This window comes from Epinephelus fuscoguttatus, linkage group LG11 (genome assembly GCF_011397635.1).
Source record: "Epinephelus fuscoguttatus linkage group LG11, E.fuscoguttatus.final_Chr_v1".
Classification (NCBI taxonomy): Eukaryota; Metazoa; Chordata; class Actinopteri; order Perciformes; family Serranidae; genus Epinephelus; species Epinephelus fuscoguttatus.
In genome coordinates, this window is record NC_064762.1 from 20,230,251 (window position 1) to 20,335,394 (window position 105,144).

Below are 105,144 nucleotides of genomic sequence, written 5' to 3' on the forward strand. Positions count from 1 at the left end.
TACTGTGGTAACATACAGGAAGTGCCTCAAAGCTGCTGATTATACCCACATCACATTTACTGCAGTTGTACTATTACATTCATTCACAGGTTGCCCATCAGTGAGGTGAAAAATCCATTCCTGCACATGGAAACGGCAGCAAAGATGACAATCTAATCACACAGTAGCTGTTCTGGAACTTTTGATCTTATCACATGATCTTCATCAGCGGACAAGAGCTGCCCAGCTGGAATTATGATGTTTAATCTTTCCATATTTTATTCTCATGTTCTCACTCACGTCAGTTTAAAAGATGACATTGGGTATGTTTACATGCACACAAAAACTTCACTATTATTCCGAATATGACAATACTGCATAATCCATTTGGCTACTCTGGATTAGACCTTTCTCTGAACGTAGCATTTTCTTATTAAGACATGGGATATGCCGTTATTATTCGGGTTTAAGGCTCATTCTTTGGACATGTAAATGGACATGGATGCTGTAAAGCCCTGTGAGGCAAATTGTGATTTGTGATATTGGGCTTTATAAATAAAATTGATTGATTGATTGATTGATGTATACAGTGCATTCGGAAACCGCTGTTTACAGTCAGCTCTCTGTGTTGTCATGGATACTTTGTACAAAAACCAACTCGGCAACAGTTTGTAAGGTTGTGGGATAGAATTGCATGCTAAGAAGAAAAGCCCACATCTCTGGGTGACTGGAGAAACACACTTACTTTTAAACATTATTAAGACTTGGATATGGGCAGGGTTTTAGATATACGAAAATATTGACAAACTTTTCAAGACGGTAGTTGAAGGACTGAAAAAGGGAGGCTGTGTTTGCAAGGTCCAACAAATCCACCAAAGGTAAGAAACACTGGAAAAACCCTGGCACAGGCAACAGCCGTTCCACTTTTCCATATTTTAAGATGATAAATGGCATGTAAGGACATGTCACTTTGAGTATACACCAGGGGTCGATAACCTTTACTATCAAAAGAGCCATTTTTGATCAAAAATAATAGTTGTGGAACGGCAAAACATGTTTGAGCCTTAAAATGAAGGTAACATAGCCTTTTAATTCTAAATTAGTCTATACTAGTGCTCTGAATGAGCTGAATATGTTTTCCCACAAGCTGGCTACTGTGCAGGGCATTATTTATGATTATTTGGCACTTCTCAGAGCTGGCAGTGAAAGCAAACATGAACTACAAAATTCTCTATTTTATTTCAAGACTTTTTTGGCATCCAGACTCAAGATTAGTTGACATGTTAAAACTTTATTATCTTTTTTATTCAGTATATAGGCTTCACATTTTTACAATTGGAGAATGTAAGAACTTCTTTAGGCCTTCAACAATCATTCATTTTTCTGTAACCACTTATCCTGTTGGGGGTTGTGGGGGGGCTGGAGCCTATCCCAGCTGACATTGGGCGAGAGGCGGGGTACACCCTGGACAGGTCACCAGACTATCACAGGGCTGACACATAAAGACAGACAACCATTCACACCTACGGGCAATTTAGAGTCATCAATTAACCTGCATGTCTTTGGAGTGTGGGAGGAAGCTGGAGTACCCAGAGAAATCAAAATATAGTATATTTTGTGGATGCAGATGTAGTCAGTGAAAATCAGATGTTAACATGGCAAATGAGCAAATTACATTGGCTGATGAAGATCATGTGGTAAGACTGAAAGCTCCAGAACAGTTACTAAATAGACCTTGTGATGAGAGTGTTTTCTTCATAGCCGATTATTAATTCTCGCTGCCTGTCCACAAGACAAAGGTCTACTTTTTTGTCAGTTATCGAGTCTTATTTTTCTATAACAGCATCTGTCAGTGCTGTGGGTTTACTTCAACCTTTTTCTTCTCAATAAAATCAACCAGTTTCAATCTTTTCCTAGTGACGTTTTTATTCTCTTAGTGCAGCACTTTGCCTTTGCCTTGAATTGTTTGTGTCTACTAGGGCAAATATGTAGCCTGGTATCTGAAGTTTTCCATGTTTTACTATGTCGTTCATGGTGACTCATCATAGCCACAGATATCTAACCACAATTGTTGTCAGCAGCTCTTTGCTGACAGGAGCCCCGTTCCGATTTTTGGAATGAGTCACCACCTTTTCCTACTTTGAGCACCACTTAGTTTCCGGTTACATTGTTCTTACCCCCCCCCCCCCCCCCCAAACAAAAAAACCCCACAAGCCACCACATTGTCCCCAGACGGTATGTACAGGTGGCCCCATGATACTGACAGACAAAAGACTGAATCTCCGAATGATGAGAGAAATGAACCCTACACAGCAGAGTTTGAAGCCCCATAGCCACCAGTTGACAGAATTTGAGGGCTGAGTTGGTATCTGCTACATATTTTGTCCACAGGAGGGGCTACCATGATACAAAGTACTACAAAACTTCTTGTTCTTGTACAAAAACAAACATTTTTGTAGAAATCCTGCATTTTTAAACAACAACTGATACAGAGTGAAAACTGCAGACCGCGTGTAAGGACGGACATGGAGAAGGACTTTGACAGTATACATTGCTTGTAGAGGCTTTGAACATAATCATAGGCATGGTAGAAAGTTCTTCACGATGGCAGAACTTTGGCACGAGAAAGGCATTACAGAAGAAAACAATGAATATTGGACAAGGTCAGCATAGATGATTCCAAACTAAATATCACTTTTATACATCGGTTCATAGGAAACCATTTGGCACTGACTACCCTTCCCTTTGTTGGTGTGAGATTAGTGTTTGTTTAAATCATTTGAAAGAAACTCAAGCCACTGAAGGGAGGGACCGATGGGGTCAAACACACATGGAGGTAAGACAAAAGGGCATTGACATCAACAGAAAAACTACATCTGGTGTTACTGTCACAATAGAGTTTTCCCTTCTGCACAGGTGTGTCAGATGAGAGTGTGTGTGCGTGTATGTGTGTGTGTATGTGTTACGTGTATGTGTTGAAGTCCACTTCTACTATGGACCGGACTTATGTTTTGACCCAAACCTGCTTGGATCCCTTTTTCAATTTACACACACTTTTGAGTCAATCCTTTCCAGCTCCCTTCCGAAAGTGAACGTCACAGTGAGGTGACACTGCTCAGGTATCTATATTTCCACAGGAAACATCTGTCTACATAAGCAAGTGGGTTCAAAAGGAGTCCTGTTTTGACTGCTAGCCTCAGTCTGTGGTTTAAGTCAGAGTTCATTCCACCCCCGTCTCCCCTCCGTGGTCTTTGTCGAGGGGGCATGCTCAGCGCTCATGCCATGGTTTCCTTTCCTGGGAGTCTCCTGTCGTTGAACGTGTGCATGTTAATGACCTCCTCTGTCTTAACGATGACGGGCGGCTGAGGCTTCTGTTTGAGACGGCGTTGGCACTTCAGAGACACGCGCAGCTCATCCATCATGGCGCTGCAGAATGATCGCTGCAGAAGGCAACAGGAAAGAGGGAGAAGTTATAGCTGGCACCATGCTGTTCATCACTCTACTCCAAGCAGTATAGCCATTGTTATTTATTATTACGCTGTTATTTTCCTACATACAGTCTGTCTTCATTGGTAATACTTTGGCAGGGTTATCTATGTCCATGCTGGGCTAATTCTTTTGTTTCAATATATCACTTCTAGTGTGTTCTAATGCCTTGTCATTCTTCCTTTACAACAGTGCTTCTGTGTTAATATTACATAGCAATGCATGGTCAAAAGTATGTGGACACCTAAACATTACCTCCAAAGCTATGAAAAACAAACCATAAAAAGCCGGGAGAAGGAAATATTGGCATTGTACGATTCTGCAAACCACAAATAAATTACATTTGCATCTTTCATATCAACATTTCTACAGTGACGTAACATATAAGCTGTCTTTTTTCAGGAGATTGAGGTTAGGGTGTATGGCACGACACCGAGGCACCACAACTGCCAAGCTGCAGATTACAGTTTGAGACCAACAAACAAGAAAACAGGTTGTGTTTTAGCAAGTTATCGCTTTGTTCCCAGCAGCTTTTTCAGCACCAAACATAGGTATTTTGTAGCGACCCGTCTGTGTTTTTCCAGCACCTTTTTAGGCCTCAAATGTAGGTGCCAGGATTGTGCTCCCAAAAGCAGGTATTTTAAGCCAAAACATGATTTTTTCCAAACCCTGGAAAAGGCCCTGGCCTGTATGTTCTGTATATTGCCTCTCAGTCCCTCTCTCTCTCTGTTTCCTTGAGGTGTAGCCTGATTGCCTGATCTGGAGCACCTGGGCTAGGTGCTCCTCCAGAAGATAAAAGGCCGAAGCTTCAGTGCTTCTCCCTCTCTCCATCCTGGCAGCACCCTTGTTGGTTTTGTTGATCCTTCTGCACACACGACACCATGCAGCACATTCTCACACACCCACATGCGCACTACTGATCCTACTGACTTAACACATCACATTCTTAAACTCGTTCGTTAATATTTGTTAACTTTAATAAATTACATAATTTACTCGTTTTAGGCCCGTTTCCACTGAAGAAGTTCCTGGTACTATTTGGGGGGCAGGAACTACTACAGGAACGTCCTCTCGCTCGGCCCTCTCAACCGCCGTGTCTCCACTGAGAGAGCGGAGTACAAGGAAGGTTCCTGTAAAGTTACGGGCTCTGGATGTGACGTAATCGTTGCGCGACCATTTTGACCGGGGCGACGTAGGGATGCTGTTAGCTGTTAGCCGATAACAGTGTCTGTAATAACTCACTAAATGGCCCATGAAGAAATTATTTTTTCCAGCGGATGTCTTAGTTACAACATGATTGAGCTAACTGGAGTAGTTTCATGTCGTATCCAACAACGGGAGGCTTTTAACAGATGACGTCCTGATGTTAGCTTTGCTGCTGCTGTTAGCTGTCCCTGTCAGCTGATGCTTTCTAGACATCGTGATTTCCCAAAACTGAATAAATACCACACACAGCAACACAAAACTGCTTTGCTAGCTCAATCATGTTGTAACTAAGATATCCGCTGGAAAGAATAATTTTTTCACGGGCCATTTAGTGAGTTTTTTTTACATGGCGGTGGAAGCTATATGAACGAGCTAACCCTCGTCTGCTGAGTTTTAAAAATGCCGGCTATTTTGTTGCTTTCTGTTGTTGTCACATCCCGCCTTGAGTATATCCAGTCAGCACCAAGTAATCCCCAAGCCCCAGCCAGGAGTCTTTCGGGGGCCGTTCTGAGTACCTACTCCGAGGCAGGGACTTGTTTAGCCCCCGTAAAAGTTCCGGAACTCTGTCCTTTGGGGGTGGAAGTTCCTGCGGTGGAAACAGTCCTTTTCCCTTCTTTGCCATAACCTCTCGAGCCAGGGTTATGACACAATATTCTCGACGATATGACAAATTAGTAAAAATATATATATTTCATTATTAATTAAAGAAAACAGAATTGCAGTAAAATAAGTGATATAGTTTTACATGTTAACAGTTTGCCTTCAAATATTCAGTAAAAACTAAACAAAATAATATCTCATTTCTTTAGTTTGTGAACAACAACAGTAACTCAGAGTGAGATCCAGATTCTGTATACAATATTAATACTTCAACAAAATAAAATCTACCACAAATTACACATTTAAACAGCTCCCAAAGGCAAACAATGTCCCCTGGGATCTATATATATATAAATCAATAGGTGATTTCTTTCTTTTAGCAAAACCTTTATGCTCTGCCATTTCTCCTCTAATCATCACACTGTAACCTGTGACAGGCTGTTATGATACCACAACTATTGAACATTCACATATATGTAGTTGAGCCGTGAGTGCCACAAAGGTTTACATTACCAAAGGTTTAAAACAAAATCGTGCCACGACAACAACCCCCGTGTGCGCACAGTGAGAGAGGAGAGGGAGAGACGCTGTGCTGCTGCCAGAGGAGCCGCTGAGTGAGTTCACTCTGAGCGGGAACTCTCTAAAAGAGTCTGAGAAGTCTGCGGCTGTTCATAAGACATTAGGATGACACAGTGTATTCCACACTACTGAAGCTGCTCCTCTTTTTGGAACCACCGCGGAGTCTGTAATAATTTCGCTTTCAGCCATGCTTATTATTGTCGTGGGTAACATTATGATGACAATATGTCAACAAGCTGAAATACTGCGAGTATCACGAAATGAATTTTTCATGTGATAACAAAATTATACTGGTATTATCGTGAACAAGATGATAAGGGTAGACATACTTTTGGCTGTATCGCGTTATAATGTCAAGTCAGTCTTATATATGTGGCCCCAAATAACAGATTAAAAAGGGCTTTACAATCTGTGCAACATATAACACCCATTATCTTGAGAGTCACGGTTTGGATAAGGATGAATTTGATGCATAGTCTGACATTGATGCTGTTGAGTAGTGTCATCAACAGGCTACAAATAAGGTTCAGAAAAAGTGAAAGAGATGTAGAGCAATTGATGACAGATTGAAATGTTTGACAGTAAGTTAAGTCTTTAAAAAATCCCTCCAACCTCTTGATTTGATTGCTAAACATTATTTGTGTAAACTCAGGCGTTCGTGTAAAGGTCTGATGTGTCCCTGATTTTTACCCTTTTTCAGCTTCACACAAAGGTCTGAATGCTGTTTCACAGCCTTTTTCCACCCTGCCAAGAACTCAGAGAAACATTCAACACTTATAATTTTTTGGTGTGCAAGCAGGAAATATAAAGACATTGAACAAAGGACCAAATATCCACTTCAGCAGATTAAACCCAAAAATATTGGTAGCTTCTTTTAAAACATCAATCACCCCCTCATGGAGTGATGCGCGTTACGTAACATCAGTAATACGAGCCTCTGTTGTCCCTGCATTATGCATGTGGTGTGAAATCCTATAAAATGTCAATACGCTTGTGCATCAATGTTGCCAAGACAAATTCCCATACATTCACTCTCTGATTATGCAAACTCTAATTCAAATTCTTAGAGGGTGTAGGAGGAGAGGAGATATGAAAGAGGAGGGAGAGCAGTAATGTATGAAGCTATTATTTTTCTGTTTGTGTATGTACGTAGGTGTGTGAGATGGATATCTGTAGGTGGCTTATGCACCAGACCAGGTATTTTTGTTTTTCCCCTCCGTTTTTACATATATTTGTCTGGCGCATGAATGAGATATTTTGTATACCCCGCAAGAGTGATTACAGACGTAGAGGGGGGCAGGAAGGGGTGAGAGAAAAAGAAACAATGAGGAGGGAGATGGATTAGAGTGATGGAGAAAAGAGAGAAAATGAAGGGGGTAAGAAAGCCGGTGATGTAAGGGTGGAGGAGGTTGGCAGGGGAAGAAAATAGAGAAGGAGAGGCTTGTTGTCTGCATGTAAATTACTAGCACCTTGGCAGCCGGGAGATTGTGGCATTTGCAAATTATCTGAATATTGTGACCCAGTCTTGCGGCTCTTGATTAATGATAGCTGAGATGTGCTCTGAAACATATGCAGACCGTAAAAAAGCCAGAAACTAATTACTGTTGCAATAAAGTAACACGCCGCTGCGCTGTGCTAATTCTGTAGATGTAAATAATTAAAATACGCTATCAAAAAGACCTTTACAATTATCTGGAAACATCACATGTATGACTTAAAGAGCACTAAAATACATACTCCACGCAGAGTGATGAATCATGTGCACTCAGTACCAAAATAGAGCACAGATAGAACAGTCTGAAATATTTTCAGTCTCTTGCTAGAAAGAAATATAACCAGAGGGGGGAAGAGGGAGAAAAAAGCTGCAAACGTGCTGCACTGTATGCATGGTGCAATCTTGAGATTAAAGGAGAAGTTCACAGTTTTTCAAGTCTGTCTCGTACTCGCATGCGGTTTTTGGTTGCTGTAATGATTCCTCTTGTTCGTACAAGCCGTGCAGAGACATAACATCCTAATGTGGTGTCAAATTAGGAGATGGGGGCAAAATCCACAGTCTGCCATCAGCCAGAGGAAAACGGTGACATTGCACGTTTCTGAAAACCATGAAAACGATCCATTTTAATGTTTCGTACATATATCAATGTTCTTAAAGTGATGTAATATATGAGCTGAATTTGTCATCGGGAGGTTGAGTGGATGGTGGATGGTGTCCAAGGCAATCAAGAAACCCCTGTTGTGATTTAGTGAGTCATTGCTGTGTTCCCAGCGGCTTTTTAGCCACTAAACGTGAAGGTTTTTTAGCGACCTGTCACTGTTTTCCTGCAGCGCTTTAGGCCCTAAACATGGGTGTTTTGTGAAGACCCATTGCTGTTTTTCCTGCAGCTTTTCTAGGCAATATAGAGACCCAAAAAGCAGTTATTTTTTACCAAGATGTCAGTGCTTTTTCAGCCGGGATAGTGGCCTGAAAAGCAGTTCATTTTTACCGAGACAGTGCTTTTCCACCTGGGATATTGGCCAAAAAAGCAGTTGTTTTTTTCGCCAAGATACGCTGCTTTTCTTGTTGGGATAGTGCCCCCCCAAACAGGATATTTTAAGCAAAAATGCAATCTTCTCCTGACCAACTAACCAACTGGGTTTTTGTGCCTAAACCTAACCACATGTTGACCACAGCTTTTCAAAAACCTTAAAGAAACCGACCACTTTAGAATGAAAATACAGACAGTACTTACTGACCCTCATGCCAACAAGAAGTCCAGTGTAGTTTTTTAATCCACAAAACTCGTTCGAGGTATCGGAGGATAACAGCTAGCTGAATTTTTCCATACACTTGAAGTGCTTGGAACCCACGTCCAAAATCATTTTGAAAATGTTACAAAACTCTGCTAACGCCTTTCAAAAACATCAGAACGAGAACACGAGAACTAGCACCACCACTAGCCATCAGCTAGTCTCGCGCGAGTTGCCATGTAAACACAGCACTTCTGTAGGGCAGGCTAACTGACCACGGTGAGAAATGATGCTATAAAGTGGAGTAAATTACGTCTTTTCAAGCCAGTTTTGCATGCCGCGGCTTCAGGGCACCAGGATTACGACGGACGAGCCGTTCTGATGTTTTTGAAATGCATTAGTGGAGTTTTATTACATTTTCAAAATGTGGGTTCCATGCACTTCAAGTGTAGCTGTTATTCCAGCTAGCTGTTATCCTCCGATACCCCGAACGAGTTTTGTGGATTAAAAAACTACACTGGACTTCCTGTCGGCGTGAGGGTCAGTAAGTACTGTCTGTATTTTCATTCTAAAGTGGCCATTTCCTTTAAGTTTCAATGTATCTGCTATATAAAAATGTGCAAATGTAACGTATCTGTAATTTGCAGAAACGTTCAATATTAATTTTTTTTTCTCATGATTGGGTTGCCTCCACCCATGCAAAAAAAAGCATTGTAAATGTCAACAGAGGTTATGAGTTAGACAAATCAAGTAGGTACACTAGCTACTAAAATTATGTCACTTCATTATAAGTCTGACTCACAGGGTGTTGACTGTAGGTATAAACCATGTGGTTGGCTACCAATCGCAGGCGGCAACATGCTTCCTACCATTACCAAAACCCTGTGAAGCTATTCTTGTACAGCCAGACCAATCTCCACACTTTATTTTCACATTGTGTGAAACAACAACTTCCCGGCTAACAACCTACATGCTAAAACATCTTTTAATGTTTGGGAATTCGTTGTATCCTGGCAAGAGGATTGTGATTGGTTTAAAGAAATACAAACAACCCAGAGCGAATTTTCCCCTTTAGTACAGAATTATGATGGTTTCAGCTCAAAGATGTAGATTTTCGGAGGAAATGTTTGGAACATGTCCATTTGCCTCCTGCCATAAAAACATGATAGTAGCAGAGAACTTTTATTATGACTAAATTAAAGACATTTACACCATAAACTGATGCAGAAAAGAGACAAATTGGTGCCTAAAAATTCACCAGAACGCAGGAAATAAATGTTTGATGCTCAGAATTTTCTAGCAGAGGACCCCCAACCCCCCGTTTCATATGTGTCCACTCAAATGTGAAACGAAACCTATGCCCTTGGTTCAGCCTGACCTTTCCCCAAAGCTGGCACAGTGCAAGATAGATCTGGCTATGGGAGATGACTTTGTTAAAACCCTTACACTGCAGCTACACAAGGACACACGCTCTGAAACACAAGAAGGAAGCTAACTTTGTTAAATACCCACTTCTCTGGCTAACCTCATATTGGCTTCAGCTTAAGGGATCTCTTCATGGCCAATATGGACAGATGGAAGAATAACTGAGACCAATGTGACTCAATGTACATATGGGCATGTGAATATTGTTTAAAAACAGACTTGAAAAAATGTGAACTCATCTCCAACTCTTTCCCGAACCTGCAAAAAGGAACAAACTGAGCAAACTGTGGTGGTGTATTTGGTAGTCTGGTTTCATTTCAGTTAAGTTTCCTTTAAAAACAGTGATATACCAAAGAGAAACAGCAAATCTTTATGAGACAAATAGTACATGACACGAGCTTTAATTCCTAACATACATCAGAAAAGCTTCCAGTACCTTCTCCAGCTGGGCATTCTGCTTAGACTTGTAAAGCACCTCCCCTACAGCCACAAACACTGACAGCACCAGTCCCGCAGCCAGCACGATGAAGATCCCGCCGATGTTCTGCACCCCCAGAGCGCTGGCCTCCTTGCTCTCCTCCTCGGGACAGCCGTTCCCTCGCCACCATTTCTCCTTCATCATGTGCAGCTTCCCTTCCTCTTGCAGCTGCAGAATGGCTATCGTGATCTTGTCTCTGTATGGGGAGCCTGCGAGGAGACAACGAGAGATTAGCGAGTATGGATAATAGTAGGATATGATTAAGCCTGATTATGCCTTGCAAAGTTATTGTTGAGTATATGAGTGTATGTAACCAGCGGTGGTGGGAGTATGAAACGCGCCGCGGCTTGCATGTGATCATATAACCTGCCATGTTATTGTTGGCTACTTAGAGGGAGTTTTTTTGTAAGTCCTCCTTCAAATCCCACTAATCCCTATATTCACAGACTGATTCCAAAATTCTCACTCCTCTCTGCAGTGTGTGAATTATAATGCACAGGGAGTTGGCAACAAAGACTTGGCTTTGTGTAGTGGAGCTGCTGTTGATTCTGACGAATTAGCTGCTGTTTGCACACTCTTTCATATGCCATAAATGGTGCGTATAAACAGAAAAAATAAAACACAGAGGAGCCCAGTGGAGGCTACATAACGGTGCATATGTGTTTGGGATTAAATGTGTGTATCTGAGATAGGGTTGCTTTATCAGAGTGTTTTTTATGCATGTTAATGTCATGGTGAGTAAAAGAACCCAAATCCACAGACAGTGGGAAGGCGCCAGAATTAGCAACAAGGCATTAAGACTCAGCGGGTGCTGGCTTGATCAAAGGAGGAGTAATCGCTGCAGAGTACCCGAGTGGGGTCGTGTTCCTCTCCCATCCACGGCGTGTGCGACATAGCATGCGGCCGATCAGGGCGCGGCGCACACACTGTGCCCGAACCATGGCGGGAAAGAGCAACACTCATGCGAGCGTTCATGTTTCATTTATAAACTGGTTTAAAAGCTTGTTAGTGTATTAATATGATTACAGAACTCATGCATAATGAAGCCTGATTGTACATTTCAATTTCATGCGCTCATTCAGACTTAAAAGGGGTGAAAAAATGTAAAAATTTTATAATGCAGACGTCATTTTAGGAACATTTTGTGCTAAAACTCCGGGGGAGCTAAACTGAACATGGCCCCGGGTAGCAGGTAGCATCACTGTCTGCTGCTCTGATACAGTTCTGCCTGTCAGCCCCTTTAGCTGATTCCCCCTCTGTCTCATCTATCATTTATCTATTGCTATCCATCATCCTTTCATCTCCACGTCTCTGTGTATTTACACCGACAAAGGGGACATTAATACAAAAACTTAAAATTACCCAAAGTGCAGCTGATTTTTGAGCAGCACATCAGCTTCTTTGATCATCGTCTATTTCTGTGAGCATACCTGTGGCGTGCACATGTGCTTTTATCTGTGACGTGCCCGCTTTAAGACAAAGTGCATATCCATTCTGTGCATGTGCAGGAGGTATGTGCAGCCATGAGCAGGCAGTCGTGTGTGTGCATGTGCTCGTGCATGTAAAAAGCATATGCTTGCTTCATTTGAAGATGAGAAATCTATCAAGTATCCTAGTCCCCTGATTCTGGCTCCCCTCATATTTCAAATGATTAATGATGGCCTAACAAAGCAGGCCTTGGATAAATGCTAATAGGATGGGTCCTTAGAGAGGAGGATATGGAGAGCGGGGCCTGGGCAAATGGAAAAGCGCTGTGCTTGACACACTGTGCATACACAACTACCTGACAGATGTTCAACACCAGAGGACATCCATCACTCCCACACTGTCTGGCCTCAAGTATTAATGTGATCACAGTTAAAGTCGATAGCCGTAGATGACGCATTTGCGTTTTGGGAGCAGGACGTGTGAAAACCGTCAAGCGTTAAAAGGTTAAGACTTATTATACGGCGTGCTCTGTTTTATTGCTGTAACAGCCCTACGGGGAACGAGATGCTAAACAGTGTTGAGCAGGGCGAAAGTTATAGGCTGGAGATTGACACGAAGGTTGAGATCTTCATGGCGTTTGGGACGAGGCAACAAGGAGAGAGCCGCCGTCTGAAATAAAACACTCCCATTCTTCCAGGACGACTTCTGGCATGAAATCACTTTGATTTAATGAAGCAATTAACTATCTCAAGACCTCTTCTATTACAGAAGAAACATTTTAGAGGCTGTGATCAACTTTATTCCTGAAATATTGAGCAATGAACATCAGAGTTAGAGATTGAAATGAGTTAGAGGGAAGTAATAACTTTGAGAGCGGGCATTTTTAATCATTAGTTTTATGCATTAAAATACTACACCACTTATTGCTGAATTAAAGCAATTCAGGGGAATATTTTGTCGTCGTATATTTGATGCACTGTATCGCCACATGAATGGAAAACAGAGCGGCTCCACGCTCTAGGTCTGTGTCCATCTCAAGGGCATCAGTGTAAGTACTCCTGCACTTATGAGGCCACAGTGGGACTATAACTCACAGCATCACCTCAGCTTTGTTACAGCCGCCGCAATCATGGCATCCCTGCAGATCCATAACTGCCCCATACTCATCAGCAGTAGCCAGGTCCAGATGTGGAAGCCTGGAATTAATCCTCCATATTTTGATGGCCTTCATATCTGCGATGATATATGTGGCCATTACAGCTGGTTGCAGTGCTCTCCGTGGCCTCGTCATGACCACTCTAACCTCTGTGACATGAGGAGCGGATACCATCACTTGCTTCATGCCGAGGTCTCTGGGAGTGTCAGGGTTGTAAGCTGCACCTTTATTAACCCCGACAAAGGCTGCTTTATATGCAACAAAACTGAAAGTGGAAAATGGTTCTGACTCATCATGGGATAATGGCGCTTTAAAATGTAAGAACGCGACTTTTCTGACAGGGGCTCGGTCAAATAAGCAGGTGTGAAAAGTTCTAAGTGCTCGTTTCATACTCTCTGAAGTGTTTTGTTGTGTTTTAATGCTCAGACACAATTCAGACGGTGTCAAGTAAGTCACAGGGAATTGCACTAAATTGACTTTCGGGTAGCTTTCTGTGATTGTTTCACTGTCTTGCACTCGCTGCCTCGTGCGACTGCAAAGTAGGCGAAAACACACCATTAAAAGTATTGTTTAACAGAGGCTTGCTTCCCTACTCTGTAAATAATCCTGTGAGAAAATCATTATGGCTTGAAAAAAAACAAAACAAAAACCCCACGCTCGCTACAGCAGAGCTCGGACGGCGCCAGTTTCTCAAGCCCCGGGCACATTTTAACCTTATCCATAAATTCAACCTCTTCAGCCATTCGCTTTTCATTAAGATAAACCTTTTACACCTTGCATGGTTCAAACATTATACCCGTGACCCCATCAATACAGGTCAACCTTTTCGTTCTTAGAGCTTATGAATCATCTACACTATATACCGTTATCTATTACATAGTATCTGCAGTATTTCTCTCTGAACTTAAGCTTTGCAATTGCTTCTTATCGACACATCAGGCAGCAGCCGAGGCATATAGAACTTTGAGGTCACTTACCCATAGGTGTTCCCACTCCGTAGGCTTTGGAGTCTATGAGGCCTCCGATCTGGGTGAGGTTGCAGTTGCGCTGGGTGACAAACTCAATGGTGGTGGACTCCATGAGGAAGGCATAGTCTGAGGTCAGCACGCGCTGGATGCCCTCCTCCACATTCTTGACCATCACAGATTGCCTCCTGCTGTTCATGAACTCCCACATCTTGTCATAGGTTGAGATTTTTGTTTTCTACAAAATAGCAGAGAAGAGAAGTGGAATGAGATCGGTATCTGTGTTAGGAATAAATGTGGTTGTCAACTTTAAATTCTGCTTTCTTTTTCATTGTGCAGGCCATTTGTTTCATGTCGTTACAAAATGCAGTTGCTTGAAAAACAAAGGAAAGAATTACTTTCTTATCTCAAGTTATAGTCCTTTAGATTTCCATGAAATTAAACCCTTTGAATACTATTTAGGGTCAGCAATATTTACATTGCGTTAATGCGTTTTTATATAATAGTTTTCAGTGTTAAAGGTACACCATGCAGGAATTGTCAGCTACCATTTCATACAGTATCACCACTGAAAGTAAAAGCCAACCCTAGCTTTGTTTGCTTGGTACTTTACCTCGCCATATTGGTGTTTTTTCAGCACCGTTGCCACAATTTTTGTAGCTTCTTCTTGGATGTTTGCTGCTTATTATCTGGCACCTGGTTGCTACCTTTTTATAAAGCACCAACCTCACAGACATGGTCCCGAAAACAGCAAAATAATATGAAAAAAAGAAAAGAAAATACAGGCAGTAGGCAGAGTCTCTGCAGATAAATACATGGCCACGCACTTCTAGTGGGTCATAAATGAAAATTGAGAGGGATTACTTTTGTGTGCGGCTATAAATTGTTTTTAAAAAAAAATCCTGCGTAGTATACCTTTAATGACAGACTCACTGAATTCAAATTGCCTACCTTCACATGACCGATTCAGAGGAAGCGAAGCATGTATATCATCCAACATCTATAGTTTCAATTGTATCTCAATGACAACAGCCTCACTGTTTGCTGTTCGCTCTCCTAACATCATATCAGAGCTGTTTTTAAAGGGAAAGTTCACCCCAAAATCTGAAATGCAGATTTTCTCACCTGTAGTACTATTTATCAATCCAGATTGTTTTGGAGTAGCCTAGTGTTGGTGTTATCGACCATAGAGATGTCTGCCATCTCTTAGATAACGGAACTAGATGGCACTTGGCTTGTGATGCTTAAATGCCCCCCCCCCCCAAAAATCTAAACAAAACAAAAAAACAAACAAACAAAAAAACCCCCATACAAAATACACTGAAAAATTCAACAGCAATGTCTCTTTACAGAAATTATACCTGGTTGCTCAATATAATCCATAGGCTTTGTTGTGTGCAGTTTTATGTAGGAACTATTTTCTTTTTACCGAGCTACATCCGCCAACTGGATCATGGTGTATCTATTCACTGGACCAGAGGCTTTGGAGAGAGCATTTGCTGTCAGGACCCTGAGGCTCTGGAGTCTTTCCTGATTTTACGTGAGTTTTAAGTTCATTTAAACTGTCTTTTATTTCCTCTGTTTTTATATGCTAAAGTATTTTTATCAGTTCTTTTTAAAGTTGCTGTTTTCATGTCTTGTCTGTTTTTATTTTTGACATTTAAAGCACTTTGTAACTTAATGGCGTCCACCTCGGCCGAGCTAGGGGAGCTAGCAGTAGAGAAAGAAAATAGCTCCTACATGAAACTGCTCACAAGAAGGTCTGTGGATTATCTTGAGTAAACAGGTCATGATTTCTGGAAAGAGACATCGTTGTTAAGTTTTTTAAATGTTTTTTTTTGGACACTTGAAGCACCACAAGCTGAGTGCCATCTAGTTCCATTATATTGGAGAGAAGGCAGACATCTCTACGGCTAATATCTCCAACATTCAGCAACTCACACCAAAACAATCTAGGCTGATAAACAGCACTACAGCTAAGATGAAAAATATGTATTTTTGATTTTGGAATGAAGTGTCCCTTTAAGCTACTGCTAATGCAAACCAAACATTTCCTGCTGGTTCTCCAGTAAAACAACATCTGTGTTTGGCTACAGAGTAAACAGATACAACAGTTGCTCTTGTGCTGTATTTATGACACAGTATCTGCTACAGAGAGTGTTACCTGAAGTATTAAACATTTGCTGTTTCAATTGGTGACAATGTGTGTCTGAAATCTCAAGGATTATAACTTTAATAAGTGAGGATGGAAGATTCCTCGTAAAACCACTCTATAAACACCCCGGCAGACGCAGCTACCTTGAAGAAGGTCATGGTGGCGCCGTCCTCCACCACCCCATACAGGATTTTAGTCTGCTTGGCCAGGTCATCGGCTGAGTCTATGGGCGACTCCATCCTCTCCACAGTGAGGAAGGCAGCCAAGTTGGCCGTGTACGAGGAAATGATGATGAGGGTGAAGAACCACCAGATGCCTCCCACTATCCGAGTCGACAGGGCCTTGGGCATGAGCTCTGAGCCTGGTGTGAGTGAGGTGGCAGGAGTGAAGTGTTACACTGCAAAATGTATTCATCTCAGCAATTACGATTCTAATCTTGCGTTTAAGTTTATTTTAATTTGTTAAATAAAAAACAAATAAGATTAGTTGCTTTAAAAACATGTTTCAAGAGCTCTCTTAAAGTTTTCAGCCCAGGCGGACGCACCACTCGCTTCAAGAAGAAATCACTCGAGAGAGAGAGAGAGAGCTCTTTAAACAAGATGATTGTTGGATCTCAAACAAGTGAAATTATCTCCTCTCTCAGTCATGACTGAGTGCTTTAAATAATGCAGGAAACACAGAAAAACACTATTTAAAATTTGCCTCCTGAGAACAAGGTTGTTTGCATAAATCAATCCTATCGAATCAAACACATTCAGTATCGAGTGTTCAGGACAACATGGAGAAGTGACAGGCTGTTTGGGCCAGAGAGTCATGTACCCAAGGTAACCTCACATCCTGACTCCACACCCCACTGATCTCTAGGTGCTGGTGGGCCAAGGGCAAGAGGAGAGGACACTGGGCATTATCATAACTATGATAAAGAGCATATTAATAGCCTGCATATTATTTGAATAAATCTCAGCAGTCACGCTATTTGAGCTGCTGTTGATGAAAACATTAATTTACATTTATTCAAACTGTAATCTCTAAATGAGGGGTTTAAAACTATGATTTTACTCAAGTGGCATTCAAATCATATACACCTCTTATATATTCTACAGTCCTGTGAGCTAAATTCACTTAATTAAAAAAACATTACATGCACATTGAGTCTAAGTCCTGTCTCCCTGGCAGCGGACCCCCAGCGGTCTCTCTCTGTTGCCGCTGACTTTGACAAAACAACCCAACCCTCAGAGACAGTGGGATATAGAGAGCTCCAGCTCCACAGAGCAACAGCAGCCACAGGCTGAGGCAACTACCTTGCTGCATGAGAGCCCCAACGCCAAACCAGAAACTATTGAGCAGCGTAAAATTGTTTTCCACCACATCCGAGTCTGGGTTGCATGGATGTGGGTTGTACCACTCGTAAGGGCTGAACCTATAAAAGGGAAGAGAGCACAGAGACAGATATGTCAGCACAAAGCAAAGAACAGCGCGTTCCCAGCTGCAGATTAAACGGCACATAAAACATAAATTTTAAACCATTGTGAGCAGAGGAACAAAGGGAATGTGAATGTGTGGGAATCCTGTGTTGTGGCCTCAGGGTCAGAGCGTGTGCAGAGACCAAAGCAAATCATTCTGGCTTTCGCCGAGATCAACTTATTGGCATATTCAAATGCCATCAGTTTATTGTGAGAACAGATCAATAGGCTGGAATAACACTGTCACTGGTGATAATGTCCCAGTGCGAGATGATCTTTGGAGCTCATTTGGATTCACTGACTCAGGAGCCGTTATGTGTATCCCCGAGCAACTGCAATCACCGTTACTCTGCGGATGCCATATCCCCCTCACACCCCCCCGACATGGGACTTTTTCTCATGGTTTCCAAACAGCCGTCTCTTTTCTTCCACCCCCTAGCTGCTTTTGTTTTTCTCTTTTCCCCACACTCCCCTTCAAAACTCCATCTCTTTTCCTCATCCTGCGCCATTCCCACCTCAACAACCTACACCTCATTTCCCCCCGATTGCCTCGCGTCCCCTATGAACCTCTTCCCTTTTACCCCCCAGCCTTGCGCTGCCTGCATTGGCTGATTGTCAGTGTCTTCAGGTCAGTTGTGGACATTTCTCATTTATTATCCTAAGCAAAAGTGGCATGGCATTAGCGCAGGGTGATTGGGTTAGTGTTAAGCATCAGGAACTGATTGAGTTTGTGCTGAAGTGGGTGATAGCGGGAACATTGCTTATGCATAGTTGAGGGGCCCATCAGGTAAGGCTGTTTAGCAGCCCCACCCCCCACAAACACGCCGCATGCTAATAAGCCAAGGACCAAGTCTTAAAGGTTCAGACTGCATAGAAATGTGATGCCATTTGTCAGCTGCAGCTTCAGAGATGCACAGGGACGTATATAAATATATAGTGTTTACAAGACACAGAGCAGCATTTCACATTACCAAACCAAATGTTAGATGACGGCAGTTTTATGGCGGCACTATTTGCCACAGAGACAGCGCGAGTGCTGCAGACGCACAAACAGATATGTCATTTGATCTCCCTTTGTTGCTGCAGCAGCCTAATTAAAAGCCGTAGTTTACAAGCGTCGCGAACGTGTGCAACATTTTTGTCAGACTGCTCTTCCTTTTCCTGCTACTTTCTACGCCGTCCCCTTGAAAATTATCTACGTGGACACGGCTTTGATGACACGCTATAATTCTTCCTGTCAACCCCATCAGGATGTCTGATTTGCTGGAATGTCAATGAGCTCAGTCTCCTTGGAACCAGAGGCAACTGAAACGGCACAATGGCCTTGTGGAGCCGTGCAGAATGCAGTGTATGTGTGTGTGTGCGCGCTCACATGTGTTTGTGTATGAGGGTTTTATGTGTATCAAGCCTCTGGCGCATGAATGTTTGCGCATGTGCCTTTATAGCTGTGTGGGTGTGCATTTGTCTGTCGTGGCAACTGTGAATTTGCATTTGCTCAATCAAATCCATCTCAAAGTCAAATATTTTCTCTGATGATTTATTTATGTTGCCGTTTACGGACGTTACACAGAGCGTTGAGCTGCAGCCTGAGGGCAATTGCGGGTATCATCCGATGCGGGCCATAGGTGAGGATGTGTAAATCTGTTTAAATCTATAAAACACGTTCTTGATTGGATTGCGTTTGTCCCTCTCAGCGTCTACATGTGTATTCTGTATGCACCATGCCCACGGCTCCTCTGTATGACCTTTGCCTGCAGCCGGCCCGTATTCCTGCGGGCCGTGTTCTGCACACCGATCACCAGGAAGAAGGGGATGTGGAACATGCGGACGTAAGGTCACCTCCTCACACCGAGCACAAGGGACATGTCGAATTGCACACAGAATTCTAAAAAGATCCCCCCCCCCACTTTTCTCCAGTTCCTCTTCTCCTTCGTCCGTCCCTGGCCACAATAACACAACACGCTCTCTTCCATTAACTGTCAGTTGGATTCAATTACTCTGGCTGGCATTATAGATCTGCTGCCTTTCTTCTCTCAGGCCAAGTGAAGAGGCTGTGCTGGGGGGTGTTCAAAACCACAGGCGTCCGGGACTCGGAGTGCAAAACTTTGACATCCTGTAATTACATGCAAACATTTTTATAATGCAATTTAAATCAGTCATTCTTCTTGGCAGGTGGACATTTTCTACAGTGGGAAAAGGTTTCGCGATCTTAGAGAATACCATTTCTTCTGCTAATAAAGAGAGGAATCAATTCAACCACAAACAGAGCTGGAAGGAACCACTGAGTGAAATGTATTTCTCTGGAGCTTGAAATGAGATAGCTCATTTAGTCGGAAAAAACAGTGTGTGTGTGTGTGTGTGTGTGTGTGTGTGGGAAGCAGTTCAAAGACCTGAATCCCTGGTGAGATTGAGGTGTTTAGTGTTTTATTGTGCAAAACCGGGACTTCATAAGCTCACTCCACTCACTCTATTTGCAGGGGATTAAAGAAAATAATATACTCTGCATTTGGGGGATTGACCAATCAATCGGTGGCCGTGCAATCAATACTACAATTATGAGGGAACTAGCTCAGCGGACTGAGGAAGAAAACACTGTACTTCAGATTTTAACTTTGCTGAATATTTTTCAGTCACATAGTGTGAGGACAAGCACTATTTACTGCCATGGTGTGCAAAAAAAAGGGCACAGTGCATGCACGCAGACAAGAGCATTTATAATTTAATAAAAGTACCGAGGCCATTTCATTACAAGCAGAAGAATATCAATATAATTGCATGCTAATCACTTACCCTGACCGACCGTGGAAACAAAGGGCTACGGGTATAATTTGCATATTCTGAACTAACTTAGGTGACAGTTGCTGCTTTCCTCTCATGTGATCATTGTGCCGGTAACATTTGATGAAACGTGCATTAAACCCAAACCTCTCAGGATGGAAGCGGAAGGAGAGGAGCCCTGGGGTTAACACACATCTTTGTACATCCGCCATGCATCAGGGGTTTTAGGGGGGGTGGGTTCATCAAGATATTTTGTAAGAACTGTACTTGTTCAATGTCAGCATTGTACTCGTACATTTCTTACAGCAGATTAAGAGATATATAACGGGTAGCTGATTTTACAGTTGCTGATGCTTGCGTAAATATGCCCGAAATAGTGTGAGGAGTCAGCTGATTTTAATGACCATACCAGTGTTTTTTCTTGTTGTAGCTCATTTACCGTAGGGTACGGTGGGTAATGAAATCTGAGTAAACATTTAAACCCTTTTATTACACTTTTATTCTTTTCATCAAAGCTGCTTTATCAATGCGTGAAAACGGAGATAAAACACTTTATTGTTCTAAAACAGTTTGTAGGTGGTGAGTTCAAGTGCTGGGGGAACGATCTGAAATCTGAGGTTTGTTGTTTTGGCAGCCAGCGCACTTTTTATAAACCAGTCTGCACCTTCAGATGTATTTTAAAAGTTCCAGTGTGTAGGATTTAGGGTGACATACTGGCAGAGATGGAATATAATACAATAACTATCATCCTTCAAAAGAGAGCAAAAAGACATTAAGAGCAATAATCATGTTTAAAGCGAGAAATAATTAACTTCCGGGCAACATTACTTGTGCAATGGGCTGCGTGATGAGTTGAAACAAAGCACAAATATAAATCAATTTAAAAACTATACAAAAAAAATTTTTTTTGGCCGATATATAGACAACTTACTTGGACTTTACTTGGACTGTAAATAAACTGGGTTTATTACGTATTTATTTAATTGGTTGGCAAATAGACTGGGGATAGTTGTGTATTAGTTGTAAATAAATTTGGAAATTTGTCGAAATAATATACGAGCAAAAAGAAGAAATGTAAGAAAGGAATAGGGACATATAAGTTTTACTTCTACCTACTCCTTTTCGGACACTGTTATCTTTGTCTTGTTTGTTTTTTTAGTATGTTTTTTTCAGTCATTTATTCATTCATTCATAAGTATGTTTTCTTTAGTGTATAGTCACCTGAAAATAAGAATCATCATGTTTATTTTCTTTGAATGAGCCAATTATATCTACATAGGAGTGTATCCTCATCCATTGATTCCCCATGTCGCACTGGCATGTTTCTACAGTAGCCCAGAATGGACAAATTAAACAGTGGCACTAGATAGGGCCATTTGTGTTAGCAGCCCCTCCACGACGAGCCAAACAACATTGAAAAACACTGATTTTTACATGAAACTGCTTTATTCAGAGATTTTACTGGTTAAAATCACCAAATCTGTTTGTTTTGGAGAGGAGGAGTTCTCTGCGGATAATTCGGCTCCCGCTAAAAACCTCCTGAACATCTGGATCTTAAGTTATTAGAGAAAAAAGATGAGCACACATTAGCAGGTGCTGGGCTAGCCAGCATCATAGAAACATCTTTACTGTGTGCTATTACCAGTTTTAGTCACCTGGTCTGTTTGTTCTGGAGAGGAGGAGACCTCTGCAGACAATTCAGCTCCTGGTAAAAACCTCCTGAACAATGAACACTGAGGGAATTCTAACCAGGAGCTCATGCTTGGCATATGGGAGTTTCAGCTGGTTGCAATCTGCAGTGCTCACTGTTAGATGCCATTAAATCCTACACACTGCTCCTTTAAGGCACCAATAATCCAACTCTGACACAAATAAAGAATTTAAAAGCTACAGTGTGTGTTGTAAAATGGTCATCAGCATATTAAGGAATAAAGACACTGGTATGGTCCTTTAAAGTAATGTATTTAGATTTAATACTCTTTTGTTGTAGACCGGATCTACATCACTGAAGCCATCTAAGAATAAAGAGGCACGGATTGCCTCTCGCAGGAGTGCGTTTGCTACCAGTCACAGCTTGATGATTTTCAGTGAATAAATTCCCCTCTTCAGGCCCAGAGGGAGCAACTGCTGTGTGTTAGTGAAAGCAGGCAAACAGGTAGGGCAGAAGGAAGAGGAGGAAGGAAGGAGGAAAGGAGGAAAGAAGGGAAAGGAGGAGGAGGGGGGGGTTGACATGTTACCTGGCTATGACAAACAGCACACAACTGACACCCAAGCAAGCCAGCAGAATATACATCCAGATATCGGGCGAGAGGGGGTTGAGGAAGGAGAAGACTCCGGGGTTGGTGCCGTTGGGCTTGCGGTACAGGATACTTATCCCCAGCGTCATGAAGGGCTTTGAGAAGTCGATGACCTTCTCCCTGACGTAGGTGATGGCCAGAGGAGCCACTGCCAGGTCTGCTTTCTGCAATAACATAATGGGGATTGAGTGGGGTGGGACGGGGGGGTAGGTGTTTGAGTCAACCAATAAAAAACAACCAATCGAATTAACATCTGATTTCTGTCAACAGCTGTTCTGGTCAATATGTACAGGAAGGAGGGAGAGCCATGACAGAGGAGAGAAAATAGCAGGGGTCATTAGTTCAGATGGATTAGTGGGTGGGAGGCTGACATTTTCTGGAAATTACAGGTTATATGTCTGAGCGGTCTCATGTGGGGACAAAGGTGAGTCACTCAGGTAACAATTTTGGGATTAGATTCATCTGTGACAAATTATCCCCGTGTTCTCTCAAAGTAAGATTAGCGGTCTTTGGCCCTTGGATTCATTTTTGCATAACGCCGTTTTTATAAGAAAGCGACAGTTTTACCTTTTTTCCCTTGGTCAGATTTTCTGCGCTTCATCCCAAATTAAAAAATACATGTTTTCCTTTCACCTGTAGTGCTATTTATTAATTTAGATTGTTTGGGTGTGAGTGTTGGAGATATTGACTGTAGAGATGTCTGCCTTCTCTCAAATATAATGAAACTAGTCCATACCCATTGGTAGCTTTGTCACCTTCTACCTATGCCAATCCTCAATGCCTATGTGCAGTTTCACATAGATTGACCACGTCAGTGAGTAGAAGAACGTGGGACAGACAGAATAACTGACTGACAGAATGACACACTGACAGTTTCCGTGATCATGTACAGCATACCATACCATGACTTAGTCATACCAAAAAATTAGAAAAAAACCCCAACATTGGGCCACAGTGGGAGCCACAGCGATCGGTCACATTTTAGTCATTTTTAAGCATTTTTCTGTTGTTATAGCGCCACCCAGTTGCCAATTAGAGTTAAATTTCTCCAGTCACCTTGAGGCGTCCTGTTCTACATATCTACCAAGTTTAGTAAAAATCGACATGGCGGTTACCCTAGATAAGAAATTAGCTCTCTAGCGCCCCCATTTTGTTTGATGGGGTCAATAATGGAGGGGTCCCCTCAGATTATGTGTGGTCATATGCCTACAAAGTTGTGTGGTGATCGGTGAAACCCTTGAGACGTTATACACCTTTATGTGATGAGCCATGCCCTCCGCAATATTCATTGCCTTATAGAAGCTCAGTTTTAGTAAATTTTCCAACTTTTGCCAAGAGGAAACTTTAGATATTGGTCCCCAGATTATGTTCACCGAGTTTCATGCAGATCGGTCAAACTTCCTAGGAAGAGATCGATTTGAAGTGTAAACTTCAAAATGGCGGAAAATCTATATCACTGGAAGTTATGGGTTCTTGATGCAAATTTGTTCCTCATGAGGAGAGGCATCTCTGTGCAAAGTTTCATGTCTCTACGACATACGGGGCATGAGATATGCCCATTCAAAGTTTGCAATTTCAATCAGTTGCTATAGCGCCCCCCTTTGGCCAATTGATGTAATATTGCTTCATTCTCATCCTCCCATGACCCTCTACCACTGTGCCAAATTTCACATGGATTGACCAAGTCAGTGAGGAGAAAAACGTGGAACAGATACACACACCCACAGACAGACAGAGTTTTCACCATTATATAGTGAGACTAGACAGAACTCCCTCTGCACAGCCAATCTCAGGGATCAGGTGCCAGTCGGTCCAGGAACATGTTAGATTAAAATCACCAACATAAACTACAGCACTCAACTACAACTCAATTACTGTGATTTTATTAAGAGCGAACGACAATAAAATAATAAAAAAATAATTTCCAATTCATCCAAAAAGCGTAATAACTTTACACAAAATTACCAGAGTCTACAATGGTAAAAATATGGGTCCCTCAAGAAAAAGGATGGGAACCACTGACATATATCAAAGAACAAAGCAAGATTCGTAAAAAGTTCAAGAGTTACAAGAATAATGTGTGATTTAACCTCATCCCTTTACGTAAATGACTGATACAAAGATTTTATAATGAAAGATAGACTGCAGGTCCTACTTCTGTCCCTCTACACTGTGAGACGGAGAGGGGGCGTGACAGGGATCTAGTAGCTCATCTCTCCCTATGGAGAGAATCAGATCTTTTATTTCTTTTAATGATCTTTAAAAAGTGATTCATGCTTTTATAACGTCTCTCTAGACTATTGTAATGCTGTGTTTACTTGCCTGGGACAAAACTTGATTCAATGGCTTTAGGGTGTCCAAAATGCTGGAGCCAGACTTTTAACTAGAGCATGAAACCATGATCACATCCCACCAATTTTAACTTCCCTTCATTGGTTACCTGTGCGTTTTCGAATTGATTTTAAAATTTTACTCTTGACTTTTAAGGCCCTGCATGGTTTGGCACCAAGCTACCTGGCTGAGCTTTTAATATGTTACTCACCAGTTCGTAGGTTGCGATCCTCTGACAAGGCCCTGTTAGTTATCCCTTGCTCTAGGCTAAGGACCAGGGGTGACAGGGCTTTTGCTATGAGAACTCCAGCCCTACTTTTAATGTGATTTTGCTTGATAATTGTTGTTTTGCTTGTTGACTGTTGCGTCTTTTAATTGTTTAATGTGTGAAGCACTTTGTAAGACTTGTTTTGAAAGGTGCTATATAAATAAAGTTATAATTATTATTATTATGGCTACAAGGGGGATATAAGTTCATATCTATATCACAGAAAAGGACTCAAATCCTGTGTTTCATTAAGTCCGTATGTCTCAAGTGTGTTCAATTCGTGGATCCAAAATGCTTCCCTTCTTGAAAGCTGGTTAATCAAATTACCCCCTTTGGATTGGGTTGTACTTCTTCAATGTCAAGAAATTCAAAGGAAGTGACTGACCCATGGTTTTTCTCATTGTTGTGTCTAGCAATCCATTTTGCGAGACAGCTGGGAGATCCTTCCCAAATAACAAAATACAGTCCAGAGAATCTAAATCAGCATGCTTTGTGTTCTCTATGTTCCCATTTCTAATGGCAGCCTTTGTGCTGGCTGCCTTTAGAAATGGGAACTGGCTACTCTCTGCACTGTGATACGGTAGGTGGGTGTAGTTTGGTGGAAAGAAAATAGATCCCACATGAAACTGCTCACAACAAGGTTTGTTGTGGATTATCTAGAGTAGCCGCATCATTATTTCTGGAAAGAGACATTGTTGTTGTGTTTTTTGTTTTTTTTTGGGTGCCATCTAGTTCCATTATATTAGAGAGAAGGCAGACATCTCTACAGCTGGTATCTCCAACACTCTGCACACCAAAACAATCTAGACTGATAACTGGCACTACAGGTGAGAGGAGAAATATATATATATAAATAAATAAATATATTTTTTTTATTATTATTATTTTGGGGTGAACTGTCCCTTAAAGATTTTTACATTTCTGTAGGTGGCGCTCTTAATGAAAATGAATTTCCAAGTACATAAACGGAACAGAAAATTTGGAAAATGCTTGTCAAAATTTCTGCACTTCTTATTTTCATTTCCCTGTATCTCACTGTATACAAGCCCTGTGTTGACTCACATGGTCCATTAGCTCCCGCACCATGCCGTTCCATTGGCCCATGCTCTCATCCAGCGCGCCGTACTTCCCATCTTCCACTAATCGCACCTCATAGCGGAACCCCAGGATGCCAGAGAGCTCCCTTAGCAGGTCGATGCAGTACCCCTCGAAACGGTCGTTCCCATACAGAGGCTTGTCTGACTTCTTAAACATCACATATGGCTCCTCCTGTACAGGGAGAATAAGTTGGAGTAGAAGTGTGTTCAGTATTAGATAGAATGCTGTTGTTTTTCTATTTGCTGACTGCGTGTTTATGCTGCTTGTTTTTTCTATTTGTCTGTGTCTACCAGTATAGTGGATACACGCAGGGATTTGTTAGCCAGAGAGTCGGTGATGTTGGATGTCTTGCTTTTGTGAGACTCTGTCATATTCAGACCGCTGGGAGGATCCCATGTTCCAATCTGTTGAAACAATTCAATGTCTGGTTTATATCACCTCGTCTGCTGATAGGAAAAATAATGCTTTGAAGCACCCAGACCCACGCTTTTCTTTTTCTCCTTTAAGACACAAGAAGTGACACATCATCAACTACACCAATGTGTGACACACCTTTTCCAGTCCTTCCTCCTTCAGACTGATGACATCCAGGTCGAAATCTGTCCTCAGTCCATTGGTCTTGTTGAAGAGAACGCGTCCTGTCAAACCATCCCAGTGAGCCTGCAGACAGGGGCACACAGCATAATAAACCGAAATCCTCTGTGCAGTCATTCCATTAACCTTAAAGTATCGTCTTTCTCGACAATATCAATCCGAGCGCTAGCCGCAAATTTTTTTTTTTCTGTCCCAATTATGAATTTTTCGTCTGGCTCTCCCCTCGCTGTCTATCTCAGCAACATAACAAGAAACAATAAAGCAGCCGGAATAGAAGCAGGTTTGACAGGTAAGAGTTCATTATGCATGTGGTTCATTGTGCTTGAAGTTTCACTTCAAAGCCAATGGAGGAACAGACGGGCATGGAGAGCGATAGCAGACACAGGAGGGGGAGGAAGCGCCAGCTACTACAATGGCTCGTTCTGAAAATTACCTGCAATGATACCATCCACAGAATGAAAGAGCTTTGTAGAACAAAGCAAATGGCTGACCCCGACTACAGTTAAGGAGACACACTGAGGCTTTGATATAAACACCGGCGCAGATATGCATGGAGAGAAAGTGGGAGACAGGGAGTGGAACATCACGGAAAAACACGTAGCCACTGCGGATAATGCAGTGGTTACTCAGATTACATTATCATAAGGATTACTGTGAGTGTTAAGATTAAGCAATAAACATGATAAGGATGTTTAATCATGAAGATCACAAGAGAAACACAACAATACAAAATGTGCCACTCAGTTCTGAGAAAGCGCTACCCTCCAAATATGACTGCACTGATCAATATCACGCCAAAGCTTCTGTGTTCAGTGGATTCCATAGGTCAGAGGTCAAAACAGGGAGCACACTGATAGCACTGCTGGCCTTGTACCTCTTTGATGAGGCTGATGAAACGGCCCCCGAAGCGCCACGGCTTGTGGCGATTACACTGCAGAGAGCTGACCGTGATCTGCTGCGACTGCTGCACCGCCACCGCCACCACGTGCACGGCGTCGTACATCAGCGCTGCATCCGTCTGCGGACAGGGAGGTAATATCGTTAGACATTTTTATAACACCTGCCAATACATCTGTCCACATGACCTTTAATCCGTCCATTTGTTCACCTGCGGAGGAGCATGAGAAAGTGTGTGAAGTCTCGGGTGACTTGCTTTACTCTTTTGTCGGGATAAGAGGACATAAATTAGGAGTAATGCCAGCAGTAAATGCCCTGCACAAATGGCACGGTGTCTCAGCCTGTTAGTAAAAATACCCGACCACTGTCTGAGGCAATGAGAAAGCTCCGCCAGGGAGAGTCTCTCAGCGGAAGGCCGGCCTGTCACTGTGAAGACTAATGATTCCTGATGGGTGTGCCTGTTCTCTGGAGAGAAGGGAACGCAAAGCAGGCACCAGTGCATACGGGACAACTCTGACTGGCACACTTGGCGTAACATGCTAAGTACACAGCACAAAGCAGAGCAGGGATACACAGTGAACCGCATTGAAAAGCACGTCTGATAGCCATCCGTATAACCCCAGTAATAAGTCATCAAAGGGAGGAAACACTGGAGCTCAAAATTCCCACACTGAACTGCAAGACGCTGAGGTTTATCTTTACTTTTCTGCCTGGCACACACAAATTCCTTTCACGCCGTCTGTCCTCACAGTTTGAGGCACTCTACATTTACCCAGGTCAACACATTACAGCTTAGCTCAGATCCTCTTTCCATGGTCCCACAAAGGCTGAAATACACTGTGGTGATCTTATTTGACAAGTCTTGGATGACCAACCTGTGAGGGAGTATGAAAAATGACTGTGAGACCACAAAGTATCTGCAGCTATAGGGTCTTTGTGGATGCGCCGGCTGTCAGAGTGAATGAGCAGGGCTTTGGCACAGCTAGGCACACAGCAGGAGACCAGCGAGCTGCTGTTCAGCTCATATCGGTTCCCTATGTTGTCTCTATAGGCGCAGTGGAGCATCCATGCCATCCACGTGGGAGAAAAGGAGTGGGACTGGGGAGGGGCAAAAAAATTATGCTGCAGTTATCCGACCTATATTTATAGTGGCAGGTCAATTAAAGAAATAAATCTTGCTTCCAACTGCAAGAAAAAGAGAAAGTTGAAGATAGCAAGGAGGGGAGGGAGCGGTGTGTGTAGCTGCGGTGGTGGGCAGATTGTCAGGTTTTAGCTCGCCCCCCAGTTCTCCTGTGCTTTTGGAGTTTGGCGACTGCTGATGTCAAAGGCAGCAGCAGATCAGAGGATGGGAGACCCATCTCTGCACTCTTTCATCCGCAATGCCTCCCTGGGAAAGGGGACAGCTACTGCCATATCTGCTCTCCCAGTGCAGGCAGTGTGTGGATGCCTGTGTATGTGTGTGTGTGTGTGTGTGTGTGTGTGCGCTAGTATTGTGTTCATGGCAAATGCTGATTAGGAAAAGAGTGTCTTTCTGCTAATCTGTTTTGTTGAATACTGGGGAGGAGTTCTACACACAGACAGTGTCCAAGCACTATTTTGTCCAATCATCCAATTATCGTGTTACCAACTACACACAAAGACATCGAGGCTTATTATATTTCTTTCACAGATGTAGTTTCTAAAACAGCTCAATCTGATTTGAGGAAAGTTATAATAATCACATTCAGTTTCAGTCCACTTCCAAACTCCACGATGTATTCTGAATTCATTTATTCAACATTTTCACTTTGGAAATGGTTTCGGTTTGACTGGGACGAGGTTGAATTCATGCAATTCAAATGAAATCTGCGCTGCCTTCTGCTAATCTTTGTTTCTAAATGCCTACATCTTCACTTTAGTTTTTTGCTTTTGACCTTGAACAACCTTGACTTCTTTCCTTCCCAAAAATCAAATCAATATTCCTATTCTTCACATCTACAAGCTCTTTATTCATTTGGGGCAAACTGCACTGCAGCATGCGCATGAAATTTTTCAATAAATTATTATACGTCTTTAAACATATTCTGTGAAAAAACACTCCTGGGAAATAATATCTGACAACTCATTCACTAAATACAGAAACATTTTGAAAGTCCTGCTTGGAAGTTTATTTTTATTCAGCTTTTTAAACTGTTTAATTCCAGAGTATTAAATAAAGCTGGGATATTTTAACACGACCTTGATGTGTGAGTAAAGGCTGGTATTTTGAGAATTTTGTAAAAGACAAAGATTTTTTTTTAAGATGATTCATATACTGCATATGTGCAGTATGCTATTTCAAAATAAAGTCTTGAGGGGAGACACTACAGATGAAAACATAGTGTTTCAAGCACTATTCAATTTCGAGACTTTGGTCTTTTTTCAAAGTGGTGGAAAGAAAAAGTCCAAAAATACACATTAAGGCATGCATTTAAGTATTTCAGTTTTTCTTTTCTGGAAATGTATAAAAACCGTGCATATTTATTTATATAGATTTGCGTATTTAGACAAACCAAAAACAACTGCCTTAATGTAAGTTCAGTCAGGAACTATTTATTGCAACAAATGGACATACAGATATGTTTGAGGGCTCTGCTCTTGAGGTGCTCCCTGGATTAGTCAAGCAGCATGCTAAGCCAAAACAGGGAGCACAATGCAGAAAACCCCACCAGGTATACAAGAGTGGACCCAAGTATGACATTAAATACTGTTTTGACCTTAGAACCATGTTAGGACTCTGTATTAGAAAGGTGGATGGTGGGGTGGCGGAGGTAAAGCTTCGCCAGAAGCGGCAACAGCGGTGTGTGGCAGCATTTGTGTAGCAGGGATCAGTGAGTCGGTTTATATTTAGTATATTTAAAATGGACTGCCTTGTGTGGGAATAGGCTGCAATTGGTGTGTGATGGATAAGAAACAATAGTCCTGTTTCCACCAAACACTTTTGGTATGGTACCTTTAGAACCAAAAGTAACCCTTCAGACATGGTACCTAGACCCTAGCGTTTCCACTGTAGACAGTACTCTTAAATGTGGGCGGGGTTGTTGTCACCCACTACTCCGTCTAGCTCTCACTGTATTTCCTCCTTTATCAGTCTGCACCTCGTTTATCGTCCACAGAACGAGGCTGCATGCCAACATGTTCAGAACAAAATAAAACAGGCTGCAGTGAGAGTCTCTCTCCATGGGATATTTAAAAATAGCGGGTTTGTGCATTCAGTCCCTTTTCAGGAAAGCTCGGGGTCTTAGTGTTGCCGGAGCCCACAGGAACAATGCTTTGCAATGCTTTTTTTTTTTTTTTCTCCAAGTGAAGATAAGAATGTATGCAGCTCACATAATCCGATCCACTCATTACTAAAAGTGTATGTCACAGAAGACTAATGGAATGGTTAGAGTTATCATGTTGAAATTTCAGGTGTGTTGATGGATTCACATCCTCAACTCATGTATTGAGTAACAAGTTAACGTTCCACCTTAAAAGTTGCCGGCAGTCGGTCCAGTGAATGAAGTTATTTTTTCTCAGACTCCAGCTGCTGTGAGAGGCAGCAAAACAGCCTTTCATTTTATAGTTACAGTTTACTAGTAAAATTCTACAAGGTATGAACAGTCGTAACATGAGCCTCAAAACCAGCCACAACTCAGCCCTGAGCAGAGTGACTGTCTTCTATTGACCAATCAACAGACTGCAGTGTTCACAGCTCCACCTTTTAGTACCAGATCTGTGTGCTAGGTACCCCAACAGAGGGGGGACCAAAAATGGGGACGGTACGGAACAGTTTATTTGTGTTATGTGTGTTGTGTTGTTATTAACATTTTACAGTGGAAATGGAAAAAAAAGCTTACTGAACTAAACTGTACCGTACCGGACAGAAACAGGGCTAATGATCCAATCAGCTGGCTGTAAGCCGATTACAGCTGAGGTGTATGACTTCCGTGTCCTGCACGAACTAATGCAAAGCTTCAGTAATCAACTAAGGAAGTTTCATGGTGATACCTATTAGTTAAACTTTCTGATCTATTCACCTGGAGTGTCTTACTGTTTGGTCTACAAATGTATAGAATGTTAAAATCCATATCTTTAAAGGCCTTTTTCTCCAAATTAGTTTTTTTTCTCAAACTCTGAACCAGAAATGTCCACTTCAGCAGCTCTTATATATACCAAAATTTTGTTTCTATCTATATTGTGAAGGTTTATACAGAAGGGTTGGTTCATGTATTATTCATAGCCTGGCTTATATAATATTTTATTCCTCAAAACATGGCAAAAATTGATTTTTTAAATGGCTGTTGACAGTAGCAATAATAACAATTCTGTAGAAACCTTTGACTCTTACTACGTTAAATACATTAAGCAAGAATTTTGAACCTGGCTTTCTTTAATGTGCAGAATTGGGTTCTGGACATTAAAGCAAAAGTTCATGTTTATGTGGATAATGCCTCATTGACATATTTAAACATAAACATTTCAGAATATTTGCACAAAAAAACTAGTCTTGATGTAAGTAAGACACTGGGGAAGTTTCATGGTGATAGCTACTAGTTAAAAGTTGTGCAGTGTCGCCTCTTATAACATGCTACTATGCCAGTTTTACAGAGTGATAACATATGCATGCTTCATCAGCAGCAGTGTAAAGATCTGGGCAACTTTAGGGATGGGAATTTGTTTACTGTTACATAAAGATCGATTTTGGCTACAAGACGTATCCGTCTATTTGAGCACGGGAGTTTATTAGATGTTTTACAGTGTAAACACAGTTGTGGATGCTGCTGTGTTTGCACTCTGGGGCCAAAATACTCCATCGAATCCCCCATCAGCCTCTTTGTTTGAATGATTTATGTCATTCTATTAGCCTCTCCTCCGACTTAACAACCATTCCTGGAAATGTTTCCTCCATCTTTTAACTTGTGATTGCTGTGATATATCAAATATTGTCTGGCTCAGATGATTTATGTGGCAAAGATCTTTTTCCTATTTGCCTTTGGAGCAGAACAATTCCTGAAAACCCCTTTGTGATGGAAACAATGAGAGGCTGGCATCAAGTGGAAGAAGGAGAGATCAAGGGGGGGTGGCGGCGGTGGTGGGGGACGGGGACGTGAAATGATGGCTCACAGCTCTGGCAGATTGCATTCAATTTAAAAACAATCCAAGAGCGATCTTGATATTTATTTCAGAGCCAAGCATGGGTCCTGCGGGGTGTTTTAAGTGCTTTAAGTGAAACCAATCTGGAACCCCTGGGACACTCAGACAGAGAGGGGAAAGGGTTTCAAACAAGATGCCCAAAACCTTTGTTGCCTTGTCTTTCTTGCCTCTCTGTGTCTCTCTCAAACACCCACATAACCATCTGAAATCACACAGTCTCCCTCTGCTTCAGTAAAACCGCCAGCCCAGATGCCCTTTCTCTACATTTAATGACTCCTTTTTTTCCTCTCCAACACCTTACATCTTCCTTTTACAGCCCTCAGTGTCTTACTTCATCTTTGCATGTTTTCCCTCTCATAATCATGACACGTGAGAAACATACAAATATTAACAGACACATATGGGAACCAATTAGCAAGATGTGTGTGTACACCACGCACGAAAAAACGGGAACGCAATCAGACATAGTGACAAACCTCAAGCTTCCCAGAGGCATGCCTCATTTGTCGTAGTTGCATGCAGTTTCCTCATTTAGAACAGGTGAACTGCAAACTCGACTGAACTTGCTGCTGTGTGTCTGTCTATGTGTGTGTGCGTGTGTGTGTGTGTGTTTACACAAATATATTCCTCTTTACTGCATCAGTATTCACACCAGCTCTCCACCTGTGCATAATTCCATAATTCCTCTGATAATGTTGCACCCTGAAAAACGACATCTCTCTTTCTCCGTCTCAATCAGTCGTTCTCTCCCCAGCACTCCTCTAAACACACGTGCACACACACACACACACTCACCTCCCTGGTGATGGACGTGTATTTCAGCTGCTTGTGTACAGTAGAACTCCACTGTTTATACATATCATATACATCTGATTAGCCCTAATGAGATTAGCACTGACCTGTTATTCACCATGCATCACTAGGCTGCAGCTGCCAGGCACAGAGCAACAACCCACACACACACACACATACACACATACTCTCACACGTACAGATATGCGCCGAGACACACATGCACACTCGCAAGTACAGACATGCACTCAGACACACACATGCGCACACACACACCGGCAGCATTGCCATCAGCATCAGAGTCACAGTGTCAGCGGGAGAGAGAGCAGCTCATTGTTTTCTTGGAGCCGAAGTCACTCTGCCCTCAGATCACAGACAGACCCATGGGGTTTGATGATTTGATGGAAGAAGGAGGTAATTATTCATTTCATTCCATAGTTTATATGTATTTGTGCTGCTTCGCCACGCAGTCGGTGCAAGTGTTTGAGTCACAAATTCTGCTGTCAGATACATGACCGCATTGCTAAACTTTACTATGTTTCGCAATTAAATCTTGACGAGTCAAGAAGAGTTTTCTGTAATAACAACACCATAACTTATACTTTCTTCTCTGATCGAGAAACTCTAATCTCTAAACTCTAATCGCCCCCACCCCCCCACCCCACTGAGAGAGATACTGCATTTGTTTTTATCAGCCAAGATGAAATTCTTATGAGGAGGATGGACACATGTGGGAAATGTCTGTGATTAATTAGAGATGAATTTCGAGCAAGGAATAGCTCGTGAGCTAACTGTAAAAGTGGATGAGGCTCCGCAACACTTCACGTCACATCAATTAGAGTGAGGACTCTCTGGTAAAGAGTTAGATGAGAAGGCTGATGTCACTCTCATATCTGTCCGTTTACCCTAAAGCTAGCCCTGTGATAGTCTGGCGACCTGTCCAGGGTGTACCCTGCCTCTCGCCCCAAGGTCAGCTGGGATACGATCCAGCCCCCCTGCGACCCCTAACAAGATAAGCTGTTATGGAAAATGAACAAATGAACGGATGGAGCTAGCAGTCAGTTAGCTTAGCTAGCATAACAACTAAAACAGCTAGCTTAGTGCAGACCTAAAACGACACATTGTGGTATTACTGGACCACACAAAGAGGAGCATGTTAGTGAGCTTTGGAGGTACAGATAGGCCGGTTTTGTACCTTTGGGCAAAGCCAGGTTAGCTATTTCCATGTGTTTCCAGTATTTATGCTAAGCTGCTAAGCTAACATCTACTGGCTCCAGATTCATATTGACCTGACATTGAGTGTTGTCTCAATCCTCTCATTTAACTCCCAGTAAGAAAGCAAAACACAAATTCACAAAATATGAACTATTTCTTTTAAGTCCAAGAAGCATGCAGTTTGCAGATGTTTCCGAAGACTCTGAATTGTCTCAATAGAATAAAGTGGTGCAAGAATGAGTCCTAAAATCTGTAAATGAGTTAGCATTTTGACATTCCTGGTTCCCTCATCTTGAAGTGGGTTTTTGATTAGGTGTCTGAATTAATTTCGGTGGTTTACACAAATTTAAGAGACTTTACGATTTCTTTTACGACATGAAATACATCAGTAAATACTCGTGAATTTTGAAGTTTTTACGTATCAATGAAGATGGCTGCTAACAAGTGGCTAAATGAGACCTTGTAGTTGTGACGTTATTCATGTGGCTGTAACAAACCGCAACCTCAGAGGCTGGAAAATGAGGCCAACACAGAAGTGCCACAAACTGCAGTTCCTCAAATGGCCACTTGAGGCTGGCTCCAGAAGTGAGTCAATCCCCATAGACTGCCTTGTTAAGATGCCCAACTTTACAGCAGAAATTAAAATGATTACAGCCTGATATAAAAACAGTTCTGGTCTCTGTAGCTAATTTCCAACTTTTACAACTGAACAGGAGGTGAATTTTTTAATTTTTTTTTTTTTTTATAAAACTCAACCGTTTACATTTTTTTACGGCTTAAAGTAACGCCGATAGTGTCCTCGACTTGTCATTAAGATCTACACCTTGCTCCTCCACAGTTCCGGCCACTCTCCCAGATATGGTCACTTCTGGCCCAAAAAAACACAAGATGGCGATGTCTGAAAATACCGAACTCCAGATTTCAAAATAGGAGTCTACAAACCAATGGGTGATGGTAGCTACCTCCATTAGTTTAACAGTCTATGTGTTGTATTGTTGTGTTGTATTGTTTATAGCCTAATTAGCTTTTACTTCTGGGGATCTCATTTATGCTTCAAAAATCATGAAAGTGATGATCAAAATATACTAGTATAAACTTTTGTTTACCACAGAGCTTAAATTCTGCAATAATCCAAAATCCAATGGGAAGATCCCATTGGCTTTTTGTCGAGGGAACCAGGGCAGATAATTGTCTACTGGCTGTTTACTGTAAGTGTCGAAAAGAACTGCTAAACTCACACAAAATTCTACTCAATGAATAACAACAATAATAAACACCAAATGTAGTATAGATAGTATATATTCAGACTCAAAGGTAGGTTACCACTATGTGTTTCATTTTGCTTGATATCATCAGATAAATTGTGCATGATTAGCTGACGTTTTGTTAGCATTCAGTTAGCATAATATTAGCTAGCTTATCTTTGTCCAGATGATTGCATCGTTGGCATTTGGCTTGTAGAACTGACAGTCCTGTAACCACCTATTTGTGAATTGGAGGTAGGCCACCGGAGATTTAAAGTTTTCTGACAGGCGTAGGCGTTAATGGCAAACACCAGATAGACATCAGGGGCTGTAACATTAATGGTCCTAACTTGTAAGGATTGATATTATTGACTAACTTTAGTTTTGTAATATGTTAGACCTTCTCTTTATATAGGCATTTGTCTTTTGTGTGTATCAATACATTTCTGATGATGACCAACAAATGACAGATGTTTAGAGCAGCAGCTACTACAGCTAAGGAGGCTTATCCTTCCAAGATGGCGGTGCCACCCCAGAATGCTTCACAATTCCCATCCCCCTATATTATGACGTTTTTGTTCTCTCTTGTGCTGTTGTACTAATTAAATTCGAATGTCAGATGTAACCATGTATTCCTGTCATTGGTTTGCTACATGAGACCCTGGGCGATGAAACTGAGTCAATGCACTCAGAATTGTGCAAACTTTCACTTCCAGGACAAAAAATGAAAAGACAGGGTTTGGAAAAACACTGAAATGTGACATATGTGATTTATGGGGCATATTATGGCTGTTTCAGGCCTCGTAGCAGAGAAGGGAAAGCAGGCAGTGTCAGATCATTTTGGTAGGGAAAAAGCCCTCGGGTGACTGCAGCTCAGCATAGTGCCATCTCTCTCTCCCTGACCGCAACTTTTCCACTCTGTCTCTCTTCGTCTCTTTCTTTCTGGACGCTGATGTTCTGCCCCAGTCCCTCCTCCCTTCACTTCCATCTCTTCCTCCCTTTTATCCCTTTTGTCTTTCTTTCTGTCCTCCCTCTGCCTTCCCCGGTTGTTGCTCTCTACAGTATTTCACTGAGCTGTGCGTGAGTGTGGGTATATGGGGGGCTTTGCCAGCGCCGTCACTGTCATTTTTCCTGTCTTTTTTTTTGTGTGCGTTGGAGGTTTAATCCCTTTCTCACATTGCATTTCCACATGCTGAGGAAACAGAGCTGCCTTGTTGTCTTTTTTTTTTTAAATGAGTTTTTTTTTTTTACGGGGAAGTAAGACTGGCTTCTTCCGACAAGGACCCCTGGGCAACGGATCCATTGATGGTGCTGGATTTATGTGAAAGCACATTCATGGTTTTATTGTAGATTTAAGCACACTTTAAAGGAGGATAAAGGACTACACCGCAGAGTTTTTTTTTGTTTAAAGAAAGGGTCCTGCGGGAGTGGTGAGAGAGTGAGCTGAACTCTGTTTGATGTATGTCTATATACATTTATTCAGTATCGACGGGTTGCTTTTAAAGTATCCTTATCTTGTCAAAAACTGACAGATGCTAGACAGAATCTCCACTGTGACCTTACACTGTACTTTTATCAATGTCTAACTGATCTTTCAGTTTCAAGAATACCTTGCCTCATCACCGCAGGTTTTTCTCCCCTGTAATGTCAATAAATAGTGGATTTGAACTTGAAAAAAAAGGTTGGAAGGGGAGAGAGAGTTAGTGACCTTATCAAACGCTGAAAACAAACAATGTGTGTACACAGCTAAATGGGGGAAACAGTTCAAACATGCACAGACTGCTCATGCTAACTACCTAGTCCCTGTTCTGTTTGCTCCAAACAAACCACCGATGCTGCTGCCAGATTGACTTTCTTGCACACCAGATTTTCCCCCATAAAAATGTGTCTAATGTTGGGTGAAAGCAAACACAATAAGCAGAATATATTCATTCAGGACATAACACCAATTAAAAAGCTACAGCAGGCGCTGACCAACCATTGGAAAGTTGGGGAATTTTCCCACACCCCTTGTTGAAAACTGGATGTAGTCACACGTGTATCCCTCCTCTAACTTTGCCAAGTCTGCCAATAGCTCTCCCCGTCAGCTCCATCAGGGCAGTCCGGATACATTCACTATGAGTGTCAGTGCATGGGTGCACTACAGTCGCTGGCTGATTTGACCACAGAGATGCGAGTGACAGCTTGCTTGATCGCAGTTATTTTTAGAACGTGCCCTGCAGACGACTCATTGGTTTCCTGCGGGCGACCAGGCACTTGCTGGCACCATGTTGGCTACCCTTAAAAAGGCATATCATATGTGATAGCCAGCCCAGCAATAAAAATGATTTAGTGTGCTTTGTGTGAACAGTGTGAACACAGTGTGCTCCTATGGATTGAGACTGTTGGTTCTAATTTAGTTCTGTGTTTAGACACTGTTGACTGTTTTGCAGTATTTTAAATCATTCTGAAAAGCAGGCTATTAAGTTGAATTAGGTATCAGGTGATCATTAATTCAACACTGATGTTTTGCTTTCTGTACTCACAAACACAGGGAGGAAAACTTTGGAAAATTAATTACATCATTTTATATATTAACCTACTGCAAATGACCAAACAACACAAATTCACAGATTTTTTTTTTTTTTTTTTTTAAGTATTCATTTATGGGTCGAAACACATAGTATGAATTTGGTGTATCAAATCACAGCCTCTTGACAGCAAATTCTGGGGCTGCTTTTTGTTGTCAGTGTGCTCCTGGTCTACAGCCAAGCTATGGACCCTTTTAGAGCTGATGTCACGATGATGCCACTTTGTTAGCTGGATGCAAAACACAAGACAACTGGGGTTAAATGGACTGGATGGAGGTGATCATCAGAAATGCTTGTGTGTGAAGCGCACACTTCATATCAGGTTAGGGAAAAAGAATTAACTATTGTAGGGATGAATAACATTATGTGTATTAAGGGTTTTCACGGTACCTTCATACAGCGCTCTGCATTTCTTTGTCTAGTTTGTGCCAGAGTGTACTCCGGCACTCAGAATGAATATTCCTGAATGCACCACTCGTATCATCTTCCCCCAATGTCTAAAACAAGCCAACAGAACTCGCTAGCTAGGGCTAGCTAACGTCTGCGGAGAACTGTTTTACCTTCAGCTAAGCCCCGCCTACCAAAAACCGTCATTCTCTTTACTGACAGTAAAAGGGTCTATAGCATGCTAGCTTGCTCAGAAAGACAATGCTAACATGCTGATGTTTAGCAGGTGTTATGTGTACCATATCTATCATCTTTTATCATTACTAAAGACAAACTAAGCTACAGCTGAGGGTAATGGGAATGTGATTTGTTTTGTAAGTTTGAGGTCATAAAAGATAATATTGAATAGATAAAAAAACTGACCTCCTGCTAAATAAACATTAAGGGATTACCAAAGTTATTAAAAGTCTTCTTGAGGGGGATTTGAATTCACGACAATCTGTTCAATTTCATTCACAAACACAAAAGTCAACCTCATGGTGGCGCCAGAGGAAGACTGAGGGGATGACCCCATGGATGTGGGCTGTAAAATAAATTGGATACAGCGTTGGAGGCCGGACCCTGATTATTTCCATAAAAGTTGCTCAGTGGTGCATGAAGCCAAAAAATTACCCAGATCTTCGGCATTGTGGGGCCCAGAGAGCTAGCACGCAAGAGAATTAGGGCAGCTGAGTGGCTAACTTGCAGTTTAGTGCTCCGCTACCTTGAATGGAGATAAAAATGATTTATTTGTGCAGCTCTTCTAGACTTGCGAAATGTTATCGGACTGAATGAATGAAGTTCTGATAGTTAAATGAGTCACTTTGCGAAGTTTGTGACGCTGTAGAAAATGTCTTTGCTCATTTACAGACATCTCTATCACAATAAAAGTCCATGGGAAAACGTCTTTTTGAGCTGCATGGCATCACATGACGGACCTGGATGTTGTGTTTCCACCTTTAGCCATGATTTAAAATTGGCTTAAAAGCCTGACGGTTTTCCTGGGGGCTTGAATCACCCAAGTCAGTGGTATACATCCTCTGGGGACCATGAATATATGTACAGATTTTAATGGCAAACCATTCAATAGTTGCTGAGATATTTGAGTCTAGACCAGTGGTTCCCAATTGGTGCAGCCACGGGGTCCAGATTTCTCCTTAGTCATTAGTTGAACTACACTTGTTTTGGCCATGTTGTTTTTCTAGTTTGCTGTCTCTGTTAAGTAGCTGTCTGTTAGTCACTCACTCTACAGCAGGAGATGGGACCTCAAAATAGGAGCTCTGTGCCTGTAAATCCAGTGTACTTAAAAATCAAGTGTGTTTTTACAAACATGACACATTTGAAGGTCACTTGCGGTCCATTCAGAATGGACCCACGACCCACTTTTGGACCGTGACCCACCAGTTGGGAACAACTGGTCTCGACCAATGTGGTGGACCAACCGACTGACAGACCAACATTGCCATCCCTAGAGCCATACTGCTAGCATGGCTAAAACAAAGTGAAGGAGATCATAGATTCTTATTGCAAGTCACTGCCCATAAGAAACATCAAACATGATACTGTGCATGCGTAACTGTTTTATCAAGCCTGACAAAAGAGACTGTGAATGCTCTGAGCAGTGGTGTCCCACCAGACCCTTCAGGCAACAGCATGCTGTTGGCAGCACTGTCCACTTCAGAGTCCACCCTAATTAGCACCACGCTGCCTAACCTACATCTGATTAAGTGGCTGTTTAACATGATGGCCTTTCCTCATATTTAATCAGCCTCCAGCCACGTTCAGCTAAAAAAGCTAGTAGGTGCCCACTCCACAGGTTTTACCTCCACTCTCTTCATAAGCTATACAGTTTCCAAAATTTCCACAGTAGCAAAGCTTTTACAAATCAAACAATATGATAAAGTAATCTGTTAGGCGGTGTTTGGTTGTTTTAACCTATTTGTATTATGCTAAATTCTCTTTCAGTGTACTTTATGAAGATGTAAAGGCTTTAAACAAATTAGACATTAAAGCGAGATGTGTTACAGGGTGCAAAATCAAAGGGAAAAAGATAATAAGTCTCTCTTTTTAAATTCCGCCTCTCCATCTCTCTCCCGCTGCCTGTTTTCGCTCACAAAAGGCTTCTATGGACCGAGGGAGCATTGGTGCTAATAATGTTGATGCTGTGCCAAGCCCAGCTGGTGGTGCCCGGCACAGGGCATCGAGTGTCTGCTCTCCACAGTTGCTGTCTTTAAAAGGCTCTTTCCTCTGCCAACTGGGATCAGAGGGAGGGAGATCACATTGCTGTAATGGACGCAACCAACCTGTGAACCTGTGTGGAGTGCAGTCTGTTAGCTCTGTGTACCAAATACAGCATCGGAGAGGACTGTGCTGTTCTGTGTAGCTGCAAAAAATATGTGCGTTATGAAAGCGCCGGCTGCAATAATACCTCATTACAGCATCTATCTATCTATCTATCTATCTATCTATCAGGAACAATTAAATGTAGTTATTAAACTGAAATTAGCTCTTTAATCCCTTGCTACTAATTAGCTGACACATATATTGATACTTATATATTTTTGCTCAGCCAAAATTTGCCACGAATATTAGTCATGGTGATGCATCAGTTGGACGCTGAACCACACAGAAGCTGCTGCACTGTTCTACTATGTGGATATTTACTGTGAGCACTTCCAGTGTGCTGTAAAACTTATTTGAGCTGCAGGGTGAAAACTCAGTTGGGAGCAAATAAAATGAATCCCCGAGTACTGGATCTAATTTCCAGTGGAGTTTATTTCCGCGGTGATTCATATCAGGCAAAATGACAGAATGTGTCCTCTATTCAATATCATATTGACGGGGGAACTCCAAATTTGGCTCAACATCCGCACCGAGGACCCTCATTTGGTTGAAATGCAATATGAATGAAGCTCGCATGGGGGAGGGATTCATGTGGCTGTATTCTCTTCCCATTGTCAGATTCCAGGCGGCTGTGCGCTATACCCAGCGACAGACCTGAGCCAAGTCCTTCCCTTTTAGAGGAGAACTGAATTAGACACCTTACAGTATGTGCTTCACACTTATGTTCATCACAATACAAACACATACTTGTATGTAAACATGCATGGTAAAGCGTCTTCTAATGAAAGCTGCCATCCAGCACATTCTTCTCTCCTGCTCTCACTGCGTGGGTGGCTTCTACTCTACTCCCAGCAGTGCTTGTTAATGCAGTGAGGTACCTGTTCTCTCTCCACTCTCTCCCTCTGTCTCCTCCTGTCTGTCCGTCCCCCTGTACATTTCTCTGCAGCCCCGCTCCCTCCCAGTGTCTCTTCCTGTGTGTGCAGTATCCCCGATTCGAGATACGAAAAACAAAAAACATACATACTGCAGTTCTTAATAAGTATACTTTTTAAAGATGGTGGGTCTCATTCATGAAATGTGAGTAGAAATGTATGTGTATTGGGGCATCCATCAATGTTAGTAGCTCTGATCTTTTTGTAGGTACTAACAATCTACAACTGCCTCTGCTTGTAGTGCCTGTGTAAATAAGAAATATACATAAATACTGCTTGTCATTATTAGAAATTACAATTTTAATTCATATTGTGCCCAAATGCAAAAAATATATCACATTCAGTTAAATTAGTTGTCAATCAGCAGGTTTAAGCTTCAGATTAGGATTCTTAATAATGTGAATACGTTATTTAAATCAACTTAACAGATGTGTTTTTTACATTTCTGGCACCCCGTTCCCACTTGATTCAATCAGTAGAGAGAACCCCACAAATTGAGCATGGCGTTAGTTCAGGTAGGACATGGTGTCAGCTCCCATTCCAGCTACATCAGCTGATCTCAAACAATGGAGCAACTCATTGATGGAAGGGAGTCAGCTGATAGATCACATGATTCCTTTCTATGCAACCAATTGGCAAATCTCATTCAGGGCGTCCTATTTAAACTGCTCTGGCCTGCCTATTGTTGCTGCTTCCTCTGCAAGCTGCTTTGCAACCCACCTCCACCTCAGCTCCTCCTTTTCATGCTGTCTGACTTATCAGTGTCATCTCTGTTTGTCATTGATGCTGCTCTGTTCTGTTCCCGGGGGGTCTTTGTGGCTGCTGCTCCCTGCCTTAGGCTTTCCATGTAGGTGCATGGAAGGGCATAGATGTGTGCTCTCTCTGCCTCAGGATTTCTTTATTTGCACGTGGAAGGGCAGACAGGTGTGCTCCCTCTGCCTCAGGCTTTCCATGTAGGTGCATGGAAGGGCAGGGAGGTTTGTGTCTCTGCCTCAGACCTTCCTTATTTGCACGTGGAAAGGCGGAGAGGTGTGCTCTCTCATTGTAAGTGTCAGCTCATGATTTATTGTTTGTCTCTGTTTTGTAGGATTTTTTCTATGGTGTATTCTACTTTATCATTATTATTTTTTAAATGCTTGAAATAAATCAAATCAAATCAAATATTAAAGGGTATGTGTCCGCTGCTTCCCCCCAGGAATCTACAAATATGGCCACGAGGATTCATTGTGTCATCGTTTTAAGTCTAATGAAGAAGTCAACTGAACTCTATTGTTGTCTTTTCATTGAAATACATGCATGCTCCAGATTTGTCTCAAGAATAACATGCAGGGGCCCGTTTCACACAACCGATTTGCAAGCACCGCTTGAACGCTGACTGCGAACAGTGGCAGTGTCACATTTCACAAATAATTGCCATATACAAATGCAGATAAATCTGCGAGGGATCCAAGATGCTCAGGGACGCGTCACAGGTACGGGATTTGTTATGATTAGTGAAATGTGTCACAATTAACAGGAGAGGAAATGATCTCATGTCGCAAATCACAGCTTGCCTGTTGCAAATTTGTTGAAATGGGACCCAGTGTGTGCACGCATCCTTTCCTGTCAATCCCTTGTGTTGCACTTTGTATCCCTTGGGGGTAAGCAGACTGCCATTAACTACTATATATAGGGAGGCAGTTACATAATGTAAATACACTGAGTCGCTCTTGGTGAAAAAATGCTGGCCATACACAGCATTATGTAACGGAGATCTTAAGAATGATAACCATATAAGAATGAAAAATGTACTAAATTTTCACTTGGGTGTCCCAATACATCTGTCTCTCTATTTCCCCCTTCATCATCTGTATGTCACCGAAACGAGCTTTCCTTGTGTACTACGTGCAGTCACACAGTGTTTTTATGACTGGACAGCATTATAGGAGGAAGAAAAAAAAGGCAATTTACTTTTCTGTGTTGGGGACAAATGCTGCGCTGTTTTTTATTTATTTTTTTCTAAATCATTGTCATTAGCAATTGTTTACTATACAGTATCCTGGAAAAAGTTTGCTGAGCGTGCATGTTCTGGTGCTGAATTGAAGTTAAGTGTCTTGCCCTAGGATATCTCAGCAATAGCTGCTGATGGGAAGGAAAAAAATTAGTCACATTTGCAGATTTTCTTTACTGGTTTGTCAGTATATTAAAGGAGTACTTCACCCCGAAATGACCATTTGTATATCAATTACTCATCTAGCGTTACACTGCATTTGAAGAAAACATTGTGCTTTTTGTATGTCTGCGGTAAGCAAAGAATCCAAAAACAAAGATAAGTCTTGATGAAGTCAGAGGGGTCTCATCTGTTTGTAAACTGTCATACATCTTGTGCAGCATAATCCAAGTCTCATTTATCCAGTTATATGCTCAGTACCTTCTGAACCTTTTTGATGAGGAAGTGAGCTGAAATTGAATCTTATCTGCCTTCTGTTTTAGGGTGCTTTCAGACCTAGAGTTGTCTTGCTTTGGTCTGAATCAGGGACTAATTTTGTCAACAAATTTGCATAATTGCCTAGAGTTGGTTCGTGTTCTCACGGCAGCATTTACAAGCGAAAATGCCTTGCGCGAGAAAGCTGCTCTTGATTGGTCAGAATTTCCATGTGGGAAGAATCCAGGAAGTAAACAAAACGTTGAAGAAGAGTACACTTGCAAGATAAAAGCAACACTTTCTAGCTTCTAATTCTAACTATATTGCTGTCATTGTTCATTTTAGTCAAACCATACAGTTTGAAAATGAGGCGCGGCTCCAACTGGAAAACAATGTTTTGATGCATTGGATGTGCTGAATTACGCAACCCAAACAATGCGTAATGTGACTGCAGTTGGCTCGGATCGAGGTCTGAACCCGTTCTCACGTTTGTTTGTAACCGGACCAAGACCACCTCTTCAAGAAGGTCTCAGTCTGGTTGTTTTGGTGAGCACCTGAGTGTGATTGCCATGTTCACACCTGCCCAAACAAATTGCAGTTAGGAGGCAAATGAACTTGAGTTTGACTGAACCGAACCAAACAGGGCAGGTGTGAAAGCACCCTTAGCCAGACTCCATTGAATACAGGACTTGTTGGTCTACCCCTGCCTCAATCAGTCAGCTAGTTGTGTGACTTTGGCTTTTAAAGGGTTAGTCACACAATAACACAAATTAACTACCAATTAAGTCAGTGGTAGATAAGCAGAGGTGAAATTAATGTTTCCAATGGAGTCTGGCTTTAAAAAGAGCACAGATAAGTTTCACTTTCTGTTCGGTCTTGGTGAAAATGCATGTGTTTGGGAAGTACTGAGCATACAACTGTATAAATGAGACTTGGATTATACTGCATGAGTTGTGTGAGATGTTTTGATATAAGTCTGTTCAATTAGTCAAGAATTTTCTCAGTTTTTTGGATTCTCCATTCACCAGAAGCATGCAGGAAAAACAGTTTCCTTCACAAATTCAGCGCAACATGGCGGGAGTAATGACTACACAACTAATCATTTGTGGGCTGAAGTAGGCCTTTAGGTAAGTATCTCCATGTGTTTGTTGTGTTTCCAGTTCATTTAGCCTGCTACGCTAACATGCTTTTTACAAAGTCCCATGTGAGCGGCGGCGGCAGCAGCCCCATCATGTTATACATATTACCCAAACAACTGCTCTCTATTAATAAGAGAGTCATTATTATGAGCTATTACACCAGAATTGCATTGATGACACTGGAGAACATCCCGCCCTCTGTTGTGGTAATTATAGCTCAATGAAATGTAGACATAAATGAAATGATGCAGATGTAGAAATATCTGGCCCTAAAGCCTCAGTGAGGCGTACAATGGGGAAACAGTTTTTTTTCCCGCTTCTTTTCCTCAATTAAATCCAAGTATATACTTAGCCCAGTGAATGGGGATTTAAAAGAATGCAAATTACAACCAAGCATTAAACCAAATATCTCATTAGCTGCAGGCGATAATTATACACAGATGGGACAAATGATACCTATCTATCTATCTATCTATCTATCTATCTATCTATCTATCTATCTATCTATCTATCTATAATTAAAGATGTTGTGGGGTTCTGACTGCTTTTAATTCACATGGAAATTAAGGGTTACAACAATTTGAGCTCTAAATTTCTCTAGGGATGCAGTTAAAGAGTCGACACAAACAGGCGAGATCACACACACTTGCATGTCTACACACAAATGAACTGGACTAATTAGCATACCCCGCTCTTATTATGCAGCCCTCCACGTCAGAGATACCTCTGACAAACAGAGTTAAGAGGCAGGGGCCGAGTGTGTTTGTGGCTGCGAGCCTGCCCAGGCCGAGGAAGGACTTCTCATTATGCATCCTTCCCTGAGACAACACTCGGCCTCACCCAAGGCTCGGAGTGTCACTGTGATTATACACTACCCCGCATTAATGCGAGCCTAGTGGCGTGATAAAACATCGCATGCACCTTTTGACGCTCGTAACACCCCCCGCCCCCATCTTTCCTGCCTGTTCTCCTCATCCTCATCAACTCCCCCTCCTGCTGCCGCCATCACACCTTCCCCACCCACCTCCTCCTCCTCCCCCCTCCACACATCTCAGTCAATCAATCCTTCATGAAATCACAAGGTGACACGGTCAGCGTTGTCCTGGTAACCATCGCTACACAACTGTTGCCTGGTCACCGAGCACAAACAAGCCCAGAGCCCAGCAAGGCTTCTGTGCAACAGAGAATGAGAACAAGGTATGAGGGAAAGGGGGGGAATAAAAGGCTGGAGGGAGGGTCGGGGGTGGAAGGTCACACACTGGCTGCTGCAGCACACTTTCATTTAATGATACCCTTCAAGGTGGCTTCTTGGTCCCGAGCACTGTAGCATAAATGTCAGGCAGATCTACAAATTAATTAAACACATTTGAGCCGTGGTGAAACCAAATATTATCCCAGCCCATACGTTTATAACGTAGGTGCGGGCTATTTTTCAAAATCACCAGCAGAACTGTTTCTCCATTATTCCTTTATTATACCATTAAAATGACAACGTTTTTATATTCATGCTGGCTGTTTCTTCATCGACGCATTACAAGGAATCCTCTTAGGGCGAAACACTCTAAAGAATAAAATACATCACAGCCGGGATTTATAAATAGAGCACTCTAATGAAGTACTTTATCAAGCTTGCATGAGTCTTTGGACGTATTATTCATTATTTAACGGTGGTTCCAGTCCAGTGAGATATGTCAATATGTGGTATAGGATCTGACAAAATGATTCATGCAATGCTAATGAATCAATTCAACATTCAACCACTAATATCCATTAATTTCCGGTGGAATGAAAAAAAAAACAACATTCAAGTGATTTAACCTCCTTGTGCGTTGCATTAATCTTTTTGCATATATAAAGTAACTGCTTTGCTTGTTTTCGTTCCACGGGAGAAAAATGATACACACAGTGTTGTCTGAGAGAGATAAAACACGACGTGTCTTTTTCTGGCAAGACATCATAGTAAACTGTGGTATATTTACACGGCTTTATCAGGAGAGTAAAGCAAAACATTGATTCCTGGAAGTGATGTGCATTTTCATTTTTCATCCCATGTAAGGGACTGTGTGTTATTTATGAAAGGGGAAGGGGGAGGTGCAAAATGGGGGAGCCACTTCAAATAACTTTTTAAGCTCTAGGGAGTGAGTTATGTTTTATGATTTGGCTTAGGGGAGGGATGCTCAACTTTAATGGTTGTATTTTATATTTATAGAATAGATAAAAAATAAATATACACAGAACCCCAAAACCTGCAAGTGTATTTTTATTCATAAACTGTGAAAACAGAAATTATCGTCACTAGGGCTGCAACTGATTATTTTTATTGTCGACTAATCTGTCGATTATTTCTTCGATTAGTCAACTAATCATTTTATCGAAAAATGTGTTAAAATGTTGAAAAATGTCGGTCTGTCTCTCCCAAACCCCAAAATTATATCATCTAATGTCTTGTTTTGTACTCACGCCAAAGGGTTTTAGTTCCCCGTCATGGGAGAGTGTGTAAAGCTGCCAATATTTGAACTTAAGAAGCTGCAATAAGAGTATTATGGGGTACTTTTATAGTACTTTTCTATGAAAAATGACTCAAACCGATTAGTCGACTACTAAAATAGTCACCGATTATTTTGATAGTGGATAAGTCATCGATTAGTCGACCAATCGTTGCAGCCCTAATCGTCAGATCTTCAAACTTCCGGTGGTCCTTGAATCTATCATGCGATTAAACGCCTTTATCAAGAAAATTTATATAATCTAAGCTTAAAGTAGCGATAGCTTAGCCTGGGCAAATTATTTGGGGTTGCTATTTCGGAAGAGTCATAGACAAAAGCCCAATTACTAGTACATTCTTTCGCAGTTTGTACCGGACATGGACTTTTGCAATTCAAAATACTGCATAGACTTCACTTATCAAAAAACAAGCTCTGTAAAATGTATCCAAATATCAGTCCAGCGTGTGACCCTTATGGACAACCATCAGCCTCACACTAGCCCACATGTTCTGGCACTGCCCAAGAGTCATAACAATCATGGGTTGACCTGTAGATTCTGATCCACTGACCTCACTCTTTGGTATTAAAGGTTCTGATCTTGTGTTAACCAGCTCCTAACATAATATGATGTTATTTGTAACCCTACTAGCACGTAGATTGATACTATTAAATTGGAAGCAAACATGGGCTCCTGGCCATTCTGCCCTCCTGAAGGATGTGATGGACCACCTGCATTTGGAAAAGATTAAGTTCTTGTTAACAACCAGATCTGGCAACCCTTTATAGACCACTTGAAGAAAGATGCATTACGTTCTTCCTCTAACTAGCCCAGTTTAAATGACATTAAACATGGTCAATCTGACATCCCTCTAAGTCCCCCCACTAACCCCCATCTTTTTTTAAATTTAATTTTATTTTTATTATTATTATTTATTTTTTTAGTTTTAAATTGAATAGATAGATTTAATCTGTAAATATATTATCTTGCAAACTTGTATCTTTTTCTATACGTGCATGACAAATCACCCTTTGGAGTATTTTTGATTTTTGACTTGATGAATATTTTCTATATTTTTGTACCAGAAATTGTTTTAAGATAAGATAAGATACACCTTTATTGATTCCATAATCGAGAAATTCCAATTTATACTACTGCCACTGTTTGTATAACTTAAAAAACCCCATTAAAAACATTTATATTCTCTCAAAATCACTTTATTTAGTGTCTCATTTAAAGTGTCAACCAAACTGAAGCCATTCGCACCAGATCCTGCAATAAAACACGAAATCTGCGCTTCTGCGTGCATGACAAAGGCATTTGTCAACTTCAGTGTTTTGTTTTTTAACTTCTAAATGTTCAACTTAAGACTCTGTGTGTGTGTGTGTGTGTGTGGTTGTGTGTGATATGTAGGCTCATTAAGTTTTGTTGTGTGTGGCTGTCACACACATATTCTGCTACAGTGGCAGACTGCTTTTGTGATGATATGATTTTTAAGGAGGATTTGCATTTTTTTGCCACAAATTAGCTGTTTGTTTTTGGTGATAACTCCCTCTGTGCTGTTGGCAACATACTTACATTTGGTGTGAATATACAAAAATATGATTACTTATGGTGAAGGAAGATTCATGCATTTTCCCCTAGTCACTCAGGGAGGCTCAAAGAAAAATATTTGTAGGCCCTGGGAGGGTAAAGATAAAAAAACAACAACAAAAAAACAAAAAACAAAGCCACACCCCAGCCACCAGTCCCCTCTGATAAATAAAGTACAGTCCCTAAGTGTGAGTTAGGGCTGTGAATGATATATGTTCAGGCACTTCTAGCCTTCGGTCTTTGATGAAAAGATTTTTCACATCAGATCTTGAGTCTGCCAAGAGGAAAGAAAAGACTGGCTGAGAGCAGGGAAAAAGAGGTGTTTGTCTGCAAGGGAGGTGTTGTGAAGGAGGTGGAGTAAACTCACTATTTACAACAACACCCAGGCCCAGAGAGGGACCTTGAACGTCCATGACGAGCTCCATTCCCTCTTTCACTTTCAAATCACCTTATCCCATGATTTTTTGGACGCCGTCCTAAAAAACCAAGGCCATAATTTCCATCCAATTTGTTCCCTCTCTCTGCATGAACACTGACAGATTGTCATATTTTGGCCACGCTCCCAGAGGAGAGTTGTGAGAGGCAGGAGGGCAGATAAACGGCTATTACCATTCACACCGCCTCATTACTGGGCATTTAGACCCAGGAGCACCGGCCCGAAAGCACCACGCAGAGGGCATTCACGCTGCTCCCGTGCCCACCCCAGGAGCCCTGCACCATGGAACTTGTGATTGACAACTGGTGCTCATTTATTTTTCTCGATAACTATTATGTATTTTAAAACACTCATTTTTTTTTTTTTTTTTTTTCTAAAGCTGTACCATGCAAGATTGTTGGTTACTTTTTGTAAACATACTTGCCACTGACAGTAAAAGCCAACCCTAGATTCACTCTGGATTGGCATTTTGCTTTGCTATATTTGCATTTTTTTCTGCGCTGTGTCTTTTAGATGCGTGCTGCTTATGGTCCGGCACCTGGTTGCTGCCATAGACTGTATAAAATAATGGATGCAGCTACCATGAAGTCACCACATTTCAGCCATCGCCATCTTGAATTTTCGGCTGAATCCAAATGTCCACCCTCTTGACTCGCGAACTGAGCCCACGCAGACTTCAGTTGTACGTACTGGGGCGAGTTCACCATCATCATGTAAAGTCAAAGTGTGGACAACCCTCGAGACTGGACTACTCGCTGCAGTAGAAATGTTCGAGTGACGATTACAATCATTGCAACTGCTCATCTGTCCCTGCAGATAATAAGATATAAATCCAGTGTATAGGGTTGTTTTGTGAGTCAACAAAATAAATATCTGGACAACATCTAGACTGCAGACATTCACATACAGAGATGGTTGTAAATACGGATCTAACTATGTCTAAATAAATTGGGTAGGCCCATTAGTTACATCAGAAGATCTTCTTTTGTTATATTTCGGCCACTTTTCAAGCTCAAATACATGGCAATACACTGTGCAACCTATAGTCTGCACGTCTACAAGTGTGGCGAAGTCTGCATGTTTGGATTTCGCCTATGTATTGCGGAGAGGGTGGAGCTATCATGGAGTGGGGGGTGGGTCTGTCTCAAGGACTATAAATTTCCTTCCTCGTACTGTCGTCATGAATGTTAAGATTAGCTATAGAGACCAGAACTGTTTTTTGTAACAGGCTGTAAACTGGGTTATTTCTGCTGTAAAGTTAGACATTCTAACATGACGGTTTATGTGGATTGACTCGATTCTGGAGCCATTCAACCCCGTTCATTCATTTTGTGTTGTCTTTGTTTTTCAGCCCCGGATGTTGTCACTTGGTCGCTACTTTCTCATAAGCTCCAGCCTCACCTGAGCACTGTGGGGGTACATGTCCGTTAAGGTCCCAAACATGTAGCCTGGAAATCCAGACTCAAATCTAGAAAGATTTTGAGTCTGGCCCTCACCAATACACCCTTCCTACCCAAGGGGCGGCACTAACTGAAGCATAGTAAATGCCGCCGCACACAATTGGATAGCACGATAGCCAATCAGAGCAAAAAACAAGGTGACGTATCCATTGCACTAAGCCCCATTTGTTTGCCGACCAGTGGGGCTAACTGATATATTATGCTTTTGCCATATCCCGTCGGCAAAATGGCAAAAACGTCCTTCCTGGAAGCAAAGGCTTCTAGGGCAGTCTTCTGTTCCTCTCTCAAGGAAAAAGATAAGTGTAGTTGGCTTAGCGTTTCTTTCAAAGTTAAATTGAATGGACGCGGTCCTTCGGCAGCTGCCATCTTGGCTGTTTCCGACTCCTACAGCGCAGCACTGTCTTCATCATGTTATGCCCGTCCAAAGCCCGCCTCTGTCAGATAGACTTATCTGATTGGTCCGATAGGCGATTCAGTGGGCTCTGCTCATCGGGGCCAGATCCCCGTGCAGAGCAAATTTGAATTTGCTGGGGGCGGGGCATCTGGATTTCCAGGTTACCAAACATGGACAATTAGAGCAAAAACCAGGTAGAGGGCAGAGTCTCTGCAGGAAAATATATGGCCACACACCTCTAGTGGGTCATAAGCAATGATTAAAGAGGACTCACTTCTGAATGAGTCTAAACATGTTTTTTCAGTAAAATCCTGCATAGTGCACCTTGCTTCATAAAGATCATTATATAAACACACAAGTGCCTGCAGCATAAACCCCCGCAAAGGTGCTGTTACATCACATCTGGCTTCAGATTGATTTGGTCATTTGGACAGACAGAATGAAGTGCAGCTATGAGCATGTTTCTGCACACACAGCATAATATTTACATTACGCAAGCAGCATGAAAAGGTTTGAGCCTACCGTCATGAATCCATCCAGCAGGCCTGAGTCCGGTTTGGGTGGGGCTTGTAGCCGCTCCATTGACCACTTCTCGATGATTGACGACACCTGAGAGTTTTCTGTGTTGAGGATGCGGAACCCGGTCATGTTGACTCCACTGTAACGGTACGGTTCCATGTCGAGGGCAAAAAGGTCCTGCACGCATACAGATGAAAGTCTAGATGTGTTTGAGTTGCAAAAATAATTCATTTCTCTAATTTATTTGCGTGTGCACCTCTGTACTGTACATGTCTCATCTGTCCTGGGTAATTAAGAGGAGTCATTTGAGTGGCAGCTTTAGCAAGTGACAGCAGAAGAGTGCAGTTGAAGGTATTTCAGGGAGTTATTTTATCTCATGCTGAGGCAGCAGCCTTGATGAAGGCAAGGCTCTCAAGGTTACAGGCAGGCTTTTGGTGGACTGCCATCTATCATGTGGAAGTGAAAGGACAACCCAATCGTCCTGCATACAGCATGTCTGGCATCTCACCAGGCAGATGTCTTTGGGATGCAACAACACAGTTGACAGAGCAACAGCAGGTGATGGACGCAGAATGGGGGTGCCACGGTCAATGTTTGCTGTCCTATTCCGAAAGCAGCACGGATGGCTCAGTACCAGTATACAGCAGCTTTGGCCGGCGCCGTGGCCTCCAACCGGCCAAACACTGGCTGATGTTAAAAGTAGGCATGTTTCCACCCCGACAAGCAGCAGCATGCCGCCGACACAGGCCTATAATCACTATTCTCTTTCCTTTCCCAATGACATACCTGCTGTCACTCACTCCCTTTTCATCCAGCCAGGTTCTTATGTGGATGCACGAGGGACAGTTACATGTCCTGTGCACTGCTAAATGTCTTTTTCAGGTCAGTTTGCTGCAACCTTTCCCTCAGACTTTTCCAACTGTGCTCCAAACAACACACCATGCCATTTGTTTGTTAGCTATAATGGACCAAATGGGTGACAGTCTCATCTGTTCAGGGCTATTATGTGAGCTCTCAGTCTTCTGTTCTCTGGGCTCAGCGAAGATGTGCCGCTGTTCATCTGCAGCGTAGCGAGCAATCTTTGTAGTGGCTAGATCAAAGAACTTTGGAGAACTTCAATCGCTGCCAGAGTCGGAATAAAATATATCCAGCTGCTTTTGTTTCCTCCGCTCAGGGTTGCGGACAGCAGCACGGGGTGAAGAGGTTGGCGCGGGATTCAGGAAATAAACTGAAGTTAAACTTTCACAACCGATACTTAAAAATGCAAAGAGTGTATTTATAATCAGCTACGTGACAATGACGAGGCTTTTCAAGGCCGTCTATTTCTATCAGCACAGATTCAGGTTGTAGTTCAGGTTCAAAATTCTTCGCACAAAAGGAAAATAATAGCATGTTTTTCTTTGACTGGCTCCTGGTTGAGTCATATTTAATTTTATTCTCAGAGAAGAAAAAATGCTTTCAGATACACAGACAGACGGATATGTTTTTTTCATCCTTTTTTTTTTTTTTTTTTTACCTTGCGACAAGCACTGCAAGAAGCCCAAGAAAACAAAACAACCACACACTTTTTCAAGTGGATAGTGCTGTGCAAAAAAGAAAAAGACAACGCAGTATATAATTGCATTTTGTGAAGATTAAAAAAGAAGTGCCAGCGTACTCACCAGGGTAGTAAAAATATAATGGTAGTACTCTGTCATCATACCCATGGCCAGGGCCTACAGGGAGAAAAGAACATCGGGTAGTGACAAGAAATCTAAGATTAATAGCTTAATGAGCTTACTACTTTATTCAATTAATTTGAATTCTTTATTTAGCTTGTATTTAACCTGTATAGTCACTCTGACGGCTTCTCGCTGGTTAGGAGAGCAGCTGAGAATGAAAAAGTTTGCAGTAAAAGAGGCCAGAAGCTTGTCTAGCCATTGAACTTGGAGTCCAGGTGAGAATGGCGATTGATTAAAATACATATGTGACCATAACAAACCCAAAAAAGCATCAACGTTATTGGACAATTTCAAGTCAGTAATCTTCGGGAGTGCGTTGGAAGAGGCACTGAATGAAGCTGTTGACATGCAGTATATGTTTTGTTGTGCCGACCAAGTATTACTCACCATCAATAAATAATACATCTTGTTTCTTCCCATAGACACACAGGTGTCTGTGGGTGAGAATTCAAGCAGAGCAATATGCTCCTGAGAAGATGTCAGTTCAATATGAACCCCCGCCATTCTCATAAATAATGTGCCTCTGTGAAATGAATTTAACATGCCTATGAGCAGAATTAGACATTCTAATTAAAAAACCTTTATTGTGCAATGGAGAGCTTCCATTATGACGGGTCAGTAGTAGAGATCTAATATTCCACAAAGAGATTAAAGATGCACAGAGCAGAAAGTAGAATCATTTGCATTAGCGCTTAAAGAGAAAGAGAGAGTAATAAAGGGAACGCATACTGTCTGAGTTTATTGTTTTAGTGCATGTACATAATGAATGAGCTATGTGTTTATGTAAGGGGGAAAGAACGTACATTTTGGGATTGCAATTTGCGGTTTTAATGTAATTCAGGGAGTGCTGTGACACAATAAATCAGCTAAGTCACAAATGTAGCAGACTGTCCCCTTAACTTAACTGATCTTAAATGACGGTGGCCTCGTAGGAACAAAAAGCCTTGCGCACGACTTTTTCAGGAGTAGGTCTATCTAGCGATGAGGTGAATGTTTATTTAGAAATCTAAACCATGTTACGATATTGTAATGAATCCCTCACGAGCAGGAGACCAGAGTAGCGTTCGGGAAAAAGGCCAGTTTATTTGAGCACTCCAAAAACTCCGATAACACTCCAGGGGGTAAAAGACTCCGTCCCAAACTCTGACTCTTCTAGCGTAACATACACACTTCATAACTTTACACACATACTCGTTTACCATACTGAGTGGGGACCCCTCTCCCCTCTCTGCTCCGCCAATCTCCAGCCCGCACACTGACTGACAGCGTAGCCTGTAAACAGAGCTCAGCTGTTTATTTAGCCTAGCGATATCTCTGGACTATAGTAGCTGCAATGGACGACTCTGAATGCGATTTTGAAGAGTTTCTTGTAGCGGACACAGACCCAGAGCCATACCTGTTTGAGCCGGAGCATACAGATGAGGATCTCCATATGTTTGATGCTGAGCGGGCAAGAAGAGAGGCTGAATGCACAGAATGGGATTCGGTGCTACTGCACCCATCGTCGGGGAGATATATCATCAGGAGGAAAAGCGCTGCAGAGAGTGCATCACAAGGAGTGAAGTTGCGTCTTCTTTTCCTCGCAGATGACGGTTCGGGTTCATTCTCTCCTGTTGCGTGGTAAGTGTGGTCCATTCGCAAATTTTATAACTAAAAAAACTTTTCACTACTCTCTTTCGACAAACAACTAACACTCTCTGCTGTTTCCTCCTCCTTCTTCCTTCCTTCCGCTGTCTTCGTTGGTTCATTTATAGACGCGAAACGCGTTGTCTGGCTGGCTGGATTGTCTGCTCGGGCTGCCTTACATACATGGCGGCGCAAGATGGCGACCTCTCTAAAGCAAGGCCCTTGCTATATATATATATATATATATATATATATATATATATATATATATATATATATATATATATATAAAAGCATAATTATAAGGCTACGAAAACCAAACAAATTTTATTTTATAGCAATTATACACTTGTATAAACATATTAATGGGTAGAATATTCAGATTCAGATTCAGATTGACAATAAACCATGCCAAATATTACACACTGGCCCTTTAATTGCTTAAATTACTGAAATCAACAGGCCTATATTTGGGAGAGGCCTTTAATTCATTTCACGTAAAACTGTTGCTCAGCAAAGGTCAGACAATTATGGTGGCCCTGAGAGGTCAACACACTGCAAATAAACTGCAAATTACTGCAAATTCAGAATTAAAACAAATGAAGTTCCATCTTCACCAATCTGACGACTAATTCAGCATTTAGAAAATGTGTTGCAAATCTCACAATACAATTGAAGTATTTCCAGAGGACACTTAATAGTGATGCACGCATGTGGATGTGCTTGTTTTTTTCCTTAAGATTATTTTTTGGGCTTTTTGCCTTTATTTGATAGGACAGAGTATTGAGTGTGAAGGGGGGACAGAGAGAGGGGATGACACGCAGTTAAGGGCTGCAGGCCGGAATCAAACCCGCGGCTGCTGCAGCAAGGACACAGCCTTAGTATGTGGGGTGCCTGCTCTACCCACTGAGCCACTGGGCGCCCTGAATGTGTTTGTTTTTGCCTTGGTTAACCATTTACCATGATGTCATTCTTTTAAATGACATATTTGATTACATACTGTCACTGTCAGGACTCCCTAAAAAATTAAGGCCGGTTGCACAAAACACCCTAAGTTAAGATTTTCCTTAAAGTCCTAGTTAACGTATTCTCAGGATAAAATCTGTTGCACAAAACACCCTTAAGTCCGCTCCTTAGTGTTTTCCTTAAAATGTTCACTTAAGTATTTATGGTTTTCTTCTGGTCTTGGTCTTATAGCTAGGGGATCTCTAGACTGTTGCACAAAATACCTTAGCAACCAGAGCAAGGTAAATAAAAACAAAAAATTAAGGTACTTCTGACTCTAACTTAACGGCAACGTGACAGAGTTTATGGTGATAAATGAAAAAAAAAACCCCACCCCCAGCGACCAGGAGAACCCAATGGATTTTACACTGTAGATTCGACTGAATTAATTTTCTGTTTTCTGGTATTCAGGGATGAAATTAACTGTCTTGTATGATTGTACTCCTCCAGAAGTATAATATTTTCCTTTTCTGACCTATATGTTTTTCTTGTCTTCTTTTCTTTTGCCATTTTTTCGCTATCTAACTATAAGCCAACTTCATGAGACGATAACAGGCATCACAAGTGTGAGTCCAAGCAAACAAACAATCTCAATGGAAATGTTTATCGCTGTTAAATCTCTTTCAATGCAGAGGGTGAGTTAAGGTTTTTCCTCAAGGAAACCTTTCAAGGGATTCTGTGCACCTGTGTAAGTCCCTCAGCTAAGGAGAAATTTCAAACTTCAGGTGTTTTGTGCAACCTGTCCTTGGCATTTTACCTGAATGGGCGTGGTTTTGGTAGACATAGCAGTGTACACTTCGGCGAGCACTGTGACTGTTTCAGGCTGTTCGGAGAAATTTGCTTTCAGGGTTTTCTGCCAGAAAGACCTGTAGGCCCTATGACTGTCTCAGCCCCTGCTCTGGGTAGTTTTATTTCTAAAGCTTTGAAAATTAGGCAAACTACACTGAAATATACACGCATACAATATGAGATCAGTTTATTTGATACATGTCAAGTCTGAAGGCATAAAACTTTATTATTCATGTTTTTTTATAATATGTATACTTGGTCTCACATCTATACATATGGAAACTTATAGTCTGTCTTGTAAGCCTGTTTGAGCTGGGCATGATGCCAGATACTACATTTATATCAGAATACAGACCCTATCTGAGTAGATTTTTGTTGTTGGACATTATTTAGTCTACATGTCAATAAATTTTAGCTCTCTTTATTTGTACATATTTTCTAGTATAACGCTATGATTGTCAATTTGAGAATTTATCATGTTATTTGAAAAACTGCAGGAAAGACTAACGTTCATCAATGTCCCAGCCATGTCAGCAACAAGAAAAGTGTATTTTTGTAAATCAGTCATCACAAAATAATAAGAATTCATCTCTATTTGAAGATACAGTTAGGTGTGAGGATCTTTGTAGGTTTAATCTTGGGGTTGAGGCAAATATTAGTTTAATAACTCATCAATGTCCCAGCCATGTCAGCAACAAGAAAAGTGTATTTTTGTAAATCAGTCATCACAAAATAATAAGAATTCATCTCTATTTGAAGATACAGTTAGGTGTGAGGATCTTTGTAGGTTTAATCTTGGGGTTGAGGCAAATATTAGTTTAATAAATACATTTTTAGGTCATGGTTTGGCTAGCTTATTCAGAAAGTGATGAGCCAGTGCTTATCAGGTCAATCAGGCACAAAGCACTCTGTGATGCCGGACATAAGGGGCTGATCACACCTACAGGTGGCGCTAGAAACGCGGACGCTTCAAAGACGCTTGAAATGCCTGAAACGCCCTTTCAATGAGCGCTCGTTACAAGGAGCGCCTGTAGAGCGGGGGTGTGTGTGCCACCGGGCGATCAAAACATTGAAAATGGAGCCAAGACGGAGCTATGGTGCTACTGGCGCCCACAAGTTGACACGAGTTATTTCAACTTTCAGCATCTACAAACGCACATCTAAAAAGACAACAGAAAAAGAATGCACGTCTAAAACGACACCAGAAATACGCTCGTTGTAAAAAACGCTTGAAAACCAGTCAGACGCGCTGTATCATAGGGAATCAATTGTTTTACTGGCGTCTCGTTTCTAGTGCTACTTGTAGGTGTGATCGCCCCTAAGTCCCATCATTTGCCATGTGATGTTGTCAGTAGTTGCCTCCCTCCCCACCTTTCAGCCAATCATCTACCACAGAATACCCTTGACACTGTTGTTGCTCTAGCTAACGGGTGCCAGTGGGCATGTGATTGGTTGAAGTGGGAGGGTGGTGACATTATCCCTGCATTCATGTGGTGACATTAACATAAAGACATCTTCTGGCAATGTCATCCTGGTTAATGTCAAGTTATCATTATAGGGACATCCTAAACAAATTCAATGTCAACTTGTCATGACAAAGACAACTTCTTGTAATGTCACTTTGATTAATGTCAAGTTATCATTATAGGGACATCCTAAACAAATTCAATGTCAACTTGTCATGACAAAGACAACTTCTGGTAATGTCACTTTGATTAATGTCAAGTTATCATTATAGGGACATCCTAAACAAATTCAATGTCAACTTGTCATGACAAAGACAACTTCTGGTAATGTCACTTTGATTAATGTCAAGTTGTCATTATAGGGACATCCCAAACAAATTCAATGTCAACTTGTCATGACAAAGACATCTTCTGGTAATGTCACTTTGATTAATGTCAAGTTATCATTATAGGGACATCCTAAACAAATTCAATGTCAACTTGTCATTACAAAAACCGAATGACACTTAACGACAGCAGTCATAAACATTTATGACATGTACATAATGTTCATGACAGGTTCATGACCGTGTCATGTCATAGTTATGACAGTGTAATGTCACTCTTATGTAGATACCTTCAAGTAAAGTGTTACCAAATATTTTAGTGGTTTTAGGGGATGTACTGGTGCAGCAACAAGTCTGGCGCTTTGTGATATGAAAATTTAAACAACAGTTTTTTTTAAATGCTCTGAGCTGTAAAATGCATCTTCTTTGTGGCATCCATGTTGTTTCTTCATTATGATTTAAAGCTCATGAACACACCAAAATCACTTCCCAACTCAAGTAATGCGACCATCAGAGGCATGTGAATGCAGCATATGAAATAAAAGGTGCCATTGGGAAAAATGTCACTGTGAAAAAACAACACCTCTTACAAATTCTGTTTTTATGATTTGTTGAAAACACCATTAATTCATCATTATCAATTTTTCTTATGTATCTAATATTAATCCCTTTGGTGAGCCATTAATAGTCTCCCAGGCCTGCTTCTTGCACTGACTTTAATGAGCTATCATGGCTCAGTAGGGTGGGTTCATACCTGTTTTAGGATCCACGCGGCCATCTCATGTCCACAATCAAAGATGACATGGAACTCCTTTGCCTTCTTCATCTCCTTCAGAAGTGGCTTGGCATCCTTGGTCTCTGTGGGCAGCTGTCGGATCTTCAAACGAATGTTGTATCGTGACGGTGCCTTGATCAGCTCCTGCAGTCGAATGAGACCTGCAGACAAAGAGCACACATATAGCGTGAAAAAGGAATTTTAAAGATGTGGCTACATGCTGTGTTTGATCTGCTGCCATTTTGAAGTATCTCCGATGCTGAGGAGGCCACATAAAAAAAACCAACATGAAAAAAAAACAACTGGATTCAGGTTTTCTCAGCAGAAAACGGCTCATATGCATGCCTTCCTAATCCACAGTCTATTGATCCTCCTACTCATGCTTGGCAAGCAAACAGACTGCTACAGACCTATCAAGAGAATTTAACACCAACCCAGCACATTGCACTCTTTTATACCAAAAGCACAAAATGGAAAGAGCCTGGATCTGCACCCTCCTACAGAAACTTCCAATCCCACAGAAGCCTCTGAAATGTTGATTCGCTCCCGTCTTCCATGATACCATACAGCAGCATGGAATAGGTTCAATTTTACCCTGATGGAAAGCTATGGTCAATCCTGCCTCTCACACACACTTCAGATGTGCTCTGATGAGAGAGAGTCTCTGTTTGCCCAGCTTGTACTTGCCCCTAGGGAGCCTGACGCCACCGTCACATATTGAGCTACAATCTTCACCTTTCATTTCTCGGCCACACACTCAGGTAGAAAGCTCTTCGGGAGATACTGCGATGAGATTACAATGAGTTTCTCCCCCAGTAAAGAACTTCAGAGTGCAGGGATGAAAGAGGCTGGATTGATGGGAGAGATGATTACTTGTCATGGGTATAAAAATGGATGGAGCGGCGAGGATAGTTTGAGAGGGGAACTGGAGAGAGATAGGATTTTTTTTTTTTCGTGGAACCACTTTAAGATAGCTCAGCCTATTTTTTATTTTGAAATGAAGTGCTGTGTGAGCAGTTTAATGGTCTTACTGTGAGTGGGGCTGGGTCTCCCTGAGGCCTATAGAAAGATTGGTGTGAAATAGGAACATGCAGGTCTTGTTGTGAAAAGTACCATTGTGGGGAGGAATACTGAACCACCTAGAGCTTTCCCCAGGTAATCCCAATAGATCCCTACTCTAGGGCACGTCTGCGTCTCCCTGTTTTTGTTCGTACCGACACTTTGGGAGGTGTTAAGCAAGAAAAAAAAAAATCTGTCAAGGGAGCTCAACGTTTGGGAAACACTGTCAGTGTAGATGTTTGCAGGCTCTGCTTAATGCCTTCAGACTTTCCCCCTGGATCTTCTAACGGCTGTGTGTGAATATTTTATCCCCTCCGATAGTTTTCCCTGCCAGCCGTCAGATAGGCTCCAATCAGCAGCGCGGGGCCCTGGAGCATGAAGCTGTGTGATTACAGCCTGGGACCAGGTGGGAGCGGTGGGGGGAAGCAACGCGGCTATGCAGCTGTCACACTTTTCAGGGCGTCAGGTGTGTTGCAGCAGAAAAGCTCCACTGAGGAGGTCCGAGCCGCTCCTATCTGACAGAGAGAGAGGCGAGAGGTCACCTTTTGGTGTCTCGCAGGGGCAGTTTGCTGGAGAACGAGGGTGTTAACGTACCGAGCTCCGAGGCAGGAAGTGAAGAGAGGTCAAGGAGATGAGTCAGAATAATGTGGCAAGTGGGACAAGTCATTGGGATATAGTCTGAGGTTAGCGCACGGGCACTGGCACGCTGCAGGATCGGCTTTTCCTGATATGTATGCAACAGATGTGAATGTCGAGATGCTGCAGGAGGCAAAACAGCAGTAAAACTATCACACTTAGTTGTTAAAATGAACAGAAAAGGGTTTAAATTTCTATTTAGCGGCGCAATTTAGGATGTCAACTACAAGACAATATTCATTTGCTCCGAGTAGGGAGTGAATTCATTATGCAACCTGTCTAAAATTTAAACCTCCTCTCAAGTCTGTCTAATTTACCTACATTAAGCTGTCAGCCACGTCACGCCAAATAGCTCATAAATTGCGAATGAGCATTTGAATATTGTTATCTTCTCCGGAGCGATTACACTTTTGCTCATAAAAATATCGCTGCACTCCGGCGAAAATATGACTGGTCTTTTAAAATGCATATTATGAGACACTCCACAAAGTCACGGGGATTGACGAAATGGCTCACAGACACATTTGATAGCCACCCTCAGAGATCAAGTGTCTCTGTGTGTTATTAACATCTGTTGTCAGCCCCCACATACTACAAATCTGCATTGCATTAATCTGAAGAGACAGTGGGTCATTCTGGGTAATGTGGTTCCCTCTTTTTTTTGTTCTCTATGCTGCTGCTCACTCTCCTGGAAGACTGACATGGGCAGCACCTGCAGGACCGAGGCAGAACAGTAAGCTATTGATTTCTGAATTAACTTGACAGGTTACAAAGCACTCACTGAACTCTGAGCAGCACTGCTGCTTTTTTGAAGTTCACCTGGTACCTCTTGTTTTTTTGGACATTTCGAGGCGCAAAGGCCAAAGGTCTTGAACTCGATCACGCTCGGCATGCAAAACAGAAGCACCACTGGAAGATGAAGACAGACACCGACTGTACCTGTACCTGTGCTGTCGTCGTACACGACAGTGACTGTTCTCCACTTGAAGAAGTGCACCAGGTCGAGGATGGCTCTGCTGAGGGAGGAGAAGTCGGGGTACAGGCTGACATAGTACGAGTCCCTGTTGTCGGACACTTGGTGCTTCCACTTGGTCTGGATGTGGGGCACTCCCAAAGCATTGCAGATGGATTGTACTGCGTTGGCCGACGAGCTGTGTGAGGGGCCAAAGATGGCCGCCACCCCGAGGGAAAGCTGATCACATGCTGGTAGGGTAACAAGCAAAAGAAGCAACTGGTGAGCATGGGCATTTGAAATTCAGTTTCTAAAGGTTCTTGTTGTCCATTTTGTGTGTCACCCCAAACAAGCAATAAGTGACAGGAACAGGTGCTTCATTTAGGGTCACAACCAAACTGATTGGGGCACAACTGATCTTACTCTGTTTCACTTATCTGTGGCTGTAATGAGCAGGAAAGCACCAGTAAAGGCAGGAGAGAAGACTTCTAGCAAGGATAACATTGATATACACATGCAGATTTTAAAACAATAAAAAAAATGGCTTTGTAATAGTAGTAACCATTTAAGTATAGTGCATAATTTTCCACACTAAAATAAAATAGCAGACAGTGCATTATACAGTAAATAGAGGGTGATATTAGACCCAGCCAATGATGGGCTAAAGTGATTTTTGTGTTTGTCTCCAGTCTTTGGGAGTTAATATTCGATTCACATAATCTGTGAGCTGCTACACAAACAGCCAAAACAAAGATTTAAAAGTGATTTGCAGGAACATGATGTAACAGAGCTTTGGATGAATTTTTTCTTCCTTGTATTGAATGTTGTTGTCTTGTGTGTCATTTTCATTACTTTTCTGTTAGAAATACATTACTGATGTCATTATGGGAGTCATATGACAAACCATATATTTCTTTGTTTCCAACATATGTAGCTGCAACTCAACAGACCTAGACACAGCCCAGTTGCCAGAAGAAAATGGTAGTATTGTACGTTTCTGCAAACCAAGGATACGTCACATTTGTATGTTTCATGAATAGCATATCAGTGTTTCTAAAGTGAGGTAGTATAAGAGCTGATTGTGTCATCAGTAGATGGAGGGGATGGTGGATGGTGTGACACCTTGGTGAGATGGCTGCCAAGCTGCTGACCTCTGCAGACAACCATCTGAGAACAGCATACAACAACACATGGTGTCCCCACATTGCAATGTGTCCCAATGGCATCTAAGCCACCTGTCCTTCACCAACCCGTACCTGCTTTTCCGAAGACTGTTGTACCTCCAACGTGGGTGTTTTAAGCCAAAACATAATATTTTCCCAATTATAACCAAGTGGTTTTTATACCTAAACCTAATAAAGAGTTTCCCACATATTAACCCTTTGAAACCCGAGCAAACCAGCTTGACTTCTTTTGAAAACTTGGGAAGAAGGCAATGAGCAACGAAAGAAGAAATGACCCCAAAATATTGTGAGAAATTAGTAAAAAAAAATTGAAAGCAAGAAAATTATATGAAGAAAAAGGAAAAGACAGAAAGAAAGAAAGCTAAAAATAGACAAACAAGGAAATAACCTGGAGAGTGCTTGAAAATTATAATAATTCTGTAACATAATTTTAAAATGTAATAATGAATATGATTATAAATATAATTTTTCCCTATTTTTTTCTTTTTTTCCTTATTTTTAAAAATAATTTTCTAAATGTATTTATTTATTTTTTATTTTTTTTGCAGTTTCTGTGATATTTTACCAAGTTGCTCATTGCCTTTTCCCCCCATGCATTTGGAAGAAATAATGTCGCTCCAGGTTTCACAGGGGCCAAACATCTGCCGCCATGTTTAATTTTCTATTTTTGGAGCTAGAGCGCTCACTAGGAGTACTCTGGGTACAGATGGAGCAGCAGAAGTCAGGCACAGTGAAAGTGGAACATGACGTTAATTTTTGCTGGGTCTAAAAGTTTACCGCAGCAGCTGCTCCTCTCATCAATTGATCTGTTCTGACCTAACCTTATCCACCCTGTGACTCAAAACTCCACAAACTGTTGAAATGTAAAGTTTCAACATATCTGCTACATAATAATGTACAAATGTAAAGTATCCATTGTTTGCAGAAATCTACAATGCTAACATTTTTTCTGGCAACTAGGTTGCTAGACAAAACAAACAATTTCACAGAGAAGCGAACTACAAAACCTGAAAGAACTACAAAACAAGCACTCACCTTTCCTGGAGGCCTCAAAGCTGTCGAAGATGTTTATTCTCTGGATGTCATAGGTCAGCGTGGTGTTGGGGAGCAATGTGCGATTCCTGTTGATTGTGTTCAAGGCAAATTTAAAGGCTAGTTCCTCTGCTCCGGAGGGGCCGCTCTCAATGGATTCAAATATTCCTCCTAGGAAGGTCAAGAAAAAAACAAAACTGCTTAGAACAAGACCTCTGAAAAACCACTTCCCTCTTCTGTAATTACAATAGATTCCTTAACACAGTTGACATTAAAGTAAATGATCGATACGATGCAGGCAATTACATCTCCAGCAGTGCTATCGTTTTCAACACTGATGCCATTGCGTTCAATGCTTCGCACAGCTCAGTCAGACGCTGACATGAGACCGATTTACAGTGCTTATTAGGCGTTCTGATCTCATCTGATTTGCATTCTGTGGCAGTGGATGGCGTAATTATAGGCAATTAGTTAGATCGGGAGGTGAGTTCAGGGGTGAGTGCCCTTCTTTGACTCCCTTGCTCAGCCTTGACAGAAAGGTTCACTCTTCCACTTTGTCCCATTGATTCCAGCGATTCTCAAATGAGAGAACAAAAAAAAAAAAAACACACAAGAGCGCAGGGAGCAGAGAAATGAGGGCAAAAAGACAAAAAAAGGTAGAGGAGGAAAGGAGACAGAGAGAGCCATGGGAGAGATCTGTAAGATATTTAAAGTGGTATAGAAAGAGAGTCATAAACAGAAAGACAGGCGAAGCGAAGGAGAAGGCCAATCAAATCAGAAATTAGGATAAAACATCAGGACGCTTTTAATTACAATCATTAAAAACAAATCGACTCCGAAGTTCAAATGATTGTCTCTGCATCCTATTTGACTGTTACTTTGCTTGATTTTTTAATGGGAGAGCATCCTGATGGGAGTTTCATGCTGAGCCAGTCTGAGAAATCTTGTTACCTTTTGGATATATGTGATTCACACCTCGCGACACTCATTAATTGTCAAAGTAAAAGCCTCGACACAAAAATAAACAATACATGCTGTTTCACCACGCCACACGAGTCAGACAATATAATTACCGCTGCAAAGTAAGGTGTTGTCAACTTAAAACAGCTCCCTTCAGACTTGTCAATTACTTTGAGCTGAACAAAAACCATTAGAGCTCCAGATGGTCCTTCAATGTGGTTCAGAATCCTTAACAAAGAAAGACAATGCCCGACCGACCCACTACAAATGTGTCTCATTTCAAGATTAAGTCAAGAAAAAGTTTACCTCAATGCATCTGACAATCACCAGAAATGCATGTCAGTAAATTTGACCCCAATGTAAATGGACGTTTTGTAGTTACGACCAAATTATATACTATGCTGTTTTGATTTTCTACAAGCCACAGCATTAGGGCTGCAACTAACAATTACTTTCATTGTCGATTAATCTGTTGATTATTTTCTTGTCTATATAATGTCAGAAAATTGTGAAAAATGTTCATTGTTTTTCAAAGCCCAAGATGACATCCTCAAATGTCTTGCTTTGTCCACAACCCAAGAGACAATCTTGGCTATTTTTTTTTTTCTTGAAAAAGTACTCAAACTGATAATCATTCATTAAAATAGTGAGTGATTAATCTAGTAGATGACAACTAATTAATCAGCTGATTAATCTGCAGCTGTACAGGACACACTTTAAGATGTATTTCACTGCTGGAAAGATGGTCTTCTCTAGAACTGGGCAGTCTGTGCAGTACAAAGATGCAAATACGTTTGAAATTGGTGCAGAAAAAAAACCCAGAGAAAATGGATTGTGGAGTTTGCTTTTGCTCAAGAGATTGAAAACCCACAAAACACTGCACCACACTGGACCAATAAACACTGCCACTGGTGGGTGACGTAATGCAAGCCTTTCCGTTTTGACACAGGAAACCAGACAGTGACCTGCTGGTAGCAAGTGATCTTGAATTACAGTTAAACAGTAGCTGAACTATGTTTCCGAAAAACAGTATCAGAATCTTTGTTCATATTTGATCAGCACTGCTTAGTATTTCGTTTTTCTAGCCTCCATTTTTACAAAACAGGAAACAGTATGACTCCAACTTCCTGTTCACGAGTTCTTGTAATACAGCCAAACAGTGCACTAAAATAGGGTGCTCCAGGGAAGACGTTTTTCTGTAGGCCGACGCTAAAGTTAGCATTGCCCTGGTTTGCTCGTCAAGAATCCAATGGTATTTTTCATTGTATTTTGGACTATTGCCGGAAAATAAGCTCTGTGGCAAACAAACATTTGTATGTTTCATTCAGCAAGATAATCTTTACAAAAGTAACACCACTTTCATAATTTTTGAAGCCTAAATGCAATCGCCGGAAGTAAAAAGCTAATGCTAACATTACAGTCCATGGACTGTTAAAATAATGGAAGTAGCTGCATAAGTTTGTGGACTTAAGTTTGGTTTTGAAGGTTCAAATTCACCATCTTGGTTTTTTGGAGCCAGAATTAACCATATTTGGGCAAAGGGCGGGAACTGTGGAGGAGCGAGGGATGGATCTGACTGAGAAGCCGAGGACACTACGGTCACATGACTCAACATCAAGACCACAACGAGGCTGTATAGTCGTGTTAGGCATGATGACGTTCTGTAGTCTCATTTAGCCACTTGTTAGCAACCCCCTTTTTGAAGACACATAAAAGCTCCAAAATTCGAGAGTGGAATGTGAGATGTTTTTGATGTAGCAGAACAAAATATTACAGTCTCTTAAAGATCTTGTTAACCACAGGACTTACTTCAAGCACCTAACCAAAAACTCATTCAAAAATCCCACTGATGTTGAGATTGGGGAACCACAAGTACTAAAATGCTAAATCATGTCCAGGTTTTCAAACTCATTTCTGGGGCACTCTGTTTCTGAAAACATTTCAGGCAAGAAATAGGCAGTTTGCTCAGTTTGACCTGAGCTTGGTCTGCCTTTCTGAGACAGAGAGAAGGAGAGGCGGGCACTTGGACAATCAGAAGCACAATCTGTAGTTCGAGCAACAGCCCTAGAGCCAGCGAAAATCCAACAGGCGACACAAAACGCATCCTCCAGCAGATTTGAGCTGAGAGATGAGCAGGGAGCTTAGTGTGCTGGCGAGAAGGAGGGAAGTTTACCACGGTTCATTTACACACACTACCCACATTGTTATGGTACAGAGCTGGTTAAAAATCGGCAAAGTAACCCTTTAATTTCAGGGAGAATGACGTATTCTCACACATCCATGATTAGAAAGAGGCGAAGTCATGTTGTAGGTGGTGCAATATGCCGGAATATGTCATGTATTACAGTTTCAAAGAGAACATTTCTATGTCAAACAGCTGAAACAGCTGTAGAGTCGAGCAATGACTTTCAACTTCCAAAATAAACATAATAATAAAAAAAAAAACATGTTACAAAAGTCAGCGCACCTTTGAGGATGGACTAAATCCTGAGAAAGCTTTACAGAAATCAAACTTAAAAGAGAATGGATGAAGGGGAGGGTGGTGGTGGATGAAAGGGGGTTGTGAGAGCAGCTCTGAGAAAAACTCCCGGAGTCAAGAGCAGAGTTCAGTAGTCCATCCACGGCTCCCATCCTCTCCGAGGACAGAGAGTTGGTTTGACGAAATCCAAACTGAAGAAAAAAAAAAAAAAGGAGAAAAAAGTTTAAAGCCTGTTTATCGATTCAATTACACAGAGCGGAGGGGAAAGTGAGGCTGAAAGGGAAAAAGACAGAGAGAGTGACGCATTTTTTTTTTTTTTTTTAGCAGAGACAGAATGAGAGCTGTACAGTAGCAGACACAGCAGCTATAAATAGCATCCGGCCGTGGCAGGGAGTGATAGAAAAGGGGTGCAGGAGGGCAAAGAAGATGTCATTAACTTGGGCTTTATCACTGTCACCACGGTGCACCCGTATGTTGTGCTTCCTTATTTTATGTCACGGCATTTTCTTTTATATCCTACAGAGAATTGAAGAAGGTGAAATGGAGAGGAAAAGAGGGATGGACGTGGCGGTTTAAGACGAGAGTAAACCCGTAAAGGCACTTTAGCACATGTTTTGCGCTTCACTGTCATTGAGTGTTTATAATAGGGCCTTCATATGTTCACCCCCCCCCGCTATACAGCAACGTGTGCTGCTATTCATGGCATTTCATCTCACTGAAATCGCACATCAATCTACGAAAGAACGAATACCCGAGAATCACCATTAAAGATGATTGGAATCATGTCAGTCTGACCTAATAGATAATTATTACACTCTTGCCCTGAGGGAGCACACCGAGCTCCACTGGCCTGTTCAACGAGCTTCAAAATGAGCAGAAGGGTATTAAGTTACACTCATCGGATTTCTTTTGGCACTCTGTATGGCACGGACATGCTGGTTTAAAACTAATCATATACCTCTGAGAACACAGCAGAGCAGGAGCATTAAATTAAGTCCACAAAGGGTTACGTTTCATATTTCAGAGGAGATTTCAAGGCAGTGAAATGGTTAGTGTTTGATTTAATGCTCCTTGGCATATAGCATGTTATATGGGCATGCATAGGTGTAGGTTTCAGGGGGACGACTTGGAGCATGTGCATTTGTCCTCCCCATATAAAAGACATTTACACTAATAATTAATGCAAAAAAGGCACAAATTGGTGCATAAAACTTCACTGGAATGCAGAAATTAAGTGTTTAATGCTTGAAATTTTCAGACACAGGACCCCCGAACCCTCAGTTTCATATGTGTCCCCCCAAATGTTGAAACAAACCCTACGTCTTCGTGACAATCCAAAATACCTGCACACATTTGCACTGGGTGTAACGCATATTTAGCTCGCTTAACGTCTAACAACATTCGGTCCTCTATTATCGGTCTACCTGTCCTCCTCTCAGTGCTCGGTGCTGTGGTCCGTCTGATTGCAGGTGTGTGAGTTACGGCTGAGATAATCAGTGTGTGTGTGAATTATGGTGCCGCCATCATTGGGACTGGTGTGAATTATAGTGCAAATGAAAGCTCTGAGTGAGTTATGAGCTGGATAATCACCCTGACGAGAAAGCAGGAGTGTCTCTGTGTGCGTGTGTGTGTATGTGTGTGTGTGAGAGAGAGACAGCCTGAGCAGAAAGTGGAAATGAAAAGGGGAGGGAGGAAGGATGGGGGGGTGCTCCTCTATGTAAATCTGACTCCCTTTTAATGTTTTTTTTTCACATTTAATCAAGCGCATTTTGGATTGAACATTGTAAAGTGCTCTCCAGTGGTCGCTGACTTTATTTCCATTCAATCTGAAATGAGTTCCTGTAAATAGAAATCATTTACACATTACCAACAATTGTCATGGAGAAACCTTGAAATGTATGTACAGGTGAAATACAAAATCACTTTTGGTAAAATATATTCTGCTGCTCTGAGCAAAGATTGAAACTGACATCATATTTCTGTGACTTCAGTGCACTGTAAACACGAGCAGGGAGAATGTATTTACTACTAAAAGGGTAAACCATGAATGAAAATACAATTAGCCTTCTGTACTCAAGGACGCTCTTGTACACTGGGAGATGGGAGTCAGATATGTTGCCATGGCGACTCATGCATCTATGCTATGGCTGAGAGGCATCGGCAGTTTTGGAATCTGAGCGGCTGATTGGTGGAGGAAGGGCGTTGTGATAGTGCGGACGGCCTGTCTCTGTGACTAATGACCAGCAGCGCAGCTGCAGGATAGTGGTGGGCTGTAGGGTGGGTGCCATGGCAACTGGCGAGCAACCCTGTCACTAGGGCAAGTGGCCCAGGTATGAACGTGAAGTCACTCAGTTAGGCTTTCAGACCTCCACCCACCACACCTCCTTCAAAACCCCCCGGCCTGTTTCTGTCTCTTCGTCTCTCAGCCGGTGAGCATCAGTGCTCGGAGTCAGTAGGCAGGAGGCAAAAGTGATGGAAATGCTCCGTAAATATCCCCGAAATTCCCGATGGGAGCGCTCCCTGACATGTTTGGCGGTGAATGGGACATGATGCATGAAGGCCTGCAGAGAGTCGTCGCCCCTGGTCATTAATCTGAAGCTCCCCTTGCGGTAGACTGACCTTCCTACGCTGCACAAGGGCCAATTCTCTCTCACGCTGAAAATCCCCAGAAATCTGACCAGGGCATGGGATACAACAACTGTGCAGGATCCTCGCCAGTGCTATGATATCACACAAACAAACCGACATCAGTGGAGTCTGCTTAGAATTCACCAGGAGTTTACTTTTTAAGGGAATAACATCCTGGCCTATGACATTAAGAGGACTGATGATGTGTAATCTACTCTGCATATGCTGCTGTAACACTGCTGGTAGCAGAGATATAACAGAGTATTATTTGACCAGCTACGTCCTCTGTGGCCTTGGCTCAGAGATAATATCTTACAGAGCCTTGGTGTTGTAAGAGTGAGATAAAGCAAGCAGTAAACTTGTTTAATAGAGGTACATTTTCTACTTGATAGAGATCTTTCTCGAGTCCAGTGAACTTGTTTAGGAGCCAAACTTGAGCTTAAATCAAATTAGAGAAATAAGAGTAAAATCAATACAAGTGAATTACTAGTATTAGAATAGAATAGAAGAGCTGAATAGGAATTCATGTGTTGTATATCATGAAAAAAGGATCCACAAAAAGTCAGCTGATACAATGAGTAAGCGATCAATCAATAACTGAACTGATCACTCTGTTAGAGATATGGAAACTGAACATGAAAGCCCATTAGAAAGCAGCTTATGTGAACAACACTTCAGCTGTTGTTATCTGACTTGTTTGTCTTGTTGTGTGTTTTATTCCTCCAGGATAGAATCACTCCTGTCACCCTAAAGCCTCTTGACACTGGACCGGACTGTCACCTGCCACTGCTCGACGCTAAGCCCCAGGCTGACTCACACACTCTAGCATAGCCGTGTGAACACACACACACAAACGATCACGCACCCCTTAAGATTGAGCCTAAACAAACCTGTCAGGTAAGAAACAACTGAGTCCGGGGAGAAAATGTGACTGATGTGAGAATTTAAAGCCCATGCCTGCGGCATTCGGAGATACCTAAGTTCACTTACACTAATAATAATTAGCTCCGCCATTGCCAAAAGGTCAATTTCATCAATCTCTTGTAATGAGCACACACACAGCCTTCAATTAGAAATGTGTGCCACCACCCTCGTCCCTGACCCAGCTCCAAGTAGGAAACGAGTGATCATATAACATGTATTAATTCTGAGCGCTGGCAACAGATGTGCTAATTTGCCAGGCTCTCTCTATTCATAATAATGTGCCAGCTCCCTCCTCAAAATATGTGCTAATTTGCAAGGGCTCATTGTGGATGTGCTAAACTACCGGCTGACATTTTGTGTGCTAATTTGTCAAGCAGGGACCCCTTTTGGTACTAATTGTGCCAAACTGTGAGTACACTTCCACAGGCCTTGAATTGCTGAAGTCCCAAATGACTTCTGTCTGCTCGCAGTTTCCAACCTCTCCACTGCTCTCAAATTGCGAATGCAACTGAAAAGAAATACTTACCACTGTGAAAATAAGATGTATAAGCACTAAGTGCGCACACTCGCCTGCACGCACACAGACACACACACAGATGCACACACACACACACACACACACACACAAATATGTGCCTGCTCTCGAGATTAGACGGGCTCCTTAAAGAAACATAGGAGTGCAACTAGAGTCAAATGCTGGTAGTTCTGTAGTATCATCAAACACACACTATACAGAAATAACAGCCTGTTCCGGAGATTAAAAAAGCTACTTAAAGAAACATAAGGTTACAACTAGTCTTTACTATGATGATTTGTTATATTAAAATGAGCTATTCTGTTGAAATATTCCACCTCATGGTGTGTCTATCCTGCAGTAACAGCCACATGTGTGGGCACAGTTTTCAGGAATGTTTCGTTTCTGCTACCTGCTTAGACAAACATAGAAACACAGTGAGAGGCCGGTGCATGTGTTTTGTTGTGTCAGTACAAACACATTTCAGAAGGAGAGGCTTTTTTCCCCACCTGTGCAGAGAGACAATGGTGCCCAGAGATTTTTTTTCATGGGGCCACTGTAAATCTTGGGGTGGCGCACCAAAACAGAAGCCATAACTGTAGGAATTCGATTATGCTGTTGAAGTATAAAGGCTAGTTAAGACAGCTTGAGACAGCTTACAATCAATCTACTCTTTCAAATTAAAGCTGTGTATTTATCTTTTTAAAGAAAAGGACAACCAGCATCTTGAAGAACAGTGAATTACCTGACATGTATTGATACCTCACACATTAAAATGGTATCATTGGAGAACTCAGAATGTCAGCTGTACTGGCACTCTCTCGCTGACATAGTTTTCAAGTTAAGGGGAGACTCGTGGGAAGAAGCAGGGTGACAATTTCTGGAGCAACTTCACCTACTTCCAAGGTGCATGGAGAAAGGAGATAAGTGAAAAGGTGTCGAAACTCCAGCAACACTTGTAGTATTTAGAACAACTCTATTGCAAGACTGTTGGGTTTTGGCTTGTGGCCTTCATCAGGGTCATCATGAAATACACCACAAACAGCATTTAAATAAGGTAGATATGGGCATTGCCTCGTTGCAGCGGCCACAGGTTTGAATCCAGCTTGTGGCCCTTTGCTGCATGTCAGTCCCCACTCTCTCTCTGTCTCCTCATTTCACTCTCTGTCCTGTCATTAAAGGCAAAAAGCCCACAAAAATAATCTTAGAAAGGTAGATATGAAAGTAGACAAGCACTGAGTCTGGCTCCCGAAACTTTTGTGTATTCAATTTTCTAGAACCCCGTTATTCCACTCACTTGTAACCAAACGATGGATAGTAAGACCTCTGGCAACACGTCACCGAAAGATGGCCTCAAAGTCAGCCAAACATGGCAAAAAAGAGACTGTTATGGCCGAACCCCCCAGTGAAGCTGACGATAGCAACAAGCTCAACATGGCAACCATAACTAATCCCCTTGAAGACCACCGATAGGCCCTTTCCACCAACTTTAGGGCATCCATCTTAACACTTGAGGCAAAGCTGGACCACATTAAACTACAGTGGCAGACCAAGCTCAGAAGATTACATTACAAGATGAGCTAAAAGAAATAAAAATAAAAGCAACCAATCATATACATTACAACACGATCAGACAATGGTGTATCTTCAAAGGTGGGCTGGGTAAATGGTTACATAGCTCCAAGGCAATCATTGTCCGAGACTGGCAAAGAGGCAAAGGGAGGTCCAGTAAGGAACCTGGGTGACACCATTTTGTTTCATAAACTGAGACTTGTGGGTAGCCATAGAACCTGTTTTAATTCAGATATTGAGGTGAGAGTTCAAGGGACCTCTTAGAAAATGGCCACGGCAGTTGTTCCCTTGCCAAAATTTTGCACAACATGGAGCGTAATTTAGTCTCTTCCCGACAAGCTATGCCAACATCTCTGGTATCAATGGATGCTTTAGATCAGAGGTTCCCAACTGATGGGTCATTCTGAATGGACCACAAGTGACTAACAAAAACATCAAGTTTGTTAAAAAAAAACAAAACACACACACACTGTATTTTGAAGTACAGTGCACTTCCGGCACAGCGTTTTTATTTTGAAGTGCTGTTTCCTGTTGTAGGGTGACTGACTAACGGACAGTTACATGACAGAGACAGCAAACTAGCTCGACGACATGGCCAAACACAAGTATGATGCTGACTGTATTAAACTGTGTGGAGCCTAAACTAATGACTAAGGAGAAATCTGGACCATGTGGCTGAACCAGTTGGGAACCACTGCTTTAAGTCATCTTGTGTCACAAGATACCATGACCTTCATGCTACCTTAAAAAAAATGAGTGCACCACAGCCTATTAAAGACAGTAATATGGGCCTCCAATTATTTATGACAGGGGGAGCCAGTGAGGGTGGGGGGCAGCAACTGTATCGGAGGACCATGCTGCCCCCCGAACCGCCCTCCTACCGGCGATGCTAATGCACAGAGAATTTATCACCAGTCTTTATAAGCTATTTTGGGGTTTAACAATGTACCTGTTGTCCTTTTTTGTAATGTTTATGTATGAAGGGAATATATTTACTTTTTTTATGTGCTCTGATGATACAATTGTATGTACATGTAAAAACCAATAAACAAAGTTTTTAAAGAAATGAGGGAATTTTATTACCTGAAAATCATCAAACTATATTTTACAACAAACACAGATAATTCTATGTACGGCTGCAACTTAAAATGATACTGAAATGATTTTTTCAATGGATCAATTAATTGTTTGGTATGTAAGATATCATAAAATGTTCCTTAATAACCAAGGCGACGTCTCAAAATTGCTTCTTTTTTATTACCAAGAGTCCAAACGCAAAAGATATGCAGTAAATTTTCACAGAAGTAATAACCATTGAGAAATGACTCAAATGATTAAATGACTGTCAAAATAGTTGCCACTTAATATTCTGTTGATCAGCTCATCGTTTATTGAGTCACAGTTTTGGCTTTTCTTCTTTTTAACTCAAGTAATCTATGTTGGAAGCAAAGATCATAGAGTGGTGCAATAAATTCAGGCCAATAATTTGTTTTTCAAAAACGCTATTAATCACTCAGATACTCTGTTGGTGGAAAATGGAAAAGTTTTAGTCTGTGGAAATTGAAAATAGTCTTTTTTGTGAAGGTGGAATACGCACGCTAGAGCTGATTCAGTACAAAGCACATATACCTTATGTCACTCGCTACCAACCATTTTCCAGGCACAGAGTCAAACCATAAAGAAAGCTTTAAGGTCCCCGCTTGCAAAGAGTGAAAATATCTAATAAAGCTTCTGATGCACACAAATCGACAGACGCACACAGAGCAGAAGACAGACTGTAACACAACGTGCAGAAAGGTGGCAAGGCGTTTTGAGCTCTTCCTCGGGCAGCATTCGGCACTGCCTGAGGAAGAGCAGTCAAGCTTCAATAAATATTTTCAGTCTTTGCGAGCAAACACAAACGTCTTTATGTTGCTTCTCTGTGGGCCACTTTAGAAATCTCTTTCCCATTGTATAATCTGACTGACACCAAAGCTGGGAGTTTGTTAGATTTTCCGATGCATCCTTCCCACCTGTCCAAATATTCCAGGGTATGACATGAAATATTCACGGTATTACCATGGAAACAAACAGGAAACAGCACTGTATGTAAACCACGCAGTTATGATGCAGTGTTTATTGCAGCTGTGGCATGAAAGCACTGTTTTAGTGCGAACAATTATTTGATCGATGCACGCGCATTTTGGGAAAAATACAGTGACTTTCACACACTGTGGGTTTTATGAGCCTTAGAGCTCTCACACTTCATATCTGACTTCCAAGTATAAACACGCGTATTCCCAAAACTGCCGTCACAAGGTTATAAAGTTCAAGTAAATAACACAAATCCCAAAACTGCAGTCAGGAGCTTTTTTCCTGCCAACACAGAAAATATGTGATTTGGCTCTAATATACAGGCCATGGGGAGCGAGGGGGACCAGTTATTGAACAGAATGCTTCCTGATGCTTCATGCCTCACCCGTCTCTGCCATTTTTCTTTCCATGCTCCATATTTTTCTCTCCTTTATCAAACGGCCACACGCATACATCCACAACCACACACACACACACACACACACACACACACACACTGCCTCCTTCACTCCCACTGACTAGAGTACGTCTCATGGTGGCCTCGGCAGGTGACAGATGGCGACCTCACAGCACTGCTCACTGTAAACTGAGTTTTAATCAAGCCTAAGCACGTGTGAGAGATGCTAATTATCCACTGCAGGCTAAGAGAGGCGGGAGTCCAGCCTCGAGAACGTTGTGACTGTGCATGTGCGTCTCTGGTTTGCTTTCACTTTTCCCCCATTGTGGAGAAAAAAAAAAAAAAGTCATTATTATTCATTTATGGCACTGCAGCTGAGAAGTACGAGGCAGGGTGGACTGAGTGTCTCAAGCGTCCCTGGATACTCCAACCCTCAAGCTGTATCGCTCACCAAAATAAATATAGATGAGAACTTGACTAACAGTAATCTTGGAGTCTTAAAACAAACTCTCTCAAAGTATAGCAGCAGGGTTTCCAACTGTCTCATGGCAAGTATGCCAAGAGACTCTCACACACTTGTTAGGCAGTGGTGGCCCTCCTGATACAATTGATGCCCCCCTAGCGAAAATGATTAGAGGCTGATATAGCTGCGTCTTCTGCACCTTGATGAAGACCTTAGATTCGAAATTGGTTGGTGTTTTAATGTAAGTAACCATGTTTTTGGAATAAAGGCTTTTTGACTTAATCTAAGTGCATTTGTTTCTGCTCCGTGCATGAGTACCCAAAGTTCGTTTTTTCCTTCCCACGTGCTGATATAATTGTCTTTAATTGGCTGTGGCACGCTCATTGTTTAAACTAGGTACTAGGAAAGTACTGGTATCTTGTGAAACTAGATGACTGGTTCCCAGCCTTCTTGATTCTAACCTTTTTGAAAAAGTATACAGTAGGCCTATGTCTCAGTAGCCTGGTACGACCATCCCAAGATGTGAGCTTAGCATTCTGTTTCGCTCTCTGTATCAGTCTGGACTCGCGCTGCCCCAAACACTCCCAGTGGGCGGGAGTACTTGCCTTGAAAGACAAACTCCTTCAGCCAGTCAGCAGAACAAAAAAACAGCTAACATCTTTTTCATCACTACCAGAGCCAGTTGATGAATAAACCTTTTGCAAAATCCCGTCTTTTCCTCTGTGAGTGCGTTCTCTTGTTATTGTTTGATTGTTGTTATTGACTCTATTTCAGCAATACCTTTAATTACTGCTGCGTTCACTCCGCTAACGTTAGAGTTAGCACTTGTTGCTTTGGGAGCCACCATTACGGTTCTGTAAGCTGCGGCCTGCATTTTACGTCATTGACTACAATGCTGTCCCTGACTGGCTGATTACATTGTCAACTATGGTGCAGATCCCTGATTGGCCCTGACTGGATTTCTGGAAAGTGTTCGGGTCAGCAAAGAGTCCAGACTGATCCAGAATGTTGAGCTCACAACATCAGGATGGTCTTATCAGGCTAATATCTCAGTATTTCACTTATTTCCGAGATAAAATTGTTATCTTCTAATGTTTAGATCATTATTCAAGATATTAACTCATTAAAAATCTCAGAGGATATTGGCATGGTGAAGGCCTGAAGACAAGCAGTATTCACAGATCCTTCATTCTCTGCTAAACGGCCTTGTGCTGCATTAGAAAAGTATTCAGTCAAACTAACCAAAGTGCTCACAGAACAAAGGCAAAGCATCAGAAGAAAACACTGGCTTTGTCAAAAAAAGAGGTCTATTAAGAACATATGACTGGTAACATTTAAAAAATACATAATAAAAACAGAGCTATATTAAAATGTCCTACAAATGTCAGGAAAACTCATCATCTGCTCAAAGTAAATTGAAATTGCTAATTTTACATAAACCTCCTGCAGTTATTGAATTCACTATTTGGGGGTATTGTACAGTTCATCAGCTGCTCTGTGCATTCTCTTTATGCACTGAATAAAATATTAAATATCCATAAAATATATCACTTAGTTAGGGGTCGTCAGTTTACTCAATAATAGAAAAAGGGTCCCTCAAGGAAGTCTGGGAATCACTGAACTAGACAACCTAAGGCATCCATTGGTACTAACTATGTCAGCGTAGCTTGTCAGGAAGGGGGTTAGATAATGCTCTAATGTCAGTATAGATAGTAAATTTTGGCAAGGGAGCAACTGGCACAGCCATTTTCAAAGGGGTCCCTTGAACTCTAACCACAAGATATTCATTCATTCATTTTCCATAACCGCTTATGCTGTTAGGGGTTGTGGGGGGCTGTAGCCTATCCCAGCTGACATTGGGCAAGAGGTGGGCTACACCCTGGACAGGTCACCAGACTATCACAGGGCTGACACATATGCTGTGTCTCAAATCGCGTACTTCTGTACTTAATATTTTGAGTGCCCAAGTGTGTTCACACTGAGAAGTATGGAAAAATGCAGTGCACTATGAGTACCCGGATGGTGCACTCAAAATGGTCAAGAAGTTGAGTTGTGGAACTATGGACACTTCTCGCCCTCAATGGTCGCCATCTTGGCTACGTAGCAGAAGGAGAGGGACCACTTTTCAAACTGGAAATGACGACCGAGGACTGTGCGACCGTGAAATAAAATACATGTGTTTTCTGCACTAAGCACCACTATACTGTTGTCGGGTATAAGCCAGCAGTATGTTTATTGGGTTAATTTAGCAGTCTGTAATGATTTGGTACCGCGAATGATAACTTGAATGCTAATGCTAGTTTGCTAACTAGCTAATTTGCGGTCGGCATTTCCGGTGAGTGCACCATGTTTGGTTTCAGATAACACTACCCTGTCTAAATTTACGCACTACGCCAATAAGTATAGTGCACATCGTATACTACATGGAAGTGTACTGACGGAAGTATGTGATTTGAAACACAGCAATAGAGACAGACAATCATTCATGCTCACATTCATACCTACGGATAATTTAGGGTCACCAGTTAAGCTAACTGGAGTACCCGGAGAAAAGGGCTCCCCCGCCCTGGAGTTCCAAACCCCCACCATGGGTTGACAATTGTTCCCTCACAGCACCACCGTGCAGTGGTTAGCAGTGGTTGGATATCGAAATGAAAATGGGTTCTGTGGGTACCCCACAACCCTAAACTGGAGATGATTTGTTCCCAGTAAATGTTTTGTTTCTTACAATCAATATGCTCTTTCAAATAAGCTGTATATTTATCTTTTAAAAGCCTATCTGACGAGCAATGAATCACCTAACAACTGACACATAACACATTAAAACAGGCTTGCTGTGGAACTTGAAATGTTAATTGCACCAGTCTGAGTCAATGTGCATCATATAATTAGAAACACTAACTGTAAAGTAAGAAGCCTATCAGTCTGCCTTAACTCTCTATGTTGACAGTTTTTAACCAGCCTATATGCTTCAACAGCATTATCGAATTTCTGAAACTCAGTTATGGCCGCTAATGACAGGAGGATAAACATAACATCACTACCGTGCATTTCACATGTATCATGCACAGCCGACCATGTAACAGAGCTAAAACGAAGTTCAATTTATAATGTTGCAATTAGGTCGCAGCAAATTACACGAGACTCCATGGTCCTCTGTGCTCCCTTTCGCCGCTCTCATTCTCATTCTCGCTGTTCTCCTGCTCATCAAAATGGCCCTGTATTACACTCTTTCCATTGTAATTTTGAACAAAATGGCTGTAAAATTAGACTTCCTTTCTTGTAGAAGGGCAGATGTTATCTTCCGTCGGAGCCAAAGGTCAAGAATTAATTCAGGAGCCGGCTCTTTAATGCTCTCGGCTTGAGTTTTTGTAGGGTGATGGAGCGAGACACGGAGGGAGAGAAAAGGACGTTTTACAGGATTTCAGTAATCTGATTATAATAATTTTTAATCTTCATAAATTTAGAGATACTTCCACAGTAGGTGGTTATTATTTGCAGATAGGTAATGACACAGAAGGTGGTAAACGCTGACTTTGGTGTCCCATAAACATATATAGTAAAATACAATCAGGCAGTAGCACTTAGAGTTGTTGCTGGTACTTTCAAGTGAATATAAACTAGAGTTCTAGATCCATATGTCTCATCAAAGCCATTTCTGTCATGAAAAGAATATGGATGCCACAGAGGAGAGAATCTAAGGTCTGGTTTTAAGCCTTGAGACAAATGAATATTGTGTATATAAAGTAAGTCAAGGTGATAAAAGCTACAGTGCTGCACTCTATTCCAGGACTGGGGGGGAAGTTCAATAGGAACCTGAGACTGAAAAAGGTATTCTTCTGCTTTGAAATTCAAAAGGTACAATAGGAAATAGAGGTTTGGAATGTGGATGTCATGTGAGGATTCGTGCCTTTGTGCGCAAGGACACTGAGACCAGGGGAAGAGGGGAACCGAGGCCTGATGATAGTGAAAAGAACAAAGTAGAGGGGAAGGACCAGGAGACAAGCTGAGAGCCAAAGGGAGACAAAGACGACACGGAGAGAAGGGCAGCGGAGGACAAAGGGAGAAAAATGGATGAAAAAAGGAGAGAGAAAATGGACTCTTATTGGCTTGAATTCTGTATATTGAGCGGATGCCCAAAGTTCACCTCCTTCGCAGCCCGTCAGATGTGTTTAGAAAACAACAGGTGATGGCCGTGATGTCTAAAGTCAGAGTAAGCTGTAGGACATACGCAGATGGCGGAGTGTGCTGTCAGACGACCGAAAGGAAGAGAATTTGGAGACAGAGAGAGAGAGAGAGAGAGAGAGAGAGAGAGAGAAGGAGAAAGGGAGGAGGGGTGGGGTATGGTATAAAAAAAAAAAACAGATGAGCGAAGGAAACGAAGAGGGAGAAATGGAGAATAAAAGAGGTCACTGGAGGCAGATAAAAGACACTCAATTAAACGACTGAATGGATGGCCCATTAGACCTGAACGGACACCTGCATCCTCCCCCTCCTCTCCTTCAGCCACAGGGCAGGAAAATGTCAGCTCTTGCTTTGGGTTCATCAGCCTCCCATCAGCCACAGCCGTACACAAGCTAGCAGATAATCAGAGCTACAGGTACAAGTCAATATGCTCCACTTCGCTGCGAAGGTGTGTCGATTTTTCTCGCTTGTTCTACAAACACACTCGGGCGACTGGCACAGTAGCAGGGAGAGGAAGAAATGAAAGAGACCTGTGCACTGACTTTACAGAGGAGAATAGCCAGAGGCTTACCAAAGTTCCTCAAATATGCTTGCTCATTTTTAACCGCCATAAATAGGAGAAGATCTATTGAGGATGAACGTAAGAAAGACAGTAGAGGTGAGGCTGGTGAGAAATCAAGAGTCCTGTTGTAATCTTCCCTCTGATCTGCAGTCGGCTGTTTTATTTCACAATTTCTCACATTTATTCACACCCTGCTGGGCAGGAAATTTAGTGTCTTTTGTCATGTTCAAAAAGCAGCGGCCGGGTGTGGGTATATCTCACTGGGAGCTGCGCAAGGGAAACAGAGGTGATTGGCTTCATTATGTCTCCTTGAAATCTTAAAACAGATTGTGGAAGATGAGAAATCAATCCAAGTCTTCCATAAAGCTGTGTGTGCAGATAAGGGTCATATTAAACAAATAGGAAAGTGCGTCGTTCGGAGCGTGGGCGACTTAACGACAGAACCCCGACTGAGGCTAATGCAGCCAGCTAATGTAGTTAGATTAGCATTACAGCTTGTTTACCAAAATTAGATTGTTTTAATTCCTCAACTAAAGGCTTTCCGTGCTCGTCTCTGGCCCATTTCCATTAGCTGACACGAATGTTTTCTTCCCTTCCCTCTCCCCTCACCTTTCCTTGCTCAAACACCTTCGAAAACAGAGATTGGAAGAGCAATTTAGAGAAAGCTACACAAACACTTAAAATTCCTGCGAGCAGGAGGAAAAAGGAGGGACGGAAAAATGAAATTCAATGTGGCAGGGGGAGACGTTTTGCATAGCCCTGGTGGATCGTGGACAATGGAGTGTCATGCTGATTCAAAGAACATGATTTTAGGTAAGCCTGCCTCAATACGTCCTCCCACAGAGCCCATTTCCCCCTCTGTCCTTGGTTCACACAGAGAAATGTTCATACATCCGACCGGCTGTGCTGTCAATGGGAGCCCGAGTTCTTGCTTTCTCTCTTTCAGTCAGTCGCTCGCCCTCCTCCTCCTCCTCCTCCCCCTCCTCCTCCTCCTCCTCCCCCTCTTACTCCTTTATTCAGCTGGCTGGAGATGAAGGTGAATCACCACATCCTAACCTGATCGGCGCCTCACATCATAGCCCAACGCGGGAGGTTCTTTCTTGTAATCGATTGACTTCTGAATCCCGTGTAGTTCGGACATCGGTGCTTTCATTTACGGTGTATGTGCCTCCACATGCCTTTACAGGGTCTGTGAGTTCACACCAAACTGTGTCTGTTTACACTACACATCAAGACCTTTAAATGTACACATCATTGCATGGATCAAATGTCACATACGAGCTGTCTAGAAACCAACACATCCAACAAATGACCTCGTGCGTGTATTAATAATCAAGGCAAACACACAGTAAACATTTACCCTGGCTCCAATCAGCACTATCACCACCGACAAGCCATGTTTGTTTCCCTCCATTATGCAAACACTTAATAGTTAATTACAACAGTTGAGCCGCACTGAAGTTCACGTTACTCCCACACATGACGCAGAGCACGGCACAATATTGCAGTAAGGTATATTTATATATATTTATATCACACCACTTAGAGCGCAGGCAGTTCAAAGCGGACATCACACAGAGTAAATTACAGAGTGCACCTGAATGAGTCAAATGTGTGGTAGCGATGTGATGATGTCTGCGTCAAAACCACATAGGGCCACAGAAGTCCCTAAAGTCGTCATTAATTCACAGTTACATGGAATATTAATCTAACGCCACACATCCTTTTTATAGTACATATTAGTTCTTCTTCTGGTTTACGTGTTTGCATTCTCACAGATGGTAACCTGCGATGGATACACACCGGTGGGGCGCGCTATCCAAGACTTGGCACCGGTTCCCTGCTACTCTGCCAGTTTCTTCCCTTTTTTTCATTGCTCCTCTTAGCAATACAAACATATTGATTTTTATTGATTCCCACCACTTTGCAGTCTACTGGAAGTGAAGACAGCCAACTATGTAATAAGACAATAAATGTATGAGATTCTAATAAAAATACTTTTTTTGGTTTAGTTCCCCGAGGAGCTGGTAGTTAGCTACAAAGGCTGTTTTAATGCATATCTGTAGTCGCGCTTCCCTAACGCTATACTGCTGACATTTATACAGAGCCGCAGTACATGACTCCTGGCCTCCCACTATATTTCCACAACACACTCTCCTGTCCTTTCTGTCTCTCCTCACAGAAGCCATCAGAAAACAGTAATAAAAGAGCACAACTGAGAGTGGGCTGAGAGTGGACTGCTCAGAGGCAAACTAATCTATCTTTACTTTGTATCTGCTGGCCTCAACACTCACTGTTTTTCTGTTCTCGCTCACACTTTACACAGACTCCCCCCCCCCTCCTCTCTTTTTTTTCCTCTCTTAACAAACACACTTGTTTTTCTTACACCTCTCGTTGACTTCAAATTTCCTTCCATGTCCCTCGCTGGGAATGTGAGAAGGACAGCGCTGAACGTGTTAAAACGATGAGAAAAAATAATTCCTTGCGAGCGTTTTTAGATCTGACCTTCAGTCAGCTCGGAGCCTGACAACCAGGCGGTGAGACATGCTGCAGGGGCCCTTCTCCAGGGACAGTCTCTCAGAACAATTGCACATATAACCCCTAACCCTTCTGATACGCAGGGAAAAATGCCTGAGTGACAATGACAAGGAGTGATAGGCTGTGAATAATAATAATAAGAAGCTAAATCTTTCGCAAGGAATATGGGGCTGATTTTTAAAAATAGACAACGTGTCAGCGGCGGCGGTTGTGCTAGAAGTGGTTACCAAGCAAACAAGGTCAATCATCTAAAGCCTCCTTGGTGCAAATAATCTTTTTTCCAATGGTAAATCTCAAAAAATGGACTAAATGCTAAGCACAACAAGAAAACTAATTTCATACCTCACAGATATTTTCCATTTCAAAATGCCAAGAAATCTGTACCCTGAATTAATCACCATTGAGCCTTTTGTAGCTGAGGCATGACAGCAAGACCTTCAAAGTCTCAGGAATGTAAACATGTTTAAGAAATCCATCTCGATGGTTCCCCGCTTCAAGCCCATGTGTGGTGCCGCATGCTAATGTGCGGCAGATCTCCCTCTTTTTTTTTGTTCTTGAAACCCACGGTGGGTATTTTTAAACCGTGGAAATCATTTGCCAGTAGAGAGGAGATAGTTTCATATTTCTATAAGCTATGGCGCGGCCAAGTGACACATGAATATTTTAAGCAGCTTTGTGCCTATTTAAATGTGTTTGCTGTGAACGTGCTGGCAGTGGGCCAGGGCGCAGGGTGTTATCCTTAATTCCTGCAATCCCAAACTAAACTCCGTGCTGATAATTCAGGGCTGGCGGAAAAAAAGCAAAAGCAAATAAAGTCAATTAACAACAAACTCCCCTTGAGTTTGTTCCCTCTGCCCTTGCTTGTTCTTGACAACCTTGTAATTTCGCCACCGCAACACAGCTGAGGGAATGAAAAAGAGTGTTAAATATAAGAAATGCAATAAAGGACCTTTATCCTGCCACAGCACTGTGGAAATAGTTAGATAAACATAGCTTTCACCAGAGGGGATAGCGTCTTTTGCCAGAGGACGGAGAGAAAAAAAACCGACGTGATTTCCTTTCCAAAATGAAAAAACAATGTTGTGTTTTAGTCATAAATATTCCCAGACATATCTGTTTTGGGAAAATATAAACATAACCAGGAAATAAACAAACAAAATGAGCATCTCTGAGTCAACAATGCTTTCAGCAGCAGTTGACAGCCCAGGGACATGCTGCGTCTGCCAATGTGGTTTGAAGATGGCGGCGATAATGTTATCACTCAACCTCACAGCCGCAGACCGACTCTGGTCATCAGAATTAAAGCACTGTCTCTGTTTTCATTGTTGGGTTTCTCCCTCTGTTTAACTCTTTCCTGAGGCGTTTAATGAATTAGACAGATGTCTGTAAATCTGTAAACTCATTTAGCTTTGATGGAATGGCAGATGTGATGACTCATTGCTGGTGTGACTGAACAAATAAGATCATGTACATATAGATAGCGCTGTTTCTGTGGAATAAAACAAAACAAGCTGCTTTCATTCTGGCTTTTAAGTTAGCTGATACACACGGACTTTAACACGAGCCTGAATTTCCACCTCACTGAATTCTAACAGGTCGTCTCTGACAACTGAGGGGAGAGAAATTATGTAAGCCAACCTTAGTTCAAAACCAAGTTCAGCTTCTCATGCCGCACACCGAAGCTGTTACATTTCATTTTAAGTGGACATTTCACAGTTCTTCTGTAGCTTACATTGTACGGGTGGACGTGGAGAGAAATCCAAAGTGGCAATTGAAAGGGGAAAAAAAAAAAAAAAAAAAAGGCGTTTTGTTCCAGGAGACCCTTGGCAGCATCAGTAGCTCAAAGTCTCCTTCATCACTCCCAAAAGGCAAGCATAAACTTGTTATAAATGGAGAATCTTATCTCAAGCGTGTCTTATTACACCTTGTAAGGGCTGCACCAAGCCGGCTTCAGTATCAAAGTAAATTAATTACCTGTAACATTTATAAATGAGGAACACCCAACACAATAATTCATGTCTGTGTCGAAATTAGCTCAGCATATTTGCCTGCAGCTGGTGGCCAGAACACTTCTTGTTTGCTGTTTTTTTTTTTTTCTCTCTGACACTTGTCGCTCTGCACGGTGAGGCCCGATGCTGTGAATACAAAGAGCTGACTATGCTTTGGTGTTAAAGTGTGTGTGTGTGCGTGTGTGTGTGTGTGTGTAAAGGTCTCAGCCTGACAGGAGAACAGTGGTTGTACAATGCGAGCCGTCTGTCTGGGCAGAATGGAACTTGGGGCAGGAAGGGAACAGACGGACCCAGGGGAGCTGACCTCCTCATTTAGCCAGCCTCCTGCAGGAGCAGCTGGGATGATCTGCTGAGCAAGCACATCCTGCAGGACAGGAAATGCTCGGGGAAAAGGGGCCAGTGGGGCTCCCGATGTCTCTCAAGTCTTTTTTTTTTTTTTTTTTTTTTTGTATTTCTCTTCTCTCACGCACTTGCACACACTGACATACATTTACTTTCTTGGTGATAAAATCACCCACACACAAGTCTATCGTCATCTATCTTTCCCTTTTTGGAAACTCGGCTCCTTTACAAGCAAACACAGAAGACAGATAAGCATATCCTCTTCTTCTAAAGAGAATGACTTACACTACGGGAAATGGAGCCATCTTACAAGGGAGAGATGAGAAGCGGCTGCTACTTGACTGAGAGATAATGCTGTACAAAAACCCACAGACTAAAGCTTTTACAGAAGTCTATTAAAAAATCACAAGCGTTTTGTTGAGCAACAGGCAGCAGGCCGCGGTGCCTGTGTCTCTGGCCGTGGTCCTGAAGCAGCCGGCTTGTTTGGCCGCTTGTTCAGCACCACGGACAGCGACCCGCCTCTCAGCCCGGGCCGCATCACCGCCACCAGAACACCCGCAAAATCAAGCACGAGCTTCACCTCAGAGCAAAAGATCTCAGTGACATGAATCACCTCTTATCTCGTGTGGCTGTGTCTGTCGTGCCACTGATGCCGGATGCCTTGCAGATCCAGAGTGTCAGCTAGACGACATACTGAGCATGAGCCACAGAAAGGCAGGCAACTCCAAATCTAAGCTTACACTATTTGACATGATCAAATTACCACCAAAATTTCCTCCAAGGTGTAAGAAATATCTTATCAATTACCCCCCCTGCAACTGTTGCAATTCTCCCAGGAATTTAGTCATTATATGCCGGCTTGGAAACTTTCGCGTCAAATGCTATTATGCAGGGGACTTTGTCGTCTCCCCCCCTAAGGATTACTGAATAAACGCCCGGCGACTGTCAGACAACGTGCGAGACGGGAAATCGCTCATCGGAGGCTGAGGATGCAGCAGGAAGACAAGCACATCCCGTTGCCATAGCGGCGGCTCTTGCGGACGCGGCCTGACTCTTAAACAGGACCCTCGGGGGAATTGGGGATTGTAAGGATGTGTTGTCAACACTTGATGACATCCGCTGTCAGGGGGGGCCTCCCCTGTCACTCCAAGATGCTCTCTGTATGTAGCCTACATTCAACAGAAAGCGGCAGAATAAAAACACAGCCATCCCCGTCCCAATCTCCATCCTGAGACGGATCTAATTAAGCAGCCAAACCTCAAGAGGCCGGGCTTTAATGATTTCAGAGCAGGGACACAGGCGGTAATAGGACACTTTTGAAGTTATGAATCGGCAACAATGCGCCGTAGTGGCAACTGTTGAAGAACTAGTGTGATAATCAACATTAATTAGGCAATATTCCTCCGCCAGGCGATATTATGGGGCTATAGTTCTTAAAGAGAGGAGGGTAATCAATGTTAAGACTAATAAGACGCACTTATCAGTATGAGAGATGATTTTTCTGTGCATACATTTCTGTGGCTTCCAACGTGACTCAGCCAATCGCCACAGAGCACCGGAACTATTAGATGTATCGATGCCATTGAGGTTATAAACATTGGATAGCAGCTGAGTGGGATTGAGGATGAAAAGTACTGCCGCGTGCATCGATCGGCCCTTGTGACAGATCAGAGTGATTGATCCGCACCCGGGGTGTAACGTCTACATGTAAACATCTACTGCAGAGGACATGTTGGGGTGTCAGCAGTTTAAAGGGCCGTGGAGGTGGAGGTGCACGAGTGCGCGAGGATGCCGGAGAGGAGATGAGTTTCATCAGCTGTTCATACCCGTGAACTGTTGCATAGGAGTGCTGCTGCTCTTACAGTGGATTTGCTTTCAAAGTTACTGTAACACTGATTTCAAGGCGCGTGGAAAACACTATGCATCCTCCGGGGTGTGATGCACACCTAGAAACGGCTTTGAAATAGTGTTGCAGAACATTATGAGGTTATAAACTGCGAGGTATTCGTTAAGAAATGTGATTGTTAGGTCAGATTGTTGTGCCAACTCTCCACTAGAACAAAAAAATGTCTCCATACATTTTGCGTTTGCATGCCGTGATTTCATTCATTCACTGTCCACATCCCACAACAGGCAGCTCGCGCGATCACACAGCGTTACAGATGATACCGTGCTACAAACAAACAAACAAGATTCTTACCAAATCTTAAAACGTGTGGCATCCCGCGAGAGTAACCAAGAAACAGCAGCAGAAGCGGGATCAGCCTGAGGTTGGACCTGAAAACGAGACTGCTTATCATCAGATGATGGGAGGTAATCTTCATGTTGTTTTTAAAAAAATGCACAGTGGTTTAATCCCCCCGGTGCGCGGGTTCGATTCCCCCGTAATTCTTCTACGCTCGTTGGGCAAGGCAGGGTGACGGCGGCCCTGGATGCGCAAGATCACGGCATGGTCACTTGCGCTTTCCCTAAATCCATTAGCAGTCCCGGCATGATTCCTTCCCCTTCCCCTTTCTCCTTCTCCTCCTTCACTGCGCCAAGAAACAACAATCCTCCGGGTCGAGGGACGGCGGGACATCCATGTCGAAGGGTACGGATCCAGTGGGGAGGGGGGAGCCCGAGCATGGGCTGGTAAAGGTAAGGTGCTGGAGAGGGGTTGGAGAGGGGCTAGAGAGCGCCAAGCAGAGGATACAGCAGCGATATACAGCCCCCTATGAGGCGCTCTGGGTTGCTTACGCTCCCATTATACTGCACTGCTGCACAGGCTCTGACGTCGAGCCAAGGTTAGTGTTGTGAACGCGCACCAGAGAGAGACAGAGAGGGAGAGAGGGAGAGGGGAGAGAGGAGGGAGATGGATGTACAGATAGGGGGAGACGGGGAAAAAAAGAGGGAGAATGAGAGAGGAAGCGAGATGGATGGAAGGGAAGGAGAGGGAAACTTTATTTCAGACTGTAGTATCTCTGCTGCCTCCATAACTTGCCGTCAAGCTCGCATGCATCCAGAGATGTGTTGGCAGAGATGCAACCTGTAAAGTGCACACAGCAACAGTAACTTCAGCTTCAACCTTTACTTGCAAAATTGCCATCAAATACTATCCATTCATAAAAGAAATGCTTGTATAAGATGGTGTAAATTAAGTCATTATTCCATTACAATAAAGGGGACTAATGTTTAAGGGAACTGCAAACTCTGTTAAACTATATATTTTGATTGTTTGTCTGTGCAGGATCTCCATTCAGCACCATGGACAGAGACACAGCCAGCCTGCACAACAACCCAGCAATTAGTCGGTGTCCACTTTGGAGAAGCTTTGGCTAACTCTGTAGGCACTTTTCTTGCACAATCACACACAGAAATAACTGCGCACACTACACTGCACACAATATCTGCATGGCCAATCTGTGCACACAAGCGATACACTCTCAATCCTGCAGGATATCACTGCACTGACTTTTTTAGGACATGTAGGCCCTCTTTGTGTTCTGTCATTCACAACTTCCCTCTCTCTTTTACGGGATTTCAAGCAACAACCATTTCAACAATTTCCGCCATCATTCCAGAAATGTGGGAGGAGTGGGATGAAAGGAATTAAAATTGGCAGAACAGCAAATCCGTAATATCGACAGAAGCTGCTGAAAGGCGCGAATATTTAACCTATGCAAATAACTCCACTTTAGACTTGAAAGCGTTCCAGCAACAGACTATTCTCGAGTGTGAGCCATTCTCCGATGTGAAGGTGTGTGTGGCACACACACACACACACACACACACACACACACACAAAGGCTCCATTGCTGGTTAAATTTCACGGGGGGGAGACACGCAATATCTCTTGAGATTCTAAGTAGGGCCTATCTATCGCCCTTCTATCTGATTAGCGAGTTCAAACGAGGCTGAATCCTATAGGATGCAATGCAGCGAGAAGATGGATATCTGCAGCTCTTGCGTGGGTCTACATGCTATTGATTTAACACTACATGCACCTTATCAGCGCCTGCCCCCGATGAGCAGCTCTTCATGGGCCAGTGCATCAGCTGGAGCTATATAGGTACAGTGTAGCACCCCCCGCCCCAACAGGGTGGAGGGCTATTTAATCCCAAGGGAGATGTGAAAGGAGGCCTTTGATTGGCGCCACCAGACTCCAAAGCCTGGATGAACACCGCCATTGTGTGACTCAAGTGTGAATGGCTGGCCTGTGTGTGAGTGTGTGTGGTGTGTACTCCAAAAAAAGTCACAAAAATATTCCTGCATGGCTTTATAGTGTATTTAAATAGACCTTTTGGGTGACCTTGTAGTTACTTTGTGTTTAAAAGGCAAATCCCCCCCAATATATTAATACAAACATATATATAAACAAAAAAATAGCCACTACAGGCAACCATGGACCACCATCTGAAATATCATTAACAAATGTAATCATAATCATAAATGAACTAAACAAACTGCCATTACATTGCCCCTTTTACACTGCCTGTTCAAGGTGGGAATTTCATGCCATTATTCTGCCTCACCATTCTGTGTAAAAAGTACAATTGCTGAAAGGGGGCGCAGAGTTGCCTCGGCTTTAAGCCAGCAGCAGAGGTAGTAACAGATGTTGGTGTAAAAGGGACAGTCGGCAGGATGGGAAGCAAATTTGTGAATCCTAGGGTAGCGAGGTAATGACCCACCCTACCGTCCCTAAGATCGGCCAGTTCTCATTGCTTTCGTTGGCTGGATTGGTTAGGTTTAGGCAAGAGGAGTGGGATGGGTTAGGGTTAGGGTAAGAATGTCAGGGTAAGCCAATCAGAGACAGAGTAAGGCCTATTCTAGCATTTGCAAACTCACAAACAAGACCACAGACAGGACAGATGTGACAAATTGATGACGTGTTGTGTGTGTGACCCACTGCCGGGACATTTATAAAGCAGCTAGCATCAGTTAGCAGCTAACTCAAAGATGAAAATATCCACAAACTGGGGAGACAAGGAGGTCTGGGAGCTCCTTACCCTCAGAGCCAAGGATGAGGTCAATCACCACAGTTAATTGCTGTTATTGCCATTTCATGCCATTGTCATTGTTTAGAAAGCGCTGCCTGATGCGTATATGTCACACTATAGATAACGCGCTACAAGCTGTGCCAATGGTACAAATCTGGTCTACTAGGTGGGCGTCATCTTTTCCTCGCATACCCCCACCTTGTTTGGCAGTGCAGTAAACTTTGTGTGGATGGATGAAATCAGATTAAAAACAAGACATTAAATACAGTACAAATTTAATATTTCACCTCCTATCTTAATGTCTGATATCAACTGACTGTAACATCACATCAGTTGTTGCCAGATCTCTTGAGAGTATGTTGCTAAAACAGAGACATGTCTGACACAAAGTTAATTTCCTCCTGATTCATGTGTATGAAAAAATACCATTTCAGTATCAGAATGTTTAGAAGGATTGGGGCTTGGGAAAAAATGGGTCCAATATTTACTTCAGAGTCTATGCTGCAAAGGAAACGGCGATAAGCTGTGCTCATGTTCACTTCTCCCATTGGAATAAATAGACTCAGGACTGCAGTTAGTCTCCTAGAGGGGTGGGGCAATGGTGAAACATACGTCACACAGATACAGGAAATGAATCTGAAGTGGGCCGTCTTGGTTTATCAGTGGTCTCTAGTCACACTGGAGGCTGTTGTGTTTCACATTATACCTCTTTTTTGCTTCCCAAGTGTCAGCATGCAATTTAAAATCACACACTGAGGCTGCATTATTCAGGCTTTGTTTTGTCCTGTGGAAAAAACAGAGCCCGCATAATGAAGGGTCTTTGTCACGGCCTTATCACGGGATCTCTGGGTAAAAAGGGCTAATGTCAAACACTGCAGCATCTCTATCATATATTACTTTTGATGTATTAAAAGGTAGGAAGGTAGAATGTAATACGATTGTGCCCCAGATGTTGACTCCATATCTCGGGCTTTGTGTGTTTATACCTTCTGATGTCACTGAGATATTCTTGAAGTATAAAATTACTGCTGTTTGTCTACGTGCTGGATCTTTATTAGACGGCAGAATAGTGAAATTAAAAGTAAATGTGCGCACAAGTAAAGGATTCTGACACCTACTCCCTCCTTTGCTGAAGTGCTACTCCATTATACATTACCGCATCTGTCAAATCCCCCATTCACAAATAAAAGCGACTGCATTTAATAGTGAAGAGGACGCTTGTATCAGCTAAAGGCAACACAAAGTAATTACACGGGATCAAGTAGGTGGTGTGAACGCTGACTTTGAACGTGTGTCAGTTTGCGTGGGTCTGCACACCAGCAATCTGCAGTGTGAAAATATCAAAGAGAATGGCACTCATCATGCCACCATCTGGACCATTAGCATAATTATGGAGAAATTCAGGGTTCCCGTATAAGTCAGCAGAGCCTCACACAGCATGAAAGGAATGCTTATTGAGCTCGGGGAGAAGACATCAACCGACAGGCACGTTGGTTTTCCCTCTTAAAGTCACAGCGCCCTCTGGCCAAATGCTACGGTACTGCGCTAGAAAAAGGCCTCTGGTGCCTCTCCACTCAGTGCAACCAAAATGTAATTTGCAGAATAGAATTAAGGCTGCCACAAATGCCTCTGACTTAATTTTCTAATACAAATCTAAACAGCATTGTCTGTGTGTGCCTCCGCATAGGCCATCTGAGGACAAACAAATCACTTATGCTCCCCTTTCAGTTGTCGTCAAGTATCTCTGGTTCATTTTTGTCTGTAGTTTAGTTTCACACATTCTCCACTTCCCAGTAAGCCAGTCAGCAAAACATAACCATGTGTGTAAACCAGTTAAAAAAGGAGGCGGTGATGGGGATGGTGAATTGCCTTATTACGATGTTAAACTGACTCCTGCTCCTTTAGCTTGTTGTAACTAATAGGAAAATACCATTTGGGAGATGTACTCTTTTTTTTTCATCTGTGATCAAACCGTGTCGTTTTTGAAGGAGACCACAAATTAGATTACTTTATACACACCCACTTGCTTGTAACCCAGGGAGGCTTCCACATGAGCTGGCTGGTGTGTTTATTCAGACGCCATTCATGCACTGGGTAATGCAAAGGGGACTTTATGCAAAGGAGAGATAACCACTGCTAAAAGCCTTCTGTCATTCTCTCTCTCTCTCTCTCTCTCTCTGTTTCCCTCTCTCCCCCCCTCCCGCCCTCGTTCACTCTCTCGCACAGGCAGACTGGTGGAAAGATAGCATTGGCACAGGGAGGGGAAACCATGGAAACGAGAAGCTGATGCACTTTGAATGGTAAGACCCTGAAAGAGAAGACATTCATTCAATTCAGTCGCCCCTGTACTAAAGGCTCATCTCTACTGCATTATTCTGAATGCTACAAGTTTATTCTAACATGGTTGGCTCCAGAAAGCCAACAATGGTCTCACTTCTTCAGTCCATTATGTCAGGATGACTGTAGCTAAGGATGTCTTAACATTTTGGCAAGTTGAAGAAGGGGGCCCTACACAAACACACACACACTTACTCCCTTTGCACTCAAACATATAAAAACGTATAAACCTGCTCATTTTCCCAGCGACAGCATAACACTGCCGCGCTCATCCCTGCAATTGCACCGCACCACACTCAAGCCTGGCGTTTTTTAAATTCAATATATTTACATTTCCCACTTGTGGCTTTGCTTCAAGCGAAAGCCTTTGAACATAACAGCATGCCGCAGTCAGCGCCGGCCTATATGTCTTGAGAAGTGCTGTCAATGAGATCCCAGGGACCTCAGTGGGAATACATTCTTCAGAGACGACAATTAGTCAAGTGAGACAGTAATTAGGACCTCTCTGCACACTGTCACTTCCAGTTAGTGCTGACAGATGCCCGCAAATCCCCCCCTCTAGCATTTGCAGTCAGGCAGACTTACTTCTGGAGCTGCTCGCTGTTGTGACAGCCGTCTGTAACTTCTGTCTACCAAGATAATACTTTGGAAAAAAAAAAATGGCAAGGAAATTTAGTCAGTAGCATGCTGGAAAAGTAATGTGGTAAACTCCATCAGCTCTCATCACTGCGACCAAATTACAGTTGTCACTTTATTTCTGTGGTAGCACCATCAATAGCGGCCAAATCATCTTCCTACAGTACAACAGTAGTTAGAAAGTGCCAATATATTGTAGCACTTTGTAAAGTAGCATACTGCATGAGCATACAACATGTTTATAAAGACGAATATTACTTGAACAGCTGCTCCATTCAGTTAAAGTCCATACAAAGAACATACAGTATGCCAGTGGTTCTCAAATGGTGTGCCGCCTGACTGTATCAGTATGTTGTGGCAGCCATTTCCTAATAAAGAGGCTAAAAAAAGTAATTTAATTTAATTAAATTTTAAGAACCTTGACGGGGAACATATTTGTTGCCGTTCACACGTGGGAATTTTAATTGTGTGACACACTACATTATCTTACATTATTTCCCATTTAAATGGATGTGTGATTGGTGCTTTGATGCCATTTTAGAAAGTTTAAAATTAATTCTTGAATCATTTTCTTAAAGGAGAAGTCCGATATTTTGCACTTTGAGCCCCATTTCTGGGTTATTTATGATGAAATAGAGTGGTTAAGACCAAAATAGTGTTGATTGCTTCTTTTTGGTGAATTTGGCTTTCCCCTGCCTGGCTTAACACTGCTGTGTATATCTGTCGTAAAACCACCCTAAACGTTCGTTTTCAAAGCCATGAAACTCCCCGAGTGGTCAGTGGTGTTCGTTGATGTTCTGACATAAAAATTGTAGCAAAATGTGGTTTCCATCCATGTTTTCGCTATTCATCTCAATTGTGGAACTATTTTTTCAGCTGCCTCACACCCGTGTGTAAAAGTCCGCTTGATCGTTCGTTTGACCCTGAAGCGTTATACACTCCAGCGCACTTGATGGCGATAATGCTCCTTTAAGTGGGTGTCACCAACCGGCAGGAAACTATTGTAATGTAATGGGACACAGAGAAGAAGCAGAAGAAGAAGGTTGGCGTTGTGTTCAAAGGCATCGTACTGCAAAGGTTGTTTACAAGCGAGTAATCCATTGTGCAGTTGTTTAAACTTATTACAAAACTTTATCCTTTATTCTCGTTCTTCCTCCGGGAGCGCACACAGCACTGTCGAGGCTGCACTTTCGCTGAGCTAAAAGACTACAATGACTACGACCTTGTTGTAAACAACCCCTTATCCGTTTCCGGTGGCGGATAACTACCAACGGACAATGAGGCTTTTATAGAAAACCAATGGATTAGACAAAATGTCAAATAAATCATCACGGAAACCACAGTTTGCTACGATTTTTAGCTGATTTTTAGCTTTTAGCTGAGCTAAAAGACTACAATGACTTCAACCTTGTCGTAAACAACCCCCTTTCCGTTTCCGGTGGTGGATTACTACCAACGGACAATGAGGCTTCCTATGGAAAACCAATGGATAAGACAAAATGTCAAATAAATCATCACGGAAACCACAGTTTGCTACGATTTTTATGTCAGAACTTCAACGAACACCACTGACCACTCAGTGAGTTTCATGGCTTTGAAAACGAACGCTTAAGGTGGTTTTAGGGACAGGTTCACACATGGCCATAGGCAGCACTGTTAAGCCAGGCAGGGGAAAGACAAATTCTGAGAGGTCACTGAGGGCCACTCTATTTAGAAATGGAGCTCAAAGTTCAAAATACCAGACTTCTCCTTTAATAAATATTTCATGGTTGTCAATTGTTATTTGATATTAGTAAATAAAAACAAACATTTATGTCATGATAAGAGTGATACCACCTTATAGAGGTTATTGTGCACAGACACAAATACAGGTGTGCCTTGAGACTTTGGTTTGCCCTTTGGTGTGCCTTGGGCTCAAGAAGTTTAACAACAACTGCAGTATGCCAAATTGATGCAATGTTGAGCACACAGTCCAGCCAGGACAATATTATTAACTGGCTTTTGTGCCAACTACTTTCTGCAGTCAGAGACATATCACAACATTGAAAATATGACACAAACCTCAAAATACAGCAGAGAAAAACTTTCTGAGTTCAGCAAAAGCAAGGATGTGGGTTTAATTTCAACACTGGGGTGGGACACATATGAAACAAGAAGTGCTATGCACCAATTTGTGCCTTCTCTGCAGCAGTTTATGGCATAAATGTCTTAATTTTGTCAAAATAAAAAGCATCCGCTACTTTCATATTTTCACTGGGAGGGACACTTGTAAATACTAAGAGGGACAACCCCAAAAGCAAAAGTATGAAGCTAGCTTACTGACAATTGGCAAACAGAAATGCCTTCGCAATTTGTCACTGCACTCTCGAGTCCTCTCAGCCAGCTGGTCCTGAGGCTCACCCCCTCTAACAGCACAAGGCCTCAGGACAACCCTCACACAATCCAGCCCGACCAAATTATAGCTGAAGAAAAAGAACATCAGCTACTGGACATCTACCACAAATACCCCAAACAGACTTCAGTGCTATTTGGCCCAGAACAGACAGTACATGATGCCGAACTAACTGACCACTGTGACAGATCAGAAACTGAGAAAGAAGCTGACTATGTACAGACTCAGGTGGAGACACAGCAACATTTCCTGCTACAATGCAGCACATATGAAGACATCAGGACAAAGTTCTCTACAAAAAGTAAATGTAAACTCCGAGATTTTGATTCACTAAAATGAATCCTCTAATTGGAGTAAACAGTGTCAGCACCACAGATGCAGCAAGATGTGTCAGTGCATGTCACAACCAAGAGACAACCAACACAACATTTCATCTCCTCACAGATCACACTCTGCCTTTTTATTTACTCCTTCACTCCACATAATGAGTTTTTTCCTTTAAAAAGTTTGTCTGTGGTTTTGTAATAATAAATTGTTGTTAAATGTCTGAATTTACTGCCTTAAATTGTATATGTGCTTTGGCAACACATAAGAAATGTCATGCTAATGAAGCTCATCGAATTCAATTGAAGTTCGATGCTATCAGCTAACACAAGCTAACGTTTTTTTTTTTCTGCCACACTAAACACGTCATACTACGTCATGTGACGTCCTGAATGAGAGCCAACGTTACTATCAAAATAATAATGTATCAGTCATCATGGTTGGTAAATCAAAACTTGCTTACCAAGTTCCCCTCAGTGACAGCTCCACAGTACGAGTTCTACTAACTGATGTTTTGAATGTATTAAACCGGAAATCGAATGCTGATTGGCTGATTCGGGAGCCTGACCAATCAGGTCGCTTGTGGGCGGGGCGATTGTAACACCTGTTGTATGGATGTACAAATAATTTGGTTACAGTAACGGCCAAATATTAATATAAATCCCATAAATATATAAAATCTAAATATGCAAACAAACTGCTTATCTCTATAAAATTGTACAAATTAACAGACCCTGAAAATAATACGGTTCATTTTTAAATGAAGACCAAATAACTTTGTTTTGTATTTTTAATATTGTATTATTTATTATTTATTTATTTATGTCAAGTATATTAATTTTCTTTTACTTTGGCTGACATCTTTTTTTTTGTCTTTTTTTCTCTTTTTTTCTACTCAGTTCATTTTGGTTTATTTACTTCAAGACATGCCTTATTTTTGTAATTAAAAATTGTTCGATAAAGTTTATATTAAAGAACTGTAACACCAATAAATTTGGACTTTTTTGGTTATGTAAAGAAATACAAAGGAAAATGGAAATAGAGAGAACTTTATTCATCCCCAAAGAGAAATTCAACTGTCCAGCAGCTAATAAAAAACAACAACCACACTTCAAAATAAGTTAAAATAAGTGCATAAATAGAATTTGAAAATCAGATTAAAATTAAATTAGTGCTATGACATGAGTCAGACATTAGAATTTCCAATATAAATCACAGTATGTAGGACAATTCAGCCAAAAAAAAAAAAAAAATCCAAAAACATAAGAAAACTCCTAGGACTTCAACATTACCAATAAAATAAAATACATATTACATAAAGCAATAGAGGAAATACTGTTATACTGTAAGTCCATTAAATTCTGACAAAAATTTGAGTCTTACAGGCATTGTATTTTTTTCCCTAATTTGTAAATTCTGTGTATCTTTGTTCATTGTGTTGTAGTCCATTGCATCTATTTTGCAGTGTATCATTGTGATAATCAAAATCAATACTGACTATTGCCTTGACAGTTGTGACCTCTCCGCCCCCTGGGATACGTGTAGGCTAGATCTGTAATGATACTAATATGGCCCTTTTTATGGCAGACATTTTGACAGGTCACATTAGGAAAAGCACAGGTGTTATCGGTCACGTGATCATGTTATAAGAAAGTGGCACATCTAAGGGGCAACTACAACAGCTATTTTACATATATTTTTTGCTTGTTTGTTTGCACAGGATCTTCATTCAGCCCAATGGACAGAGACACAGCACACCTGTATATCAGCCGCAGAGAACAATGAGAGTCTGAAAGACATAAGAATATTTCTCAGGGCTCAAATCAAGCATGTTGATTCACCGTTACTGCTTACATAGCTTACACTTAAAAGAATAGTGTCTATGGTTTAGGGTGATTTAGTGGCATCTAGTGGTGAGGATTGCAGATTACAACCAGCTGAAACTTTTTCCAGTTAGAATTCCGTCAGTGTTCATTGTTCAGGAGGTTTTTACCAGGAGTGGAATCATCTGCTCTTCCTTTCAAAAAACAAAACAAAACAAAAAAAAACAGATCAGGAGTTTAAAAACATAGACTAGAGCAAATTCACATTACAAATCAGTGTTTCTCCTATGCTGTTTGGCACGTTGCCGACAAGCTGTTACCCCAGCACCTGCTTATGTGCTCGACTAGTCTCTCTGATAACTTAATGTGTCATCACCTTCTAATCAGATGTTCAGGAGGTTTTTACCCTGAGCCGAATTATCTGCAGACGTCCCGTCCTCTCCAAAACAAACAGATCAGGTGATTAAAACCAGTTAAAACACTAAATAAAGCAGTTTCACATTACAAATCAGTGTTTCTCCAATGCTGTTTGGCTGCTACCCCAGCCCCTGTTACTGTGTGCTCAACTCTTTTCTCTAATACCTTAAGATCTGGACGTTCAAGAGGTTTTTACCTGAAGCCAAATTTTCTACAGAGGTCTCTTCCTCTTCAAAATAAGCAGAGCCGCTGAGTAAAATGGGTTAAACCACAGAACAAAGCAGTTTCACATTACAAATCGGTGTTTCTCCAATGCTGTTTGGCATGTCGGAAGCGGGCTGCTAGCCCAGCACCTGCTAATGTGTGCTCAACTCTTTTCTCTAAAAACTTAATATCAAGGGGTTCGAGGGGTTTTTACCTGGAGCAAAGTTATCCGCAGAGGACTTATCCTCTCCAAAATAAGTTGACCTGATGATTAAAATGAGTAAAAACACAAATAAAGCAGTTTCACGTAAAAAAAAAAAAATTGAATTTGAATTTTTCCAATGCTCTTGTTGTAGAGGGGCTGCTAATTATGGTGGCTGACTCAAAGACTCAAAAACACAAACGGCCAGTGTAGAGCCAGTGAGTGGTTTGTCTGTTCTGGGCTACTGTAGAAACATGTCCATGCAACATCACCATCTCTGTGAAGGAGGACCTACTTCCTATGTGGGTACAAATGCTCATTCTAAGGTAATAAAAACACAATGATTCTTAGTTTCAGGTGATCATACACTAAAGAAAACATACTTATTATATTTAATTTCTGCCAATGCAGTACATCCCCCTAAATCCTACACACTGAATTTTAATGGAACTGAGCCATTGCTACTTTTAATAGCCACATCACTGTGGGTGCAGCGGCAGTGGGGTTTGTGGAGCCTTTAAATTGGCTCCTGTTCAGATTTTACACTATATATCTTAAATTAAATCTACTTCACTCTCTGGATCCATAATTTTTAATTAGCTTTAGTTGATAGCATCGCAATTTCAGACAAGAATGAACAAGGTTACCAATATAAGATTATGCTTTATAGTCCTATAAGGCCTATATCCATTTGAACAAATGTTCAAAATAAAAGCCAACAGACTGTGTATCCAGTGTTACCAAATGATGACCCTCAGGGATTGAATTATAACGTATCTGCACCTTGATTTAAATGACACTGCAAAGAAATACACCATCAAAACCCTACAGTTTGAGTACAAAACACATAGAGGCGGGTCTGGGAAGTTTGTGGTAGCTGTTATCAGTGTGGACTCGTACCACTTCATATTGGATAGGAGAGCTGACCCAGTTTCCTGGTGTAAAGAAGTCAGAATGTCCACAGAAACTTCTCAAACTTCTCCAGCAGCATAATCCACTTCTGTCTGTCCTGTCATGTTCCAAGCACTCATTTATTATAAATTTTATTTTTCCTCCCCATTTTATTTATGGTTCTCAGACTACGTATGCCAATATGAACAGCATAATTTATAAGAGAAATACATGATGCTGGTATTTTACTAATAATAAACTCCAATTACAAATAAGTTTAAATAAATAAATATCTTCAGTTTTTTTCTTTATTTTGTACGAGTTGTTTATGTCTTTGTTCTTGTCAGGAAAATAAACGCTTTCTGTTCTTTGTGGTTTCAGATCTTAGGAAGAAAATCATACATATTCACAGACCAATAACAACAACAACACCCACACACACACACACACACACACATGCATACATACACAGCAGAGAGCCAGGCTGATTGGATGGTGGACGGCTGGAGTTGTTATTACAGAGCATCCAGCAGAGTCTGGTTTGCAGGATAAGGACGTCCTTACAGGGCATTTCTCAGTGTGAACGATGAGGAAACAGCCTACTGAGTGTGTGAGTGTGTGTGGGTGTGTGGGTGTGTGGGTGTGTGTGTGTATAAGAGAGAGAGAAAGAGAGAGACTGATAGAGACCCCAGAGAGAAAGTTTGAAAGAGAGGAATAGAGAGAATGTGGACAGATGCATCTGTCTGCCTACATATTTTGGCCATCAAATAGAAATCTTGGCAATGCTTGCAAAAAGTGACTTTCCCCATTGGACTAGTCGGTGCCAAGGGTTTGCCTGCAGAGAAAGAGACTGGAGAATAAGAGAGGAGCTCACGAGGCTTCACATTCTGATACAGGAAAGCCTCCAACAAACTTTTCTTTCTGCGAAGACATCTTCTTCTTTGGTGTCTATCAACTAGAGCAAGAGGAGGGACTTTCTGAGCCAGACATGGAAGTGTTAATAAAGAGGGGACATGTACGGTTGGTTTTCATGTATCTGGGGCTTTGATACAGTAATGGGCTCTCTTGGTGCTTGTTAGTAACACATTAGGGCTTGATCGAACTCTCACCATTTTACAAACCACTGACAGCAGAGACATGAAAACAACCTGGAAATGTGAGTGGCACTAACACAATGAACAGAGGTGGGACTGAGACTGCTCTCACACCTGCCCTGTTTGGTTCGATTCAGTTGAACTCAAGTTTGTTTGCCCCCTAAATGCTGTTTGTTTGGGCAGGTGTGAACACAGCAATCGCACTCGGGTGGCACCAAAATAACCAGACTGAGACCTTCTTGAAGAGGAACTCTGGTGCGGTTCGTTTGTGGTGAGAACGTGTTCCGACCTGGATCTGAACCAACTGCAGTCACATGACACATTGTTTGGGTTAAACATGAGCATGTTACAGTCCTGGAGGATTATTAATGTGCACCTCCTCCTGTACTGCCTTAATATGCACATTCAGCACATCCAATGCATCAAAACATTGTTTTCTAGTTGGAGCCGCGCCTCGTTTTCAAACTGTTGACTAAAATGAACAATGACAGCAATATAGTCCACGATGAGCAGCGCTAAAATCAACCTGCGTAGTGCTCAGGTCAAACAAGTCATGAAATTCTGATGATCTAATCCAATGTTAGCTGGAAAGCTAACAAGCTAATACTTTAGCTAAAAAGACACATTCACATACCTTACTTTTAGGGTTTGCAGTGACAGATGAAGTCAAATGTTGTGGGTGTCGTGTCACTGTTTTTTGAGTACAGATCTTGCATACTGCTGTTCTCTTCGTACTACCGTATTCGATAACATAGTCCTTGAATCCAAATGTTATCACTTTTGGACTAGCACTCTCAGTGATAGCTGCCACATTGGTTGGTCTGTTGATAAACTGAACTTGTCTAATTTTAAAAAGTCCTTTTGATTCATCTGTCTCAAGTCTAAGTCAAGCCTCACGTCATGCATACCAAGTCAAAGTTGAATCTTTTAATCTTTTACCTCCAGCATGCACTGGGACAGTTTGCAGTCGAGTGTGAAGCAGTCGGGATGAGAGTCAGCACCTCCAAGTCTGAGGCCAAAGCAAAGTAGTTCAAGTATCTCGGGGTCTTGTTTATGAGTGTGGGTAGAAGGGCGTGTGAGATGGATCAGTGGTGGTGAAGAGAGAGCCGAGCCAGAAGGCAAATTTCTTGATTTACTGGTCCATCTATGTCCCAACCCTCACCTATGGTCATAAGCTATAGGTACTGACGCAAGGAATGAGGTCACAGATACCACCCTTTCCTCAGAAGGGTGGCTGGGCTCAGCCATAGAGCTCAGACATCTGGAGGGAGCTCGGAGTAGAGCCGCTGCTCCTTCGCGTTGAAAGGGGTCACTTGAAGTGATACGGGCATTTGATCTCCCGTTGGAGGTGTTCTGGGCACATCACACTGGTAGAAGGCATGGGGGCAGATCCAAAATATGCTGGAGGGATTACATATCTCATCTGGCCTGGGAACGCCTCGGGGTCCTCCAGGAGGAGCTGGAAAGCATTGCTTGGGAGAGAGACGTTTAGAATGCTTTGCTTGCATGCTGCCCCCGCGACTTGGCTTCGGATAAGCAGTTGAAAATGGATGGATGGATGGATGGATGGAAGTTGAATCTTTTATCAATTTTAGTCTAGCAAGTCTCAAGTCCTTAAGTTTGCAACTCACGTCTGACCTATGTTATGTCAAATATCACGAGTCCCCCACTTCTGACAATAATTCATGTCACATGTCATATAAAACCTGTGTTGTCACGTATGAATTGATGCATGGAAACAGTTACACTTGAAAAAGTCTTCTGAGACAGGGGTTACAGCAGGCACACATCTCTGACCTTTTCAGGCTTCCATCGAAGTAATGCAATCCACTTTGTTTCCACATAGATCCAGGGATCAACTGTTGCAGCAGGGGATGAGAGGGCCCAGCAGCCGCCGCAGACATCCAGGATCAGAAACTCCAAACAGGGATAACACCCTCTCAGCATTCAATGTTTTCAATCAAGGGATCAGCTACTGTGACTGGAAACAAAATGTCCCAGACAGCTATCACGCAGGAGTTGCCGGCAGGCAAAAGCTGGCACGACTAATATGGCTTGTCAGAGTGAAAATAGCCTGGTATTGTTCTCACCTTCCGGAAAGGTACAGGCATAACGCTTTTGTCTTGTTCATCTCTCAGGAGTCATGCTCTAATAGCTTTTCAGGCTCATATTGCTTTGGTAAGAGGGATTTAAAGTTGCTGTTTCACTACCCACAGAGTGCAGTGATGGAGGTTGAGCTATTCATTTACACATAATTCAGCATGAATCAAATTTATACCATCATAAATGTGATAAATTCGTGTCTTTAGATTAAATGGCATTTGACGCATGGATTTGAGAATTATCAAGCTGCCTGGTTGGGGATTTATTAAAAATAACTCAAGGTACACGGACTGTGCCTTCTACAGCTCAAGTGTTTTCATGAGTTGCCAAGACTGCAGTGGTACAAAAATATATTGGACAGATAAACAGAAAATACTAAATAGTGTGACAAATCTGTCAAGCACCGGTTGTTTGGTGCTCGCAAAGAACTGTGAGAGATTAAGGACATATGAGATGTGTTCAGTAGCAATACATTTATGCAGCTACTTTGAATTCCAAACTTGTATACTTGGT

The 105,144-nt window shown here is 42.1% G+C and overlaps 1 protein-coding gene across 2 annotated transcripts; it reads right to left on the reverse strand.

Annotated features, from left to right (window-relative positions):
- Positions 1-2,208: 2,208 nt before the first annotated feature.
- LOC125897199 (glutamate receptor ionotropic, kainate 2-like) lies at positions 2,209-90,002 on the reverse strand. 2 transcript variants are annotated; one of them, XM_049590324.1, is made up of 16 exons: positions 89,433-90,002; positions 65,590-65,757; positions 63,364-63,621; positions 60,703-60,884; positions 54,677-54,730; positions 53,019-53,192; positions 27,888-28,031; positions 26,972-27,079; positions 26,710-26,823; positions 26,384-26,590; positions 22,663-22,886; positions 17,486-17,604; positions 16,328-16,545; positions 14,042-14,267; positions 10,439-10,689; positions 2,209-3,419 (listed from the first exon to the last, which is right to left on the reverse strand). In XM_049590324.1, the coding sequence occupies exons 1-16, from the start codon at positions 89,554-89,556 to the stop codon at positions 3,255-3,257; spliced, it is 2,736 nt and encodes a 911-aa protein (XP_049446281.1). In that variant the 5' UTR covers positions 89,557-90,002; the 3' UTR covers positions 2,209-3,254. The 2 variants fall into 2 exon arrangements, with proteins under 2 accessions (XP_049446281.1, XP_049446279.1); XM_049590322.1 differs by having other exon boundaries at positions 63,358-63,621.
- Between the last annotated feature and the right edge of the window lie 15,142 nt (positions 90,003-105,144).

Excerpts from the sequence above, each read along its gene's own strand:
- LOC125897199 (XM_049590322.1), bottom strand. The coding sequence starts at position 89,556 with ATGAAGATTACCTCCCATCATCTGATGATAAGCAGTCTCGTTTTCAGG. Across the intron at positions 26,824-26,971 it reads AGGAGGAAGGACTGGAAAAG|ATTGGAACATGGGATCCTCC; the intron begins GTGTGTCACACA and ends TTGTTTCAACAG. Across the intron at positions 3,420-10,438 it reads AGAATGCCCAGCTGGAGAAG|CGATCATTCTGCAGCGCCAT; the intron begins GTACTGGAAGCT and ends TGCCTTCTGCAG.